At 49.2% G+C, this 141,567-nt stretch overlaps 1 protein-coding gene and 2 long non-coding RNA genes across 4 annotated transcripts; 2 read left to right on the top strand and 1 right to left on the bottom strand.

Moving 5' to 3' along the window:
* Window positions 1-21,548: 21,548 nt before the first annotated feature.
* LOC116472838 (uncharacterized) lies at window positions 21,549-33,768 on the top strand. Its single transcript, XR_004249182.2, has 4 exons — window positions 21,549-21,718; window positions 24,485-27,101; window positions 28,916-28,981; window positions 30,980-33,768. It is a non-coding gene; the product is annotated as an uncharacterized LOC116472838 (long non-coding RNA).
* Window positions 33,769-34,935: 1,167 nt separating this feature from the next.
* On the bottom strand, window positions 34,936-103,735 carry TSPAN11 (tetraspanin 11). Of its 2 annotated transcripts, XR_004249183.2 has the most exons (9): window positions 103,511-103,735; window positions 76,187-76,281; window positions 66,662-66,853; window positions 52,046-52,120; window positions 51,012-51,116; window positions 48,004-48,162; window positions 47,563-47,649; window positions 47,293-47,403; window positions 38,694-38,754 (listed from the first exon to the last, which is right to left on the bottom strand). XR_004249183.2 is itself a non-coding variant. In XM_032159999.2 (8 exons), exons 2-8 carry the CDS (start codon window positions 76,268-76,270, stop codon window positions 38,695-38,697), a joined length of 762 nt encoding a protein of 253 aa, XP_032015890.1. In that variant the 5' UTR covers window positions 76,271-76,281; window positions 103,511-103,735; the 3' UTR covers window positions 34,936-38,694. The 2 variants fall into 2 exon arrangements, 1 of the variants encoding a protein (XP_032015890.1); XM_032159999.2 differs by lacking the exon at window positions 47,293-47,403 and having other exon boundaries at window positions 34,936-38,754.
* LOC116472840 (uncharacterized) lies at window positions 38,670-56,049 on the top strand. Its single transcript, XR_009214525.1, has 6 exons — window positions 38,670-43,890; window positions 45,662-45,731; window positions 50,585-50,808; window positions 51,256-51,381; window positions 52,006-52,464; window positions 55,776-56,049. It is a non-coding gene; the product is annotated as an uncharacterized LOC116472840 (long non-coding RNA).
* Window positions 103,736-141,567: the final 37,832 nt, after the last annotated feature.

Raw genomic sequence — 141,567 nt, forward strand, 5'->3', positions numbered from 1 at the left:
TACTGGAGGATTTCCCTTACTTGTCTTTAAAAAATTTTTTTTTTGAGACAAGGTTTTCAGGCTGGAGTGCAGTGGCGTGAATATGGCTCAATGCAACTTCAACCTTCTGGGCTCAAGCAATCCTCCCACCTCAGCCTCCTGAGTATCTGGGACCACAGGCACGCAGCACCATGTGTAGCTAACTTTTAAATTTTTTATAGAGATGGGGTCCCGCCATGTTGCCTAGGCTGGTCTTGAACTCCTGAGCTCAAGCAATCCTACCAGCTTAGCTTCTCAAAGTGCTGGGATTATAGGCATGAACCACTGCGCCCAGCCCCTTACTTCCCTTTCGGCTTCATGCTTGTTTTCTTATAATCATTATTCCACACAGCAGCCAAAGGGTTTTGCTAGGACTAAGACTTGGACTAAAATGGTGAGACTATGTCATAACTCAGCTTAATAGCCTCTGCTCCTGCTGAACTCGGAATAAAAACCTAAGCTCTTCCTCACGGCCTTCTGTTATGGTGAACTGGGGTCTGCTTGCCTGGTGCAGTAAAACCAGACATCTACCCTGAGGTTTTGCAGTGACAGAAAACTGTTCATTTGCAGGGCACCAAGCAAAGAGGACCAAGCAGTTAAATGCTCAAATCCTGACATCCCATTGGCTTGCAGGCAAGGGTTTTTAAAGGCAGGAGTAAATTTCAGGAAAGCAGAAGCTACAGGCAAAATCGCAAGTCAATACATGGAGATTACACATTGGCTTAGGCCTAAAAGGGTAGGATATCTTGAGGGGGGCTTACAGGTCATAGGTAGATTCAAAGATTTTCTGATTTGCAACTGGTTAAAGAAGAGAAGCTTTGTTTAAAAATTTGGGGTCTGCAGAAAAATGTTAACTGGCTGGGATGGGGTGTGACTTTCTCTAAGCCCCGTCAGGAAGAATTTTAATCTTCAGTTTCCCCCTTATCTGAGGTCTAAATGCCAGTGGATCTGTTCAGTGTGGGTCCTCAGTGGGGGTTTCTGAAAGACAACTCAAGGACGTATGTTCAGATGTTGTCTTTAGTTCCTACGGGGAAAGCAAACATCTCTGGAACTCAAACGTCCTTGGCTCTTGTTTTAGGCTACTATTACCTTCTTATTTACTTCCGGGGCTAGTGAGGTGCCTGGAACTTCTCTTGAAGGAACTCAGGGTTTTTCTTTATTTTCATGCTTGGGGTCTTCAGGCTGCTAAGAAAGGGGCCCCTGTTGCAGCTCAATTCCATCCTTGTCACTCCACAGTCCTGAGGGGTGGAGGGGAACAGACCGCTCTGGCTACTTCCTGCTGAATCGGGGCAAAGATTGGGGATCAGGATATGAAGAGAGAAAGTTTCTATAAGAGGACGGAGTTCACCACATTCACGAGTCCCAGGCGTGGCACCGCGGTGCTGAACTATTATTGCCACAGCTTCACTACAACATTTTAATGCACATGTGGTCATAATAGAAAGCATAAGCACAATTAACAAGACTGACATGCCTAGTTTTAGCCACCCAGAAAACATAGACTGTTTTCCACGAGGAATCCAAGAAAACAAAAAAGAAAACCAGTCCTCAGAGACAGTCTGGGAGGCTATTGCACCCAAGTGGCTTGCTCTCTAACTTTTCCTAGATGAGTTTCTACCTCCACGGATTTGTTTATGTAAATATAGCACGTGGTATTTGCGACCATACATACCCCTCCCTGCTCCACTAAGATGTAATCTATTATCTAAGACAACATGACCCAATACATTAATTCCTCTCTGCTGGGCTGTGATTGCAATTTCCTTGACAAGAATTCATAAAGGGAGAGATTTCTAATTCTGCGCTCATGGGGCACCGTTCTCTGCCAAGGTAACAAAGTTTATCTGAAGAAATACCAAGCTCTGTCTTCTTGGTACCAGGCAAGTATGAATCTGTATATCTTGAAAGTGAGTTGTGGACCATTTAGTTTTACCAAATAATTTTAGGGAGTTTTCCAGTGCTTGGTTTCAGCAGTTTCGTGTGTAGAAAACTGGGATAAATGAATATCCTTACAGGTGCGTTCCTCCTATATGCTAGCTGTCAATACATTCGTATGTCCAGATTTCTTGTTATCCCCTAGAAACAAATAGATATTCTGAGGATGCACAGAGGAACCCAGAAAGATTGTGTAGATTAAGTTTAGAATCTGGTAGCAGGACTTCGTGGATTGGAATAAACCAAGGACCTGGTAGGTCTATTTCCGAGTGTCGCTTTGTAGTAAGGAGTTGCTGAATTTAACTCAATCCAGGATAAAGCTTGGAGGCATTCCTGAACAGGCTGTTAGGGAATGACAGTAATAAGAGTAAGGGCATCTAGAATGCCCATCAATCTGATAGTAAACTAAACAAAGGGGAGGCATATGATTCCTTCTTCGGCAAACTTGATCAAGGTAGCTCCTAGAAGCAAGGGAGATGTAATGGTATTTTTCTCTTATGCAGTATTTTGTAGTTGAGTCAGAAAATGAGAAATTAGACAGTGGGTTAATTGTGGTGAAATCGACAGGCTTGGGGTGGCTGAGGCTGGAGCATTGCTTGAGCCCAGGAGTTTGAGACCAGCCTAGGCAGCATAGTGAGACCTCATTTCTATTAAAAAAAAAAAAAAAAATTAGCCAGGCACGGTGTGTGCCTGTAGACCCAGCTACTTGGGAGGTTGAGGCAGGAGGATCCTGTGAGCCCAGAAGGTCGAGGCTGCTGTGAGCTGTGATTATACCACTGCACTCCAGCCTGGATAATAAAGTGGCAATAAAGTGGCAATAAAGGCACGCTCGTTATCACTGTGTATGGGGAATGGAACTTCAAATCTGAGGAAAATTTCTTTCAGTAAGGCTTTTATTACTTTTGAAATCCTCTCAGTGTGGCAGGGAAAGGCTTGCACCTGTCCAATAAATGTGTCCACCATGACTAACAACTAACTAAAATTTTCTTTAGCTCTTGGCTTTACATTAAAGATCCAAATCCTGGCCACCATTCCCCAGGTCCTAGGGAATATTATAGTCAGGAAGCATTGCAATAAAAAAACATCTTTTTCTTTTTCACAAGCTCAAAGCTAAAAGTAGCCCAATTCTGCAGAACACATCCTACTGGGCCACAAGGAGGAATAGAGCACACATTTCCCATTTTAGATGACAACCTCAGGTGACAAACCCTTAATGCCTCAGCTGGGCTTTAAACTGTGTTTAAACCAAGTCAAACAATTTTAAACAAGTCAAAAAATTTTAAATGTGATTTCCCAAGGTCCCAATCCCTTCAGCTGTCTGTGGGGTATCTCCCACCCAACACTCTGAAGAAGCAGAGAGTAATATCTTGCCCAAGCAAAGCCAAGATGCCTTGCGAAAGTGGGACCAAATGTCTGAAGGAAAAATACCTTGAGGCCATTGTCCATGAGCCTGCTACTTAACGGCAGATGTCTTCCCAGCCAAGTGCCTTGTTTTTAACGCTACAATAGTCCTAGCACCCCACGGGCCAGTGGTGCCTGGTTGGCAGCCAAACACACAGATCCCTGAATGAAATAATTCAGGCAGCTGCTAGATGGGGTCTGAGGGTGACTGTGACTAGAGGCTGATGTGCCACAGGCGAGATGCCCACTTCGGACTATTGTCCGTTCATGGTTGTCAATTGTTTTAGAACTGAACTAGGACCCTTACCGGGCACAATAAAACCAGATTTCTATACCGAGGCTTTGCAGAGATAGAAAGAAAGGCTAAGATCAGGGAAGGAGAGACCAACGCAGGCTTTTTCATTAGCAATGGTGTTGAGAAGGCAGTTTGGGTAATTTTCTTTTCTTTTTTTGAGATAGAGTTTCACTCTTGTTACCCAGGCTGGAGTGCAGTGGTGCATGCTTGGCTCACTGCAACCTCTGCCTCCTGGGTTCAAGCGATTCTCCTGCCTCAGCCTCCCGAGTAGTTGGGACTATAGGTGCGTGCCACCACACCTGGTTAATTTTTTGTATTTTTAGTAGAGACGGGGCTGGTCTTGAACTCCTGACCTCAGGTGAACCACCCACCTTGGCCTGCCAAAGTGCTGGGATTACAGGCATGAGCCACTGCGCCTGGCCTGGGTAATTTTCTTCTATACCATCCCAGGTTTAAATTCTGGCCATCCTTCCCTGTCTGGCTGAAATTCCATGGTCTGAATGAAATTTTTTTGTCCCCACTTGCAGTCACCTTCCATCCTCTGAATTTCTCAAGTACACTTTATATCTGTGTTGTCTAAGCAAATGGTTCCTGTCTTTTTCCCTCAACCAGACCATCAGCCCTTTGAGGGTAGGGCTTTGTTTCTACTCTTTTGTGACTCCCTTTGTGCCCTCCCCTATTCCCTGACCCACTCCATCCCGTACCAGGCACAGTGATAGATACTCAACAAATACGTTCATTAAATTCTCTAAACAATCCCCTGCAGCCACATGCACCTGCCTGTGAGCTGAGTGACAGGTTATTTTATTATCTTTCCCATTCTTTATCACATGCCCCCTCCAAAAACAACATTCTAAGTGCTGTATTCAGCTGAAGCAGCTGAAGCTCAGAGAGGTTAGGTAGCTTGCTCTGGGCTGCACAGCTTGTAGGTTGCAGAGCCCGTTAATACATACCAGCTGTCTTCCTCTTTGCTGCCCTCAGGTTGCTTCCTGCAGCAGATAAGACGAGATGTGAAGAGCACTTGGCCTGCAGTTGACTGGATCTGAATCTGACAGATCCTGTGGAATTTGCTGAGAGATTGGTTGGGACTTTCTGGGGACTGGAAAAAATGGGGATGGGGTAGAGAGGAGATTAGTAAGTCTGGGACTGTGCTCCCCAGCCTTTGTAGGTGAATCATCCAAGAGTCCGGGCTGTGGGGGATTTTTGGTAGCAGGCTGTTGACTCTTCTCCAGGTTCAGTCGGAGCGGGAGGGCAGGTAATGATGCTGAAGGACATAGCTTGTTCTGCAAATTTGTGAAAAGCTCTGCAGGCTCAGATGCCAACGTCATTGGACGTGCTCTGGGTTCCCTGTACTGTAGGGAACATTTGAGAAATGTCATATGGATGTGCTTCTGCCATTAGGGAGCGCCCAGTTGTCAGACAGACATGGGCACACATATGAGTGATTGGGAGCAGCAGCCAAGGCAGTGAGCAGTGCGGGGTGAGGATCTGCAGGACAGGTGGTTGCTGCAGGTGACTTATCAGGGAGGGCTTCCTGGAGTAGGTGGGGCTGCAGCTGAAGCATGGGTAGAAGTGACCAGGAGAGGGATGGCAGCTGAGGTAGTGAGATATATTGAAAGAGAGGGCCCTTCCCAAATTTGGGCCAAGGGCTTATTGTATTATCCTGATCGACGTCTCCTTCTTCACATTTTTAAGTATCCTGTGTTGGCCACTCTGACAGGAAGCCACTGACAGAAACCTGGGTCCTGCCTCCTGATGTTTTTCCATCAAAAACGGGCTGGTGCCCACTTATGTGAAATGTCACCTGCAAAGCATTCTGTGAAGCCATGAGCAGCAGAGAAGGTTCTGGTGCCTGTATTTTCCACCTTCTCCTTATACCAGGGCTACCCGTTGGCCTCAGAACAGAGGGGTCCTCTGGCCAAGAGACTTCAGATGTGGCTTTGCCTTCTTTCCTCCCTCACCAAGGACACTCCCAGTGGACAGCCAGAGCCGGTGCAGCCTGTCCCGCCCGAGGCAGGCTGCCGTGGAAGGGCTCGCGCTCTCAGTCCACTCTTCTTCCTCTGAGCTTGGCCCGCCCTCCTGGATGGGCTGGAATTGAAAAACTGGCTTTTCTCTCTGGAACAAATGGCTGTTTTATGGCTTAGGGTTTCAGCTCTCCGCAAGTCTCCCCTGTCCCCAGGCACAGAGAGGGCAGTCAGCTTGCCCCCACCTTCCAAAGCTGGGGGTGGGCATTAGCACAACTCCCTCCAGCTGTCCCTGAGTCCACACAGCCAGCTGCTGCCTGCTGCAAAAGGACATCGATGCTGCCGCCATCTGCAGCTCATTTCCCTGGAATCAACTTTGCAAACAACCTTTTTAATCACATTTATGACCTCAGCATACGTTTGCTGCAGGTTGAGTTTCCAGGGATGATGAAAAGCTTGGCTATAAAGCCAGCAGGTCGGGTTTCAAAGTCTCGGCCTCATTGTGGACCCTTCCCCACCTTCTTCTCTTCCTTCCCTCCTCTTCCCTCCCCATCTCATCCTCAAGAGGACTAGGATATTCCCTCATTTTCCAATGCTGTTTATGGTTTACAAAGCACTTATATCACTCCTGTAAAGAAGATGCTTTATCCCCACTCCACAGGTGGAAAAACTGAGGGTCAGAGAGGCCAAGTGATCTGTCCAAGGCTCCTGGTTGGAAGCAGCTGAGCTAAGCCTGTGACCCTGGTCCTGGGTCTGCATCCTTTGTTGCCCTCACTCTGCGGGGCAGCCTTGGTCTGGCTGGCATGACAAATGTCCTTTCTGGGCATCTCAGAGTCCTCTCCTGCGCCTCCCCTGGGACATATTGGGCTGATCAGTCTGCAGCTGCCAGGATCCAGCCTGCTTTGTGCTGAATTGTGGTTTGTGGCTTTTAATTGTTCCCATGACGCCCTTTGTGAATGTCATTGAGTTTGTCAGGGCCGGCGCCTTCTCTCTGGCTACCTAGGAAAACCGAACCCCAGATGGTGCTCTTCCCCGGAAAGCTTGGCCAACTCTCCCATGTCTCATGGGGAGGGCCCTGGCTGGGAGTCGGGACTCCTAGGTTGAGACCCCAAGGCCAACTAGTCTATATTCCCTATTTTAGGGTAAAATCCCTTGCCCTCATTTCCTCACTCAAGAATGGAGGTAAAGGTTACCTCTTCAAATCCCAGTCCCTAGTGGGGCAGCGTGAGGGTCCATTGGGAGAGTTAGCAGGGAGCAGCAGCGGATGCACTATTTAGTGCTTAGCTCTTAGGAGCAGGGGCCACCAAAGGTCTTTCACCCACGGCTGTGCTGGCTGTGCCGGCTGTGCATAGTAAACATGAGTGGCTGGAGGAACTGGCCCGGTGCCTGTACAGCACCTTCATCCCCAAGCTGTTTCCTCATTTCAGGTTCTCTCTGGTTTCCCCCAAAACATGACCGCCCCAAAGGAATGACCTCTCAAAGGAGGTCAGGTGGCCATCTTCTCAGCCTGGAGAGGGGTAGGTGGGTTCTGCAGGCACCCAGTATGGCAGGACATGGCTGGCATTAGACCTGAGGGCACTTTGATTTGTCCCTTGATCCTGCCTTCTGTTTTCCAGGCCTGACTCTGTCATCCTGGGAGAGAAGAGGGCGAGTACACTCTCCTCCCTCATGAAAAAGAGGGAGAAAGGCAAGGCATGGAGGGGTGTGGGTGGAAAGTGAGTGGCAGGGCTGTTTTCACATCCTTGCTGGGAACGCGGGGCAGGAGACTGTCTGGCTGGGACGTGGCCCCTGTCTGAGCCAGGCCTGCCTGTGCATGCTGCCTCCCTGACTTCAGCCTCTATTGTCTGTGAAAGGCACACACTTGTACACATGTGCAGAGGGGACATCCCCTGTTGGTCCTGATTTTTACCCTCATTCATATGATCATCATGGTATCCATATTCCCATTTCCCCAGCCCTCCATGGTGCCCTGCCAGGTAGCCACGATGTCCCCGCTCTGCTACCTGAGGTGGATCCCAGCAAACAGGTTCTGAGGGTTGAGGGCTCTCTTTTTTGCCTTGTAGAAGTAGCAGCAGCAGTGACTTCTGAACATCTCTTTGCTGGCTTTGCTGGGCTTTCACGTAATGTGAACTGGATAGGGGTTAGTTGCATAGGTGCAGACAGTGGCATCACTGGGGCTGAAACCCAGGAGTCCTGGTTCCTGGTCTGCTCTCCTGGACTTGGTCTTCTTGGAGGGTTATCAGAGCTTCTGGAGGGTCTTGACAGGGAGGGTGAGGAAGAAGGAGATAAGCAAGGAGCTGACTGGGAGTGAGGAAAACAGCCAAGGGTGTAGAAATTTTGAAATGGAATAAAGGCAAAAGAACGCTGGCTATAGGGCAGGAACAGGGAGGGCGTCGCCAAGATGAGAGGTACAGAGAAGTTTGACAAAGAGGGACAGGCATCATGACCTTACGTAGTTCCCCTGTTTCTATTACTCCCCTTTTTCCTCTTAGCTTTTATTTATTGTGGGAATTTTTAAACATGCACAAAAATATGGTGAATAATGTAGTGAACCCTTATGTCACCCTCACCTGATGCCACATTCTACTGTGACTTTATTCCATCTACTCTCACTCCTTTTTGTTTCCCTCCTGGAGCATTTTATTTATCTGAGCTGAGGTCTCATTTCTGTTTCCCAGTTTGGAGTGCAGTAGTGCAATCTCAGCTCACTGCAAGCTCCACCTCCTGGGTTCGAGTGATTCTTGTGTCTCAGCCTCCCAAGTAGCTGGGATTCCAGCGACACCGCACCTGACTTAAGTTTTGTATTTTTAGTAGAGATGGGTTTCACCATGTTAGCCGGACTGGCCTGGAACTCCTGAGCTCAATTGATCTGCCCGCCTCCTGGAACATTTTAAAGCAGATTTAAGGAGATACCCAGGTGGGGTGTCTCCCTGCATCTTTCCCCGCCTGCCCGGGTCTGGCTAGGTGGATTCACCTGTTCCTGGTTCTGAGGTGGTGGGGGCTGAGGAATGGTGCTTTCTTCTGGTGGGAGGTAAGTAGGTGCAGAGGCCCTGGGCTTCCTGGTATTAGCCAGCTCTCATTTTCAGAGGTATATACACTCCCCACTGCCAGCCCTCAGAGAAGGGAGGCAAGAGGGATCTAAGCCACGATGCTGTTCTCTGTGTCTTGGGATTTCTCGGAATGACTTTCTTCTCTCAGTCCCATATCTGCAGCCAGAGCCAGCCACCACTGAGAGCACCAGCCTTTTCCCTGGTGGGGCATGCTAGCCCCTCCCACCATCTCTCCTTTCCCCAGCTCTGCATTAGGACGGACCCTCTTACAAAGCAGGAGGGGCGTTAGACAGCCAGCCTCCTGCTGCCTTCAGCGTATGGGGATGCTGAACTTATCCCTGGTCTCCTGGGAAGGAAAAGCCAGGGTCTTTGTGTCCAGTTCCCTGCCTTCCCAGGGTCAGCCCTCAGAGGATGAGGCCCTCTGTGAAGTGTACTCGACAGGAAGACTCGGTCTGACAGGCGCACTTTTGGATGCCACACTGGACTTTAGTGACCTAACAATACAGCCCAGTATCACTGGCATCATCCTCTTCCCTCCTTCTCTCCAGGATGGGAGCTCTGCATACTCGGCCCTTCAGTAGTGTCCCCTGTGGCCATTGCTGCCCCCTGCTTAGTCCCCTCAGGTGTGTGGCTGTGTGTACCTGCCTCCCCTGTGTCATCCTCACCTGATTCTCATGGGGCCCTGGAAGGAAGTGATGACTGTTTCATTTTATAGCTCCACGGCAGATGACACCCAAGGTAAGAGCGGTTAAGTTACTTTGCCAAGGTCACATGGCTGGTCCATGAGGGAGGAGACATTTAAACCCAGGGCTGTCTGGCTTCCAATCTCTGCTCCTCACGCTATGCCAGCCTGTCTCTACTGCACTGTGGTATTAACCACGAGCACAATATTAACTGCTGTGATTTAATGTGTGTTTTATATATTACAGCAATGGTACTAAGATGGCAAGGATGTTTGAGAGTTGTGGCTTGCTGGTTTTTGCTGTAACTAGGTTTGTATAAGAAATATTAGCAATCAATAAACATGAGAAGGCATGCAGAACATCACTAGTAATCAAAGAAATCCAAATTATGTCAACAATAGTATGCTATTTTTTGCCTTTCTTTTTTCTTTATTATTATTCTTTTTTTTTTAAATAGAGACAGGATCTCACCTTGTTGCTCAGGCTGGAGTGCAGTGGTGCAATCATAGCTACTGCAGGCTCAAATTTCTGGCCTGAAGTGATTCTTCTGCCTCAGCCTCCCTAGTAGCTGGGACTACAGGTGCATGCCATCTTGCCTTCCAAATGTGCACAGATTTTTAAGCTGATAACTGCTAATATTATGCAGCCCTCTACTCCAGCACTGGTGGAGTATAGCGTGTCAAAACCTTTGAGGAAAACCTCTTTGCAAAGGGTACTAAAAGCCTTAAGAACTAAGGCTAAGGGTACTAAATGCATATCCTCGGACCAGTAACTGCACTTCTAAAACTCCATATTAAGAAAATAATAAGAAAAGCTATCAAATATCTTATGTGTTAGAGTGCTCATTAAGGAGCAATTTATAATAAAGGAAAACTAAAAACAATTTAAATATCTTACATTAGGGGAACATTTTATTTATTTACTTTTTATTTTTTAGGACAGAGTCTCGCTATGTGTGATCTCAGCTCACTGCAACCTTTGCCTCCCAGGTTCAAGCAGTTCTGCCTCAGCCTCTTGAGTAGCTAGGCTTACATGTGCATGCCAGCATGCCTAGATAATTTTTGTATTTTTAGTAGGGATGGGGTTTCACCATGGTGGCCAGGCTGGTCTTGAACTCCTGACCATGTGATCCATCCACCTTGGCCTCCCAAAGTGCTGGGATTACAGGCATGAGCCACTGCACTTGGCCCATTAGGGGAACATTTTAAATAAAGTGTGGTATGTGCATGGATGAGTGGGTTTGGGAAACTATTCAATGATACAGGGAAAATGTTCTCAATGCACTGTGAAGTTTACATATTATGTGTATATATATGTATAATTATGTATTGTATTACCAACATATATGCCTTAAAGTTTGCTCTTTTTATTTATTGATTTATTTTTTGAGACAGGGTCTGGCTCTGTTGCTCGGGCTGGAGTGCAGTGGCACCATCTCAGCTCACTGCAGCCTCAACCTCCTGGACTCAAGCCTCAGCCTCCCTAGTAGCTGGGATTACAGGTGCACACCGTCATGCCTAGCTAATTTTTGTGTTTTTTGTAGAGACAGGTTTCGCCATGTTGTCGAGACTTGTCTCAGACTCCTGGGCTTAAGCGACTCACCCACCTCAGCCTCCCGAAGTGCTTGGATTATAGGCATGAGCCACAGCTCCCAGCTTTAAGTTTGCTCTTTCTGGTGTGCAGTTCTTGGAGTTTTAAAAGACCACATGCAGTTGCAGGTGTGTCAATGTCATTTTAAGTGAGGAGGAATAGAATACAGTATTTTCCTAAGTTTTGAAAACATATATGTTTTCTTCATATGGCTGGAAGGAGAGCACTAAAGAGTGATCAAAGTAAGTGGACCTGGCTTAGTGGCCCTGGAGAAGTGGCGTGCAAAATTTTAAACAAACACTTTCCTTCTGGGCCTCAGTTTTTTTTCCATGAGACACCACGAGTGCCCTCAGTCCCGCTGTAGTCAGTGTGGTAGGTGTGGGCTCCAGGCCATGATAGGCCCTGACTGTGGGCAGAGGCCCCGGCCTTGCCAGTGTGCCCAGTGGGGCTGGAGAGGCGGTGGGGCACGGCCAGCCTGGGGCTCTGGTGTTTGTCCCTTGGCTCGGTATAGAATGAAAGGCTGCCAGCTGGGGCCCTGTCCTGGCTGGAGAGCAGTGGAGGGTGAAGTCCTCTCACTGCACCTTCCTCTCCGTCTCTGCCAGGAAGCTGCTTCCGAGTTGGGGCCCAGGAGGCAGGGGCTCCTAGAGAAGGGGAAGTCTGCCAGTTCCCCTAAAGACCTGGAATTCTCCGCCTTCTTCTGGGTGGGGTCAGTTAATCAGGGGAGCCCACGTTCTGCTGCCCAGCCCTCCTGCTGCCCCCCTGCCTCCTCTGGTTCCCGAGGCTGCCTTCATGGATCCCCTCTCAGAGCTTCCTTGGTCCCATGAGGGTGGCGTTATTCTTACTTTGCTCCCGGTAGGGAGAAGCCTTTGTGTGTAGTTGGCTGAGCATCTAGAAGCTGCTCTTTCAAAGTCACTGGCTGGGGTGGGATGAGGATGGGCTGCTCTAGGGCCAGGGGGCCGTTGCCAGCAGCCTGGGAGGGGCTCTGCCACTTGCCCTGCTCTAGGTTGTTGTGGGCATGACCCAGGCGCCGGACATGCCTTCTGTCCAATGCTTGGAGCCCTGGGATATCACCCAGCCTGTCCCCTGTCCCCTCCTCCATCCACCAGTGAGCACGGCTCCCATTCTGCAGATAAGGAGCAACAGCCTAGACAGCGACACAGCCTGCCCAAGCTCCCATGGCCAGTTCTGGAAAGAGCCCAGAGTAGAATTTGGGTGCCCCAATGGCTGGGAGTTTTCTTTCCCCTTTGCCCGCCAGCAGACGATGTAACAGACGAACAAGGGGCTCCAGTAGTTGCTGGGCTTGACCCAGGCCCGGGGCCTTTCCCTCTATGGCGGCTGCACCCGTACCTCACACACATTCCCAATTGCACAGAAGTGAAGCGTGGGCCTGTCCTAGAGGGACCCTGAGGCAGGGTATTCAGCCGGGAGTTCTGTGGAGAACTGGGTCCCCAGAGGCCTCCTAGCACAGCCTCTGAATCAGCCTGAGAAAGCTGGGGTGTGGGTGGTATATTTGGGGGAATGAAGGAGGCTATCATTGATGAGTCTTAAAAACCGAAGCAGAGGCCGGCGCGGTGGCTCACGCCTGTAATCCCAGCACTTTGGGAGGCCGAGGTGGGCGGATCACCTGAGGTCAGGAGTTTGAGACCAGCCTGACCAACATGGAGAAACCCCATATCTACTACAAACACAAAATTAGCCCGGCGTGGTGGTCCATGCCTGTAATCCCAGCTACTCGGGAGGCTGAGGCAGGAGAATCGCTTGAACCTGGGAGGCGGAGGTTGTGGTGAGCCGAGATTGCGCCACCGTATTCCAGCCTGGGCAACAAGAGCGAAACTCCAACTCAGAAAATCAAACAAACAAACAAACAAAAAAACCAAAGCAGAAAAAAATAACTGAATACAGAGGCGTCCCTGCCAGCCTGTCATAAGGATGCTTGTTTCTCATGAGCTTTTCCACCTTCTTCCTTGTTGCGAGTGACTGCACCGTGGTTGATTTCCACGTCTTGTTGTCTGCTGGGCTCGGCTATCATGTGGTGGTGGCCCCACTGCCATCACAGCTATCGTTTGTGGAGCATCTGTCATAGGCCAGGCGTGGAGCGGGGTGCTTTACCGCCTCACTGAATTTCCGATGCAACCCCAGGAGGTGCGGGCTCCTGTTTGTTGTTCCTATTTTGCACATAAGGGGCTCGGAGTAGTTAAGTTGCTCGCGTTCTACAGCAGTTTGCGGGGCACCAGCTCTGGCTGACTGGAGGTCCTCACTCTTCCCTCAGGGCTACGTTGATCCCTTCATCCTCACATGGCTAAGCCCTGAGCCCAGGAGATAGAGCTGTTGACTAAGCAGCTTAGTGTGCGCCCAGATCACAGCAGGAGAAGCAGCCAGGCCTCTGCCCCTCCACTGTCACCCTCCCTGGCTCCCTGTCCATGGGCTGGCCTTGCCTGGGTTTGGCTGAGGAGGGCAGTGAAGGCCCCGTTGGTTTCCTGTTTCCTCTGAAACGAGCTGTTGGGCAGACAGAGAGCCCGAGCTGGGTGCCAGTGATGGGCGGCAGAGGGGCGAGAGGTGACTGAGCTCAAGGGCACCGCCTTTGAGAAGCCAGCTGTGATCATGCAGTCCTGAGGCTCCACTGCGCTCACTGGCTCTCTCGCTGGGAACCAAGGGCTTACCAGCCAGCCTTGGCTGTCAGTCATAAGCTCTCTGGTGCCTGGCACCTGGGGCGAGGCTGTCCTTACAGCTTGTCCATTGGGACTGCTGGGTCTCAGTGTTAGCAACAGGGCCTGTCTGGGGGCACCTTGCCCCAAACAGTGCACTCCAAGGTGGTGGGTGCCTACACGATGCTGTTTTTGACCCCAACAGTCTGCGCAGAGGCAGGGAGATGACTCTGTCTGTGACTTAGCCTTCTTGACCCAGAGTCCTTTCCCTCCTCAAGAGACTATCAGCCACATGGACCCTGGTGCCCGTGGGTGAGCAAGTCCAGGCTGGCCTCATCCTCTTCCTGGGCCTCCTTTTCTTTCCCTGAACTTCCAAAGCTCCTCAACCATTTCCTCAAAGCCTGTGGACATCTCGGGAGGTGAGGAAGGTAGAATTCCCACCGCTACCTCTCTGTCCCAGTGGGCAGGAGGCCAGGTCCTTCTCTGCCAGCCGCAGCCCTGCAGCTGGGTCCCAGCCCTCCCTCGATGGCACAAGGTGCACAGATGGGAGGAGCGGAGGCAGCTGGTGGTGCAGGCTGGGACCTCTGAGGAGTGGCCTGGCGAGCTCTTCTTTGGGAAGACACGCCCTCCAGTCACCTCCTGCCCACCAGACCCTGTGCTCGCAGACAGCCAGCGCCAGTGGCAGCAGGTCCTGCCAGATGGCGAGGCCCCAGCCCCCCTGTAACCAGGACCGCGTGGTGGCTGGTCTCTTTAGTCACAGCCTGAGAGCCGGGTAATGTGGGAAGAGGGTTCACAGGGGCCAGTTCCTGCTGGAGTAGCAGAGAAAGGAGGGCGTGTGGTTCACTAGGCTCGCACCACCCCAGCCAGGCTCAGGAAATGATTCCTGTGGAGTCAGCAGCCTCGGGGGCTTCCTCGCCAGGGTTCTCCCCTCCCATTCCCCTCCTAGGGCAGTTGACCTGGCTCAGCTCTCAGCATCCAGCAGCCTGCCTTGGGAGCTTAGGGGTCTCTTCTGCCGAGCCTCTCTCTCTCTCTGTGCCTTCCTTCTTGACCCTAAGAAGAAGGGCACTGGGTCTTTCCAAGGACTCTGGTAGCTCAGCTCACCTAGGTGCTCAGTGATCCTGGGAAGAATAGCAAACACCACCCATGCCCCCTGGCCCTGCTCCCCTCCAGCCTGGGCAGGTGCATTCCCTCTGCTGCTCGCTGGCAGTGCCTGGTTCTGGAACTCAGCACATACGAGGGCAGGGCTGGCTTAAAGGTTTTCATTTTCAGTCTCTTAAAATTAAAGGATTTTATTTTAAAGAAATTAAAATTTCATGCATTTCTCTGAAGGAATGAGGCCTACCCATGCTAGGTAGGCAGCTCCATCAGGCCTGGTGGTAGGGGCCGTCTGTGGAGGTCAGGAGCGCCCCCACGTGCCTGCTCCCCTCCACAGCACACTATGGTTCTCCCATGAGCTTATCTGAGTTCTCCTGGTCTCAGCCACGTTTTATCCCGTGTCATCCCCACAGTAAGGAGCTCCTTGCCTTTGTCCACTGTGTAAAACTCAACTGCCCTTTATTTGTCCTCAGATCATTCTTTTGAGCTTCAAGGGATGCCTGCGGTCCTGTTTCAGGTCTGTGTCCGTGCTCTCTATTGTCCTTTGTGATTCTGCAGACTTGATCCAATGCCATCACTCCTGTTTTTCCAGAATGGAGTTTCTGTCTTTTTGTATTCACCCGTCATGTCTCACCGTTTCATGTGCCTCTTGGATGTCTGGTGTGTTTCATGTGTCAGAGCGAGTCTCCCCAGTAGAGTTGGGGTGCCCCGAAGGCAGGGCCATTATCCCCCCTTCCTAGGTCCACCCGCAGCCACACGCACAGGAAGACCGCACAGATAGACTCGAGAAGCCCCGTCTCTGCTCCCATTCTAGTCCCAGCCGGACCACGCTGAGATCAGCTTCTCAGTGGCCACAGACATTGCCCGTCCCAGGTTGGCTCAAGGCGCCAGGTCTATGACACCAGAACCCTTTCCTGCTGCTGTGACAGGAGTGCTGGAGGTGTGCAGAGCTGGGCTCTTGGACTTCTGTGTGATTGTTGGCTGCCAGGCTCAGGGAGCAGCCAGGTTAGTGGCCGTGATAGGCACAGCAGCCCTGAAGAAGGGCCTTGGATGCTGGGGGCACTGAGGTGATAGGGTGGCCTGTGGGGGTGGCACCAGTCTCTCTTCCATGCACCGCCTCTTCTCCTGTCTGCCTCCCCTCCCTTCTCAGCTCCCTTTCTTCCTCATTGTTCTCCTCTTCCTTCCCCGCTGTGCTTTGGGAGTTATCTCAGTGGCAGGCATGCCCTCCCGCCACCCCATCTCCAGGGGAGAGCTCAGAAGAAATTCCTCATTGTTGGCTTCATACTGCCATGGGTTACTTAGAGGCTGGGGCATTTTTGAGATCAAAGGCTGCCTTTAGAGATGGTCAGAGAGCATTGGTGGCATGCAGAGCCACAGCAGAGACCACCTCCAGGACTAAGGAAGGGAGATGACAGGCAGTGTGCGCCTGCTGTGTGACACATGCTGTCCACAGGGCCTGGAATCTGGCAGCACAGGGAGCTGGGTGCTGTGGCCTCCCCAGCAATGAGCTGCCCTGGAGATGAAACCCCTGCACTGTGACACCCTCCCTGGTGTGAGAGTACCACGGGGTCTGAAGGAGGAGGGGGCGAGGTTGAGGGCTCTGAGTGGCTGATCTTGACAGATGATGGATGTGTCTGAGAGGGGAGAAGGAAGTTGGTTCTTAAAAATAAAGTTTATTTGCACAGGGCACGGTGGCTCATGCCTATAACCCCAGCACTTTGGGAGGCCAAGGCAGGTGGATCATTTGAGGTCAGGAGTTCAAGAGCAGCCTGGCCAACATGGAGAAACCCCATCTCTACTAAAAATACAAAAATTAGCCTGGCATGGTGGTGAGCGCCTGTAATCCCAACTACTTGGGAGGCTGAGACAGGAGAATCACTTTAACCCAGGAGGTGGAGGTTGCAGTGAGCCGAGATCATGCCATTGCACTCCAGCCTGGGCAACAGGAGTGAAACTCCGTCTCAAAAAAAAAAAGTTTATTTGATTATAAAACTAGCATATAGTCAGCAGAGAGTACTGGAAAGAACAGAGAGGCATGAAAATCACATGAATTAAAACCACTCACAACGCCATCATCCAGGGGTAACCAGCATTCATCTTTTGTTGAATTTCCTAGGCGTGTGGGGGAGGAAGTTCTTTCATCGCACCTTTAGCTTAAAGGACACCTTTACTTTACAGAGAATGGTGGGTTCTAAGCCCTTCTCCCTCTGACTGTCAGTACCAACTCTCCACCCCTGGAGACTGGGCAGCCCATCAGCGCCATGCGTGAGCTCAGAGCTGGGAGGCGAGGCCAACCTGGAAAGGGGACCCTGCTCCCGGGAGCTCCTAGTGCAATGTGGGAGCAAGCAGTGAGACGAGGCTGGGACCAAAGCTCACAGGACAACCCTCCCCAGAGCAGAGGCCAGGCGGTTTCCACCCAGACTTCTCCTGGGGAGGACCTCACTGCTCTGCTGTCATGTTGGCCAGCTCTGAGTCCCTGGGTGAGTGAGGTTGAGGGATCGGTTTTTACCTTGTAGGTTCTAGCACTTGGTCCCTGTTCTGTCCCCCCAGAGCCTCGTGGAGTAAGCCCAGACACTGTAAACCTGGCCATCCCTCTCACACTGAAAACTCTGCATTCTTCTGTGTTCCTGGCCACATCCCTCAAGTCCTCTCAGGCCAGGCACCTCTGGTTCCCACCCAGTTCCTGTGGGGAGTATGATTTCTATATCCCCTGGTGCTGGTGCAGCCAGAGAGAGGTGGAGCCTGTAGCCAGGCTTTGTAGAGTAGGTGAGACTGGAATGGCGTTTGGAGGGCACGGTGAAGGCAGTGAGATAGGGAAGCGCATTCCAGGCCAGGGAATGGCGCAGGAATGGCCGTCCATCTGTGGCAGGTGTACGCACAGGCCTGTGTGAGCGGGGGCTTACCCTGGGGCCAGGGAGAAATCCCAGCCCCTGGGCTCCCCCAGCCCTATGCCCTTATCTAGCCATTCCTGCCCTCCCGGAGCTCCGGGGGTGGGGACAGAGCCCTCCCGCCGTGCACATATGGGGAGCCTGATACCAACTGGGTCCTGACCGACTTGTGCAGGATCCTCTTGTCACCATGGCCGGAGGCAGCTGCTGATTTGGGACGCGTCCCTCGTCCAGCATCTCATGGTGTGCAACCAGAAATAGAACTCTCCTGTTTGGCAAGAGCATGGGTCTTGGACAGCAGCGCCCACCTGCGTGAGCCACTGGTGTGAGGTTAAATGGAATAGAGCATTGGGAGCACCCAGTGCAGAGCCTAGAGCCCAGGCCTTGTTCTGGAAAGGGCAGTAGGGGGAGTCATGTCATTCCCTTTGAAGCTGAGGCTGGGCAGGGGCCTGCTTCTCTGCCAGGCCCAGCCTTGCATTCCTGGGAGCAGGTGCTGATTGCCTTCAGGCCTCCAGCCTCTTTCCTCGGCCTTTTCAATGCTCAGACACCCTCTTCCTTGCCCTCAACCCTGCTCTTCCCACATCCTCAAAGCTGAAGGAGTCTCTTTATTCTGGAGGTGAGGAGCAGTGAGGGAGAACTGCCTATAAGTCAGCAGAGAACTGGACAAGGGTGCCTAGCCTTGTCCCTGGGTCAGGTCTGCAGGTACCTTCTACACCAACCTTGTGCCTGAGTGCCAGGTTTCCAGCTAAATGCTGAATACATTTCTTCACCAAAAAGTGAGCTGAAAGGAATGACCGTGGGGTTCTGTCTTGTCCATTCTGATCATGATGACAATGATGACAACAGCATCCAACACCTGTAGAACCTTCACTAGCCACCAGGTACTGTTTCTTATGTTAACTGAGTTTTTCTTTGCAATGATCTTGAAGGGATACATTTAACATATATGAAAAATGAGTTGCAGATGAATTGAGTCGCCAAGGGCTCTGTTTATAAGCATGCCTTCCCGCCATCCTGTCCTTCAAATAGTGATTCCAGGTCAGTTTTCATTAATGGTCCATGAGTGATGGCCAGCATACAGCACATAGTGTCATGTGGACATTTCTGTCTCTGGTTTATGACCATTGCACGGGGTGGATGCATCATGCACCATGCGTGTTGACTGTTGAGTGAAATGTATTTGTTGGTTTCCAGGGGGCAGGGGAGGCCGGAGGGAGGGCAGCAGCTGTCCCGCCACCAGGAGAGCTGCTCTGGCGCCAGCCTCCCCTCCTGGGGGTTCCCTGCTACAAGTCTTCAGCTCCTCTTTGTCCCCCAGCGGCCAAAATAGCTGTACACAGTCAGGAGAGACAATGAGGAGCAAGGCACGTGGCTGGGCTGGAGGGCTGATGGTGCAGGGACAGTCAGCCTTGGGCCCTCTGTCTGTCCCGCCAGCTTCGGGCTTTTTATAAAGAGGCCGTGTTAGGTGAGCCCGGAGTGAGCTGTGCATGGACCTCATCTGACTGTGGCATGCCGACCCTTCGCAGAGGTGGTCTAAGGAGATGGGGATCCCGGACTGACCTGGGCTTGAATCTCCCCAGCAGCTGACTGGCCCTGCCCACGGCCCACATGACGTAGTGGGAGAAGCTGATCAGGGCAACTGAAAAAGGAGCCCAACCCAGCTCTGTTAAACTTTTCTCTAGCACTTGCTGCCTTCTCAAGCCTTTACCACCATATACCCGAGATTGTCCCTGTGCCACCCCAAAGGCTTGTGGCCTTTGTAAGCTGGTATAGGGAGGACAGCATGGGGGCCTGTGTTAGTTTCATGGAATCACCAATGGCGTTTCCTTTTTTTTTTGGTGGCACAGGGGTCCTGTGCAGGTGTGGGCAGCGTGACAGAGTCCCTGAGACCAAGGCCATAGGCCTGGTGCCTGGCATGGGCTGTGATGGGAGGTGTCTGGTTCCCCACAGGAGGTGAGTGGGTTGTAAGTAGCTGATGCTGGGCTGCAGTGGGAGTTGTCTCTAGTGCAATTGTTGATTTTGGGAGTGCCTTGGCTAGGGCTGGGAGGGATGGAAGCAGTTAAATGTGGCCTCATTGGCTGATTGGCATTTCTTGAGTTGGATACTAATTCCTTCAGGAGGTCAGAGAAGCTCCCCAGCGGCACCCTTGATCTTGACTTTGGAGGTCAGGTTAAGTCTTTCAGGGGGACTACAGAAAAACCCCTAAGTCATGACTATTCTGCATTGCCTAAAAGACAGCCTCCCGAGTAGCTGGGATGACAGGCATGCATCACCACACCTGGCTAATTTTTGTATTTTCAGTAGAGATGGGGTTTCACCATGTTGGCCAGGCTGGTCTCAAACTCCTGACCTCAAGTGATCTGCCCTCCTTGTCCTCCCAAAGTGCTGGCATTACAGGCGTGAGCCACACTGCACCTGGCCTAGTTGTTTCTGTTGAATAAGCAAGAGCAAGAACAAATGTATTCCTCAGATCTCATATGAAAATGCACAGTAAGTGTTTCTGTTTGCTGTTGTCAATCTGTTTCTGTTCTGTTCATTGAACTTTGTTCTTAGCTCCTCTTGCCTCCTCACAATTTAACATAGGTGCTCTCCTGACCCCTCTGTTCGATCTTTGTAACACAATATCATTTCCCACCTCCAGGTCTTGGCGGTGGGAGTGCTTATCTTTATCATGAAGGGTTGGAGGAGTGGAGGGAGGGCCTGTTGGGATCTACTTTGATTTTATTTATTTTTTTGAGACAGGGTCTCACTCTGCCACCCAGGCTGGAGTGCATTGGCATAATCATGGCTCATTGCAGCCTTGACCTCCCAGGCTTAAGGGATCCTTCCACCTCAGCCTCTCATGTAGCTGGGACTACAGGCAAGTGCCACCACACCCAGTAAATTAAAAATTTTTTTCTTTTTAGAGATGGTGTCTCACTATGTTGCCCAGCCTGGTTTCAAACACCTGAACTCAAGTGATCCTCCTGCCTCAGCCTCCCAAAGTGCCGAGATTACAGGTGTGAGCCACCATGCCCAGCCTGAGATGTGCTTTACAGAGAGCTGCCCACCCTGAGCCTACCCCAGCCTACACTTGAACAAAGGCCTCACATGACTCTGTTCACTCCACATATGAGAAGTACCTGAACTCAGAAGTAATTGATTCTGATTTATATCCAGGTTGGGGTATAATTAGCAGTTGTGATTTAATGTCATTGTGGCCTGAAACTTTGCCATCTTCTCCCTGTCTGTTTGTGTGTATTTAAACGGTCAGCTCCCAAGATAGCATGGTGACTTGGCATCAGACCTTGACCCCGGGGTCCCTGAGCAAGTCACATATCTAAGCCTTGGTTTCCTGCATCAGGGGATTTGGATCATGATGTCATCCCACAAGGAGGTGAGGGGCAGGTAACAGCACTTCTCAGGCCCAGCTCACATAGCCCTTGGTGGACACCATTTCTTTCCTGCACCCTTCCCTGAGAGAAGTGGGGCCACTCTTACGGAGGCAGAGGTGCCTGATTCCAGCTCCTGGCTCTGCGGGCAAGTCACTTAGCCTCAGAGGCCTCAGCCTGCTCATCTGTAAAATAAACTAATAGCGGTTGTCTTACCTATCTCATACAGCTAGAGGGAGGACTAAATAGAAGAGCAGTCATAGGCTCTTAGGGCTGGAAAGGGCTTTGGATATTATTAGTTTCAAATTTTTGTTTTATAGATGGAAAAACCGAGGCTCAGAGGAGTGAATGATGCCCAGGATGACGCGGCCCGTTAGCAGCACGTGGTCAGGGTGCCACGCTGTCTGGCCCCATGACACTGTCTAAAGGCCTACTTGTCTGCTAACTCATAAGCATATGCAGAGAGGCTCACCTCTCTGTGTGTGGCGGTGGACAGACAGATGGCCCCTCTCCTGCCATCTGCTCTGGCCTGTACAAGCCGGGCTGAAGGAGGTCATGTATCATTGCACCAATGTGGGGAGGCACTTCTGTTGCTGGGCTGAAAACGTATCTTGTTTGCTGCTTCCCTCCTTTATGGCTCACACAGCCCATATCTGGCTGTTTATGAACGAGATTCCCTCTGTGACCAGCGTCGTGCTTGATGACAGGACACTGCACAGAGAAGTCTGAACAGAGGCTCCTGCCCTCATGCATCCATTTGTAGCCAGAACAGGCACCTGGCAAAAGGTCAGTGCTCACAGGGCGGGAGAACGCTCTAAGGCTGATGAAAGGTACAGACAGTTGGAGCCACTGCAGACAATAGGGGGTCGGCAGGCCTGGGGCAGTGGCAGGACCTCCTCACCTCTCTCCACTACCAGCTCCTGACTCATGGCTGCCCTGCTTCAGCCTGGTCTCTTTAGCCTGGGGCATTTAGCCTGGGGCTGCAGGCACCACCCACAGCAGCACAGCACCAAGGAGGAAGGACAGGGAAGGGGGCTCTGGGTGCTGGGAGCAGGCATGGCTGTACCACGAGGAGCTCTGTGACTTTGGACATGTTTCTCTGGGGAACCTGTGGACAGGCAGCTTTCAGCAGAGGAGCCTGAATTGTTCCATGCATACCTTCAAATATTTAAAGGCCTGTTTTACTTGTTCTTGGTAGATTTCTTGGGCAAAACTAGGACTGATGTGTGTTAGCCCCAGGGAAGTAGATTCTTGAGTTAATAAGAAAGAATTCTTGACTAAAGTTATGCAAAAAAAAAAAAAAGAAATGGAATAAGTTGTTGGAGGGCGAACACTCAGATCCTGGGAGACCCTGCATGGCCGCCTGCCCCTCTGTGGTTCCAGGGAGCTGCGGCCCTTCTGCCTACTCGGTAACTTTGACCAAGATGTCTCTGCCCCTTCATGTCTCTCCATGCGGAAGTGGAAACACTGTCCAGTTCTCCCTCCTCCCTGGCCCTGCCTCTATGGCTGTGAGAATGAAGGAGCTGTGGGGTCCCTGGGGGCAAGGGGCACTGAAAGACAAAGCAGGGGCACTCCAGGAACTGACATGTTGTCCCTGCTCCCCGAGACGAAGTTCTTGGCAGGTTCATTACTAGCAGGCATGTCAGGCTGTGAAATTAAAGCCTTAAAAAAAAAAGTCTTCCCATTCACTGATTTATTAAATGTTATTAAATGTTATTAAATGTTGGGCCTGGCCCTGGCTCACAGAAAGCATCGGGGAGTGCTGAGGCCTAGCAATTGAAAATCTCCTGGAAGCAAAGAGGGGATGAGGGTGGCAGAGGGGCCCCAGGGTCGGGGTGGGGGCCACCAGTGATGCCCAACCCCAGGAGACTGGTTGTCTCCACAGAGAGGCATGAGGCAGTGGGGATTAAAATCGCCAGGGGATGTGACGGGCTGTGATGGGGGCTGGGGCAGGTAGGGCAGGCGACCTACCCCAGGTCAGTGAGGAGCCGAGGGTGGCTGAAAGGGGAGTAATTTGGGGGCCCTGGGGTTTCTGGGAGTGGGGAAATAGGGTGCACAGAGGGCTTTCTCTGTGGGTTTGTGGGCTGGGTGTGGCCCTGTTCCTGGGCTGTGGTCTGCTGAGGAACCTGTCCCCATCACTCATTTATTAATTCCTCAAGCAAATATTTATCTGGTATTCCAGGCACGTTCTAGACCTTACAGTGGGGAAAGAAATGGGTAAGATATGAACCCAGGTCTTGGAAATGCTTGTGCTTTTAGAGAAGGTGGACAGCGAGTCTACGCAGAAGCCTAGGAGGGTCCCTAATGTGCTGCTCCGGGCCCAGCCCCAGCACAATCGGTCACCCCTGGGGAGGGGCCACCCCTACACCGATGAGAGACTGGTGGCAGCTATGAACGGCTATGGGCAGTGGCTGTCCCTGGGTCCTAAGCAGTGTGCAAGTGCGGGTAGAAGCTCAGGAGGGAGGGTAGCTTGAAGGGGAAATCGTGGGCCCCACCCCCAGAGAAATGGGATGTCTGCATGAAATATACATATGGCAGAAACATATATTAAAACTACGAGTCAATATGGTTCAAACAAAACAAGAAAAAAATGCCATAGGGATACTGGGCTAATTACAAGAATTAATAAATGGGGAGTCTGAAGTGCGGGCTCACTATACAGCCATAGCCTGACTGCCCTCAGTTTACCTGCTGTGCATGTGTTGAATGGGCCCGTGGTGATGAGGGAGACCTGAGATGCCCATTGGCTCAGGGCTCCTCTCTATGCCAGGTGCCTGCCCCTTCTCCCTCCCGCAAAATCAGGGCAGGGCCCAGACAGGATCACCCTAGGAGGAGAACCCAAAGGAATTGCCAAGGGTGAGGCCCCAGTCTGGGGATTTAACCACACGTACGACAGACCCAAATCCTGGCCCTCGAGGAGGCCGTCAGCAAATGCAAGGATGGGAGTTCATCTTCTCAAATTTCGACGTGGGTTTATTTGGAGCCCTGAATTAAAGTTAGTTTGAAATGCCCTCAACTGGAGAAGCGGGCAGGGGAGGCTTGATGCTCAGGCTGGCCCCTAGGCCTGCCCCTGCTCGGAGAAGGGCACCGATCAGGCCTGGACTACACTGGGGTGTTTGGCGACTTCTGGCTGGTTGGTGCTGACACTGGCTGAGGCCTGATCCCCTGAGTCACCCTGCCTCGCCCTAGATTCTCCTGCCATGGACTAGATGATAGCTTGGCCATGTCCACTGAGACAACTCTGTGGTTTTGAAAGGCAATTTTCCCGAATGCCACCAGCTAAGCTCTCTGGCTCTGAGCTTTGGCTGCGCTACTACAGGCCTTGCCTCCTTCCTGTACTGGGCGTCCTCCTGCCCTGTTCCTCCCTCTCCCTTCCTGCCACACCCGGGGTGACCTCTGCTCACCGTTTTCTCCATTCCATGGACATTTTCCCACCACACCAGCGGCTACCCCCGCTTGCACTAGGAGCCCTGTGACACCCCAACTCGTGGGGCGGAGGTCAGACCCAGGGTGCTGAAGCTCCTGTCGAAGACCTTTCCGTGTGTCTTGCAGATCCTGGGAGTGGCTTTCTCCATAACCATCACCCAGTACATCCACCGGACTGGTGAGAAGTAGGACGCGTGTGTGGGCTGGCTGGAGTGTCCCCACAAGCCACTCTCCACTCCTCGCTCCTCTACTGGATGCTCTGTGGAGGCAGAGGATTTGGGCTTTGTGTTGCCAGCCTGCATTCTCCAGATATGACCCCTGCGCCCACCCACCCCTCCCTGAGCCACAGCCTTCTCAGTGGTGGAGGGGTGGGGAGGAGTTGTCGGCACACGGAAACCTGGGGCACGGGGCACCTGGATGCCTGCATCTGCGTCTGTGTATTTGCCAGAGATGATGGGGTGGGCTGGGGGTGTGCTCTGGAAGAACCCCCCGGCACTGATGGGTGTCTGTCCCCTGCCCTTCCTCACACTGACACTTTGTCCCCCCATGGGGTAGGGAGCACAGCGCTTCCACCTGTGGAGAGACTACCCTTGGGGCGGCTGCTGCCGTCCGTGGCCACCGTGGGGGAGTTGGCGGGGTGGGGTCTGCCTGCCACCGGGCACGATCCCTGGAGCACCTCACCAGGATTTTTATACCTTACAGTGTAACTTGTTAACTTTATTTTACTGTGATTAGTCCTTCAGGAATGCTACCTCTCAGGTAAGTTAAGAGTTAGTGCTCTGATTGATAACTTTTTACTGTGTTGATTTCTTTAATGGCTTAATTTCTTTTCTCCCTAAGTGTGGGGGATGGGTGGGAATACAGGACACCCATTCAGTCTCAGTCAGGACAAATCACTATGCAATCCCCACAAGGCTCTCAGATGAGACTCACCAGCCTTCGCTCAGAATGCGTGGAGAGGACACAGGGGTCCTGCCAGTCCTGGCATCTGTGGACAGGAGCCTGGGAAGGGCAGGTGGAGAGAGGAGTGGGAAGGAGGCTGGAGGCAACTCATCACAGGGTGATGGCGTTTGCTAACAGAGCTCAGATGCCAGAGCAGTGGGGGGTCCCCTGGGGGCTGGTGAAGCGCTTTGCCAGAAATGCAGCAGAGCTGGCAGGTCCCTGTGCTTTTCACTGAGGAGCAGTTGTTGGGTTTTTCCTTCTTCCTTCCTCCTGCCCTCCACTGCATGGGAGGCTGCCCCTTCCACCACATGTGGGCCTTCTCGAGACGGGCTCTGCACACCCCAGTTCCTTTCACAGACATTCCTGCTAGAAACTCTCAAATTTCTCTCTAGCGTGGATGCTACTCACTTTCTCCCCTTGCCTCTGGGTGGGGAAGCGGTCCTTAAGTTTTGTTACTCGGACAGTGACAGAGGACCCAAGAGGGCAAGTGGGAGTGGCACCCCTGATTGTTCCTGCCAGCTTCACCCAGCCACAGGTTGCCTTGCTGGGAGGGAGGGAAAGATGTCCAGTTTGGTCCTAGGATCTCTATCTCCTGCCCAGCGTTCATCAACATCAGCAGTGGGTGGGTGGCAATCACATCCTCTGTGATCTCAAAGAGAAGAAATACAGAAAGCCCAAGAGAGATCAGACTGGCCCTAGACTACCATAGGCCCAGGAAGAAAGAGCTGGAGTCATGGCATGCACACAACTGGACGTGTGAGATGAACAGGCAGGGTCGGGTATTCAATGGCAGGATGCACCCCTCAGAACTGAGGCTGGTCTAGTGTAATGTTTTGCAGTTGTGAAAAAGTCAAGAATCTATGGGACTCAGCACGCAAAGGTTATCCACTAGCCAGGATCCAGTGCACGTCACTGGCTGGGGCCTTGGTGGGTGGCAGCCCTTCTTCCTACAGTTTGGCTCCGTACCCTGGTTTCCCAGCCAGACGAGGTCTCTTCTCCAGCCTCCACCTGCCTGTCTGCTCCCAGGGCTGAGTCATGGCCACCCAGCTCCTAGTCACTCCTCTCTTCATCTTTAAGTAACATAAAAATTGGGACCAGGAGGTTATAACTTTTGATGTGTTCAGGATTCATACTTTTGGCAGGTGGGAGTGGAGAGTGGGCTGGTCTTGGGGTTCTGGATGGGGTAAAGACAGCTTCTCTGAGACAGGAGCCATGGTGCTGATGGAATATGAGAGAGGCGCACGTTTGAGCAAAACTGCCCTTCCCTAGTCCTCTGGCCGGTCTTCCTGGTAAGGAGTCCTCCCCGGGAACCCCAAAGTGCAGATTCCAGAGCAAACACGCTCCTGTAGACAGATGCTCACCAAACAAGTGCTCAAGTCACCCAGTGGGACCTGGAGTGTCACGTGTTTCTGATGTGGGTGGGGTGGGTACGTTTGTTTATGCAATTTTTAGTTTTTGTTAATATCAGCAGCAACAGTCCAGTGCTTTGGGAGACGTGTGGCCTCCCTGAAAGTCTTGTCTCTGGAGTGCTTCAGGGGCATCCTCTGGCTCTGGAGCCTTTGCTGCGGTGTCTGCTGCCCCGGCCACCCCCCACCTCATCTGTCTGTTTGCAGAGTCTTGTTCACAGGTCCTCAAACTGCCTTCTTGGCTCACTCGGTGCTTGGCAGTTTCATCATTTGGCCAAGTCTACACTGGGTGGAAGTCTCCGTGCATAGAGTAGATGTTCCTCCAGGCCCCTTGCCTGTGCTGCAGAACGGTCCCCACACCTCCCAGAGGGCCACATCCGGTGATGCCAGTGAAGGTGGCTAAGTATCTCTCCTCAGTGTCTCCTGACTATGATCTCATTGGGGCAGAATTCCCGAGTGAATTCCCTCACTCTCTGCTTCCCTTGCCAACATCAGAGTTAGTTCAATCAGGTCTGATGCAAGCAATTTACAAACTTGTCTCAGAAAGTCCCTTTGAGTTTGTAGATGATTACAGTGGGATGTCTGATGTGGACTCAGCCTTTCTTTGCAGCCATCTCACAGAAGGGGTGAGCAGGCAGGGGGTGAGAACTGCCTCCGGGCGGCTGGCAGTGGGCGTCAGGGTGCAAGTCTCCTCCCCGCAGCCCCCAGCTGGAGCGGTGTCACCCTCTCTCCTTCCAACATGGGCCTGCATCTTGGGCTCTCTGGGGAGGTTGCTGCCCTGCCCTAGAACCTCTTGTAGATGTTCTGGTTTGACTTGAAACTAGATGGCCATCCCTCCAGGTTTTGGTGGCCAAAGAGCAGTTCAGGTGGATGGAAGTGACTGTCCCTTCCTCTCTGGCCCCTATATAGGTGGAGGTGCTAACTAGCAGGGACATGGCACAGGATGGGAGCCGGGTGCCAGGTGTCTGGGGTCCATTCTTTGTCCCACAGACCCTCAGAGTCCGGCCTGGCCCTCTGCTGCAGTGAGGCAGTAGTCCAGGATGGGTCCCTGCTCCAAACGGGCACTCTGAGGAGGCGGGGCCTGAGAGGCATCCCACTGCCCTACTGCAGTAGAAGTGTGGCAGCAGCCTTGGTTGGGTCCTGGTGTATGGGGTTTCCTTGGCTGTCACAGTCACAGTGACACACGGTAGATGAGAGCAGCTGAGAATTCCCCTTGTCCTGGGTCATTGCTAAACCATATGTCCCCGGAGAGGAGGCAGGCATAAAGAACGAGTGTGCACGTGGGTCTGACAGCAGTTGGAGGTGGGCATCTAGAAACCCCTCTGCGTGTGGAGCTCTACCTCCTTTTGTCCTCAACGGGGTGGCCAGGTCCACATGGAATTGTCCCAATGCATCAGCCTCCAGGGCCCCATCCTGCAGCCGCCATGTCCCAAAGCCTGCAGAGACCACTCTGTGTCTGAAGGGACCCTGTGACACAGGTCCCGCTGGAGCAGGGTCCCTGAGAGCCTCCCCAGGAGATTTACCGAGAGAGACTCAGTGGCTGCAGGATGTGGACTGGTTAGAGGGGCAGGTGAGCCCCATCATCTGTGGAAGACCAACAAAGTCATGGGAATTTTGGTGGAAGCCACCCTGTCTCTGCTTGTTCTTGCTTTGGCTCCTGCCACCAGGTCTGCGGACCCACCTGTGTGCTTGTGGCTCACAGGGCAGTGGAAAACATCAGCCCCTCTCTTAGCACTGGGCCCCAGTCACACAAGCGGAGCCGTGGAAGGCAGGCTGCCCTGGCTGTATATGAGAGGGTCATCTTCCTTCCCTGGGGACGTCTGGTGACTGGGCTAGAGCCTTCTAGGATGGATCTGGCTCTTCAGTCCATGGGAGTGGCTGGGATGACTCTGGGAGCCCCCTCACTGTTGTGCGATGTGGTGGGGGAACGGCCTCCCCACTGGTGCTCAGCAAAGCACAATTGAGAAAGGGTGGCTTATGAGCTGTGGCAGAACCCTGCCAGCCCTTCAGGTGGCTAACACTGGTGCCGGCACACACAAATACCTATTGGCTCAGACTTACTGAACACTCAAGTAACTCATGCCAAGCACCTAGACAACAGTCAAGGAAGATGCAGACACAGTCCCTGTGCTTGCAGGGCCAACCGTCCAGTGGGGACCCCAGAAGAGTGAACATGATTGCAGGTCAGTGCTGATGATTATATTCACAGGATGCTGGCTGGCTGTGTGGGAGAGGCAGTGACCCAACCTGGGGAGAAGGAGGCCCTCCAGAGGAGGTATGTTAATGCTAAGAGGTGAAGACAGGATGTGTTAGTTAACCTGGCAAGGAGTGGAAGGAGATGTGTCCTGTGGATGGATGTGGCCCACAGAGGGTGAAGGGGGATTGTCTGGAGACACTGCCAGATCACAACCTTGAAAACCTGGTCAAGGAGCTTGAAGTTTAGGCTGAGAGCAATGGGAGCCATGGAAAGGCTTTCAGCCCAAACGTGATGGGCTCAGATCCGGCCTTTAGAAAGCTGGCCGCAGCTACAGTGTGAAGAGTGGTCAGAGGGACAGGGGAGGCTGCAGGGAGATCAGGCACAGGCACTGCAGTGATTTAGGTGAGAGATGATAGAGCCGCAGGGAAGGGCGGGGGGTGGAGACAAAGCCAGCAGATCTGAGAGATGCACAGCCTCTGTGGTTAACTAGATTTATTGGTGGGAGAGGGAGCATTTTTGCCATTCATCCAGCATAAACGGGAAGATGACTTATTGTTTGTACCAAATGGATGGATGAACGGATTTTCTGGGCTCAGGGCTCCTGTACAGGAGAGGACAGAGACCAGCATGGTGTAATTAAACCTCTTCTTTTGTGTGTATTGAGCTTCATAGCTTGCAAAACATTAATGAGTTTCCTCCAGACCAAAACTACCTTATCAGTCGTCACCACCCTTGAACTTTCACCGTTAGACATGTACTGTGGCGTGGATGGAAAGGGCACTGGTTTGGGAGTTGGAGAACCTGGGTTAAATTCCCACTCTGCCTTTGGTGTCCATGTGAACCTTGGGCAGTCATTGAACTTGTCTTGGTTTTGTCATCCGCAAAATGAGAATAATGCCTATTTTACAGAATTGCTGTGGGGATTAAATAAAAGCATGTGTATAGAGGCATCCAGCTTGTTCCTAGACCAGGATAGGAGCTTGGCAAGAAATCAGTCGAACATGAGTCCCTAAAAAATTAAAATCAGGTCCCCAAGGAAGAGCATCCTCCAGGCTGAAAGCCGGGGATACAGGAGAGTGGTGTGGGAAGGGGGTGGTCAGGGAAGGGGAGGTGGTGTATCGAGGTGGGTGAGCTGCTGCCTGCAGGAGCTGAGGGAACAAACTTCCCCATGCCTCAGTTTGCTCTAGGTTAGCTCAGCAGCAGCACTCAATATTCCACAGAAGCAAGGGGGAAGCCAGATTAAATAAATGTCATGTTGGACTCAAATATATTGGCATTGGGATGGTCCCTTCTTAAAGCATTCATCAATTGGGAGGCTACTGATTTAGCCATCTTGCTTTTGCTGAGTTTAATGGCAGCCATGAGACAGCCTATTGTCTCCTCAAGCTAACAGAAAGAGTGACAACACTCCACACTGCACACTTGAGCCAAGCTTTCCTGATTGATGCTACTGTTTGGGACTTCCCCTTTGTGGCTCCAGAGACTATCAGATAGCTGAGAGCCAGCAGGGACAGACCTGGACACTGCCTAGTTTCCCTTGGCCCAGGAGAGGAGAGAGGTGAACTGGTAGAGGAAGGCTGCACAGTGGCCTGTGGTTAGTACCTGTTGCTTAGAAATTTTTCTTCTGGTTACCGAGTTCTGGAATTTACCCATGTCCAAGATCCAGAGTAGGGGCAGTCCAACCAGTGGGCAAATTTCTGGAATCCCAAGACAGATGGTCCCCTATTTATGATGGTTCAAATTATGATTTTTCAACTTTATGATGGTGTGAAAACCATATACATTCAGTAGAAACCGTACTTTCAGTACCCATACAAAAACCATTTCTGTTTTTCACTTTCAAACTAGTATTTAATAAATTACATGAGACATTCAACACTTTGTTATAAAATAGGCTTTGTGTTAGATGACTTTGCTGAAACGTAGGCTAATGTTCTGAGCACGTTCAAGGTAGGCCAGGCTAAGCTATGATGTTTGGTAGGTTAGGTGTATTTAACATGCATTTTTGACTTTTCTTTCTTGATGCTTTCTTTTCTTTCCTTTCTTTCCTCTTTTTCTTTCTTTCTTTTCTTTCAGCTGACAGGGTCTTGCTCTGTCATCCAGACTGGAGTACAATGGTGCAACCACAGCTCACTGCAGCCTTGAACTCCTGGGCTCAAGCAATCCTCCTGCCTCAGCCTCCATAGCAGCTGGGACCACAGGTATGTGCCACCATGCCTGGTCAATTTTGTTTATTTTTTTGTACTGGCGGGTCTCCCTATGTTGCCCAGGCTAGAACTCCTGGACTCAAGCAATCCTCCCACCTCAGCTTCCCAAAGTGTTGGGATTACAGACGTGAGCCACCACGCCTAACTTAGTTACAATATTTTAAACTTACGATGTATTTATCAAGATGTAGCCCCATCATATGTTGAGGAGCATCTGTATATTCTCAATATATTTCTTTTCTCTGGCGAGACCCCAGTTCCTAAAATGACCCAACCTTCTTATTTACCAACGGGCAACTTGGGGAGAGGATGTTGAATTTGACCTCTGGCCCCTAACTCAGGGTTCTCTAAAGTAGAATTTTGGCTTCGTGAACTACAGTGTGTTTTAAAAGTCCAGTGGAAGTTGCTCCTCGTCCCCATCATGGGAACATTAATGTTCTTGCCTCTGGCTGGCTTTGTTATGTCCTTACTGCAGTGACATTGTTTGTACCTTGCTGATGGAAAGGGCTGGATTCCCGCTTCACTCTTTCCCTCTTGTCCTCTGGCCTGATGCAAAGGCTTCCACCAGGTGCCCGGCAGGATCCTCCCCTTTCTGCTCAAGTCACTGCCAGACAGGGTTTCAGCTAGAGACTGAAGCCAGAGGGAAAAGAAAATAGGGGCTTCTCATGCATTTGCTTTTAAGAAGAAAATGGCTCTTTGCCCCATGTCCTCTCCTTCCCATGGGCAGCCTCTCTCTTCAGCCGTGGAGAAGCAGTGGGAACCAGCGTCCTCACCCAGAAGCAGCAATGACAACTTGGTCTTTGGGGCTGACATGAGGCATCAGCACTTGCTGGGAAGTAGTGGCAGCGGGCAGGCCAGCCGGCAGCCACCGAAGGCACAGCTTCAGCAATGGCATCATGCTGCCTGCCTGGCTGACAAGGCTCTTGTTGGCTGTTGGGGCTGTGTAGGCAGCAGTTGTAAGCCAGTAACAGCACTGCCTATTTGCAGCAGGAAAGGGCCTGGAGGGCACCTGTCCCTTCTTGATACATTCGTGTTGGATGATTTGCACACACACATGCACACACTCATAGTGATGGTGGAGGGGAGCAGGCAACTCACTCCAGTGGGACAGATGACCGTAAGCATGCCCTAGGCTGGCTCCATTCCCCTGCCCAACATCTAAACAGTCAGAAGGCCGCTGCTATGACCTTTCAGTGAACGACTGGGCCTTGACCAAAGAGGCCCTGCAGACACCGGAGAGCGACTGGAGCTCCCCTGCGAAGTGGGTCCCTGCCTGGGGACCTCCCCGGGTGGATCAATGTGCTTACACCACAAGTGGCAGGGTCCTGTTGGGTTCACAGCAGCTGTGTGGGTCGGCTCTCAGCTGCCTCCCTGACCACCCCCATCCCTCTGTCTGGGGATCCCCCTGAGCCCAGACTACCTGGGTACTCTTCAGGCTCCTCACTGCCTGATATGGTTTGGCTCTGTGTCCCCCAAATCTCTTTTCAAATTGTAATTCTCAATGTTGGGGGAGGGGCCTGGTGGGAGGTGATTGGATCATGGGGGGCGGACTTCCCCCTTGTTGTTCTCATGATGGTGAGTTCTCACGAGATCTGGTTGTTTAAAAGTGCGTGGCACCTATCCCCTCACTCTCTCTCTCCTGCTGCCATGTGAAGAAGGTGCCTGCTTCCCCTTCGCCTTTGCCTTCTGCCATGATTATAAGTTTCCTGAGGCCTCCCAGCCATGCTTCCTGTTAAGCCTGTGAAACTGTGAGTCAATTAAACCTCTTCTCTTTATGAATTACCCACTCTCAGGTAGTTCTTTTTAGCAGTGTGAATAGATGAATACACCACCTCTCAAGCAAGTTTTCTAGACAGAATAGTGAATGAAATAATATGACCGTTTTATGTCATAGAAGACAAAAACGTACTTCCTTTTAGCTCTGGACTGGGCAACTACTGGTCCCCTCAGCAAAGATTCATCTTTCTGCATTTCCAATGAAAACGTGTCCAACTCCAGGTTTGGGGATGAGGACACATCAGCTGGTCCAAGGTGGAGAAACCCTGTCACAGTGGAGTGAGTTGGTCTGGGGGTGCGGCTTGCAGTAGGAGTGTGTGTCTCAACAGACAGAGCCCCCTTGCTCCTGACTTTTCGCCACACTCTGCATCTGCTGCAGCCAAGCAGAGGATGGTGCCTGCAGTGATAAGAGCTCACTGCAGGTTCATGAACAGATGCTGGTTGTGCGTCATGGTAAATGGTATGAAAACATGCACTGACCGAAGGGAGGAAGCCTGAAGAGGAATACAACGTAAGTACATGTGTTTGAGCCTGGCTCTCCACTGCAGCCAGGGGCTAATGACACTTGTGAGCAGGAGAAGTCAGTTCAAACACATCAGTGATGAGGCTGACAAACAAAGGGTCAGCAGGACCCTATCCAATGTGGCCAAAGGTTTACTCATAGGGGAGCCGTGGCTAACATAGCAGCTTCACGATGTAGCAGTGGGTCATGGTACATTTGATGAACTGATGGCCTGGGGGTTCCTTGCAGAGGAGAAAAAAAATCAACAGAAGGTAGTCCTAGATACAATTCCTTTATTATTATCATTATCATGCCCCCTAGCACATGAAGCTGGGCTTCCACCGAGATCAGCTAAGGACAGGGGTGTTTACAGTGAGAACAATTTCTCTATACGCATTAGGTTACGACATCTTCTCTGTTTCCAGAATAGTGTGATGACTCACATCCATGGGCCAGTTGCTTCCAGGAATCCATCTGGCCTCACCAACATTGGGCTGCCTGGAAGAACGGCTGGCACTTGCACAGGGCAGGGTATGGGGAGCAGGCCTCAGGTTTATAAGCAGGACTGGGCACTGCTGAAATAGGGGAAGGGAGCAACCAGAATGTAGCAGGTTCTCCCAAGGCACGTAGAAGTTGGTGGGAAAACGAGGCTGGGGTGTGTAACTTGTCCCCTTCCAGGAAGGGACCCAGGCACCTGGTCTCCTGGCCAAGATCACAGGCGATCCAAGAGTCCTCCAGGGAAGAGCAAGCACTGCACAGATGCACAGCAGAGAGGCTTTCCTGGCTGGCCATGAGCTGACCATGGTGACATGCTTCACTCCCAGTCCCCAGTGGTGGAGCGAGTCGGGAATCTCGACTGCTGCAGGTGGAGCTCAGCTGGACAGCCTGAGGTACTCGTGAACCCTGAGCGTTGTGACATATAAAGGAGGGTGGCTGCATCTTCCTTTGGGATTTGGTCTAAAGCAGTGGTTCTCAAAGTGTGGTTCCAGGGCCAGCAGCTGCAGCTCCCGGGAACTTGTTAGAAATGCAAATGATTGGTCTTGCCCACTCTTGATGAGAAATTCTGGGGGTGAGGCCAGCAATCTGTTTGGAAAAGCCCTTCCAGGTGATTCTGATACTCACCGAAGTTTGAGAACGACTGGCTTAGACGCTTGGTCACTATACCCTCAGTGGATGTGAGCCCGGCCCAGCAGCCATGCAAAAGACTGGCCTTCCCTCCTCAGCCCCAGAATGGCCAGTATATCAAGAATGTTTTCGGCCGGGCGTGGTGGCTCATGCTTGTAATCCCAGCACTTTGGGAGGCCGAGGCGGGAGGATCACAAGGTCAGGAGATCGAGACCACGGTGAAACCCTGTCTCTACTAAAAAATACAAAAAAAAAAAAAAATTAGCCGGGCGTGGTGGCGGGCGCCTGTAGTCCCAGCTACTCGGAGAGGCTGAGGCAGGAGAATGGCGTGAACCCGGGAGGCGGAGCTTGCAGTGAGCCGAGATTGCACCACTGCACTCCAGCCTGGGCGACAGAGTGAGACTCCGTCTCAAAAAAAAAAAAAAAAAAAAAAAAAAGAATGTTTTCCAGGTGGGTGACAGGGTGGGCGGTGATGACAGTCACTGTCCAACTCACTTCTCCAGCCTCAAAACCCTGAAGAGGGCCCAAGTAGCAGATTCTGAAACAAAGCTGGCTCCAGGGCAAGAGGGCCCCGAGGCACATCACAATGATCTACCATATTCACCCCACACCCCGCAGGGCCGTGCTGGGCCCTTCTGGATGTAAACACCTCTGGCCATGCACAGCACAAGCTCCCTGACAGAAATCACACCGGGTCCACCCCCAGAGCCCCAGCAACAGCAGGTGCCCCATGCAGGGGGCTAGAAAGAAGGCAGAAAAGGGCCTCACCTGAAGGGGAGGTGGTCAACACACCCTCAGGGTGCCCCTTCCTGCCCAGGGTTGCTCTGGGAGTGGGTGTGACCTGAGGGGTGACCTCCATGTGGACATGAGATTCCGCACCCTACATGAAGGCCCTGAGGGCTGAGGGACAGTCCCTGCTCTTGCTTTGGGGTTAGTGTTGGTACCTGGGGTGATGGGCTGGGTGGTTGTCATGGGCCTTGGCCCTTTAGGATCCTGGCTGCTGCCTGAGCCCCTGCACCCGGAGGGTCCAGCTGTCAGCCTGAAATGAGCCAGGCTTCTGCACCCCTGGCCCATGTGCCACGGGTGCTGCTTTGTGACAGTGCCCCCTGAGTGACACTCTGTTCCTTAATGACAGCCTGACGGCTCATTACGGAGATGGAGAACTGGGGGACACTGAGGAGAGGGGTAACCGGCCCAGCTTTCCTTCCTTCTCCCCGGCTGGGGTGGCAAGACAACAGCCGTGACCACTGACAAGCAAGTCTTAACTTTGCCCAGCCTTAATTTCCTCATTTATAAAATGGGGAAATGACGCCCTCTTGCCGGGGTAACTGCGAGGTTAAGTATTTACGGTGACAGATTCTAAGTGCGCAGCAGGACCTTGGTAAACACGAAAAAATCCCTGGACACGCTCCCCACTTACTCTGCCTGAGGGGCTCCTGGAGATGGGGCTAGGGTGCCGGGGAAGCAGGAGGGAGAAAGAGACGAACGGACACAAACATTCCACCCCCTCAGCCAAGGCCACGTTTCATTCTTGCCTGCTGTCCTGACACAGGTCACCCGGGGGACTCGGGGACGCGCCCTTCTCTCTTGGTTTCTGCCCTTGCGAGCTTAGGGAAGGGCAGCATGGTGTGTGCAGGGCAAGGACATGCCCGTGCCAGCTGGGTGGGATCCCTGCACCTGATGCTGCTTTCCTGGGGCCCTGGTGTGCAGGGGCCTTTTGCCCACACGGGACTGATGGTGACATTCCACAGGCGTGTCCTCTCTCTCCAAGGAACTCAAGGCTGTACCAGCCTCCAAGCAGGGGCCCGGGAGGAAGTGACCTGGGTACGGATCTGTACCCTCGTCAGCAGAAGGGGCACACCCCGCTGGGGACCACATCGTTGGCTCTGGACTCCAGCCATCGTACACTCCCAGGCAGAACCTGCCCTATCCTGGGTCTCTGTCTCCTCTAACCCTGTCTCATCTCCCAGGCTGTGGGCATGGACAAGGAGGTCAGATTTCCAAGCCCTGGATTGTTCTACCACTGCCTGCAGCTTGGACAAGCCATCTTTCAAGAGGCGGCCTGGCTGGACGACACACAGGGCAGGAATTGCAGCTAATCTTGCCCCAGTCAGGCTGGACCAACCATCCCATGCGGCTGGGGCAGATGGGGCAGGCTGTCCTGGGCCTGCCTTCAATGATAAGGCTGTGCACAGGGCACCTGCCTGCCACCTGTCTTTCATCCCCACCAGGGCAGACAGGTAAGGCCCGAGCACCCCCTGCCCACTGCCACCTCCCCCCGACACCTCGGCAGGAAGAACATGGCTCTAGCCCAGTACCCTCTTTCTCTCTGTCACCACTCTCCCTCTGGAGTAAGAGTTGTCAGTTGTGATCTCATCCTTCAGAGAGCCTGGGAGTCATAGTCAGTTTCTGATTATCTGCACAAATCCCAGGAGGTTGGAGGGCAGCAACGCTGATCACGCACTACACCATTTCTCTCGGCCTCCGTGCAGTCTGGGCTATCTGGTCTTCCTTTTAATGAATTTGCATTGGCAACTCCAGGGCCTTTTAGGCAGGGGAGATAAACCAGCCCAGGCTCCAAGAAGCCACTGGAGAACACCCAGAGGAGAGGAGGCAACCGGCCCCGAGGCTGGGCTTCCCTCTGTCCATGTGGGTACTTCCTGCACTGAGGATGCAGTTTCTGGACAGTTCACGGCTCTGTTGGGGTCAGCACTGGGTGGCCTTGAGGCCACTCCTATGTATGGGAGAGAGAGCACGCCTGCCCCAGGACTGGCCTAGGTCAGCAATGTGCTCATCACAGTGCAATCTGGATCAAGCGGGGAGGTGAGCTGGCAACTCGCTCAGCCTTGGCCTTAGCACAACAAGGTGCCCCCCTTCATAGGGGGGAAGTAAGAGGGTGCCACTCTGGGGAGAAGTGCAGGAGCTGGGGAGGGTGGAAGCCAGGTGTGGGGTTCTTGTGTAGTGAATGGGCTGCCCCCTTGTAATAGCCATTTGCGGGGGGGTCCCTATGGGTGTTGTACAAAAAGCTGCCAGCGTGGATACTCTGTATTTTCTAGGATTTTCTTTTTGTTCTCCCTGAAAATTGCGAAAATTCCCTGCTGAACTTAGTGATGCAAGAGAGAACCCGAGGAAAAAGCTCTGTCCACTCGAGGACGGATGGGAAGGGAAGCAGAGCGGGACCCCCTGGAAGCAGTGTGGTGGTGGCCACGGGGTCAAGGAGGGGGCCCCAGGAAAAGTGAGGTTCAGGCAGATGCCCCTCTATTCAGAGCTGCCCCTTCTCAGCGGCTCTGACTTCGCAGGGTTGCGAGTTGGTCCACTCCAGGAGATGTTTGACACCCACCAACATTAGGAGCTGAAGATGGTCTGAAAACCCGGTGTTCCTGAGAACCAGGCCCTGGAACAGGAGATCCCTGAGGGGCATATCACTAGAGGCCAGGGCTTGGGGCCATGGTATCCCAGGGAGGTTTCTCCCAGGAGGGCAGTTAGGCAGGAGCAGGGCTCTGCTTCTAGTGCAGCATGTGCTGGTGTGGCCACCTTACCCCCTGCTTCCTGCCAGGGCGGCTCTACCCAGCCTGTGGCTGCCCTACCCAGGCCTCCCCACTCCCAGGCCCTGCAGGAAGGAATGAGGCCAGCAGGACATGGCTTTCCAGGTGAGGCAGTGTGGAGAGTGGGCAGGTCAAAGGGCAAGGTCTTCTGGGGGAAATGCCAGCCCTCCCTGCCCCATCCTGTGCTTTTTCCAGAAACAACAAGGTCAGGGCTTCTGAGCATGGGTGGGGGAATCCCGTGCTGAAGGCAGGAGTGCTGGGGTTCCTGGGTTTTCTGCCCATTGTTCCAGGTTCAGCAGCTGGGAGGGAGCAGAGAATCCAACCGCCACCCGCCCGTAGTCCGCAGGTGCCCCCATGCCTGGTGAGGGGCTCTGGTTGTCTCCTGAAAGGATCATTTCCCTGCCCAGGATCTGGCCATGGGGGCTCAGAAATGGAGGAGAGGGGGCCGAGGGTCCCTGCCTGGGTGGGCACAGTAGAAGCTATGGCCTCAGGCACTTGGTGGATTTGCAGGAGCTGGGCACAAAGGAGGGGGCATCTACGGCCCTAGTGGAGCTGGTGCTAACTCTGCAGGCCTTGCAGATGGCATGTGGCCACCTGTCGTCCTGAGGGGCAGTTGGAAGAGGAGGTGGTTGGCCATTAGTAAAAATGCCGCTGGAGCTTCTGGTGCAAGCAGCAGGTGAGAACCATCCCGCAGATCTGCCAGGGGGAGAGAGCAGAGGAGCAAAGAGAAATCAGAACTCCTGGAAGCTGCCAGCCCCCAGGGCCCTGGAGCAGTGCTGCTCACTCCAATCCCCTGGGGCCTGGACAAAGGGCAGATTCCTGCTCAAAATGTCTGGGTAGGGCCTGAGGTTCTGCATTTCTGACAAGCTCCCAGGTGATGGCAGTGTGCATGGGGGAACCACATTCTGCCATCTACTATCCAAGAGCAGGGCTTTGCACACTTTAATGGGCATGAACCATCTGGGGACCTCATTATTACAATTCTGCAGGCCTGGTGGCAGCCTGAGAGTCTGCATTCCTAGCAAGCTCCCACTTGATGCTGCGGGTCTGTGGTCCTAGATCTTCTCCAGAGACGGCCTGATTCAATTAGGCCCTAAGAGTAATGTTTCCACTCCCTCAGCAGAGCTGTCTGAGGTGGACTGTCTCTCTAGGAAAGAGTCTGCCTGTGTTTTGCTGTCCTTGGACTCCAGAGCAAAACTCAGGTCCATCTTCGATGCTCTGGCTGGTGTACAGGAGCCATGGGGGAAACTGAGACTCTGGGAAGAGCCCCCTGAGCTGTCACCCTGTCAGTCAGCATAGAATAAGAGCTGGTGAGCTCAGCCTGTCAATCAGTGTAGAATGCAGCACCAAGCCCAGGCCCCGGGTGTCCTGTCTGCCAGCCCTTCTGTTGGTATCCACAGCTGAACAAGAAGGGGCTGGAGCATCTGGTCCAAAGCAGACACAGGCCTGGGAGGATCACCCTGCACACCCCCTTCTCACTTCTCCCACTTCCAGAATGCAGAGGGGCTTTATTCTCCCTCCTTGCTCTTCATGGGCCCTCCTCTGTCTTCTTCCTCCTCTTCTTCTCCTCCCTCCCACCCAAGGATGCATTGAGGGTAATGTGATTATGATCCTGATAATGACGATGACATGTTGTTGGGTCTCGGCTCTCTGCACACAGGAGGGGGGCACTGGGCTAGAGCAGCCCCATGACTGTCCCGTCATACCTGGGGGAAGGTGGCTCCCCTAAGTATTGAAACAGTGTCCTGACTTTCCTAGCAGTTGCTGCTGCCCTGACCTTGGCGGTGCAAACCTGGACGCAGGTGGAGCTCTATCCAGCGGGAGGAGAGCAGGCTGGTGGAGATGCGTGTGTCCCGTACTGTACCGTCTCTGACAGGCTAGCTGGGGGAGGCAGTGTGGAAGGGGCCCATCCTCTTCCCCTCCTTCCTCCTCTCCATCCCTCCCAACCTGGAGGACAGCGTGGAGCATGAACAATGCTTTCAGCCTGCAGACTTGGTGTTAATCCACCTGGGGCCTCAGGCTGAAAGGCGGCTTAGGAGGTTATCTCATCTCCCGCTAGCTTTACGCAGGCAGCTGTCACGCCTTTCCACCCATGCAGGTGTCCCTACCTCATGGTCTGATGATTTTCCTGTGGGATTTTCTGGATCTTATCTGTGCTAAGAGGGAGGCCAGAAGGGAGCTGTTTGACCGGCACAGGTTTGTGCTGGAAACCATGTCTGCATCGCCTGTAGTGTACGTCTCCTGCTGGGGGAGGACTGGAGGGGCCACGCTCCGCAGCAGACAGGCTCCTGCATGAGCTGGGCGTGCCCAGGGAGCCTCCCAGGACGGGCACAGTAAAGGGGCAGAGGTGTGTGGGTCAGACCCTCATAACTGCGTCCACATGCACACACACACTTGCACACGCACACACACACGTGAACACCACGCTGAAGCATGTGGAAGGGTACAGGATGCCACCCGGTCTGGTTCCTGGATAAGCATTGCCATCTCCCTTCTGACAGAGGACACTGAGAAACCAGCACGGATGGCTCCAGCAGCCAGCAGGGGGCACACAGAGACAACACAAGGCCAGCTAACCGCAGGTGCTGGAGGTGGCAGATGGGGTTGGGCCCGGCTTGGAGGCCCAGCCACACGGTGCCTGGTGCTATCTTCTGGCAGCTGCCTGTGTGTGACACTTGGCCACACAGGGAGGCCGTCCTGCCTTCAGCTTCCTCTGAGGCTTCTGAGTCAGCACCTGACTGTCAGCAGAGAGCATGAAGGAAGGGCCAGGGAGCTTCCAGGAAGTCATTCCAAAACAATTGTTTGTTTTCCCTTTTAATGACCTGCAGATTCCAGTCTTGACTGTCTTGTGTTTTCTATGCTCTGAGACATGTTTCCATCTTGCAAGGTGAGCACGTTGGAGGTGGGCTAGGTTCTACTTGAGGCTGCACCAATAGCCTGTGTGATCTTGGGTAAAGTTATCTCCCTCTCTGAGCCTCAAATCCCCCTCTGCCAATAGGAAAACATCCGGTCTGTACACGGGTCTAGGGTCTTCCTTGGCCAGACTCTTTAAAAACTAGAATAACAGGAACCAACAGCACAGCACCCAGTCCTTCCAACACCCCAGCACCCAGTCCTTCCAACACCCCAATCCTTTGAGAGGCCAGGCAGAATAAAGACCCCCGCACCCCGCCTGCAAGCCAGGGCTTTGCACGTGCTTCCCTCACCCTGGCTCTTTCCCCTCTGTCATTGCCTATCAGGCTTCTTCAGGACTTAATGGATATCACTTCCTCCAGGAAGCCTTCCCTGACCTCCCGTGACTGGTTAGGGCCACTGATGTTTGCTTCTTAAACCCAAGGACTCCTGCTAACACAGCACCTAGCACTGCACTGTGACTGCCATATACTTATCTGTCCCCTTCCTTCAAGTAAAATCTCCCTGGGAGAAGGGACAGCACCCTGCCTGCAATGGGGCCCTGGCACTGGGCATAGCACCTGGCACACAGCAGCTCTGTTCCAAAGTAAACACAGCCTCCTCTGCCGGCCCCCTGGGCGGAGGCTGCCAGGACGCTGATGTGAGGAGGGCTGCAGGAAAAGGGCTGGGCTACTGTGACATTTTAAGTGAAATGTTCCCCAGCCAGAATATTCTAGAAATTAGCTTCTAAAGTGACCTCAAAGTGGAGTGCCTCCAGAGTCCACCCACAAGAGGGGAAGCTGGTACAGAGGAAGCAGGCCTGTGAGCTGGAGGCCTGGCCAGCTCTGCCACAGCGGCTGCGTCACCTTCAGCAGGTGACTTTCTGGTGAGGCTTGATGTCTTCAGATGTGCATGAGTAAGATGAGCCCGGGGACTCTGAACCCCGAATGTATGTTTGACCCAGCTGGGAGGCTTAAAAACACCCGTGCACAGACCTCAGCCGAGCCCAGACAATCCGAGCCAGTCTGTGGAGGGGGCGCCAGAGCTATGGTTTTTTTTTTTTTTTTTTTTTTTTTTAAGATGGTGTCTTGCTCTGTCACCCGGGGTTGGAGTGCAGTGGCACAATCTTGGCTCACTGTAACCTCTGCCTCCTGGGTTCAAGTGATTCTCCTGCCTCAGCCTCCCGAGTAGCTGGGACTACAGGCGCCCTTCACCACGCCCAGCTAATTTTTTGTGTTTTTAGTACAGATGGGGTTTCACTGTGTTAGCCAGGCTGGACTCAATCTCCCGACCTTGTGATCCACCTGCCTCGGCCTCCCAAAGTGCTAGGATTACAGGCGTGAGCCACTGCGCCTGGCCACAATGGTATTTAAAAAACTCGATTCTAGCGTGCAGCCAGGGCCGGTGGCACTGGTCCAGGTAGTCTGTAAGGCCTTTCCAGGTGGAAGAGTCTGATCGGGGGGTACCTCAGCACTGTGATGATCCTGTCCAGGTCTGAAACTGCCTCTGGTGTGCTGTTCCATGACTGAGGTGGGTGAGAAGCCTGGGGGGTCCCTGCTGAGGGGATAGGTGCACTCACTCCCGGAATGCAGAACCTCAGCGTGGAGGGGCCTCTGCCGATCAAGTGCAGGGGATTCTCCCTTCAGCATCCCTGCCAGCCCCCAGCCTCTGCCCCAACCTGTGGCCACAGGGAGTTTAGTACTCTGCAAGGGCCACTGTTTAGCAATTCAAATTGTTAAAAAGTTCTTGAATGTGTCACCTTGAAAATAATTCCACCTACTCTTCCCCTTCTGTCCCCTGGAACCTCCCAGGAACAAGCCCCTCCTTTCCCCACATGACTGCCTTGGGCCTTTCAAGACCACGAGGGTGCTGCTTCTGCTCCCCATCTCCTGACCTCTCTCACATCTGACTTCCGGGCCCCACACTCCCCTCGCCCCTCCCTCTGCATCTGGCTGCACAGTGGCATCACTAGAGAGCTTCACAAATACACTGATGCCCAGGTGCCAGCCCCAGACCATTTTGTTTCATTTTGCTGTGGGGAGCCCAGGCCTGGGTCATTTTTTTTCTTTGAGACAGCGTCTCACTCTGTCGCCCTGGAATGCAGTGGAATGATCTAGGCTCACTGCAACCTCTACCCCCTGTGTTCAAGCGTTTCTCCTGCCTTAGCCTCCCGAGTAGCTGGGATTACAGGCGCGCGCCTCCACGCCCAGCTAATTTTTGTATTTTTGGTAGAGACGGGGTTTCACCATGTTGGCCCGGATGGTCTTGACCTCTTAAGTTCATGATCCACCTGCCTCGGCCTCCCAAAGTGCTGGGATTACAGGCCTGGGGGAAGTTTTAAAGCTTGTCAGGTGTTGCCAATGTGCAGCCAAGGTTGAGGACCACTGCCCCGGGGCTCTGCGGAGGTCTGGTCCCACCTGGAGGGTGGCCTGAGCTGGCACCTCCCACACCCTGTCGCTCTCCATGATTTCCACCAGTGCAGTTCCAGGCCACATCTTTGTGGGCAGCACCCTATCATGTAACTCAGGCAGATGGCCTCTCTCTGTTACAGGCTTAAATGCAAAACAAAACAAAGCTCAAGTGCAAGGACTTTAACTCTGTGAAATGTTTTACCCTTTGTTTCAGCACATCTTCACATCCAACAAGCTCTTTTTTCAATGCTGGCTTTATCAAACAACAGACCAGAAATGCTAAGTAAATAGTTCAGCATGCTTCCTGGGTCTTCGTTGAGATCACCAAGAAAAATGAAGAGACAGGTCTGAGGCTGAAGGCCACGGCCCGCTCCTGGAGACTTTTGGCCAAGCTGACATGAAGTCCCTCATCCTTCTCTCACAGCGTGGCCATCCAGCCTGTCTGATTTCTCCTGAGCATACAAGTGCCTGGTCCACACGTCCACAAGGCAACAAGGAATGCATTGCCAAATACCTGGCTGAAATCAAGGTGTGCTCCCTTCATTAAATATTCTGCTTCGTTTTCAGTATTCACAAACCATCTGCTTTAACACCCCAGGTGTTACAGGACATCAGTCTCAAGGTCACTGGTTCCTGCGATGGGAACCTTACTGAAAAATCATAGAACGCTAGATCCAGAAGTTTCCACAGAAATGGGCTAGACCCACAGCTTTCAAGCTGTGCTGGAAACCCTTAGTGTAGCTCAGGGCCACCGAGGGCAGTGAGGGGAGGCCGTCACGCTAGGCTTGTCCCTGCCTGGAACAGCTCCACCTCCTGTGGTTTATGTACTGGGCTCCCACATGGACCATTTTCCATTGAAAAGAGGATGCTGCTACTTAAAAAAGGCTCACAAATATCCAATCTGTCCATTTTACAGGTAAGGACACTAAGGGCTCAGAGAGGGAATGAGATTTCCCTGAGGTCACACAGCAAGAGGTGGGGCTATGTTTAGAAATCAGGCCCTGTAACTCCAAAGCAAGATTTCTTGCAGTAGCTGGGGGCTGGGGAACATTATGACACCACGTTGGACTGATATTTCCCGAACCTCGGGGGTCTTGGAAGTGCCAGGCTGGGTACGTAGGGGAGATAAATGCCCGGTGTCTGCTCGCTAGGAGGGAAACTATGACCCTGGGGAAGAGACTGGTATGAGCCCTTTCTCAAAGCTTAGGACCCACCTGGGACTTGAGCAGTGTAGTGCCCAGCGTCAGCTGGCAGAGGGAGCTCTAACCCGAGGCTTGGCCGCTGCAGGGCTGGCTCAGTGGGCCACAGCAGAAAAAACTGGGCAAGAGGTTGAGAGCCACCAAAAGCCATTCCACAGCGACGGTGAAGGAACAGACTGCGTGGTGGGGGTTGGGAGTGGCCAGGAGGCATGGCAGGCCTGTAGGTCCACTGCCCATCAACCTGACCTCTTCAGTATCAGACTTATGCAGCAGCGCGGTTTACCTTGACCGTCGGCTCTGGGCATCCACAGCCCCACTCCCTGCCCTCGGCCTCACTGCCCTCGTCTGCAGCTTCTACAGGCTCTCAAGGCCAGAGAGGTGAAGAAGAAATGGACAGAGTGGCCCAGGCCGGGTCAGTGTCCATACAGAGCAGGCCCCCTCAACACCTGGAGTAACAGGTTTCTGGAAAGTTCAGCTGCTCTGTGCTGCTGAGCATCCCTTCCCCTGTTCCCACTGACTACTCCCCTGGGGTTCAGCACACAGGACAGAAGTCCTGCCCTGGGGAAGTGCACTAGAGGGGCAACGCTCATGCCACCTGGGCTCCCTGGCCTTGCAGCTGAGTGAGGATGAGGGGGAGCAGGCTGGTCTGGCCAAGGAACAACTAGAGCTTTTTTTTTTTTTTTTTTTGAGAGACAACGTACTAATGCAGAAATCATAAAAATGATGCGTATCATTTATTGAACACCTGCTATCTGCTCAGCCATGAGCCAAGTGACTTACATGGATATCGCTAATTCCCACCACCAGGCAGCAGATAAGGTATAACTAGCCCCATTTTACAAATTAGTAACTGAGGCTCAGAGGTGAAAGAACTGGCCCTAGGTCACACAGCTGTAGGTGGCAGAACCAAGATGGGTGTCCCTCCAGAGGCGACGGACCCTTTTCCCAGTGTGTTAGGCTGCAGATAGACCCTCCAGGCCCACAGATGATGTGGGTAGGTACCACCATGGTCTCCAAGGACCCTGCACTGGAAGTCTCTCCAAGCCAGCCAAGGCCACTGTACCCTGCTTCTCTTTCCCACAGACCTCTGTGTCATTGTAGGGAGTTCGGGAAAGCAAAGAAAAAACCAAAGCCAGGAGACCTGGGTGCTGTTCAGGGTGTGAGGTCTTGGGTAAGTCACCTCTCTGGGTCTCAACTTTCTGATCTGTAAAATGTGGAGAACAGCTGGGTGCCATGGCTTATGCCTATAATTCCAGCACTTTGGGAGACTGGGGCGGGCAGATCACCTGAGGGTCAAGAGTTCGAGACCAGCCTGGCCAAAATGGTGAAACCTCAGCCTCTACTAAAAATACAAAACTAGGCGGCATGGTGGCAGGTGCCTGTAATCCCAGCTACTTGGGAGGTTGAGGCAGGAGAATTGCTTGAACCTGGGAGGCGGAGGTTGCAGTGAGCTGAGATTGCACCACTGCACTCCAGCCTGGGTGACAGAGTGAGACTCTGTCGCAAAAAAAAAAAAAAAAAAAAAGCGAAGAACACTACTCCTTGTCTGGCCTGGGTCTCAGGTTGTTGTGTGGACCCAATGAGAGGAAGTATCAGAAATCCTCTGAAGTCTACAGAAAACTGGAGAAAGACAGCTTCCACTTCCGGAGGCCTTCCTATGTGCCAGGTACTTCACAAGTGGGTCGCAGGCATCGCCTCATTCTTAGACCTTAAGAGCTGGGGAAACGGTCCACATTTTGCAGATGAGGAAGTCAATGCACAGGGAAGTTAGGTAGCTCAAGGTTACCTAGGAGCAAAGCCAGGACTGGACCCGGGCCTTCTGAGGCCGAAGCCTCCCTCTGCTCCTCCCCTTCTCTAGACGGTGCTTAGTCCTGGAGTGGGAAGGGCTGCGCAGGACAGCAAGACTCCTAGAAGGACAGCCCACACTCAGCTCCTGCTGAGCGGAAGCAGGCGTGTCCATGAGCTGGGGACTGCAGGGGCCCTTGCCGCTGAGGAGGCCTTCCTGGCTGCCCTCCTTCGGACCCTTGACTAGAGCAACCTGAGAGAGTCACCCTGACTTCCTGGGTGGCAGCTAGGGGAGAGGGTACAGGGAGAAATGGGAGCTAAGGGCATTGCTCCTCAGGGAGACAGCTGGATGAACCCCCACACACACACCCCCACCCCACACCACCCACCCACACACACCCACCACACCCCCACACACACCCCCACCCCACCAACACCCACACCCCACACAACAGTCACTGCCCTGGACACCAAAATCCATGGATGCTCAATTCCTGATGTAAAATGGTGCAATATTTGCATATAACCTATGCACATTCTTCCCTATATAATACCTTAACTAATCTCTAGACTACTTATACTACCTCATACAGTGTAAATGCTATGTAAACAGTCAGTATATCGCATTACTCAGGGAGTGATGACAAGGTTGTTCAGTACAGATGCAATCATCTATTTTTTGGAATATTTTTGATCGACAGTTGGTTGAATTCACAGATGCAGAACCCATGGACATGGAGGACTGACCATACACACAAACCCACATGCACACACAAAGGAATGAGTGCAGATACGTGCACACTCACACACACATGCACAAGCACCCCTAAACACATATACGTGCATACAACCCCAACCACATGGACCCAGAAGCATGCAGACACACGTACCACAGATGGCTTACACGCTCGCCCCCACGTGCACACACATGGGGTGCATGCACATACCTGAGCCCACACTCACACTCCGCCCAGGTCCCTGTTCCTGACAAGTTCATGTTGTCCCCCAGCTATTTTCCTTCATGTTCTCTGGGGGAGAGACTGACCGTGGGATTCAGCCTTGGTTGCAGAGGGAAGGGGAGAGAAGAAGAGAGCAGGGTAGGGCGCGGGTGTGCAAAGGGTCAGTTATTTCAGCCCAGGTGGTTACTGAAGACTTGTGTCAATGGGAGAGGGGTTCAGAGCTCTTCCACCCCCGCCAGTCCCTGCACTGCAACTTACCTGCAGGCAGGCCACCCCGATGCCCACCGCCCCCATGAGCAGCAGGTGGTCAGCCAGGAACTGCTCCAGCTTGGTGAGGCAGCCTCCCTGTAAGAGAAGGGCAGGTCATGCGGCCATGGCCCAGGAGCAGGCATGGGTGGGGACGGAGGGTGGGCTGTCACTGCAGCAGAGGCTGAGGACAGACCAGAGGACTCACAGGCTGGACCCAACCTTGAATTGCTCACAGGCAGTGGCCCCTGGGGCGTGCCATGGTGTCCTAGACTCTCCGGTATGAGCTGCTTGTAGAGACTCTGGAAAGCCCCAGGCACTGTGGGCTCGTGGCCAAGGAGCACATGTGTCCTGCTTTTCCCACACCCATCTGCCTGACCCAGCCTTTCTGGGGCTCCTGAACGGCCAGGCCAGGGCCCTCTCCTCACCCCCAGCTTGAGTTTGGGTGCTCACCTCCACCTTATAGATGTTGGAGGGGTGGGCCCGCTGGCCGCAGCGTGTCACCACCGTCTTGCAGCAGCTGTCGGGCACCTGGCGGCCCTCGGCCTCCCGCGACAGGATGTACGTGCTGTGCTGCCAGTCGGCTGAGCTGTTGCTTCCGCAGCACTTGAACTGGAGGCAGAGGCAGAGGCTGGAGCTGAGAGGCCTGCGTAGGGTCCAGGCTGCAGGACACATTATTCAAACACTAACCCAACCCCTATTTGTCTCTCCCAACCATGGTTAGTTAGTATTTGTATAATGTGTTTTCCCTTCCCATGCTTTGAGCAGAGAGCTGGTCACGCCAGGGCCCTTCTCAGACTCATTGCCGAACGGCCTGCAGGATACCTGCCTGCCAGCTTTTTAGCCACCCAAGTCCTTTAAGGAGATTATGCCGGGTGTCTTGGGGGCAGGCCGGGTCTGCGAGGTGGGTCCCCAGAGAGTGAGGCTGTGTACCACTGGGTGGCAGAGCCCAGGGTGGGCAAAACCACAAGGCAGGGGAGTTTCCTGGTCACCCAGGGGTCAGGACGTGGGGACAGAGACCTAGCCTGGCCAGCGGCTCCCAGGCCCCCGTTCAGGCTTTAAAGTCTCAGAGCCCCAGACCCGCCCATGGCACTGGGAGACCAGTGTCAACCAGAGGGGCTGTCATGAGTGCTAAGACCTGGGGTCATCTGCACCACCCCAGGGCAGGGAAGCGCCAGCCCAGATATAAAATGATTCCAAGACAGCGGACATGGGTTGCTTCTTGCCTTTCCCAGTTGCGGCACTGAGATTCAAAGTTCCTACACAGGACAGAGAACAGGGCTGCTGTGAGGCTGTCGCGGGTGTATGTCTGGAGGTGGGTGGGGTGCAGGTATGTTTAGTTCAGCTAACAAGAGTTTGCTAGACAGCTACTATGTGCCTGGAGCGAACAAACTTGAGTAAGGCATGGGGCCTACCCTTGGGTAGCTCAGCGTCCACTGTCGCGTAGTAGGAGATGACAGAAGCTTGTGTGTGGCACAGAGGAGGAAGGGGTTAATGCGCTGTCCGGGGCCGGGAACAATCCACAGGGATGAACAGGGGCCCCAGGAACTGAGGAGAGCATGACAGCACACAGAGCAGGGACTGGCACAGTGTGCAGAAGGGGTCAAGCGGGAACTGCACATTCCACGTGACCCTGCCGGTCTGTGCTGGTGCCACCTGATGGCTGTGTCATTTGTAAAATGCGGACAACAAAAGTACCTCCATGCCATGCTGTTGTGAGGACTGAAAGAGGTGATTCATATAAAGCACTTAGAAGGAGCCCGGCGCCGAGTCAGTGGTGAAGGAGAGACACCTGCTTCCACCATCACGCTTGTGTGAATACAGCTTTGTGTGTCTCTGTCATTTACATCCACGTGCTGCTGCTGGGGCCGGGTGCTGGCCCTGGCTCTGCAGCCACTGCTTTCTCGGGGCTCAGTCTCCTGCCTGAGACGTGGCCTGGGGTTCTAAGTGTTTCCGTCCTGTGTGAGGGCCGTGTCCGCATGCACAGACACCCTGCAGGTCTTCGTCAGCGACGCAGCCTTCGCTCTCAGTTGTGCCTTTCCTCATCTGCCCCTGGCCCTGACCTGCCGCTCCCACCCTCTTCCTTAAGCAAACTCCGCCTCTGCCCCATGGAACCCTCCCAACCTCCGCTGCTCTCTCTTCTGAGGGTGGCCCAGCCTTGCACTGCCTGCACATCGCCTGCTGTGTGTCCAGCTTCCCTGAGGGCAGGGATCCTGTCCTATTTCTCTTTGTCTAGCACAGCTCCTCACAGGTGAGGCCCAGTGAGTGGAGTGCACACTTGGTTTTGCACAGGGCTGGTCAGCAGTGTGTGCTGCCCCCTCCTCGTCCTAAGCCCATGGGGTGCGAGTGTGTCTGCGGGTGTGCACTTGTGTGTACATGCGTGTCCCGGGCCACTATTTCAGAGAAGAGACTCCTCCCTGAAGCGCCCACTGGGAGCTGGGCCTGAGTCTTGGAGAGATGGGGAGGGGCCTTCCAGTCGATCCATGATGCCCCTGGGGCTCAGAGCTCCCCACATCTACTTCCTCTACTTGCCTGACGTTCCGGAGCCAAGACCAAGCCAGGTCCAGGGGGTGGGCGTGGGGAGTGGGGTGGCAGAGAGAAGGGGGACCAGAGTGGGCAGGTGGCGCTGCCTTAAATTTTCTGACATCGACACATCAGGATCCTAGAGCAGTGCTGTCCAGGAGATCTTTCTGCCATGAAGGCAGCGTCCTACATCTGTGCTGTCTGATCGGAGCCCACTGGACACATGGGCTAATGAGCACTCGAAATGTGGTTGGTGTGACTGAGGAACTGAATGTTGTATTTAACTGAGCTGGAAATAGCCACATGTGGGTGGTGACTGCCGTATTGAACAGGACAGCTGTGAGGTCCATTTGCCCATCCCTTATGTCTGGTCAGGCCAGTGGTTGTCCCTGGAGGGATTTGCTGCGTCTCTTCTTAGGAGAAAACCTTTCTGTCCCCCAGCGTTCTGTCTGATGGCTCACACTGGGGGGTTCTTATGGCAGCTTAACTGAAATACCTCTGCTGGTTACAGCTCACTCTTACGGAGCCGCAGCAGCCAGCTCCCCGGGGAAGGAGGAAGGCAGCCCCACAGATACAAGCAGCTTGGAGAGGAGCTTCCTGGCCCAGATCCTGGCAGGAGATGGAGTTCTCCTGGCACAGCTGGCTTCCTGGCCACAGAGGCCCCAGAACGGGAAGGCAGCAGGGCTGGGGCCTGGAGGAGGTGGTCGGGGAAGGAGAGGAACCAGGCTTCAACAGGTACCTTTCATGGCAGTGGGGACATCTACAGATGTGACCATGTTTAATGCTCATATGCCCTAAAGAGGCTTCATTTTAAGGATGTGATATCTGAAGCTCAGAGATGGTAAGCAACTTGCCCAGGGTCACCCAGACAGGAAAGAACAGTCAGGGTTTGAACCCATGTGGGCTTGGCCTTCAAGGCCATATGGGGCATGGCTTACATCCTGCTGGAGCTGGTCTACTGAGGCGGTGATCTGCATGGCTCCGGGCTGCCCGTAGTTCTCAGCCAGAGTCCGGTTCAAGTGCTGCTTCAGTTCATCACTCAGCTGAGGAGGGTAGGAGCGAAGGCGCCATCAGTGGGACCAGCCTCACCCCTGCCCTGGCACCAGGCCCACTCCCAACCCCCCCAGCTAATTCTAGAACACTGTGGACTGTGGATGGTGTGATGCGGAGGTTTCTCAACAGTGTAAGGGACCATCAGCCAGAGACAGTGCAGAAGACGGCTATGGAGAGGAAGATACAAAAACTGAGCCGCAACTTAGGGCAGAGGTGTGATGGGCAGAGCTGAGAGAGGCTGGGGAGACGGCTCAGGTAAAGGGCCACATCCAGAAGCTGGTGGGAGGCGGTGGTGAGGCCAGACACGGGGTGCTTTGAAATGTCTGTTGATCTTAACTGTGATCATGAGGTGATATTGAAAATATTTATGATTGTTACCCTGTGGGCATGATATCAGCACTGGCTTGAAACAACCAGCAGGGTCGCACTGTCTCTACCAGCCAAACATCACCCTGGTCATGACCTCGAATCCCTGATTCAGAGGGCTCGAGGGTGGGAGTGGATAGGACTGACTCTGGGCCTCACTCCATCCTTTTTCAATCCAGGCAGGCAAGGCTCGATTCTGTTTCGGGGTCTGGCACGTGACCCTGGCCCAGGCCTTTCTTCTTGGATGTCTCTGACAGATGGATCCATCCTCTAGACCATCCTTGGAAGGGGAGAGGGATGACCCAGTGTCCCACAGGAAGCCCCTGTCCCCAGCCCCCACATGGAAGACAGCAGCATCCACAGATGCAGCACAGAACTGCTGGAGCCAGGACCAGCAGCTGGGATGCAGATGTGTAGGAGGATTGCCGGGGCCTGGGAAACAGGACCACCCCTGTGCCTGCCGCAGCCTCTCTCATCACAATGCAAACCTCCCTACCCACATTGCTTCTTCAGGGCACTGACAGAGGATGCAGGAGGAGGAAACGTCACTTACCCTCTGGTAATACACATGGGCCAGGACTCCTGCCACCAGCTCAACCAGGAAGATGACGAGCAACAGGCAGAAATACTAGGAGCAAAGAGAGAGGACGGTCACCACTGGGATCAGGATGCTGCCAAATGTTTCCCCACAGTGGTGGGGGTGGTAGAGATACCTGCTGGGACCCCTATCATCCATACCATCTTCCTCCTGGATGTACCAGCCTCACTGGCTGCCAGCACCAAGTTCCCCACTTACTCCTTCCCTCCTTGGTCTGCTGACAATTCAGTAATGCATCCACTCATCCAATATGTATTAAATACCTGCTACATGCCGGGTGCCAGGTAGCATAAGACAACCATTGCTCTCAAAGTTATTGATGGTGGGAAGACAGATGATGGACTGCAATGCTGTGTTACAAATGCAACTACAGGGTAAGCTCTAGAAATGGTGGGAGGCTTCTGGTAGGGTGGGCAGTCAAAGAAGACTTCCTGGAGGTGGTGACACCTAAGTAACATCTTTAAGGACTGAATAGGCATTTGCTAAGTGAAGGAGGGAAGCACATTCCAGGAAGAGGGGAGAACAAGTGAAAAGCCTGGAGCCTGCAGGAAGCATGGGGCATTTGTGTTCAGGGAGTGGAGAGTGCCCTTGTAGTTGGAGTGCAGGGACCAGGGTGGACTGTGACAACCAAGGCTCAGGAAAAAGCAAATCAGAGATCCAGGGGAAGGAGACTCCTGTGTTGTCTTTCAGCCCTGATGCCCATTTCCTGTTCTTCACGGCCCTGCAGCGGTTCTCATTCCCCTAACCACTGCTCCTCCCATCTCACAGCCCTGCTGCTGCTGCTGGCTTCCCAGCCCTGCACTCAGTGTGACCTGTAGAAGGGCATGGGCCCTGCTTCCTTCTCACTCCCACCTGGCTTGCACAGTCAGGAGGGCTCCTGAGACCCTGCTCGACCAACTCTGCTTGCAGGAGCCGACAGGCCTAGAAGGCATGTGGGGCCTCCCTCTCTCCCCACCCTGGAGGAGCAGGGAGAGGGGGATGAAGCTGACTACAGGCAGCCACGGAGCTCACAGGCAGGGACTAGGAGAGGGAAGAGAAGAGAGAGGGCGAGAGAGGGGGAGCACTACTGATGGAAATCGGCCCCACTGTGGGGAAGCTCAGCCAGACTCATGAGCACCTGCCACCCAGGCTTCCCCCAGGCACTGCCCACCCACCTGGCCACAGCAGAGCAGCTACCCATGGTCACTGGGATGGCTGGATTCTAGGGAAGGCCCAGCCTGTGGGTGAGACTGAGACTCTAGGGCTCACCCAGCAGGGAAAGGAGTGTGGGCAGGAGGGATACGGTGGCGGGTGGCGGTGGGGGGGGGCATTCGGAGGCAATGCTAATCCATGGGCCCATGGGCCTTGCCCAGCCATCTCCTGCACCACTCAGCAGGGAGCCTGGCATGGGCAGGGATTAAGGAATACAGGAGAGGGGCCATTTCTTTTCACAGGAAAAGAACTGTGGTCCAAGAGCAAGGTTTCCTTTCAAATGAAGTGCATTACCCACCTCCTCATTGCAATTTTACTGTGTCCTATAGGCTCCCGGCATCAGGGACACAGGGAGAGTTTCCAGTCTCAGAATAACAGTGTCAGGCCTAGCCCCATCATTTGTGGGGCCTGAGGCCAAGAGCACAATGCAAGGTCCCTGCCCCTTTCCTACCCTAGGCTCTTCGCTGTATCAGGAAAAACCTACAGCTCTGTCTGCCCCTCCTCCAGGGTCAGATGCCCCTTGTGGGATGGGGGGTGTGTGGAGAGGGCTGGGGGTGGTGCAGGCTAGGGGCACATATGCCAGGGGTCTAGTCAGCCTCAGGACATGCTTGCAGATGCTGCATGCAGGCACAGGTTGTCTGAACAGAGGATTCACGCTCTCGGGTCCCTGGGAGGTCAGGAAGTTGCGGAACCGAGTTGCAGATTCCACAAGGGCACATTCCCTCTGCCCTACGAACTTTCTACTCGCTGGGGAGGAGTGTGGATGCTGCATGTGGTACTGAGTGATATGCAGGGTAAGCTGAGGCAGGAGGCTGAAGAGAGAGTCTGTGGATGGTCCCCCTGCTTGAGGAGCCTCTGAGAAGCAGGGCCCAAACACCGAGGAAGGCTGGGGGAAACGTCAGTGGACTTGGGTTGGGTCCAGGCTCCACCACATGCTGGCTCTAGCTGGATGGCTGCTAGCGCTTAGGTGCAAATTAGAAAAACGCGGCTCAGCAAGAGTTGCATGGGCTGGATTTCAGCCTTCTTTGGTCCCCTCGTGTAGGACGCAAACTTTAGGGCTAACAAGGACCCAACAAGAGGGGAAATGTACTTTCCCGTGATCTGACCTGCCTCCTGCCCTCCCAGAGCTCCAGGTCCCACAGCATGAGGGGTGTGGTCCTCATCAGCCAGTGGCAGGCGCAGCTAGTCCATGCCAGAGTGTGATCCCCCTGGGAGCCACCTGGCCCATCAGTTACAGCATGGCTACACATTCACCCTCACCCCACCCAGGGTGAGGCATCCTTGTTTCTGAGCCTCCTTGACTCAGGGGCTCTCCCCTGCCATACACTGCTGGGCCCTGCGGCCCCTCTGACATGTGTGCCCTTCCTGCCTGCTCCAAACTTCCCTCCACCATCCCCAGCTACGGTACTGAGGCTGGCTCCCTCCCACTGCACAGGACCTGAAGGCATTGATGCCAGTGGCTGCCAGAGACCTCTGGGGCACGGGAGGAAGAGGTGATGGAGTGCCCCTGACAGGAGCACCCAGGCTGCTGGCAGCTAGGAGAGCCGCATCCTGGCATCTCTCTACCTTCCTTCTCTCCATCACCACTGTGAGCTGTGAGTCAGGCCCACAGGATACTCCTGGATAGCTGGCAGTGTCACACCGCTTCTCGGGGAAAGTCACTGCCCCACTTACTATTGAAGACAGGGTGGGGAACAGGCAGGATGGGGAGGTAGAGATACTGAGCCTCACCCCTTGGTTTAGTGGCTGGCTAAATTAGTACATGCTATCCCTGCGCAGGCTGGTTCCAAGGCATCAAACAGGCTATCTGACGTGCGGAGTGGTCAGGAGGAGGGGAGAGTGCTTGGCAGGGGCGGTGGTGTGTGGGGATAGCCTTTTTGAGCTCTAGTGTGTAACGATGCCTGGGAGGGGAGTGAGGGCCTGGCCTGGGGCTTCGAGGGGACTGAGGCTGGGTGCTGGTGGGCACAGGCGCTGGCTCCAGGCAGCAGCTTCCACAGCAGGGAGGCTGCAGGTATGTGACTCACCTGGACAGGTGTGTGACAGGCCCAGGAGGCAGGCGAAGGGTCCCTCATCAAGATGCTGGGGCTTCAGCCGGGTGAGATCATGGGCTCTGACAGACCCATCACCTCTGCCCCTCTACCCTGCACGTTACCCAGCCTTTCCTGACTCCCTGGGTCCGGCGGGATCATCTCGGGGCCCCTGCGGCACACTCGGGCTCTGTGTGCAAAGCTGAAAAGTGTTCCTGGTGTTGCTGCACACAGTTCTCTTCACACAGGCCAAGCGTCCAGCCTTCGGGCCTTTGCCCTGCCTGTCCCCCTGCCTGGAATGCTGGTGCCTACCTGTCCTTCCACACCCAGCTCGGCTCAGTCTTGGCTCCACCAGGCTATCCTCGGGCAGGAGCAACTGCCACTCCCCCCCGCCATCTGAATGCCTGCAGCGCATCATCCGCTGTCTCCTGACACCTGCGCTCTCTGCTTTGCCCTTCTCTCCTCAGGTGGACTGGGCTTCGCCTCTGTGTCCCTCCCCTGCCTGCCGTGCGGTTCCTCAGTGTAGGTCATCACCGGATGAGTGACACAGGTTTACCCATTGCTCTGTAGCACTGCTCTTGCTTCAGGTGTTACCACTCTGTCCCCTAGAATGACTGTGAGCTTCAGAGAAACAGGGACCAGTTGCTTCTGGCTCCTCCACAGTGCCCGGCATGGTGCTGGCTCTAGACATACGCTTAGCAGACCTCCTCTGATAAAGACGCAGGAGTGCACTTTCTAATAAAGTACACCTATGAGACAGCAGAAACTGGCTGGAGCATAACCAGCCCCATGCTGGGGGCAGTAGCTTAATCTTTTTCTGATCTGAGAGTAGCATAGCACAGTTCCCTTAGTTAAATTTACACCAGTGGTTCTCAATCTGGCTCAATTTTGTACCCAGTGGGTATTTGGCAAAAGGAGTATCTAGAGGGTGGAGGCCCGGGTGCTAAGCATCCCACTGGCTGCAGGGCAGCCTCCCGCAGTGAAGAATTATCTGGCACAAAATGCCAGCAGTGCCGAGGCTGCAAAACCCTGGGTCACACATTTACCTTCAGGTTCTCAGGCTGATGCTGGGACTTGATTTGTTTATGTGTCCCTATGCACTGTGGGAGCCACAAAAATAAGATCCAAGGAATGTTACCTAGCTCCCGAGGAGCTGGAAACAGAGCATGGACCGAACCCTGTGCAGCACTGCACCTGCCTGGGAGGGCACCTCTGCGGCAGAAGCCTGCTTGCCGTGACAAAAGGAAGGATCAGGGAAGCCTATATTGCTTCAGCTCACATCCCCCTGGGACCCCGGGGCTGGAATTCCACAAGGGAATTCCATGAGGCCAGGTACAACCCAAGAGCTCTCCATGTTTCCTTGGGGATCTGTTTTCTGAAGCAGCTGTGGATTCCTCCAGTTGCCTCGGTGAGCTGGGGAGGGGTGTGACGCCATAAGGTTTGTGTTAGGGGTTGACTCTAGGAAGCATCCAGAAGGTTCTGGAAACACCTTTTGCCTTCTTTAAGTTGGGTTTGGTATTGCTTTTTGAATTATTATACAAAAGACGGTAATAAGAAATTCTCAGCCCATATTTCCATGTAGTTAGAATTCACAGGACCTCATGGTGTCCTGCTTTTCCTAGCTCACTGTGCCAGAAAGTGCCCCCGCTCCACCAATAGGGCCCAGAATTCTCTGCAGGGAGCCTCCAGAATCACTGGCCCATGGCTTAGGAGGCAATACCCCAACTCAGGGCAGGCTGGCCTTGCTTCTCAAAACAGTAGAGGAGCAGAGGGCAGACAGGTTTTCTGTAGTGGGAGCAATAGACAGGCATCCCTTCCAGCAAAAGAAAAAAAATAACCCTTCCTTGGCAGAGGCAGTGCCTTACTCATCTGCACAGCCCTGGAGCACCAAGCCTAGCCTAGCACATGGTACCCACATGTAACAATAACAGCCCACATGTACAAGCTCTCCCAGCTGCCAGCCCCCCTTGCAAGCACATTGCATGGTCTCTCCTGTCCACCCTTGGAGGTGAGTACTAAGCATTGCTCATCACATTGCCACATGGGCACGAGCATCAGCCTCGCTTTAAAGATGAGGACAGGAGCTTGGAGATGCTAAGTAGCTTGCTGGAGGTCACACAGCAAGTACGTGGTGAGCGAGGAACAGAACCCAGGAGTTCCAGCTGCAGAACCTGTGCTCTGACCTGCTGCATGGTACTGTCCCCACTAAGTGGGGGAGGGATGGATGGATGAGCTCACTGGGCTCACTTAGGGTGGATTCAGCATTTTAGGGCAGGTATGATTCAGGTGAACACAGGGGCGTCAGTGCTCCTCCGCAAAGGACAGAGTGTCAGGAGAGGGGAGGAATGAGTAGGTGAAGATGGAGAGAATAGAGGGAAGCCCAGGGATGCCCTCCCTGGCCGCATAAGCATCCGTCACTGCCCTGTGCTCAGTCCCCTGCCAGCTGTCCTGGACACCAGTGGGGCAGGCAAGAGATAATCTAGGTGGCCCTCCTCCCACCTCCCCCCTGTGCAACCAGCCTTCCTCTTTGCCAAGAATGGCACAAGAGCAACTTTCACCTGCTCCTCCCTGCCACTCCACCCCTTGGCTCATCCTGGGTTCGTGGCCATGGATTCTAATGCCTGTCACTGCCCCCTCTACCCTTCACTTTATTCAATCCAGCCCACTCTTACCTCAGAAGCTAGGTAAGGCACTGTTGTACAAGCCTGAGAAACACTCCTGTGTGTGCACACAGAGCCACGCACAGTGAAGCCTCCAGCCGCTGTGCCTTTTGCTCTCGCTGTTCCTCCTGCCCGGAATTCCCTGCCCTGATCCCATTTGTGTTCTACAAATGGCTGCTCAACCACCAACACTCTCAGCTCAGGCACAGCCTCCATGAAGCCCTCCCTGAGCCGGAAGTTTCTGAGCTGTGGTCTCACTGTTAGTATCCTTGTTTCTGAGCCTCCCTGACTCTGGGACCGCCCTGCTAGTCTCATTCCCTGGGACTGTCTACACGCTGATCCCTGCTTGCCCTCCTGGCTCTGATCTTTACCTGGTTCTGCCTTCATGGTCCCTGTGCCCTTGGTGTGACCTGAACCTACCCCACTGACCTCCAGCTCCACTCTGGTTTCTGTGGCTGGTCTGCCCCTGCAGGTCCAGGGCTGCAGCTCCTTCCAAAATCGACCCCTATGGTCTGATGGAAACAGATAACGAGAATTCCAAAGAAAGCTCCTGTAGCATCTGCCCCAGAGCCCTCCATAAGAACCATCCCGTTTCAAAATATGCCAAGCTAGAGCAGTGTGTTAAACACAGAATGGGATCCAAATATTCATCTTTCCCCGTGTAGCAAAGTGATTTTATTTCCTATTAATTCTTTAATGGAACAGTTTAAACTAGGAGCAAAACTGGATATTTTCTAAAACTATAGATCCAAAGTGAAGCTAGTACAGCATAGCACTCTCTGAACCAAACTAATTTTTTTTTTTTTTTTTACACGAGGCCTTGCAGGAAATATGCAGAAATATTTCACTGTGACATTAAGGTGAGTAATTAGACATTGAGTCCTTTTAATTTTTTTGGAGATAGGGTCTTGCTTTGCCACCCTGGCTGGAGTACAGTGGTACAATCATGGCTCACTGCAGCCTCGAACTCCTGGGCTCAAGTGATCCTCCCACCTCAGCCTCCTAAGTAGCTGGGACTACAGGTACATACCACCATGCCTGGCTAATTAAATTTATTTATTTATTTATCTGTAGAGATGGGGTCTCACCATATTGCTCAGGCTGGTCACAAACTCCTGGCCTGAAGCAATCCTCCTAGCTTGGCCTCCCAAAGTGCTGGGATTATAGGCATGAGCCACCATGCCCTGCCAGAAATTGAGGGTTGGACTTCCATCGCCTGGGGGCAAGCTGAGCCCCTGATAGAGATTTTCGGGCAGATTCACTGGTGCATAAGAGACAGGGCAGCTCAGCATCAGCTGGTGCCATCTTTGAGGTAAGTTTAAAGAACTTTATAAAACTGGAATTTCAAAATTTCTCCACTGGATTGATTCTGCCACAAAGAAGGGAGCTTCACTGAAGCATTCCTCTTCTGTATCTCCAGCCATTCTGCATAATTAGAGATAGTCAGGGTTTGTGAGGCTTCCTGCCAAGCCATATCCAGTCAAGGCAGTCCAGGCAGGTTGGGATGAGAGGCAGGTACTAGCCTATTCTCAGAACAGGGCGGCAACAGCCAAAGAAAACCCAAGACCCTAGCAAGGTTAAGTTGCAGGGAGGAGAGCCCAGCCTGAGGCTCCCAGCTGGCTGTGTGTGTGAGAGGATTACAGAGGAAGGAGGAGGGAGGGTCAGGGAGCTCAGAACCACCCGCCAAACAGGAAAAGTGAAGCCAGCTGTTTCAGTGGCAACGGCCTCAGGGTGAATTATTTTCTGGCAATTAACCATTAACTGCAGCGGGCTCAGAGGTGCAGCTGCCCAGCCCATTTGTGCAGAAAAGAGAGGATGTGGATTTGGGAGCCTTCAGCCATTCCTGTAACAAGTGTCACTGTTAGAAGGACGGAGGTAACCTCTACCCTTCCTGGCCCCAGCCCAGGGCTCAACGCCTGGGTCGTCCAGCTGCAACCACGCCAAAGGTTGGGATTCAGCCATTCCACCTGGAAGCGGCTTTACAGTGAGGGCTCAAGAATGTGCTCTGGCCCATGTCTGATACTGACATGTGGTTCTGGGAGCAGAAAAGGGGGCCAGGACTAGGGTGCAGAGAGCCGGTGGACAGAGAGAGGGCATGCTGGAAGAGGCAGGGAGGGGAAAAGACTGGGTCTTGGGGAGGCAGCAACTCTTCTAGAGGCACATCAAGAAAATGTGGCTGAGGCCCTTCAATGTCCCAGCCCAAATGTTGGGGGTCTAAGGAGATCACAGTGTGTGTGTTCCAGTGGGCGGTGAGGGTCATGGAAGGAGAACAGAGTTTCAGAACTCCAAGCCAAAGACAGGCATTTACTAGGATTCAAGCTGGGACTACTGAGAGCCCAGTCTGAACAGGCTGAGTGAGAGCGGCCCCCAGATTGGGCATTAGGGCCTGGCCAGCTGGCTGGGGCGATGAGGGCCAGACCCCCCACAGGCAGACACGGCGCAGGGAACTCAGAGGATGCTGGTGTTCAGTGGATTCAGGCATGAGGAAAGTGACCAATTGCTACTTCCTCCCAGTGCCCTGGAATTACCCAGACTTTCCCGTTGGCTGTCTTCTTGCAGGCTGTGGGAGAGATAGTACAGCCTGAAGGCACCTGTGCAAGGGGCAAGGGTAGGACAAAGAGCAGAGGGTAGGACAAAGAACAAGAAGGAGACACCAGGCTCCAGGGAACAGGGCAGCCTGGAAGTTAGGGAAAGCCCAGAGAGGTCAGAGCCTCTGACCAAATTCAACACAAATTTAAACTGCCTGCATGGTCCTTTGCCTTTTAATACAGGCGCCTCATGTTCCTCACTAGACTCTAAGCCTAGAGCTGGGTCAGAGTCTCTTTTTCCCTCCTCCCCTTCTCACCCTGCCTTGTGCCCAGCAGAGCAGGACATGCCAGGAATGTGCTGGAAATGCTTGTTGATGTTGATGAATTAGGCAGTCCCATCAATGCAATATGGAGCATCCACTGCAGGAAATTGGAGGGAGGTGGTAGTGGAAGCTAATTGGCCATAGAACCACCCCATCAAGACGATGCTGCTGGCTTGTGGTAATCAGGTACACCCGCTGCACCCCGAGAAGGGTGGGTGTCAACACAGACCCTATGAGTCTCTTGAGTGGCCAGCTCTTGGGTATGTGTGCATCCTGCTTCCCAAGGAGCCTTCAGGGTTCTGAGGCCACCTGGTCCATTCCCCAGCCTGTACTGCATAAGCCACACTGCATGAGGAAAGGCTCATGCTGGAGAGGGGTTGGGGTTCCCCAAGCCCTGGCTATAGAATGCTCCCTTTGGAGCATGGTGGAGGCAGCTGACTCAAAGGTTAAAGAGCCACCAAACAGATGAGGCAAGGCCCACCCTGGAGCTGGGTGCCTGGTGGAGCAACACAGCAGAACACGTAGGTAAGAAATGAGCCAGGGAGGATGCAGTCCAGTTCCCAGGCATGGGGACCCAGGCTCTCCTCACCCTGAACTTCCCACCAGCACCAGCTACTTCAGAGGATGTGGCCCAGCTCAGGCTGCAGGGCCCTGGGAGCCATGGCCCTCAGAAAAACTCTTATTTATTTAGGTTCCTTCTTAAGGGAGCTTGGTCATGGTGATGGCAATAGTGATGTGAATGTTCATTAGAGCCACATTTTTACCGTCTTTGTATAATGTGATGACTTGCTTCCCAGGACCTGAAAATACTTCTTCGTTACCCTCAAACATCGTCCTGTATAAAACGGCAACACAAGGAGGCAGGCAGAAGCTGAATGATTGCCCGAGGTCCCAGAGCGAGCTACGCAAGGTACACGAAAACCAGCTTTTGAACCCGAGCCCATATGTTTTCACCTTTGATTGTGGACTTTAGTGCCCTGGTTGACCACGTCTTGGCCTACTGGATGGAGGTGTGGCAATTCTGGATCCCCTTATTTTCAGAAATTGGTTTTTAGAACTTCTTACTTTTTTATCCATTCCCTAAATAGAAAAGACCCAGTTTAGTCTGAATCATCCACCATGATCTTCATTTGGCTTAAAATATAGAAGTTTTCAGAGCCCCCATTCACAACTCTGAAAATATTCCTTTCTTTTGATCTAGGTGGCCTCTGTTCTGGTCATTGACCGTAGGCTCAGATGGCCTGAATTATCTCTCTCATGCAGTCTTTGCTAAAAAAGATCTGGTGTGAATAATTTAAACCCCATTCCTGTTCCTGCTCGGCAGATTTCCAATGCCAAGCTGATCATCATTTCAGCACCAGCAGAGATGTGCTATTTCTGTCCCCGATGGCCACGTCCTTCTTGGGAAAGTGACTTTGAGGGGCTGCAGATGAGCTAGGAGGAAGGGCTGTGCCAGGACAGACATCGTGCCTGTGTGGAAGCTGGATGGTCCCCCTCTGGGTCATTCTTTGGGAACTCCTGCCCCGCTCCTCCCGATCCAAGGTAGATGCACATCATTCAGATGCTTGGTCTTCCATATTTCCCTCTCCTCCTCAGGGACCACTTTGTCTAGTGACAGACTCACTGCCCTTCTCCTTTGGAGCTTCCCTCACCTGTCAGCTGATTCAAGATTTCAAATGGAAGTTAGACATGGAGGGGACAAAATGAAATGAAACCAAGAAGGAACTGCTAAGAGCTACAGAGAGCACTTTTACACTGCCTTAACCACACCACTTGACTCTAAAAGGGAGCCTGAATTTTAAAATTCCTATTTGTGTTAGCCCAAGAAAGGTTGTACAGGCACCTTCTTGGTTTAAACAATCAAGTGCTCGATGTTTCAGGGGCTGTTGGGCCAGGATGTGGATTACTCAGGATCCCCAGCTTTACCTCCTGCTCTGTCCTTGGGCCAGTTCTGTCATTGGTTCTTTCATAGAGGGGCAGATAAAGCAAACAAAGCAGATTCTAGGCCATGGAGTTTGCTGTTTGCTAGCGTCCTGGCAGAGATGCCTGTCTCCACAGTCCTGCGTTGGTGGCTGAGTGCATGTGTGCGTGCAAATGCATGTGTGTGCATGAATGTGTGTGCGTGCATATGCATGTGTGTGCATGAATGTGTGTGCGTGCATATGCATGTGTGTGCATGAATGTGTGTGCGTGCATGCATACTTTTTTCTGACCTCAGTTTCAAGCTGTTGCCTCCTTGATGTGTCTGTTTAGTGACTTGGACCAGAGAGATCGCCAGTTCTGTGTGGGATGGGAATGAACGCGGGCAAGTCTCTACAGAAGAGGGTAAAGTGGAGCTGAGAAGAAGCAGGGAATCTTGCACCAGCCTGTCCAACAGCTGCTGTGCCCCTCCCTGCCTCAAGCCCCAGAGGGATAAGGCTGTTTGTTGACTCCCGGAAGTGCAGAAGGGTAGGGCAAGAGGTGCCCAGCAAGCCTTTGGGCAAGCACAAGGCCCTGACCTTCACTGACTCTCCACATCTCTCCTGCATGCCCTGGGCACAGGGCTTGGCTCCCTCTGGGCAGGCCATCCAGACTAAGTGACAGCCAGGTTGAGACGCAGAGGCTGAAGACATTCATTCTTCATGGATCAGCCTGGATGTCTGGACAGATCTCATGAATAGATGGTGTAAGAGGAAGTATGGAATGGGAGGCTGTGATCAGTGGCTTGGAGAGCACAGCGTGGTCAGGTGCTAAAGCTTAGGCTTCCCTTCTGGTCTTCGACATGGCCAAGGGGAAGTGCTCCTATGATTACAATATTCTCCAAAAAATCCAATAATTCTGAGAGTGTCTCCCACTAATACCTGGGTGACCCACACACTCACCCACCCAGTGTCTTTCAGCCTGTAACCTTTGGATGGAGCACTGGACTCTGTGACCCTCAAGGTCCCTTCTAAACTGAATATGCTCTGACCCAGGTGTGCTGTTCTTTCCTTACAATAATGGGAGCAACGAGGCACTGAGATGCCTGAGGCTTCTAGGGTCCCCTCACCACACCCCTGTCTCCTGCCCTAGGGTTCTGGGCTAGGTGCTGGAGGGAGCCCTCCCTTATTACCAGCCAGATCTCCAAAAGCCACTGCTCCATGAAGACCTCTCCAGAGATGGAGGGCAGGGTGTGCCCTGCACACATCCTCCCCCTTGGCCTCTGGCCCCTCTGCCTCCCATCAGGCTTGTCCTCCCCAGGGAAGCAGACTCTTTGAGGTGATTCCAACAGACTGCAACGCACAGTCCAGCTCCAGCCATTACTTGCTCCACATCTCAGCCCAGTTTCTTCATCTGGAAAATGGGGGTGAATATGACTTCTTTGGTTGCAGAAGAGTGTGGTGGGTCGGAGCGTGGGCTTGGAGGCAGACTGCATGCCGCTCACCAGCAGTGTGTATCATGCATTTTAAAACTTCGCATTTTTCTTCTGCCTCCACATCCCTGCATGCGGTCTGTGCACCTGGCTTGACCAGGTGCACCGGTGTGATAGGGCTGGCTCTGCTACAAGTTCCCCTTGCTACCCTCCCCTGACTGTGACCTAGTGACATTCAAATGCACCAAAGGAATCCTCTCCTGCCTTTTCTTATGGCTCCACCCTGACCCCCAATGAAAGGGTGTCAGCCACTCTCTGCTCCCCGCCTGCTTGGGGGAGCCCTAGTCTTTGGCTCTCTGCCCGTGTGATTCCCCCTCCTGGTGAAGTGTGCAGTGAATCTGTCTAGGAGAGGGTGTCTGATCTTTTGGCTTCCCTGGGCCACACGTAAAACACAGTAACGACAGCTGATGAGCTTAAAAAAAAAAATCACACAAAAAAATCTCATAATGTTTTGAGAAAGTTTACGGATTTGTGTTGGGCCGCATTCAAAGCTGTCCTGGGCTGCACGCGGCCCGTGGGCTACGGGTTGGACAAGCTTGGTCTAGGACCTGTGAGTCTGGTAAACTCTGTTGTCCTGTGCCTCTCCTGTGACCCCTCTTGTGGCCATACCTGACTGACCATCACCTAAAAGAACACAACTGCCAGGTGACTCTGGGCAAATTGCTTCACCTGCCTCTGCTCTCAGTTTCTTTCTCTTCCATACACAGAGTAAGAGTTGCCGCTTTTGGGGCAGGGTGAGGACTGAGTGAGTTGATGCGCGTGAGTGTTGACCGCAGCGCTTGCTTGGCACAGAGTTCAGATTACCGGGACTTTGCAGGCTGCTGTAGTGAGGATGGAGGGAGGTGGCTCTAGTGAACAGTGGCCATTTGTGTTCTAATTGGGCTCTGGGAGGAATGCAGGGCCTGTTTCCCAGTGTTGCAGGGGACCACTGGCCTTTAGTGGCTCCACAGAAGCAGGACAGATGGCTCTGGGTCAGAGGAAGGCGCTCCACCGGTGGGGGCTTCTGCATTCCTTCTTAGGCTGTACAGAGGTGAGTCCTGTCCTCTCTAAACAAGATGACCTGACGGAAGGAAGGAGGCAGGTGAGAGCAAGTGGCTCGGCAGCCTGCTCACGGGCAGACCTCCAGGGGTGAGGGCCAGAGGCTTAGCCTGAAGCCTGAGGCTAGGCTGAAGGCCCTGCTTGCTAACGGGTGCAGAGCTGGACAGGACACAAACAGGCTTGCCGACACTGCAGAGGAGAGGGGCTCTCTCTCTGGGGCCAACTGCACTGATGCCCATAAGCCTCACGGTTGGTCAGTGCCACACAAAAGGAACATCCCCAGGCTGCGCTATTTTTATTGGTTTTATTGGTTTTATTCAGTCATGTCACGTGCCTTCATCCAGCTACGTTGGTCAGACCTGGGATGTGCTACGTGGCTCTCAAGGACCTCAGTTGACCGACCTGCATCGCCCTGCTGGAAATCCTCATGGTAGGCCCCATGTGGGGGTGGGTGGTGGCGTGGCTGGCTCTCAGCACACCTGTCCCACCTGCTGGAAAAGAGCTGAAAACGCAAACTCTGGGGGCCTTCACTTTAGGAGATGTAGGAGATAACCGGCCAATTTTAACACATGAGCCTAATTTAGATTCTAACTCAAACGTAAACACAACAACAACAGTTTATGGTTCAGCTGGGAAGATGTGAAACTGCCTGGTTATTTCATGATATTAAGGAATGACTGTTAATTGTTTTAAAGTGTGATAATGGTAATGTTATCATGTTTTCTAGAAGAGGGTCCTTAAGTTTTAGAGATACACACTGAAACACTAACAGATGACATGCTGTCTGGGACCGTTTCAGAATCACCCTGGGGTTAGGAAGTGGGCAGGATGCAGGTGAGAGAGTGGACGGAACCAAGATCGGCTATGAGATGGTAACTGTTGAACTCTGGGTGAAGGGAAGATGGAGCTTCATGAAAAACACTATTTTTGCATATCTTTGAAAATTGCCATAAAAAAACCTAGAAAGAGGAAGAGGAAGAGGAGGAGGAAGAGGAGGGAGGAGGGAGAGGGAGAGGGAGAGGAGAAGAGGAAGTAGGAGGAGAAAGAATAAGAAGGGAAAGGGATAATGAGGAGGGGAAGGGTAGAGAATAGGGGAAGGAGAAGGAGAGGAGCAGGAAGCATAGGAGAAGAAGAAATAGAGGGAGGAGGAGGCAGAAGGGGAGTGGGAGAAGGAGACAGAGGTGGAGATGCGGAGAAGGAGCTGCCACTGCAGCTACTGAGACGCCTACCTGCTTGGTCCTAAGAACCTGGAGACTGTGGCAAACACCAGACCCAGGAGCGGCCACCCCCTCTCTGGCTCTCCCACAGCCTCAGCCCCTCCCACTCCAGGGCTGGGGCCCCTCTCACTTGCTGGAAACCTGACTGGGTGGTGCAGGGCTCCCCCTCCCTGCAGAGCACAGGGCAGGCACTGACCGTGGAGAGGCAGCCCTTCTGCTCCCGGAGGATGGCACCGAAGCCCAGGAAGCCGGTCACCATGACAAGTACGCCCGCGAAGATGAGGATGTAGGCGGAGGCGGCAAAGGTGCTGGAGGCCAGGACGCCGAGGTAGCCACTCTTCTCCACCAGGGTCCAGATGCCCACAGCCAGGACGGCTGCTCCCCCGACCTGCAGGAGACCACCGGGTTAGAGCAGGGGGTGGCGGGGGCCTCGGCAGCTGCCATCCATTCAGTGCCCACAGGGTGCCAGGCACTTATCTTGCACTGGCTCATTCAGTCCTCCAAAGGAGGATGAGGAAATCAAGGCTGAGAGAGGTTAGACTTGTCCAAGGTAAGCAACCTGCAGAGCCAGGTTTTGAATCCAGGTCCGACTGTGAATTCGGTGCTTTTTACCATGGTGGCCTATTGCGTATGAGGCCGGGGGAGAGGACTGCAGTTTCAGGGATGACCAGTGTATCTGAGTCCCTTTGCTTCCCCAACTTTTCACCTCCCCAACTCCTGCCACCCCTGGCTCCTCTGCCTTCAGAGCACTTCTTCCCTCTGTCCACACTTCCCTCGTGGGGCTCGTTCGAGCACCGCCCCTTGTTTAATCCTTATGTTTGCCCATTGGGGAAGCACAGCTGGGCTTTTTATCCCTACTCAACGAGGAAGCAACTGAGACCCACAGAGGAAAGGGAAATTGCCCGAGGTCCTGCCTCTAGTTGGGGGCAGGGTTGGGGCAGAGACAGGAGGAGAACTCAGAGCCCAGGGCCTGCCCGCCCAGTCACGCTGCCTCCACGATTGAAGAGTCAGGGTGCTTGACAGGCTGGAGCCGCCTGGGACTGCAGGAGGAGAAACTTTTTTGCTAATTGTCGGATTCCCCTTTGGTCCTGAGAAGAGGGGAAGGATAGGACCCTCCTGATTTGCAGATGCCTCCTTAGAAACTGGAGTACTTGGGAAATATAGCAGGGATGGCTCGGCTTGGCTGGTTCTATTTGCAATGAAGCCAAGTAACTCTTTCTGTGACTGTTGGACCCAGAAGGGCATAATGTGTGTGTATGCACACACGCACAGCATTTTCAGGGTGCCAGATGGGGAGTATGAGGGTGTTTGCCCAGGATTTGGGGACAGGACTCCTGGGACCTCTGACCGTCTCTGCCATCTGCTCCTGGGAAGGTGGACTTCTGCCCACTAGTCTCCCTGCCCCCATTTAAGGATGGGTCTCTTTCCTCTAATGGGTATGAGACGCTTCCTCAAGGGGTCCTGGGCGTGGTCAAAGCTAGAGAAGTGCCCTGGGCTCTGTCCATGCCCCCTGAGCCTTGTCACTGAAAGAAGCTCCCCATCTGCCCCAGGAAGACTCCATATAACCTACCCTGTCATTTCCCAGTTCTCTGTTCTGGGCAGTCACAGACATCCGTTGAGCAAACGAACATGTATTTACCATTTTCCCTTCTGATCTTTGCAACAGCTCCGTGAGCATGGGGCAGGGTGGCAGGGCACATATTCTGCATTTTGCAGATGAGGGAATTGAGGCTTGAAGAGAATAAGAATGTGCCCAAGATGACACCATTGAGAGTTTTAGAACTGAGATTCAAACCCACATCTCCTGAGAGTAAGTCCAGGACTCTGTCCCCAGATCCCACAGACTGGGCTGGGCCTGCTCCTCTACTCTGCGTTTTTAATAGATGCTACTTCTTCAAAGTGTCATTTTATCTCCATTGGCACCTCCACCAGGTGGAAGAGCCAGGTGGAAGGATACCATCTGGGCTACAGCAAACAGAATGGGAGTGGCTATCATGCAGATTTCTTCAATTCCATGATGCACACATTTTTCTCTCAAATTTTAACATCTCTAAAATTGGGATGTATCTTATGACTGATGGTATTTTATAATTATACTTGGCAGTAGTTTTTCTTATATCTTAGATTCAATGAAATCCTAGAATAGGTTTTAAAATTATCTGTGGGTACAGGTTATCTGTGGCTCACACAACCTCCATGATCAGTGAGGGATTTCCTGAGTTTAGGTCAACAAAATTGGGTAAAGTGAGGGTTTGCAACAAATATTCTGCAAGGAATTCTTTTTGCCCCCTTCAGCATGCCTGGAAGCCTTGGGTGAGGGTCCCAACTTTGCAGAACTAGCGGTGTGACCTAAACATAGTCCCTTAACCTCTCTGGACCTCAGCTTCTTCATCTCTTAAATAAGGGAGTTGTATTAAGCCAGTGGTTCCCAACCTGTAACTACTGGGAACCCCTTTGATTACTTTTCCCCAGGAAAGTTTTGAGGGCCTCCACCCCCTCCCAGTCCTTGGGTTTCGCTGTAAGGAATGAGAGGGTTTCATTCCTTTGGAAGTCTGGACAGGAAAATTAACACTGCTCACTGTTGGATGGGTCACCAGAGGGGGTCACGGGAGGGCAGGAGGCAGCAGCCTGGGTTCTAGTTCTGACTGTACCCCTGACTAACCACATGATTGTGGGACAGACACGCAGCCCCTCTAAGCCTCAGTTTCTTCATCTGTAAACTGGGGGCACTGGATGGGAACATATCTGAGGTCCCTTCCATATGGTTAAACTGTCCCTGCTGGTAGCAGAGGTCAAGGTTCTGTCAAAGAACCTCTGGCAAGATGGTTCTGAATCAGTGGCTCATGGCTGTCACTCAAGCCGCCTGGAAACTGCCTAAGTCAGCAGAAAGCAGCAGAAGAGGCAGGAAGAAGGACTTGATGGGGTGGGGAGAGATCTGACCCCTGTGAACTATTCAACAACCATTGGCATACAGTTGATTCAACAGTATTTGGCTCTTTACAGAAACTGGCGTGGTTTTCCATGAGGGTAATAACTACATTTTTCTTTTTTCTTTTTCTCGCTCTGTCACCCAGTCTGGAGTACAGTGGTGCGATCTTGGCTCACTGCAACCTCCACCTCCCAGGTTCAAGCAATTCTCCCACCTCAGCCTTCTGAGTAGCTGGGATTACAGGCATGCACCACCATGCCTGGCTAATTTTTGTATCCTTAGTAGAAATGGGGTTTCACCAAGTTGGTCAGGCTGGTCTTGAACTCTTGATCTCAGGTGATCCACCTGCCTCGGCCTCCCAAAGTGCTGGGATTACAGGCGTGAGCCAGTGCACCTGGGCAATAACTACATTTTTCAAGGCCATAGCCTGTGGCCGACTAGCCAGCAAGCCCTGCAGAGGGCGAAGCCAGGCGACAAGGTGTAAGCCGGCCAGGAGGGGCGGAGCAGGTCACCCCTCCGGTGTAATTTTAGGAACTTTCTATTCATAGGAAAGAAACATGATGGGGTGAAGCATTAACCTGAGTGGCTGCACATGCCTGAGGGGCTGAGAGAAATAAGGCAGCAGACCTGGAGGAAAGCAGGCAGAGGGTATAAAAGTAATCGCAGGCGTTTTTCTTTGTCTCGCTACCGTAGGGCTTCTGCAATGAGGGAAGGAAAGGGATGGGGCAGGAGCCAGGACCACTTGAATCCTAATAAGGAAGGATCCTCTGCGGAGGGGAGTTCTCCACCCTCAGTGAGGAGGAGCCCATGGCTCAGGACGTGGGAAATGCACAGGGTGACAGGAAGTGTACAGGGTGATAGTAGATTTTGTGTTTACTGGCCACCTGCTACATGCCAAGCCCCACACTGGACTGAAAAGCCTCTGGGTTGGACAGGAGCTCACCCGTGGGAACCACACTCATCATCTGTGCTCCTCCTCCCTGCACAGTCTCATACATGGCGCCATCACCCACCCACCCACCCACCCACAGACACCGCAGGGTCACTATAGGCTCCTTCTTCTCTCAGCGACAACCATGTGCCAATTCCCCTCTGCCCTAAAACCTGTCTCCATCTCCCCACCACACTGCTCACCTGGGTTCCCCACCACAGTTGGCTCCTGTTCCGCCTACAGGCTGATCCCCCAAGGCACCCCCGGCTGAGAAGTCCCACCAGCTCCCACGCCCAGGGCACCAAGCCCAAAAACTCTTCCGCCACCACGCCCGGCTAATTTTTGCATTTTTTTCCTGGATTTTAATCACTTTGAACTAAGTAGTTGCTTTTTCTTGAAAACAGTGTGGTTACCTAGTAACTCAGGCACTATTAGCAGAGTGGTAAACAGGGTGAACTCCGGGGCGTGGTGCAGTGTCCAAGTCCAAGCCCCTCTGTTTACTGGCTGTGTGGATTTGGATAAGCAACGCAGCCTCTGTGGGCCTCGGGGAGGCTCTCTCTTTTTCCTGCCCACCTTTCACGCATTGTTCTGTCTGCCCTTTCTCTTCCGTTGAACTCCTACACACCCTCTAAGGCCCATTTTGAGATTTTGAGTGTGGCACCTGCTCTGACTGTCCTGGGCAGGTGAGTTCATCCCTCTCCTGCATGCCTGTGGTGCTGCTCACCTCACAGCAGCCCTCGGCACTTGGGGCAGAGGGAAGTCCCCTCAGGCCCCTCAGAACGTGGCCCAGCACATGGCCTGGCACCCGGGAGGGGCTCCAGTGAGTGTGGGACTCAGTGGATGAGGCTCTGTAGAGGGCTGTGGAAATGCCATCTGCTCCCCTACCTGCCTCTGTCTGCTGAGCTACTGGGGCAACAGCTAGTGTTTCTCTTTCCTGCTTTATGGCTGTTTTGATTTTTAAAGGGGCAGTCCACAAAGTCCCAGCAGTCCCAGAGAGGAATAGGCTTTTTCTCTGGGTCATTAAGAAGAGGCTCCTGGAAAGGCTGGGGTTGCACCCTAGGTATCTTAAGGTCAGACTGATGCTTGGTTACTCTCATTCTTTCTTTCAACCAGTACCCACTGTGCACCTGCTACAATGATGCCAGGCTCTTGGGCCATCATGGGGCCCATGCCTGACACTGCCACTGCCACTGCCCCTGCCCCAGGATCACTTCTAGGACACTGGGTTGAAAGACCTGACTTAGTAACCAGCAGGGTGACTTCTGCTATGAAGGAGAAGTGAATGGGTCTAATTTGGGGAGCAAACACAGCACGGGGGCTCAGGGAGAGGACTGGGAGACCAGGTCCGAACAAGACTCAGTTTCTTTTAAAGAATGGCTTCCCATTCCCACATCAGAAGAGTCAGCTGAACCTCAGGCTGCAGCCCCGATAGAGCACGGCTGAGCCCTATACCCACATGCAGGCAGGGTGGACGGCACCCCAGTCCCACGCCCGAAATGCCGAGCTCTCCAGGAGGGCACATGAAAGCGTGCATCAGGTGCTGCTGCTCACCCTCCTCATGAACGACCTTCTCTGAGTGCCAGGCATGCATTTCTCCCCGGCTCTGCCCGTGCTCCTGCTGCCTTGGTTTATGGAATCTTCAAGGATAGGCTTGTCATGCTAAGGACGATTTCCCACTTTGAGGCATCCTTGTTTTTGGCTCTCTGGCTTTAAAGAGCCCTTGATAGAATAAATCAGAACACTACCTCCTCTGCTGTCTTCCCCAATCCCATCTACCCCTATAACAAGAGCAAAACCTCATGAGTCTTACTAGGGGTGGAGCTGGGAGGGAACATGAGACCCCCTGTTCATCTTCCACACCCAGCTCAGAGCCCAGAGGAAACCCTTCTTGGAGCTGTCCCTGCCCCCTCTCCCAGCAAATCATTCTGTCCTCTGTACCAACTCCATGTCTTGCACATGTTTCCGTAATTACACTCATAGTCTATTTATTTTATTGGTTACCTTGTGTGCCTCCTCTTTTAGCCTCTTGATTAAACCTCATTCATCTTAATATCCCTAGCAGAGGGCTACACATGTAAGGAAGGAAGGAAGGAAGGAAGGAAGGAAGGAAGGAAGGAGGGAGGGAGGGAGGGAGGGAAGGAAGGAGGGAGGGAAGGAGGGAGGGAGGGAAGGAAGGAAGGAGGGAGGGAGGGAGGGAAGGAGGGAGGGAGGGAAGGAAGGAGGGAGGGAAAGAAGGAAGAAAAGGAGGAAGGAAGGAAGAAAAGAAGGGAGGGAAGGAAGGAAGGAAGGACAGAGGGAAGGAGGGAGGGAGGGATTGATTGATTTCAACCCCTTTTATATTCTGGATGGAGAAACCAAGGCCTAGAGAGAAGTGACTTTTCCATTGTCACACAAGAAAGCCAAAGGAAGCGTGGAGAGTGGAAATTAAAAATCCTAATGCTCAGTTTATTGCCCATTTAACCAATGGGGCTGCTGACCCGTAATGAAGCTGCTTGGCCCGGGAAGCAAGTCATTGGTGTCTGGGCTACAGCAGGCCTAGAGTCCTGAGCTACAGCAGAGCTGCTAGAAGGGGTTACCTCAGGCTTCATCCTGACTTGTCTCACCCGCCATGGCACTGTGCAGACCAAATGCACATCCCCCTCGACTGTGACCCTGTCTCCAGCAGATCCTGACAGCAGAGAGGGGCAGAAGACCATGGTTGGGGGCGGGGGGTCCCAGGCCATTCAGCATCTCAAGAAGGGGTGGAGCAGAAAAGCCATCACCTGTTCTTTCTTAGATGGCAAGGCTGGAAGGTGGGCAGCAGCCACATTCAGTGGGATGTCGATGTACGAAGAGAAGGACTTCGAGCCTTGGCAGAAGGTGCTTCCCTCCCACGGCATCCCTGACTCTTGAAGTGATGCTCTCAAGTCATCTCACTACCCTGCTGGGGCTCAAGTCCTCTGTCTTCTTTGCCACCTGTCTTAGCCCCATGTTATCCCTGGTCCCTGGGGAAATACCAAGACCTCGGCTAATGCTCAAGGGTGGGACACAGCTTCTGGAGCAGAGACAGCCTCTCCAGGCAAGGGAGCAGCTGCTTCATCAGTGCTCCCCATAGCTTGGCAGAGTGCCTAGGAGGCTAGAAAAGTTTTGATTATTAACACAGCCAAGCAGCTGAATAAAATAATAAGTTAGAGAACACCATTGCAGGGGCGATGGGAACCGTAGGGAGCCATGGAAGAAAAGGGAGGGGAAAGAAACACATCTCCTGGGTGGCCACAGAGGAAACCCTGGACCACATTTTCTTGTACGGTCCCAAAGGAGGCATGAAAGTGTTAGCGTTTTTGGTTCCTTCCCTGCTCTGCAGGATCATCCAATCAATGTCAGCTTAACTGAAATTCTAGGTGGCAGGGACCGGGGGGAGGTGGGAGTGAGGGACAGGGTGATGGGGAAGGATTGCCACCTGAAGTCTGCCCTTGTTCAGGTGGAGGTGAAGACGGCTCTGAATTTTTCAAACTTTGGAATGTGACCCATTAGGGTTGTGATATAAGTTTAGTGGGTTGTAAGCTGCACTAAAAACGAAAAGAAGGAAAGAATCAAAATAGAAAAAAATATCTAAGTGCATCACACACCATAAGGGTAAAGCTTACTTTGGTGAACAATGTTCCACGTAACTATTTCTTATGCTTCAGTGTGTATCTTACATGGGACATGATCCCAAAAGTCTTAAAGCCAGCGCTATTGGAGACTGAGGCTGAACCTTGGCCTCTTGTTTACAATGAAGAGCTCTACCATCCACATGTCCCAGATGCCTTTTTAGGTTAAGGACCCAATCTCGACAATTTCACCTTATAAATCCCTTCACTCTCTGCAAATATTTAGATCCCTATTGACACTCCCACAGTGCAAGTCACCACCATCTCCTGCCCTGATCAAAGCAAGGCCTAGAGGGAATGTCAACAGAGGCTGTTCCTGGGGTGGCCAGTGGTTTGGGTTCGACTGGGTCCCCCAAAAGATACGTCGAAATCCTTACCCTTGGTACCTGTGAATGTGGCCTTATTTGGAAATATGATATTCACAGATGTAATCAAGTTAAGATGAGGTCATTAGGGTGGGCCCTAATCCAAAATGACTGGTGTCCTTGTAAGAAGAAAATGTCATGTGAAGACAGAGACACACAAGGACAACAGTGTGTGATGACAGAGGCCTTGGAGACTGTAGTGATGCAGCCACAAGCCAAGGAGTGCCGAGAATCGCCAGCCACAACCAGAAGCTGGGACGAGGCAAGGAAAGATTCTACCCAAGTCTCACAGGGAGCTTGGCCCTGTGACACCTTGATCTTTGACTTTCAGCTTCCAGAACTGTGAGGGAATAAAATTTTGTTGTTTGAAGCCATCCAGTTTATGGCATTTTGAAATGAACATAGTGAGATAAGAACAATTTTCATTTTATGATACTTTTTAATATTTTAGAGGTTATCTGTAGTGGATACCTAAGACTTTTATAATCAGGAAATAAATAGTTATCCTTAAAAAGAAATGCTTACTTAGCAAGAATCCTAATCATCCTGTTGGATTTGGCTCTCAGAATGGAAACCATCTCTACCACACAGTTTACTATCCATATCAACACAGCTTTATTATTGCACCATCTTCATCATCACAACTTCACTATTGCAGGAAACTCTTGCCCAGGAAGATAAAAGTGACAAATTATTTTATTATTCCTTTCAGGAACTTTGCAAACAACATTTAAACAAATAGCAGATTGCACAACTTTTTAATAGATAGCATCTAATGACTGGTGTATTCTCCAAGACTCTTCAAAACTCTTGCCTTGCCATGTCTACCCATCCTCAACTCTCACGCCATGCTCTTTTCCAATCTTAAGCAAGCCCCTGCAAGAAAGACCCTGAAAACTCACACATGTCCCCCACTTTTGCATTTGCCTTTCTGAGATGCTTCTAAGACTCTGTCAAGTGTCTTCTCCCTTACCATGGTAGCAGGAAGCCCAGCTATGCCTTATCATGGGTTGATTTGGTGGTATTTTCAGGCATTTGACATCTAATATATTCAAAATACTGCATTTATTGAATGCAACCCCAACAGGCTAGAAATGATCAGTGAATTGTAGCTGGGGAAACAGATTGCTTGAAGTTAGGTAAGTTGCCCAAGGCTCCACCATTAGTATTCAGCAGAGCATGGGTCCAGCTGCCTGCAAAGCCTGCACTTTTGTCACCCTTCTACCTTCTCAAATTTAGTGAGACTGTAATAACAAATATATACATTCCAGTGTCTATTTTTGGGAACTGATAGTATTCTGCTCCCAGTTACCCAGATGATTGCTTCAAGTGGACAGACTACACTCCTCTGGAAGACCTCACCCAGGCAGCCTCCTGAGAAGAGTCGCCATAGAGATCATTTTCATCACAGGCAGCGGTATTCGGAGCCTCCAGGACTTCTGTGTCTCTGCCCTGGGCCTGCAGAATGTTAACTATGAAAGACGAATGGACTTCAGTGGAAAACAAGTTATTATTTCAGGCAGTCACATTTTCCAAGAGGCACTGGTGCAACAAGTTAGTGGGGAAGAAAGAACTGGACCCTTTGTACAGCAGGGCTAGAACACAAAGCCTATTGTTAATGTTTGTGCCTCTATTCAGATGCCATGTGGTACGAAATCCATGCCAACCTGCAGACCCAATTCTTTTCTTCCTTCTCAGTAGCAAATGTACATATTTGCTTTAAAGTGGGAAGAGTTCACCCGTGGTTGATCGTTGATCTTTGATTTGGAAGATATCAACCTCAAAGTGGTGACACAAAAAAACAAAAGGTGGCTTGACGCACTTAGTACTCGGGGAAGAGGATGTGTGTGCAGAATTCACTCACCCAGAAGAAGAAGTTGAAGACAAAGAGCAAATACTTCAAGTAGATGATCAGCCAGTCGTCCTGCTCAGTCTTATAGCGGGCCATGGCTGCTGGGCCTGCAGAGAAGACACATATGGTGGGCCGGGGAATCACCGAGAACCACCTTGTCCTTCCCAGAGCCAGAGCATCTTGGCAAGTTTCCCTTCAAAGGGCTCATTAACCTATCTGCCAGGGGCTTTGAGGCTCTGCATGTGCAGCATGGAGCAAAGATGTGGGAATTGCTAAGGACACCAAATAGAGGTGAATTGGGACAGAATCTTCCAGACCTTTAGATGTCAGTTCTGTCTTCTTGACAAAAGTCTAACCTACAAGTCTCCCATAGACTTTGCACTGGTCTTACTGTGTTCTTAATCTCTTTTCCTGTCTCATCAGGGTTGCAGGACACAAGTTTACCTGTCCTACACACACACACACACACACACACACACACATTCAGCATCACTACTTTGCATAGGAAACTTGCACTCTGCATCATTTGAATAGGACTCTGCATCCACGGGTGTGGCCTGAGCCCCAGAGCAGAGCCCCTGTGTTGGAAAGGGCCCCAGTGATCACCCAGTCCACCCCACCCGGCCGCTGCAGCTTGACTTTTCAGATGAGGAAGCAGGCCCAGACAGGCCTGGTGGTTTGGCAGGAAGAAGTACAAGAGCCTCTGGAGTCTGACTCCCTGGGTTCACCCCCTGATCTGTCACAAGATGTGCGATACTTTGGGCAAGTTACATGACCTCCCATCCCTCAGCATTCTCATCTGTAAATGGGGATGATAATGACACATATGTCATAGGGTTGTTTTGAAGATTAAATGAAATAATCGACGTGAAGTGTTTAACATAGTCCTTGGCATGTAGTAAGTGTTCAATGTTAGCTATTATTACATATCAAAGAACTGGGGCTACAGCCTAAGACTCCAGTCCTAAAACTCCCGTCTTTACCCCAGCACCATGCTGTCCCTTGCTCTGATGCCCACTGATGGACTCTCTGGGAAGTATGACATCAATGGTGGTGATAAAGGCAGAGAGGGCCTACTGTGCCTGCTAATCCTGTTTGCTTCTCAGTCTGAACCTCAGAAAGTCTGAAGCCTTTTAGTTTCCTCTTCTCCTCGAGCTACATGTGCCCCTGGGCACCTGCACACCCACACTCACAGAGTAGTTGCTCTTTAAGAAATTACCCCAATTTTGGGAACCTCTTTTTATTTCAGAACCATAAGCAATGAGGCATGGCTTATGCTTATTCAGGCAGACGATCAGCCAGTTGTCCTGTTCAGTCTTACAATGGACCATGGCTGCTGGGCCTGCGGAGAAGACACACATGCTGGGCCAGGGGAATTTAGCATTTCCATCTCCTCCTCCGTTATTTCCAACCCCCAACTGGACCATCCTTTCATCCTATTCTTGCCTCCTGGGCTGGTGCTTGACCACGCCCCAATTATTTCCTCTGAGCCACTGTTCTGCCTCTTATTTCAAGCTCATGGGCTCACTGAGACAGGAAGAAAGGAAGAGGGAAAAGACAATGTGGCTGACTTATTTGTGATTTCTATTTGCAGACGTTGAAGAAGGTAATTTAAGACTGCTGGTCTTCTCGTTAAGAAAAGACAAAACTCATTTTTCTCCAGTTTAGTTTTTGAGATAGGGTGGTGGAATAAATATAGAAGGAGAAAAAAAAGCAAGCCTGTAAGAAATGGCCACAGATGGGGTCGGCCAGGGGATCTAATGGGAGTGATTTCATGGTCATTATGCAGTCAGTCCTGGCAAGAGACCAGGTGCAGCATCTCCTGGGCCACCGCAGGCCCTCAGCGAGTGGCAGAGTTTGTGGGGCCTGGCCACTCCTGTCTGCAGTCTCTCTCCCCTCCCAGGCAGGGCCACTGGACTTCTGCCCCAGAACTTTCTGTCTCCTTGTGGCAAAGGGGCCTGATTCACTCACTCAAACCACAGAGTCAGGGCCCTGCCCTCTAAAGGAAAATTGTATTTTTTAAAAAGAACTTCAGGCAGAAGACAAGGCTTAAGGAAAAGAAACCATTCTAATGGTAAAATTGCAGTCATTAGTGGTAGGGAAGATAGAACCATAAAATGTCAGGGTCAGGGGAAACCTTTGGGCTCACTTAATTCAATCTTCTGCAGAAAGAATGAGGAATTTTACATATTTAACATGCATATTTAAAAATGACTTTTCTAAGGTCACATGGCTAATCTGTAGTTGAGTTTCCTATTCTCCACTGTTCAGTGCTCCTTTCCCCTAACACCACGTGTGGGGCCCTGTGCTGGGGGTGGCAGAGGCCCCAAAGAAGTGTCAGTACCAGCCTGCAGCCAGATGACTGGATCTGAAAGCTAGCTTTGCCATTGTACTGGCTGTGTGACCTTGGGCAAGTTATTTAACCTCCCTGTGTAGCTAATATTTATGGAACACTTACTATGCGCCAGGCACAGAACTAAGTGCTTTACACTCATTATTTGGGTCCATCTTCCCAATACCCCTATGAAATAGGGTTATTCCCATTTCATAATATAATCAAGGTTTAGACAGGTTAAATAATTCATCCAAAGTCACATAGCAAGTAAATGACAAAGCCAGAGCTGAATAAAGAATCTCTGCCTCTGGGCTCAAGCTTTTACCCACTGTGGAGTACTCACAGGACCAGACCTACCAGGGCAAAGGAGGAAGGGGAGGGACCAGAGACTGCTGGTTCCCCTAATATTTGTTAGAATATTTGTTAGAATAGAGCCTCTCAATTTTAGTTAGATACTTAGTCACCTGGAAAAGACAACATTTCCCAGCCTCCTGTCCTGCTAGGTATAGCCAGGATTCACTGCTGGCCCGTAAATGGTATATAAGAAGTGGTATAGGCAACTTCTTACAAGGATCATTTTTTGATATATGTTTCACATGCATTTGAAAATAATGAGAATCCTGTCATTCCTGTCATTATAGGGTACAAAATTCTGTATGTGTCAGTGAGATCAAATTTGTCAACTGTACTTGTCATGTCTTCTATATCCTTACTGATATGTTCTATTGGCTATTGAAAAAGGTATATTACAGACCCCACTATGATTGTGAATTTCTCTATCCCTCACTTAATACCGTTAATTTTTGCTTCATGTATTTTATAGATATTTTACAGGGTGCAAAGAAATTTGGAGCTGTGATACCATTCTGGTAGATCAAACTCTTAATCATTAATAAATGCCATTCTTTAATAATCAGAGGTATCCTTAATGGGTGTGTGTAGGCGATGTCTCTCTTCACCCTTTCTTTCTGTTGGTGGGAATGCTGATGTTATGGCTGGAGCTCAAGCAGCCATCCTGGGCCATGAGCTGGAAACCTTGGGTTGAAAAGGGCAGGTCAATAAGTTCAAGGAGTCTGGGTCTCAGATGATTTTAGAGTTGCCATACCATCTATGAGCTGCTTACCTCCAGACTGAGTTTACATGAGAGAAAGACAAACTTGTAGTTTCTTTCAGCTACATGTTTGAATATGCTATTGCTCACAGCTAACATCACCCAGATACAGCAGAGGAAGCAGTGGGTACTAAGGTGTGTGGGAGCATCCCATGCTGGGGCATGGCAGGTCTTACACAGCAAGACCAGAGACAATGCAATGCAGTGGTGGCCAAGCAATTCTGATTGTACAACTGCCCCCACTAATTTATTGATAAATATTATTAATGTACTATTGTCAATCTATATTGCAGATATTCAAAGTTTAATTCTGCATTGTTTAAAGGAAAAAATAATTAGGGATACAGATTCTAGTAAGTCCTCTCTGCACCCCAGTGTACCGTCTGTCTCCACTTTGGAGGCCACTGGTACAGAGTATGAGTGGAGGGAGTGAGAGCTGAAGGGTATGTAGAGGGTCAAGTCAAGAGCGACCTTACATGCCAAGCTCAGGGACTTGGATTCACATCCTGAAGGTGATGCTGACCCCAGGATGGTGGTGCTTAAGTCCAAGAAAGAGAAGGGGGCGGGGGGAATGAAGAGTAGGGGACAGATGCCTGAACAGCATAGACAGGAGGTCCCATCAGGCAGGCAGTGTGTGTAAGAGGCAGGGGAGGAAAGATTCTGAGGAGGAGCCCTGCTGTCTAAAAAGAGAGCCAGTGGAGGAAGAAGAAACCAGGCAGCAAAATGATGTGCGAGGGAGAGGGTAGAAGGAGAACCAGGGGAGTGCAGGGTCCTGGAAGCCAGGGAAGACAGGGTGGCCCACAGTGCCCCATGCTGTCAAGAGGTCTCAGTCAAATGAGGACTAGCAAGGGCTCACTTTCATCTGTGGAGGACAGGTGGAGGGTTGGGGTGCACCATGAGGTGGGAGGAAATGAGACCTGGAGGTGGATATTTTCAAATGACAAGGCCAGGAGGGAAGCAGCTAGGAAGCCTGGGAAAGGAAGCTGATATGGTTTGGCTGTGTCCCCACTCAAATCTCAACTTGAATTGTACCTCCCAGAATTCCCATGTGCTGTGGGAGGGACCCAGGGGGAGGTAATTGAATCATGGGGGCCAGTCTTTCACATACTATTCTCATGTACTATTCTCATGATAGTGAATAAGTCTCACGAGATCTGATGGGTTATCATGAGTTTCCGCTTTTGCATCTTTCTCATTTTCTCTTGCTGCCACCATGTAAGAAGTGCCTTTTGCCTCCCACCATGATTCTGAGGCCTCCCCAGCCATGTGGAACTGTAAGTCCAATTAAACCTCTTTTTCCTCCCAGTCTCGGGTACGTCTTTATCAGCAGTGTGAAAATGGACTAATATAGTAAACTAATACCAGTAGAGTGGGGTGTTGCTGAAAAGATACCAGAAAATATGAAAGCAACTTTGGAACTGGGAAACAGGCAGAGGTTGGAATAGTTTGGAGGGCTCAGAAGAAGACAGGAAAATGTGGGAAAGTTTGGAACTTCCTAGAGAATTGTTGAATGGCTTTGACAAAAATGCTGATGGTGATATGAACAATAAGGTCCAGGCTGAGGTGGTCTCAGATGGAAACGAGGAACTTGTTGGGAACTGGAGCAAAGGTGACTCTCGTATGTTTTACCAAAGAGACTGCTGGCATTTTGTCCCTGCCCTAGAGATTTGTGAAACTTTGAACTTGAGAGAGATGATTTAGGGTATCCAGTGGAAGAAATTTCTAAGCAGCAAAGCATTCAAGAGATAACTTGGGTGCTATTAAAGGCATTCAGTTTTATAAGGGAAGCAGAGCATAAGAGTTTGGAAAATTTGCAGCCTGACAATGCAGTAGAAAATTTCATTTTCTGAGGAGAAATCCAAGCCAGCTGCAGAAATTTGCATGAGTAAAGAGGAGCCAAATGTTAATCCCCAAGACAATGGGGAAAATATCTCCAGGGCATGTCAGAGGTCTTCATGGCAGCCCCTCCCATCACAGGCCCAGAAGTCTAGAAGGAAAAAGTGATTTTGTGGGATGAGTCCAGGGTCCCTCTGCTGTGTGCAGCCTAGGGACTTGGTGCCCTGTGTCCCAGCTGCTCCAGCTGTAACTAAAAGGGGCCAACATAAAGCTCGGGCTGTGGCTTCAGAGGGTGGAAGCCCCAAGCCTTGGCAGCTTCCACATGGTGTTGAGCCTGTGGGTGCATAGAAGTCAAGAATTGAGGTTTAGGAACCTCTGCCTAGATTTCAGAAGATACATGGAAACACCTGGATGCCCAGGCAGAAGTTTGCTGCGGGGGTGGGGCCCTCATGGAAAACCTCTGCTAGGGCAGTGTGGAAGGGAAATGCAGGGTTAGAGCCCCCACACAGAGTCCCAACTGGGGCACTGTCTAGTGGAGCTGTGAGAAGAGGGCCACTGTCCTCCAGACCCCAGAATGGTAGATCCATCCACCTTGCACCATGCACCTGGAAAAGCTGCAGACACTCAATGCCAGCCTGTGAAAGCAGCTGTACCCTGCAAAGCCATAGGAGTGGAGCTGCCTAAGACCATGGGAACCCACCTCTTACATCAACATGACCTGGATGTGACAGCTGGAGTCAAAGGAGATCATTTTGGAGCTTTAAAATTTGACTGCCCCACTGGATTTTGGACTTGCTTGGGCCCTATAACCTCTTTGTTTTGGCCAATTTCTCCCATTTGGAATGGCTGTATTTACCCAATACCTGTACCACCATTGTACCTAGGAAGTAACTAGCTCACTTTTGATTTTACAGGCTCATAGGCAGAAGGGACTTGCCTTGTCTCAGATGAGACTTTGGACTGTGGACCTTTGGGTTAATGCTGAAATAAGACTTTGGGGGATGGATGGGAAGGCATGATTGGTTTCAAAACATGAGGACATGAGACTTGGAGGGGCCAGGGGCAGAATGATAAGGTTTGGCTATGTCCCCACCAAAATCTCAACTTGAATTGTGTCTCCCAGAATTCCCATGTGTTGTGGGAGGGACCCAGGGGGAGGTAAGTGAATCATGGGGACCAGTCTTTCACGTACTATTCTCGTGACAGTGAATAAGTCTCATGAGATCTGATGGGTTTATCGGAGTTTCTGCTCTTGCTTCTCTCTCATTTTCTTTTGCCACCACCATGTAGGAAGTGCCTTTTGCCTCCTGCCATGATTCTGAGGCCTCCTCAGCCAAGTGGAACTGTAAGTCCAATTAAACCTCTTTTTCTTCGCAGTCTCAGGTATGTCATCATCAGCAGCATGAAAATGGACTAATATAGAAGCGCTTTTGTGTTGTAAGGATCGGAGGCTGGAGCATGCCTAGTGCACTGGGAAAGGCTCCAAAACCCACTTAGCTCTGCTGCCTCCAGGGAAAGGGGACAGGGCTGAAGGAGGAGCTACTATTTCTAGCAACCACTTCCAGCCCTCCTCCTGGCTGTCCTAATGAACTCCCCTGTCTAGGACCTTGTTGTACCCCACAATTTTTCTTTGCCTAGACAGTGACACATGAGATGGGCATGGGAATGGCTGCAGTAGCCCCTGGACAGAAGCAAACATATGCCACTTGTGCCCCCGCCAGTGAACGGAGGGACCTGGGCTTTGGAAAATCCCCTGAAATTGTTTTCACTGAGCTTTGGGGTGTGTCTTCTGATTTCTGGGAAGCAGACGGGCCTTCCTAAGTAGGTTATTTCTGTTCACTGAATTGGGCTTCTTGAACCAATGGGAGGAGGTGTCCCTAAGGGGCAAGAGTCAGACAGTAGGGGGCAGGCAAGGCAGAGACTCCCACCTGGGGGTGGTAATCAACACTGGACACAGAATCACGGACAGGCCCAGGAGGACAAAGCAGAGGGACCGTACCCCCAGACCCCCCACCTCCGTGAAGCTGGTCTTTTCTTTGGTCTCTGAAAGGCCCTGCTGCATCCTTGCTCCAGGCTTTCATTCACGCTGTGATCTGAATCAGAAACACCTGCTCCTCTCTGCCTGTCTGAATGCTCTAGGGCTCAGAGGAATCCCATCCTCTCTGAAGGTGGCTGTCCCCACCTTCCCAGATCCCCACAGCAGCACCCAGTGCCCAGGAACCACAGCAAGTGATCTGGGTCCTTTTCAGTACCATATTTACTTAGCAGGCTGATGGAGTTTGACTGGGTAACCCTCTGAGCCTGTTGGCTTGAGCTGGGGCAGCTGAACCACACGGTGCAGTCAGGACCCTTTCTCTGGGTCTGCCCTTCTTTGCTGCCTGTGCTTGGTAAGGCATATTACTGTCTTCTCGGGGTGTTTGTTTTCCCAGCTATCAGTAGAGTGGTTCTCCTGAGCAAGTCTCAGAATTATCTGGAGGGCTTGTTAAAACACAAATTGCTGGGTCTACCCCCAAAGTTTGTGATTCATTAGGTTTAGTGTGAGACACTGGAAAATTTGCTCTCAGAAGGGTGACTAATGATCCCCATTTGCCCAGGACAGAGGGATTTCTTGGAATATGGTAGTGCTGTTCAGTGTTAAACCAGGATGGGTGGCCACTGCTCCCAGATGCTGCTGGTCTTGGAACCACACTTTGAATCAATTTTCTTCAAGGCCCCTTCCAGTTCTGAAAGTTCAGGACCCTGCAGTGTAAGTATCCTTCACATCTGAAACAAACTAACTGAGTGGGGCGGAGCACAAGGGTGGCCCTGTCCTCTCATGCAAACTCACATTTAGGACACAGTTCCTGTTGAAATGTCAAGGGTTTCCCAGATATCCTGGTAATGGGCCTCAGTGGGCCTTCTTCCAGGCTGAGGTTCTGACTGCAGAACAAAGCTGGGATTCAGGGGGAGCCAGCAGGCCCTGGAGGCCGTTAATGTCATAGGCAGGACCCACACCATAGGACATCTCAGAAAAGCAACCGCAGATGCCTTGATGGTGAGGTGATGGATTCTGGTGACTTTCTTCAGGGCCGGATGTGTAATGTCATGGGCTGTGAGACTTGGGGATCATTGTGTCTTTGGCTGCATCCCCTCTTCCCTAAGTGAATGAGGCTCAAAGCACCGAGAAGACAAGGACATGTAGAAAGGGCCCGGCTGGCTGGCCAGATGTGCTGGGAGTCCCAATGAACAGGGCAAGGCTCCATCCAGGGCCAGCGGCCAGGAGCAGAGGGACCACAACTGTTGGCTGAGGGGCAGAGCTGAGTCCTTTAATGGTGATGGGTGGCAGAGAGTTGGGGAGTGCTTGGGAGCTGATTTTTATACATCAGACATAAATACAACGCATTTTCAGTGCGTCCTTTACACACTCAAACATGTATGGAGTCCCCAGCAGGTGCCAGGTCTGGTACTTAGAACCACTGGACTTAGTCCTTCAGGAGCTAACAGAAGCCATGGAGGGTGGGCCATAGGCATATAAACAACTTCCAGACACCAGGGAGTGCTTTCAAGATGCTGGCCTGTGTTGATAATGGGAACACAGAGGGAGGGGTGTTCATTCTGCCAGACAGGGGTGGTGGGGGCAGGGGGATGGCAAAAGGAAGGGGCATTTAATCTGGTCCTTGAGGACAGGCAGGGTTTCTGAGGGCAGGAAAGGAGGAGGGGCTGCCCAGTCAGAGGGGGCAGTGTGAGCAAAGACCTGGGGGAATGGCTGGGCGGCAGGGGCCAGTGCAACAGGAAGCACTGGGAAGTCAGGTTCGGGTTGGGGCCTGGAACAGTCTGCTTGGCCTCACTTAGTTGTGACTTTCCTCCCTTTCTCCACATCCTCTACTCTTGGGATCTCATCAGCTTTTTAGCAAAAGCTCCCATTAGCAAAAGCTCAGGTTGGGGGACTCTGACTCTCTATTCCCTAAGCGGGGGGCACCCCATACTCAGGGAGCACCCCATACTCAGGGGAGGGCTTCTGGGGAACTTGGCGCTTCTAAAATAAAAACAAAGCTGGCATATTTCACTTTAAATAGGTTCAACCATATTGTCACAAGCAACAGGATTTCCTTCTTTTAAAAGACCAAACAGTCTTCCATTGTGTATATACACATTCTCTTTATCCATTCATCTGTTGATGGACACTTAGGTTGATTCCATATCTTGGCTATTATGAACAGTGCTGGCATGGACATGGGAGTGCAGATATCTCTTTCACATACTGACTTCACTTCCTTTGGATATAGACACAGAAGTGGCTTATGTTAAACGAAATAAGCCAGGCACAGGAAGACAAATAACATACGATCTTACTCACATGTGAAATCTAAAATCGTTGATCCCATAGAAATAGAATGGTGGTTCCTAGGGGCTGGGGGATTGTGAGGGGGATCAGGGAGATGATGGTCAAAGGGTACAGAATTTTTAGACGAGAGGAGTAAGTTCAAGAGATCCATTGTACAACATGATAACTATAGTTAATAATATATTGTATTCCTGAAAAATACTAAGAGAGTGAATGTTACATGCTCTCACCACAAAATGATAATTATATGAAGTACTACCTTTGTTATTTAGACTTAGTCATTCCACAATGTATATATGCTCCAAAAATCATGTTGCACATGGTAAACACATCCAGTTTTATCTGTCACTTTAAAAAAAAAGAAAACCTCCCACAAAACTAGTGTGTTTGCTATGGGGGTAAGCCAGACCCCACTCCCCACCCCTTCAGTTAAATAAGTGCCAGTTTCTACCTCTGAGTTCTTGGTCAACAAGAGGTCATGCCTGCTCGATGGCCAAAGACAGCTGGAAAGGAAAAAACAGTCTAAATGGTTCAATTTATAACTTAATTTAGGCCTCTAATGAAACTTGGTTACAGCCCCTGCATGGTGGGTTTCCACACCCCATGCCAACAGCCTTGTCCTTCTGTGCCCGTTTCTCTCTTATTTTTCACTTTCCTGCTCCATTCCCGATGAGTGGACACTATGACTGTCCATCTTCCTGAAGCAGTCATAGAAGTGAGACTTCCTCAGACTCTTGGAATGGGGCAGCTGGAAGGAGCCAAAAAGATCCCGAGCTCAGCTCCTTTGTGTGAGAATCAAGCAAGCTTGGTGGAGCTTGGGGTGGGGGAACAGGAGGTCACACTGTGGCCAAAGTCACACTGCAGATTAGTGGCAGGGCAGGATCTGGTTTCCTGTCTCCCAGGCCAGTGTTCTTTCCACAGCTACCAACAAGATTTTGATTGGCGGATACAGTAATTATAAACATAAACATTTACTAAATGCTAACTACATGCTAGGCAGCAAACCAAGTGATGCATGTGCATTAATTAATTTAATTCTTAAAATAATCCCATGATGGAATTATCATCCCTTTTTAGAGGAGAAAATTGAGGCACAGAACAGTAAGTGGAGACCCAGACACATGAGAGCAGATGTTTGAGACCCAGTAAGTGAGACCCAGACACCCAGAGCAGATGTTTGACTTTTCCTTGTGCAGATCTAGTTTGGGTTTCTTGTAGTTTCTTTTAGCTTGGTGGTCTCTGGTGGAAGCTAAGAATGAGGGGATCTGTCCTGGGCAGAGACCCCAGTCGGGGTTGTGGGAGGCAGCAGGGCCAGTGTTCTCCGACCCTTAAGGGAACCTGAGTCAGCAGTGCCATGATGGCCGTCACTGCAAAGAAACCAACTGCTTGGAGAACCCTCTGGAGGGAATCACACCTTCTCCCTGGTCCTCTGTCTCCTTGACTGAGGCCAAGAGATCCAGTGGCTGCCAGTGCCACAGTGAGGCACAGGCTGGGCTGGGGTCTCTGAGCAACTGCTGGCCTTGTCTATCACCATGTTCATTGTGTGCAGGTAAATGAATTCAGGCAACTCTTTTGGACCAAACTTAGGGTCAGATTGCTAACTACAGAGTCACGTGGATGGTGCGGTAGAACTCGAATTAAAACCCTAGCACTAAGGTTTTGTCTCTATGCCCTGAGAGACATGTTTTCCTAGGTACATGACTTTTGTACATGACTTTTTTTTTTTTATTTCATTTACAAGTAACAAATTGCACTCCGTGTCTTAGTCAGGACTCTGCTATCATTAGGCAAGTGGTTTGGCTTGTCCTTATTCTCCAGATGCAGACATACACGCAGAGTCCCTGGATGGTTTGCTACGTGTGTTTCTTTTTCTTTTTTTTGTTATATTCCAATGCCACATGCATGCTATGTTTTTCCTAGATCCTTTTTTCTTTTTTTTTTTTTTAAAGCTGCAGTCTGATCTATGAAATGAGAACTTCTTCAGTGCTTGTGACAAAAATCAGTGACGAAGCAAACAGAAAATAGCCACTAGTTGGCAGGTTTGAAGATCTGGGTGTGAGTACCAGCTGCCACCTACAGCAGTTTGACCCTGGACAAATCCCGTGACCTCCGGAGACTCCCATCCTCCTCTGTAAGATGGAGATGATGCTGGGCCGGCTTTGTCTCCCTTGCATGGTGGCTGTGAGGACCAAATGGGATGGATGATTTGTAAGAACACTGTGCACTTCAATTTTACGGCGTCAGTGCCCGACAGGGGTAAAGGAATGATTAGACCCAACTCTCTAAGAGCTTCCCGATGAAGGACAATGGGAAAAGGTTGGGTAACCCTAAAAATACATCATCCAGAGCCTGAATCTGATGGCTGGGATGCAGTCTCAGCACCTCTGCCCCTCAGCCCACCGGCCTGCTAGCGCACTCTATTCCGATGGTTGTGAGGGAAGGCCCTGTCCCCAAGTGGCCATGAAAAATCTACTTGGAGAAAACCAAGACCTCAGTTTAACAAAGCAAATTGGTTCCAACAGGAAAGTCATTTAAAAGAAGTGGGAAGAAGGCAATGGCTACAGTGATAAGCGCTGCAGAGGGAGAGAAGCCCCTCATCTCTGTTTTCAACATAGCAGCAAGGCGCAGCAAAAGGAGAACCTTGGTGGGGTTGGAAGAGGTGCCCCCAGGTGGGACTGCAGCTGGGGTGCCCCGTGGGTGGGGTTCCAGGAGGCAGCACCAGCAGGGCCTCTGCCATCCCAGCAGGGCTAGTGAGGTCATCAAGTCCAGAAGGTGACAGCTGTCTTGGTGCTTGGGTCACCTCTACACATTCCTTCCCTTCTCAATAGGCCCCCAAACACTATTGCAACTTAAGGGGGGCTAGGCCTACACCCGGGGACCTGGGTTCTAGTCCCAGTTCTGTTTCTAACTTGCTCCTTGCCTTTGGGCCTCAGTTCTCACCTGTAAAACTGGAGTGACCACTTTCCTTACTGGGTTGGGTAAAAATGTGGCCTGATTCCAAGACTTAACTGCTGGCACAGTAGTTTTGGACTATTTCTGCATCGCCCAAGGCTCTGTGTATTTTGTGTGCCTAGGAATAACCGTGGCTAGTGTTTATCATGTACCATGCCTCAGGCATGGTACTAAGAGCAGTTGTCCCGCAGTATATGCGGGGGATTGGTTCCAAGATCCCCAAGTATAGCAAAATCCGTGCATACTCAAGGTTGGCAGTTGGTCCCGCAGAACCCTTGCATGTGAAAAGTCGGCCCTCTGTATATATGGGTTTTGCATCCTGCAAATACTGTATTTTTGATCTGTATTTGGTTGAAAAATATGCACATACAGGTGGACATACACAGTTTAAACACATGTTGTTCAAGGATCAGCATGTGCCTTGTAACAGCGGTCCCCAACCTTTTTGGCACCAGGGACTGGTTTCGTGGAAGACAATTTTTCCACGGATGGTGGAGGTACGGGGAGGATGGTTTTGGGATGAAACTGGTCCACCTCTGATCATCAGGCATTAAATTCTCACAAGGAGTGTGCAACTGAGATCTCTCACATGTGAATTCATAATAGGGTTTGCGCTCCTATGAGAATCTAATGCCACCACTTATCTGACAGGTGGCGGAGCTCAGGCGGTAATGCTCGTTCACCAGCCACTCACCTCTTGCTGTGAGGCTGGTTCCTACTGGGGCATGATCTGGGGGTCAGGGACCCCTGCCTTGTAAGCGTTATCTCTTTTAATCCTCACAACCCCACGAGGTAGGCATGCGCGCTGTCCGCATGTTACAGAAGAGGAAAGGGAGACAGAGGTTAACTCTGGTTTACACCTGTTGTGGACATAATTATGAGCAGTGCTTCTATTCACTTAAAAAGCATCCCGGGTTGGCTCTTTAGCACCATGTTATGCTGCTTGTCAACAATATTCAATACTCCTCAAGCCTCCAAATCTGTCGGATTCCCTCCACACTCTATGTATTTCTCCAACCCACTTCTTGCTCTTACATCCCAGGGTCAACAATCCCCATTAATGAAGCCTGAGGCAAGCCCCTTAGCTATATTATTTGATAAAATATGAGTTGAATTCCGGGCCCTGAACACCCAACAGAGTACCTGATGTATGGGTGTCGGATGCTGAATGAATGAATGAAGGAAGGAATGCACTAAGGAGCCATGTGAACGCTCATGAACTCTTTGAGAATCACATAAATATTTCTCATCCCACTCAGGCTCTCACCTGGTTCACCAAAGAACCTAAGTCAAAGGTATTAGAAAGGAGAGAAGTGAAACTCAGGCCATTGCTTCTATGGCGTGCGCCTGTGGGAATGTGCAGGATGCATTTCTGTGTAGATGGCTTTAGTGCAGGCACCAGCCAGTTCTCCCAACAGGGCCCTTTGGGAGTCTTTCATAAGCCAGCCCACGGATTTCCCCTGTCTTTTTCTCCCTGAGCTTTCTCTGCACTCTCCACAGTGTCTTCTCTTTTCTCTCATTTTCCAATTTCAGCCTCAGATGAGAGACACAGACCTATGTCCACTGTACATCAAAGTAAAAAATCCTTTTGAAAATAATCCAAACAAGGCACCAATGTGAACAGGACAGTTCCATTGATGGGAAACACCTGAGGGCACAATCAGGCCCTTCCTTAGAGGAGTGAGACCTCAGAAGAAACCAACAGCAGAAGGGGGCAGCTCTGACAGGGATTGAAAATGAATATGCAGTCTCCTCACTTCTCTTAACCCTTCGCCCTCTTTTTCTTGCCTTTGCTCCAGCCGTTAAAAATGGACCCACAGTAGAGGCCAGGGAAGCCCAGAGCCCCTAAGGCCCACCACTAGTGTGATCTCAGTGTCGACAAACACAAGTGGCTCCCTTCTCCTGCTGGAGAACTCAGCGTCACAAGTGGCAGAGCTGTTAGAGATGGAGCGCGTGCATGTGGTTGAATTTGAAGGTAGCTCATTACATAAACAAATACCAGATCTGAGGAAGGCGCGTCATCCTGCCTCTGTTTCAGAAACTATGATTTCCTAGTTATGAAGACAGGTGTTTTATGGCCTTGAGAAACCACCTCTGGCCACTGGCACCTCTCCCAGACTCTGGCCAGTAGTCAAAAACCCAGTCCCCTGCAGCTTCAGCATAGTGGTTGGGCCCTCATCAGGCCCAGGTTTCTTATTTGCCTCAATAACTCAGTGAGGCAGGTGCCATTCCTTCTGGATTTTTTTTTTTTTTTTTTGATGGAGTCTCGCTCTGTCGCCCAGGCTGGAGTGCAGTGATGTAATCTTGGCTCAATAGAACCTTCGCTTCCCAAGTTCAAGCAATTCTTCTGCCTCAGCCTCATGAGTAGCTGGGAGTACAGGCATGCACCACCATGCCCACTACACCTGGCTAATTTTTGTATTTTTAGTAGAGACAGCGTTCATCATGTTGGCCAGGCTGGTCTCGAACTCCTGGTGTCAAGTGATCCACCCGCCTTGGCCTCCCAAAGTGCTGGGATTACAGGCGTGAGCCGCCACACCCAGCCCGCTTCTGTTTTATAAACAAGGAGGCTGAGGCTCCTTTGGCAGATCTGGGAATCAAGCCCAGGTGTTGCTGACGCCAAAGTCAAGGTCTCTCAGGTTTGGGCTTTTAGTAGGCTTTGAGGAGGGAAGATAAGCTGTCCCCATCCAGAATTGATTGCTCTGTCCAGGCTTGGTCCTTGGAGCACTGAGATGCTTCCTGAGAAGCTGCTCAGAGCAAGGATGGAAGCTTCAGGGGTGACCCATTCAGGGTGAGCTCAGGATCTGTAAGGCAAAGAGCAGCAGCAGCAGAAGGCCCCAGACCCCAGGGTGCTGGGGTTCCCCTGAGGGTGGGACATGATTGACATGAGAATGGCTGCCCCTGGAATTGTGCAAGGCACAGTCTGTGCAGGTGTGCACAGCTGCCCTGCAAGTGCCCAGCTGCTCATTGGACAAGCTGCTTCTTTCTAGCTCTCATTTCTAGTAAACCAGCACCCTTTCTAACTACCCATCCTTCCCTGCCCAGCCTGGGTGCCTTCCTTCTGATGGGGTCAGCTGGGGAAATCCCGATGTTTATTGGAAGTTACAAACCAAGGACTGGGCAGCACAGTATATAGTGGGTGAGCAGTTGAGGCAGGTGTCTAAGGGCTGGGCTGCTCATGTCCAGTGAGGGTGGACAGACATTTGTGGGGGTGGTACATCTGATAAAAGACCCCCATGGATCTCTTTAAACAGATAAGCTGTAGTGATCTGTAGGTAGATATCTTTTCTTCCTTCTAGAGGATGGGATGTGGCATTAAACTTCCTTAAGTCTGATTCATAAGGGAGCCAAGACTACTAATGGTCTCCTGGAAGATTTTCTCCCCTTCTTCCATTAAAATGGAGTCATAGCTGGGTATGTGGCCACCTAACAAGTGACTGCATTCCCCAACCCTTCTAGTGGCTGGCTCTGGCCATATAGTATTCTTGACAATGGATGAGTGGAAGTAGTACTCCACCCCCGGACCTTAAAATACTGCCCATGCACATTGCCACAGTCTTTCCCTTTCCAGTCTTTCCCTTGCCACGGATGTGTCTGAAATCAGCTTCAACCATGCAGACAAGGACAGCACCTCAGAGTGGTGGTTCTCAAAATCAAGGGTACATTAGAATCACCTGGAGGGCTTTCAAAACTCCAGTGCTCCCCTATTAGAGATACTGAGTAAGTCTGGGGTGATGCCTGAGACTCTGCATTTCTAAAAAGTTTCCAGGTGAGGCTGATGCTGCTGGTCTGGGGACCACACTTTGAGACCATGCACTACCCTTGGGGATGGTAGAGAAAAAGGGCAGGAACCTGGCTCCCCGTATGACTGTGTGGAGCAGAACAGCTTGCCTAGCCTGAACTGTTACATGAGAGAAAAAGAAGCTTCTTTGTTCTTTAAGCCACAGTCCTGTTGGGTTTCTGACACGGCAGCTCAGCCTTTGTTTTAATTGACTCCTATCCCTGGGGGTCAGAGTCTTTGTACAAATGTCCCTGCCCCACTGCTCCCCGCCGCCTCCCCAAAAAATTACTGCTTTAGCTCCACTTCTAGAAGCAACAAATTAGTCCTGTATAAGACTAGTACAGTGAGCCAGGATACAATCTCAGCTGTTAGGATGCAACAGTTCAACCTAATGACCATGCATACTGTTACTCACGTCACATTTTCCTAGATCCTGTTTCCCTCTTAAGTTACTGCCAGATCTTTCTTCCTCTGAAGCTTCACTTCTTCATCCATTCATCCTGCACCCCACCACTGTCTGACCTCCTCCACTGCCCACTCATCCCAAAGTCACTTCCAATTGCCAGAGCCAAAGGCGGCTTTTCCTATCTCCTCCTGCTTCACCTCTGCTGAATTTGAAAAGTTGGTCACACCTTCTTTTGAAGCCTTCGCTCCCCACTGCTGGTTTCATGTTACCAATCTCATTGTATTCTCCAAGTTTCCAATTTGCCTTGATCTGAACATCATGACCAAATCTCCGAAACTGTCCTCTTTTCCTTGGCCTCATCGAGTGGTCCTCTTCCTGGTTTACACCTTTAAGGCTGGCATTCCTTCCAGGGTGAGGTGGGCAACATTCTGTGCTTTGCCTCGTCTCCTCTTTGCTATCCCCATTCATGCCCAACTCCATCCACCTCCAATAAGCTGATGACTCTCAAAGCCTGCTGGGCTCCAGGCTCATGCCCATGACCACAGGCTCCCTAACATCCAGGACGCCCAAAACTAAGTCAGTATCTTCCCACTGCAACCCATCCATCTTGTATTCCTAATCTCAGTAAGTGACACTCCATCCACCTATGCGGTGCTCACTCCTTTTTCTCAGCATTATCACTTTCCCACCCCAACACTAAGCCATCCCCTCCTGCTGCTCTCCTCAATGAACATCTTGCGAACCCACCATTCCACTCTTCTCCCTGCTGCTGCCCTGCCTGAGGCTGCCCTCCTCATTTGTCATTGTAGGGGTATGTTTGGTGGTTCATGTATCTGTTTTCTCCCTTGAAATTAACCAGTTAATTATTAATTCATTGAACATCTGAGGCCTCACTATGTGGCACACAATGTGTTAGGTGCTGGAGATTCCCAAAGAAAAACAATGAAGAAAAGAGAATGAATGAAGCTGTCCCTGACCTCAAAGAGCTCACAGCTGGGAAGATAGACACATTAATATCACTGTACCACAACGTATGCAGCTCAGGAAGAAAAATGTGTGCAGGAGTACTGAAGAGGGAGCTGTGGGCAAGGGTTTTGAAGGAAGAGCAGGAATTAAGCAAAGAAGGTGACAGAGAAGGTATGTGCCAGGCTCAAGATTTCAGGATTTTATTTTGTAAGCAGTAGGGAACCACTGGATTTTCTGATCCAGGGAATGAGACTTAGAGTCACCCACCACTTATGAGGTTAAATTAAAGAAACCCAAATGGTTCAGCAGGTTATAAACCAGAGCTGGCATTAGGGAATAAGCATCCATTTAGATGAGTTCTAAAAATACACTCAGGAGCCTGGTTCTCTGCAGGGATAATTGGGCATGTGTTAATCGATTTCCTGTGATTCTGCAAGACCATGGCAGAGGCCATGTCACCTAGGACAGTCAAGGGCCGTCCTGGCCTATGGTCAGTCCATGGCAGCTGACCCAGGCTGCCTAACTGCACCAATGGACCCAGCTAGGGGAGCGGAGGAGGCTGCCGGTGACCCTAAGCCCATGCAGGAAAATCACTGCCTCTTGGCACTAAGAGCACAGGGTTTTAATTTTCACACAATGGGTCGCAAAAATACTTTTCCAAAAGAACGCTATATAATAGCACTTGAGGAGGCCAAGGTGGGCAGATCACCTGAGGTCAGGACTTCAAGACCAGCCTGGCCAACATGGTGAAACCCCGCCTCTACTAAAAATACAAAAACTAGCTGGGCATGTTGGTGGGTGCCTGTAATCCTAGCTACTCAGGAGGCTGAGGCAGGAGAATTGCTTGAACCCAGTAGGTGGAGGTTACAGTAAGCTGAGGTCACGCCATTGCACTCCAGCCTGGGCGACAAGAGTGAAACTCCATCTCCAAAAAAAAAACCCAACAAAACAAAAACAAAACAACAACAACAACAACAACAACAAAGCATTGGCTAACAAACTTACTGCCCCTTGAAGCCCAGCTTAATTATAGTGAAGGATACAGTCTATACTTTTTCCCACACTCAGAGAATGATTTCTGTGATAATTTCCCCAGTCTTCTTGACTGAATGGATGTATGATTTCTGTGGAGAAGAGCCACTCTTGTCTTCACCCCGTGGAGACATGTTGCATGAGGCCCTGTCTGGGTGGGAGCTGCTTGCTCACCTCCCCACAGGGAAGACCAGTGCTTGCCACAAGGGGAATTTGGCTGGGGAGAGTGTGTGTTCTTGGATCACAGGAGAGGGGCAGGGGCTGAGGAAGTCCTTGCTTCCCATGATGACCAAAGAAAGGGGAATTGCCAAAGTGATGCAAGGGACATCTGCTGACAGCTGTGTTGTTTATAAAGGCAATGGCACACAGATGGGGGTGGGGACAGGCAGAGGCCTAAGTTTCAGGAGGCAGAGGTCTTAGATTCAGGAGGTCCCTCTCTACTTGCCAGCATCTCAGGTAAGTCACTGACCCTCTCTGTGACTCAGTTTCTTTACCTGTATACTGAGAAAGTTATTGTAGCAGTAGATTCTTTCAAATAAATTTTTATGTAGAGCAGGGGTGTCTAATGTTTTGGCTTCCCTGGGCCTCACTGGAAGAAGAATTGTCTTGGGCCACACATAAAATACCCTAACACTAATGACAGCTAATGAGCTAAAAGAAGAAAATTGCAAAAAAAAAAAAAAAAAATCTCATAATATTTTAAGTTTCCGGATTTGTGTTGGGCCGCATTCAAAGCTGTCCTGGGCCACATGCAGGCCGGAGGTTTGACAAGCTTGATGTAGAACCTCAGTATATAAGGCAGATAAAGCAGGACCTCTTTTGTTGAAGGGGTGTGTTAAGCATCCCCAGCTATGTGGAACTGTAAGTCCAATTAAACCTCTTTTCCTTCCCAGTTTCAGGTATGTCTTTATCAGCAGAGTGAAAATGGACTAGGACACCAGAGAAGCTGAGCCTGGATGGACTTTTTGGAGCCTGTATCCAGGCCTTGGGATCTGAGTCCATGTGACCACAACAAGGCAGACATGGCTGCCAATTCCAGCAGGTGCAGAGCAGGAGTCCTCTGTGGTTGGCTGTGCTCTGCCCCTCAGGCATGGAGCCAAGACAGAAACATCTGAAGTGGGTCTTCCCAGTCACCCCTGTCCACCTGGGCCTGGCCCACCCAACAGCTGGGGGCTAGTGCCTTGCAGAAATTTGAGAAGGCTAGAGAGTTGGGTAATCATGACTCTGAAAGCCAGCATCCACAGTCCCCCAGAGAGCTGGGCCAAAGTGGATGACATCTCCAGCTTCTGGGGACTCCCAGGTTTGGATTTAGGACTGAGACTGGAGCTAGAGGCCCATAGGCATCTCTATTCATGGGGGCCCTGGTGTGTGTTCACTGCTGTGTATAGGAGTGAAGGGAAGGGGTGTAGGACATGGCTCCTCATGGCTGTCTAGAGGACATGGGAAGCATTCCAGGCCCCAAATCAACAATGATCCCAACTCAATCTGAACCAAGAGCTCACCATCAGGCTTGACACAGGGGACCCAGAGTCTAAGACACAGGGGCCTCAACAACACTGCTGTCCCTTCCACTGGACAGGGTCCGCAGAGCAGCCCCTCCTAGGTCCACAGCTGCAGCCACTAGAGCTGCAGCCACTGTTTGCTTGACCTGACAATTTCTGAGAGCTGGATGGGCGATGACTCTGGTTGGATGCTGCAGAGGACACCCATGAGCTTCAGGGAGAGGTCTTCAGTGGAGAGGCTCCTGCACCATCCTGGGCAGAGGTAGGGGGCGGCTTTCCTCCCCTTCCCCATCCCCAGTGCTGAGAGGAGGGAGTTGGAAGGGGGAACATAAATGTGAGCCTGGTTCTCTGATGTTTGGTTTAGGGGTTGGGCTGTCACATAAAAGATTAATGTCTTACTGGCTGCAGAACCTTGGGCAGGTCACCTAACCTACCTGAGCCAGTGTCCTCCTGGTTTGGGGGTTGGGCTGTCACATACATGAAGGAAGATTAATGTCACTCTTACTGGCTGGGGGACCTTGTGCTGGTCACCTAACCTACCTGAGCCAGTGCCCTCCTCTGCCCAGTTAAATTAGAGGACAAGGGTCACCCAGAGAGTGACCGTGATGCCCCAGCCTGTGCCTGAATTCAGTCAGTGTTGGTTGGATGTGCAGCTGCCCCTCCCCACTAGAGCAGCAGCTGCAGCCCAGCAAGGGGATGGTGGCAGTTTGTCACCGTGCGGCTCTGGCAGGGGTCAGCCAGGCTGGAGGAGAGTCCAGCCTGTGGAGTGGAAAGAGGGGCTCTCCCACAAAAGCCTTCATTGTGGCCCACGTCATTTCATGCTTAAGGACATTTACAACCTGCCCACTGGGAATCAGAAAGGCAGTGTCATTCCCTTCCAGGCATCAGGAATTGAATTTAAAAAGCCAAATGACTTAAAATCTCATCTCCTTTCCCAAGTAGGAGGATTTGAACAATTTCTCATTTGCTTTCAAAATAGTCCCTATCTCGTCTCCGGAACAGGATACCATGGCGTAGCAGTAAGCCTAAAAGACAATTCCTTCCATGGAGTTATAACTTGGGGGCCCCTGAAATTGTATAAAACATTTTTACCATCTATGTGCTGTGGTTCCATAGGTTTTAGTAGATCTCCAAAGGAGTTTGTGACTCCCTCACACAAACAGGGTATGAATCACTGATGTCCAACCCTTCCTTCTTTTTTTGTGCAGGCACAGACAAGGCCTGAATTATCAACTCTCGAGAGAAGGACCATATGCCCGGCACAGTTGTAGAGACCTAGTGAGCCCCAGGGATGCTACTAGAGGAATAAAAACAGCTGAGTTAGCGATGTTGAGTGCATTGATGAGTAGCTGAGAGCAGCAATGACACTGCTCTAGTCAGAACAAAATACATGTGCACATATGCACTATGAAATCGGAACTGTGGAGTTTGGTGATTCTACACACGTTAAATGCTCATAGTCTTTTCAACTGGCATTGCACAATACAAGGATGAACAGTAAAATTCATACTAATAATTTAAAATTTTAATTTTTCTTTACTTAGAATATCATTAAATAGTAAATAAAAATACCACATGACAAGTTGAGAGAAAGACCATGGGAAAAAGGAAAAGGCTTATATTTATGAAGGTATAAAGACACCTTTAATGGTATCTTTTCCTGCATTTTGAGCTAGGGTTCCACGTTTTCATTTTGCACTGGGTCCCACAAACTACCTATCTGGCTCTGGTTGAGGATTTTCCCCTGAGACACAGTCTTGGTGATGACTCATGAGCTCCTTCCTGAAATGTCCGTTCAATGAACATTTATTGAATTCCTACTGTTTGTCAAGCTTTGCACTCGTTGCTAGGGATAAAAAGTCAATAAACAATTCTATTCTCAAGTAGGATAGGATGAGGACTCCAATTCTTTTTTTTTTTTTTTTTTTTTTTTGATACAGAGTCTCACTCTGTCGCCCAGGCTGGAGTGCAGTGGCACGATCTCGGCTCACTGCAACCTCCATCTCCCGGGTTCAAACGATTTTCCTGCCTCAGCTTCCCGAGTAGCTGGGATTACAGGCACCTACCACCACACACAGCTAATTTTGGTATTTTTAGTAGAGACAGGGTTTCACCATGTTGGCCAGGCTGGTCTTGAACTCCTGACCTCAGGTGATCTGCCTGCCTCGACCTCCCAAAGTGCTGGGATTACAGGCATGAGCCACTGCACCCAGCCTCGTACTCTAATTCTAAAAGCACAGTATAGGACTGTGGTTTCCAACTATCAAAACCCTAGTGCTTATCTATAAAAGGCAGCTCTGGGAGAGAAATCTCTTTACCGCATTTCAAGAACGCTCATAGAAACTTGAATTTCTACCTGACAAAAAGGCTTCAGTCAAGCTACCACACCAGCTATGTGATTAAATGTTTGCTAACTGTGGCAGACCTCAGACAAACCAGACAACATCAGTCTGCTTCTGTCCTTTGTCCTTTTTTCTTCTGAGCTTTTTAAACACACTAGAATCTGCTAGCAAATGACCTAAACTGATATGTATCACGCAGAAAGGAATCAAACTATCAGTTATAGGGTCTTTGATTATTAATCTTTTTAAGATAGAGAAACACATTCTCATTTATATTAAAGTTTGGCTGACAAAATCGTTTCAAAACATGAAGTACATATTAAAAAAAAAAAATGAATGCCTAAGCCAGGACAGGGCTGAGAACCGCTGGGGGGTTTATCCCACTCTACCATCAAGGAGGGTCCCCTACTCCCTTTCAAAACAGACCAGGGAACCATCAGAATAATTCTCATTTCCTGAACCTCTGGAATATCCTCAATTCTTGGTATTTTACAGCAAAAATCCTTAAGCCTCTAAGCAGGGCCATGTGCTTGTACGTGTGCTTGTACATTGTGCAGGGCAGTGAGAGAGGGAGGGTGAGGCTGCCAGGATGCAGCCACTTCCCTCTCCATAGTTGTGAGTGGAAGTCGCATGGCCAGTTGGAAAAGCATCCCAGGGAGAAAGGGAGTGCTTGACTGGCCTGGGGCCTACCCAGCACAACGCCACAGACCCCCTGACTACTACAGGGGAGACCAGTATTAGACAAGGTCCCACAGTCGTCGCCACCCTTCAAGCCCCCTCCTTGCCATGAGCCGCTTTTTCAAACTCCTTCACTGTAGTCGTCAGACACCTGGGCACTCTGTACCCCTCTTCTGAGTTCAGCTTAGGCAGGCATCCATGCACCCTGCTAGGAGTTGAGGTCATTTCCTCGATTTACAGATGAGGAAATTGAAGCTTAGCAAGGTCACATAACATACGGAAGGTCACACGCAGAGGAAGGGGCAGAGCCAGCATCTGCGCCTGAACCATCTGGCCCTAGAGCTGGGCCACCCTTGCTGCCGGCTGCCTCTGCCTGCCCTCTCTGCACACCTTTCCTTCTCAGAGCGCCAGCTGGGGCTTGGGTGAGTGCCACTTAGTCTGCACTCAGCTGTTTTCTCATCCCTTCCTAGGAATGAGTTTAATGTTGTCAACAACGAGTGCTCAGAGGTCAGGGGCTGGGTCCTTAATACATGTCTCATGGCCTGGAGGTTCAAAGCTCACAGCAGGCACTTGGAAAACATACATGTACAGTGTATATTTGCTGCCCCCTCCCCAACTCCCTCTACCCTGTGGAGTGCCATCTTGTGAGTATAAACCTATGAACCCAGAAACCCCCCAGAGTCAGCCAGAGCAGAGCATCTACACAAAGCAAGGGCAGTATCAAAGGAATGAACAGAGGGTCCAGTTCTCTACTCCCGACCCTTCTCTCCACTTCTCTCCACAGTCTCCATCCTCAACAACCCACCTAAACCAACCAAACAGAACACCACCACCTCCTCTATCATGGGCATGGTCATTAATGCTCCTCCCACGGGGCTTAGAAAAGGGTGGTAAATCTAGATTCTGTGCCCCAAACCCAGGCATGGTGTTGGACAGAGCAGCTGTGCTGCCACTTCTGAGTGTATTTCTAGGAAAAGGCAGCACAAGAGACTGTTTCACATGGAGGAGAGCTTGGAAACCCAGGAAGCATGGCTACTGTAAATGCAGGTCAGGGGCATCACACGTAAATATAGCCAGGTTTCGTCACGTGGCTGTCCTCTACCCTCAGTAATCGCTCAGAGACCAGAGTTCCTCAGCACTGCCAACTACTCAAGAAAAACAATGCTGAGTGGACATCTCCTGGGGGAGAGGCGCATCTGGGCAAGTATGCCTGGGAATGCCCCCAAGAGGACGATGACAGGCAGAGTCACCCTAGATAGGTAGCTCTCAAATATCTGTGCACAGCTTGTCCACCTTGCAGATGTTTCGTGTCCTCCGTCTAGTGCCTGTCTCAGATATAGATATAGATGGGTTAGAGTCCTCACATCCCTTGTTGCTGTGTTGTAAGTAAAATCATTTCCATATTAACTCTGACCAAAATTCAGGAAATTAAACCAGTAGCATAAAAATAGCCATAGGATGAATTCCATGGCCAAGCAGAAATGGTTTTGTGGAATAACCACTTTGTACGTCTGAATCCTGCCTATAATCCTCGTTGAGGGTCAAGTGCAGATTTCTTCCAGCTGCGGTACTATTATTTCTACTTGGAGTTGAAAAGACCCCTCTAAGTCTTCTGGTGCAATGGTTTTCTAGTTTTGTTTTAGTGAGAGAGGCTTTTCTTCAAAGGAGATCCTATCTGAAAGCTGACGTGTAACTTAGATTGACCCCGAGCTGCTGGTGTGAGGGACCTGGGGCCCTGCCAGTGGAGCCTGCTCTTCCCTTCCAGAGCTCCCGGGAGCACAATTTGAAAAACACACATGCACACCCCCTTACTAATTTATTCACTCACTTGTTCACAAACAGTAATATCTCTTGAGCACCTACTGTGTTGCAGGTGGAGCCAGCAGGTAATGGCACAAAGGCAGTCCCGCTTTTGGTGAGCTCACAACGTAGTAGAATATGGCAAAGCTAGGTTCAGACAGGTCGCAAGTGCTAGGAAGGAACAATGATGTGATCATGGCTGGGAGGTGGCTACTTTAGATGGGGGATCAGGAAAGGCCTCTCCGAGGAAGCAAAACACAGTTGAAAACAGAATGATAATCTGGAAAGATGCCCTGATTTGGACCAAAGAGGATGCAGACCCAGAGAGGTGATGTGACCTTCCCCAGGCAGGGAGCTAAGCCGGGACCTGACCTGGGTTGCTGGCATCTCCCACCCAAGGATCTTTCCTTTTACAAACACTACTAAACAGCTACCACATGCAAAGAAGCCTCAGTGACAGGTGACATCTGAGGGTGGACAAACCACCCAACTACATCCTGGAATTCGGTGCCGTCTGTGCATGACTTTTGATGCCTCCCTCCTTCTTCAGCCCAGTCCAGGGTTGGCCCTGGGTCTGAAGGCGCTGTAACCCAAGAGACAGAACTCAGCGGTGGACACCCCAGACCTGTGACCCTGGCTGGGAAAGCTTCTTCATCTCCTATCTCCCTGGCTGCAAACTGTGAAGGGTGCTCCTTACTGCTTCATTTGGCAGCATAAACAGAAAAGCAAGTTGGTGGTTATAAACGTCCTGGGCTCATCTGAAGGAAGGCTCTCTGGAAAGTCAAGGTGCTCTAGGGAGACTTAAAGACATCAAAGCCAGTTTTCCTCCTGTTCTGCAGCAGGTACTCACACAAGAACTACGGGGAATCACACAGGCCTGTACATATTTTACACACGAGTCCAAAGATGGGTGTAAAATTCCTACTATGCTGAATAGAGTGGGAAGCAGCACGCAAATGCCTTCCTCTGCTATCCACAAACCAAACAGCTCTGGGCCACCTAAGCCCTCGCCAGACCACCAACTTGGCCCCTGTAGGCCAGTAGTGCCCCTTACCCTAGGAGTCTTAACTACCATCAAAGCATTTCCAGGCATTAATTGGAGCCTCCAGTCCCTTGGTGGGGCCAGGGGTTATTAGTCCCATTTTGCACACAAAGCAACTGAGCCCCAGATGACCTATCTGTCCAGGGAACAATGCTACTGACACAGTGACAACCATTAAGTTCTGATTCAAACCTGTCTCCAGCCTCTAACTGCTGCTTTCCACTGCAATCCAGCTGCCCACAAATTGAACACAGACTATCCACTTTGGCCTAATACCACCCTCATTCTCTTCTTCACGCTCCCCCGCACACACCCTATGCCCCAGAGTGCACTTATGAGTTTTTCCAGAAGCTGCCTCTTCTCCTCACCCCCCACCCCGACCCTCACAATACTTGCCACAAACTGGAGACCTCTGGAACACTTATTCCTCCTGCACACAGCAGCTTAGACTCAAGTTAAGGTGCTGTCCCGCCAAGCCCAACTGGGCTGCCTCCCTTTCATACTTTCCACCAGTTCACACATGTGCACACTGCACATATCGCTGGTGAAAAGGATACACCCCAGAACCTTCCATGCCTTCTTTCCACATGGAGCCGGCCAACTGCACGTGCAGGGATGGGCATGAAAACACAGGTGACAGGGCCTACACAGCCATGTTGTCCAGACGTGCCCAGAACACGAGGACATCCCTGCACAGGCAGACAGGCCCCCTGAAAGCAATGTGCACCAGATACAGCACCTGCCAGCACTTAGCCACCCCTGCGTTGCATGGGGTATGCTGCCAAGGCCTGTCCGCGTCTTGCTAAGGCGACTCTGGCTCTGTCATTTTGGTGTAGGCATGAGAGGCAGCTACTGGAATTCAGGGTGGACAAAGAATGACATTTTCAAGAGGAACAGACATGCCCCGGGCACGCAGGACGGCACGAGGCCCTCAGAGGCCCAGAGCTCTCTCCCAAGGCACAAGTGCAGAAAGGCAGAGACTCATACGTGTAGTTATGGACGCCGTGCTGCGTGTCCTGTGCAGACACCAACACCTGCTCACATGCCCCGCGAGTGTCCCAGGCATTCCTGCCTCCTCCACTCCTCATCCCCAGCCGACTTCCCTCTGCCCGCCCGGGGGAAAGCTCGGGACTGCCGGCGGGGCGGGCAGCGGAGGTGGAGGCGCCTCTCCTGGACCCCCAGTCCCGTCCCGCGGCGCCCCCACTCCCCGGGCGCGCTTCTGCACTTACCCGGCCAGGGGCTCCGGCGCGGCGAATGGAGCTGCGCCTAGAGAGACGGAGACCTGCGGCCCCCGGGGCCGCCCACCGCCGGCAGCCAGCGCTTCCCTCCCAGCCCGGGAAGGTCAGCGTGCGGGCAGCCCGGCCCGCGCCCCCGCGCCCACGGAGGCTTCCTGCCGGCCCTCGCGTCCCCGCCCGCCCCGCACGCGAGCTGCCGGCTCTTTGTTCGGAGTTTGCCTCTCTGCGATTCGGAGCACGCGGAGGGAGTTAAGTCAGAGTCCGAGGCAGCCGTGCGGTTGCCGGGGGGATCCCTGCGGGGGGCGGGGCGAAAGGACGGGCTAGTGGGGGCGGCGGAGCGGCTTTCGGGCTTTCAAACTCCCCGTGCTCCGCGGCTCCCCGCTTAGGTCTCCCTGCCCTTTACGTTTGTGGGCCCCTGGGAGAGGTTGGGCTTTGGGGGTTTCCAGGGACCCTAGGGACAAGCCTGTCTGATAAGAGAGAGGCTCTCCATCCCCCTTCCTCACCAGCCCCCAGCACGGCCCTGTCCCTCTCTGAGTCCTGTGGAGCATCAGCTTTACATTTCCTGGGCCCCGGGGAGAATCAAGGTCTCTCTAATCTGAAGCAAAAAGAAGTAACAGAGAGTAGAGCCCATCTGTTCTCGCTGAGTCCCTGTGAAGGTGCAAAGCTGGGCCTAACGGGACTGGCCCTAACAGTGGGGCGTGGATTATGTATTTCCCAAAGTAACAAGGGCCTTGTGCTTATCCAGCCGTGTTCTTTTGAAACTTAGCTGCAGTGAGGAAGATTACCCATTTACCAGGTTGCTAGATCAGGGAAGCCACTGGAGGCAGGGGACGCTGACAAAGCCACTGTACCCGGAGCACCAGCCTTCTAAATACCCCAGCTGGCTGCTGAGAAGGGCTTCGCGGGGGGCCACGCGGGAAGGAGATGATTCCAATAGTCCCGTGAGATGAAGACCTTAACTGGGGGATGAATGCGGAAGCTGCAGCAAAGGAGAATCTACAGACTGTGTGGTGCAGGAGGAGCACACTGGGGCTGTAGCATTGTGGAAGTCTGGAGGAGAACCTGGAGTGATGTGACTGAGTTTAGTGTGGAGCGAGTTGGATTGGAGAAGCAGGCCACCTTCTTCCAGGGGCAGATATCCAGCAAATGCAATTGGGAGGGTGATTCTGGAGTTCATAAGAGAGGCTGAGGCAAGGGATGTGAATTTTGGAATCATCTGGAAAGAAGTTGGGCCGACACAAGAGGTGGAGGGAAAGGGTAGAAAAGGTACAGAGAACAGGGCTGAAGACAGAATCTAGGTCTACCGAGAAGAAGCCCATGAAAGGAACGGAAACCATCAGAAGAAACCATGAGGGAAGGTCAGGACTGTGCGGGGTGACAGGACTCAGGAGAAGAGGGAGGTTCAATGGGGGCCCGAGCCCGGGCTGCAGGGACACCAAGGAGGAGGGCGCCCAAGAAAGCAGGTTTAGATTTAGAAATTGGGAGATCTCTGGGCTAGTTCAAGATAACTATTTGAGTGGTGGGTTATATAAACCAGGTTGCCACTCCTTGGGGGGGTGGGCATCTGTATCTCGGATCCAATTGGTTGATGGGGAGATACAAAGGTTCACCTCTTTGCCTCCATTACGGAGGGCCCCGAAGGGCCACCCCAGCTCCATAGCTTCCCAAGGGATCCCCCGAGGCCTCTGTGGAAAGCAGCACAGTTCAAGTTCATTCTCTGCCGAATCCTGTTTCCCTCACTCTCTCAAGGTGTTGTTCCCAAGAGCACCTCCCAGGAGACCTCCCACATACCATCTCTATCTCTGTGCAGAGTCTGTGTTCTAGAAATCCAGCCGGGGGTACAGGGACCCTGAGAAAGGGCGCAGGAAACAAAACTTGGCCTCTAACGAAGCAGTTTAAACAGACAAGGATGGTTAGACTCAGAGAAGGTGGTGTGAAGGAAAGAGCCTGGGGAATGGGGAGCGAAGAGGAAGCTTATTCGTAGTAGAAGATGGATTTTCAAAAGCCGGATGGAAGAGAGAAGAGTGGAGTAGGCCCGAGGAGGGGAGGAATGCTGGAAGAGGGTAAGGGTTAGGGGAGGTCAGTATTCACCAAAGTTAATAACATTAAAACAGCAATGAGGAAAGAGAGGGTTGGAAAACGGCCTGGAGTGACTTTTTAGCAGTAGGAGAGGGTGAGCGATGAATGAAGCTCTGGGCTAGGGTATTCCGTGTCCAGCAGTATCCCCAGTAACATTAAACGTTTACAGTGGAGAACCAATGGAAATATAATATGTAATTAAAAATTTTCCGTGAGCCACGTTTAAAAAAATGAATATAAAGAAACAGGTGAAAGTAATTGTGATGATATATTTTATTTAACACAGTATATCTAAAATATCATTTCAATGTGTGTCAATAAGAAAAATCAACCATATTTTACATTTTTTCCTACTAAGTCTTCCAACTCTGGTTATATTTTACGTATATTGCACATCTACATGCAGACACTACGTTTTCACTGGAAATATTCAATGTGTATTTAGATTTCATAACATTTTGGTTGAGGAAATAGATTTACACACCTACGTTGCTACATACATACTTATGCTTTCCAACAATCAAATCAAATGATCAGTTTTTAAATTTGTTTATGTTAATTAAAATTAAATGAGATAAAGAATCCAGCCCTTCAGTTGCACGTGGCACATTTCAAGTGCTCAGTTTCCACATGTGGCTAGTGGCTACCATATCAGACCACACAGGCCTAGAATTCTAATTCCTAGACTTTTTGATTTTGGCTTTCTTTTGTCTTTACTTTTTATGAAGGAATTGGCCTCTTCTACCAGCACTGTACCACTAACAAGATCCTAACCTATTCCATCTTATTTCATAAAACATACTTGAAGAAGGTGAGGGGGAAGATTGAGAATCCACCATCTATGAAAATGGAGATGGGAATTCAGCTTGGACTAGAAAAGGTAGGAGGAGGATGAGATAGGAGGTGGAAATATTCCATTTTGATTCTTATTCTGTGGTTGTATGAGGAGGGAGGTTTCTCTGCTAGGTTGGGTACTCCAGAGATTGAATGGACGGTGCTGTGAGAATGAACAGGACAACTCCTGTTTGTACAGGCTCCCATTTTAGCAGCTTCCCATGAGCATGGAGCATGGGTTGAGTCACGAACACTAGGATGTGGCTAAGTATTTGGGAAAAAAATGGAAGGGGCTAAGTGAAATCCTCCAAAGGAGAGTTTTAATCCCAGATCTGGAGACCTGTGCCCCTGCTATGGTTTGGATATGGTTTGTTTGTCCCCTCCAAGTCTGATGTTGAAATTTACCACCCAGTGTTGGAGGTGGGGCCTGGTGGGAGGTGTTCAAGTCAGGGGGTGGATCCCTCCTGAATGGCTTGGTGCTATTCTTGCAAGAGTGAGTTCTTGCTGTTAGCTCCTGTGAGAACTGAAAAGAGCCTGGCACCTCCTCCACACTCTCTGCCACCTCTCCCAACTTGTGATCTGTATATGCGGCTCCCCTTCACCATCCCCCATGAGTAGAAGCTTCTTGAGGCCCTTGTCAGAGCAGATGTTATCACCATGCTTCCTATACAGCCTGTAGAACCATGAGCCAAATAAACTCCTTTTCTTTATAAACTACCCAGCCTCAGTTATTCCTTTATAGCAACACAAATTGACTAAGACAGCCCCATATTCAGGCCTGTAGCTCATCTTCTGTCCCCGGCGGGGTGCTGGCAGCTTCTGCTTTTAGGCCATGCTCTGGCACCATTACCCTGCCTTTATATCTGATAGGGAGATCTGTCAATGGATGCAGTAGTAATGGAGTTTGTAGAGACTCCTTTAGAAATTTAGGAAAAAAACCCCAAAAAACCCAGCTTAGATTTCCTTGTTTGTTATCTGAAATGACCTACACCTATTGCTACTTGGTGATATAGTGGAGCTCTTGTGAGACCCTGCTCCATGCCAGCACACGGCCTGACAGCCTCTCTACCCAACAACAGTGTCTATATCCATTCCTAGAAATGGAGTCACAGAAAATACCATTTTTTGTTTTGTGGATGGCTAAACACACACACACACACACACACACACGCACACACACACACACACACACACACGACAGTGAGGAGAATGTTCTGTTATTGTTGGCATCCCCAGGATATATGGCACATTAACTTGGCATTCAGGTTGTACAGTAAACCCTCATAGGTCAGGAACTGTAAAACTTGCTTTTCTCCATCCTTTGAGCCTAAGCTTGTCCTTCTTTTTCTTTTTCTTTCTTTTTTTGAGGTGGAGTCTCGCTCTGTCGCCCAGGCTGGAGTGCAGTGGCACGATCTCGGCTCACTGCAAGCTCCGCCTCCCGGGTTCACGCCATTCTCCTGCCTCAGCCTCCCGAGTAGCTGGGACTACAGGCACCTGCCACCATGCCTGGCTAATTCTTTGTATGTTTGGTAGAGACGGGGTTTCACCGTGTTAGCCAGCATGGTCTCGAACTCCTGACCTTGTGATCCGCCTGCCTCGGCCTCCCAAAGTGCTGAGATTACAGGCATGAGCCACCGCGCCGGGGCCAAGCTTGTCTTTCAAAACAATTTCTTGTCACTACCTAGGAGGATTGCAAGGAAATGAAGGTACTTCTGCCTCGCTGACATCCATGCTTGGTTAAGCTGCTGTCCTGATAAGACCCTAATGAGTACTCTTTGTATAAACTCCTGACTGAGCCATTCTGAGGAAGATCAGTTAGGTTCTTGGAGATATTAATAGAAAACATTCCCTTCAGGATACCCACCAGAGACAGCTAATCTGACTCAGCCTGCTTCTCCGTCTTTAAAATGGGGAGAAACGCCTCCTAAGATTCTTTCTACTCCTTTAGAAAGTGGAAACTAGCCTTGGTTTTTTAATCCATGTGAAAAATAGAGCTAAAAAGCCTTTTGTTAGCGTCTGTCTTTCTTCTAGAAGGAGTAGGGAATGAACAGATGTTAAATATTGATCAGTTAGGCTTAGCTTTAATTCAACCTGCATTTGGCTGTGAACTTGATGACTGACCCTTCTGATTTTTGCAATAGTATCTGCTGCTTAATAGGTAAAGAAATGACTGCAGAATTGAACCTCACAGTCTCAGGTATAATTCCACGAGAAAGATGTTACAAGCAGGAATTTTTCAACTGTTTTCAGGCGTACTTCCAATCACACCAAGAACATTAGTTGCACTAATCAGTGCTTGAAATATTGATCTTCATTAGCAGCGTCAAAAGCATTGCTCAAATGTCCGTGCTCTCTTGGCATTCTACATGAAGGAACTTACAGCTTGGTTCTTTCCCAGGAGAAAATTAGTGAGGGCAAAACAGAAAAACATGTCTAGCATACAGGAAACATAAGTAGAGACAGCTGAGCAAATATATAAATAACATACAAAATGATAATTATTTACAACCGGATTTTTTTCTTTTTTTTTTTTTTGCTACATGTAGCACACTGCTAATCCTCTCTCATCTTCTCCAGGAAGCTGTCTAAAGCCTGCTTCTGTAAGGACACAGGTTTTCTGGACCCAAAGTCACACACTGGGAAGGAAGAGAAGCCTTTGGATAAACATCATGAATTTTCCTGGAGCAACTGTTCTATTTAAGATTTTATATAAGATTTTTTGGAAAGAAGGGAATAGGTTTTAAAAAATATTTTCAAAAGTGTAACATCTATCTATGCTCATTTTAGACAATTTGATCAGTATAAAATATTAAATAAGAAAGTAAAAACCAGTTGGACTCTTACCTATCATAAATAACCACTGTATTACTGGATTTTGGTGAATATCTTTTAATCGTGTGTGTTTGTGAGTATGTGTTTGTCATCAGATTTTTTAAAATTTGAAGCTATATTCTAGTCAGCTTTTTATGTCAATGGATTTAAGAATATGTTACATCATTTTAAATGTAATATATGGATATACCACAATTTATTTAACTAATACCCTATTAATGAATATTTAAGATGTTTTCTTTTCTTTTTTTTTTGAGACAAAGTCTCACTCTGTTGCCCAGGCTGGAGTGCAGTGGCGTGATCTGGGCTCACTGCAATCTGCACCTGCTGAGTTCAAGTTGATTCTCCTGCTCAGCCTCCCGAGTAGCTGGGATTACAGACACATGCCACCATGCCCAGCTAATTTTCGTATTTTTAGTAGAGACGGGGTTTCACCATGTTGGCCAGGCTGAGCTTGAACTCTTGACCTGAGATGATCCACCCACCTAGGCCTCCCAAAGTGCTGGGATTACAGGCATGAGCCACGCTTCCAGCCAGAATGTTTTCAATTAAAAAAAATTTTAATGATGTTGTTATGAAACATTCTTTCATATATATACTTGCCTACTTATTCAATTATTTCTTTATGGCAAATTCCTACAAAATAAGTCACAGAAAGTATTTCTTTTGGTAGCTGAACCCACACACACGCTCGTATAGATATATTCACACATACACATACACACATGTATACATATGTATGTATGTGTATATATAGACATATTCACATGTACACACATGTATACATACATACGTATGTGTATATATATATACATAAAAAGTCAAAAGTGTTTTAAACTTAAACATAGTTGTTAATTCTTGAGAAGAGACTGGGATTGGGGATGCAGTCAGAGGAATTTGACCAAACCTATAATGTTTTAGTTTTTTTACAGGGAGAAAATATTTGTATAACTTAAAATTAGTTAAAATTAAGGGTAGCAATAACCAAAAATGGACAAGATAAAGTAGTCATCAAGTGGCAATCACACATCATTGCAACCAAAATGATCTGCTTCCTTTTGCTGAAAAAACTTAACAGTAACTACTGGAAGAATAGAAATAGGATGTGTAAATGTTAAACTGCTAAAAGAAAAAAAAAAGAACCAGGACACCTAAAACCTTGATTAATCCAACAAAAGTAAGAAATGAAAAAATTAAAAGAAACAAGAAAGCGCAGTAACTAAAAAGTACAAGCATATGGACAAATATGTCCAAATATGCCAATATTTAGAATTAATATGATTTGGTTAATGTGTCTATTAAAAGATGGCAACTCTCTGGATAACAAAACCAAATGCAGTTATATGTTGCTTAAAAGGGACACACATGAAAAAACAACACAGAAAGTTTCAAAATAAAGGAGTGGAAAAGATATATTAACTAAGGAAATGCTGGCACCAAGAAGTAGGTGTGCCAATCTTAATATAAGATAAAATGAATCCAAAACCCAAAGAATTAATGGACTATTTATTTATTTATTTAAAGATGGGGCCTTGCTCTGTCACCCAGGCTGGAGTGCAGTGGCATGATCTTGGCTCACTGCAACCTCCATCTCCCAGGTTCAAGCAATTCTCCTGCCTCAGCCTCCCAAGTAGCTGGGATTACAGGTGTATGCCACCATGCCCGGCTAATTTTGTGTTTTTAGTAGAGACGGGGTTTTGCCATGTTGGCCAGGCTGGCCTCGAACTCCTGACCTCAAGTGATCTGCCTGCCTTGGCCTCCCAAAGTGCTGGGACTACAGGTGTGAGCCACCGTGCCTGGCCAAAGAAGACTTTTTTGATTTTGTTCGTGTCCACCCATGAACCTTTGTGCGTAGCTCCAAAATGTATAAAGCAAAAATGATAGGACAAGTAGACAAAAAATAACCAAGGATTGAGAGGTGCACTTTCCAATATAGTAGCCACTAGCCACACAGTATAGCCAATAGTCACTAGGTTATTTAATACTTCAAATATGGCTAATCCACGTTGAAATGTGCTATAAAGTGTAAAACATACACTGGATTTCAAAGACTTGGTATGAAAAAATAAAGTAAAATAGCTCTAATGTTTTAAATATTGATTATATTTTGAAAAGATCATACTTTAGATATGAGTTAAATAAAATCTATTAAAATTATGAGAACTTATGAACACAAAGAAGGAAACAACAGATGCTGGGGTCTTCTTGAGGGTGGAGGTTGGGAGTAGGGAGAGGAGCAGAAAAGATAAATATTGGGTACTGAGCTTAATTCCTGGGTGATGAAATGATCTGTATGACAAACCTCTGTGACATGAGTTTATATATGTAACACACCTTCACGTGTACCCTCAAACCTACAATAAAAGTTAAAAAAGATTGCAACCTAAAATAAATGGGTAAATAAAATCTATTAAAATTAATCTCATCAGTTTATTTTTGCTTATTTTAAAGTAGTGACTAGAAAATTTAAAATAACATATGTGTTTCTCATTGTATTTTTATTGGACAGCACCGAAGAGGATTTAAATGGACACAAATAACAAATATGGTATAATAATTATAGAGAAGAAACGTTTTGATTTCTCAGATTTTATGTTCTTTTTGGTCATGCAGTATTTATAAATTGATCAATCACCTGATCATAGGAAGATCTCAAAAATATGTGAAAACTAGCTTTGGCAGAGGCTGTGATATCTAAACACAATGGTTTTCTCAACTCAAATGGAAACCACTATTGCCTATACCAATTTCTGTTGCCCTTCCCAGTGTTTATGTGGAGGTGTCTATGCAGGTGGGGTCTGCAGATAGCATGACCCGGATGGCAGGGATTCTCCATCCCTCTCAGGAGTCCATGGCACCAGAGGTCCTCTGCCTGTTGGCCCCAGCTCACAAGATTTATTGAGTCAGAACTCCCCTTTCAGAGCGCAGTGACAACAGCTTGAACCTAGGAGGAAATGCTTTATCTACAAATTGCTCCATGTGGAGGCCTGGAAGGGGATAGGCCTGACTGGCTGAGCTGTTCTGAAGTATTCAACTGATGACACTGAGATCCCAGGCTCTCTTCCCCACATGGATCTTATCGCTCTTAACTTGGGGTGCTCTGGAACTATTCTTGCCTTTTGTAGTCCCTCCTACTCATTTTGGCTTGGTGGTTTTTCTTTTTCTTTCCTTCTCTTTTTTTTAAATCAATTCAGTCTTATCTTTGTAAAAAAATCATAGTTCAATATTTCTAGTCTGCAGGTAGCATTCTTCCTTGATTTCCAACCACATTATAAATCTATTTTCTTCAAAATATAATTTCTGTTATTTCATGGTAGTTTGTGTAGGTGAAGATGTAGAAGCTGGTATGCACTCTGACCTCCTGATCCATCATGGTATAAGTTTTTGTCTATTTACCTCGTAACCAGTCACCTTATTAAGGACACTTTTCATATTAAAATAAACATTGTGTATTATTACAAAGAATTCATGCAAAATATTTTTCAGTGACATAAGAACTCAAATTATATGGTTGTGGAGGGTTGCTATACTGCAGATCCTTCTTGTTACTAGGGATACTTTGAGGACAAAATTTTGGAAGCTCAATTAAAAAAACGGATTTTGACTGCCTTGAATGAGCATCTCAATCTCTCTTTCTCTCTCCCTCTTCCTCTCTTTCTTTCTATCTCCTCACCACCCAACCCTTTCTTTCTTCCTTTTTCCTGGTTGCCCTCAACTACAGACAAAACCTACTTTATGGGTGTGCAATCTGTGCAGTTACACAAGGCCCCACACTTAGATGGGCCTAGCACTTCATTAAATGCTCTGCTGTTGCTATCTTGAAATTCTTAATAATTTTTGAAAAAGAGTCTCCCCTTTTTCATTTTGTACTAGTCCTTGGTATTTCTGCAAAACACCTAGCTAGTGTTACACGTTTTCTACCCAAGTTAAAAGATTATAGCTTGTGGCATTTTGCTGAGCCCAAAGCAAAAATACATCATGTGTATCTTGGGAAAATTCTTACCTTTACTTCAGGATTGGTGGCAGTGGTGGGAGGTTTGAATTCGGGGGAAGATTAGGACCAGAGCCACATCCATTAGGACTCTTTCGTGAGCTGGCTTCACCTTCACCTCTTGATGCTCTTCTTCCTGCTTTCCTCTCCAGTCCATATCACAGCTTGCAGTTCAGTACACACATTTTGTCCTTTTTCTTCCACACATTTGCCCAAGTGGTTTCCATTGCTCGCAGTGCCCTTTCCCACCCTATCTGCTGGGTGAATTCCTATTTAATCTTCAAATTTTGCTTTAGTTATCACTTCCTTTAGGAAGCCCTCCCTGGCCTCTCTAGGAAGAGTTAAGTGACTTGTTTTTATCTCAAATCTCTAAGAAGAACTTAATATGGAACAGAATTTTTTTATATACTTCTTTTCCACTAGAACCACTAGAGTGATGGTTCCCAACTTTTATTGTGTGTGTGTGCACACATCACAGCATTAAAATACTAAAACACACTAAACAAGTCAGGAATCATAACAACGCAATTACTACTGCAGTATAAATGATTTTCAAAGCAACTATAAAAGCATTCAACTATTGCCACACTATCATTTGGTCTCCCTTTAATATTGGTTTTCTGTTCTGTTACATTTTTTTATGTTCCAATAAACACCAAGTTGGCCAGATTTTACATTTCTCACCTCATATCATAGCCAGCTTACCTCGCGCTCTATTGTGATATGACTTTTTTGGGTCTGTGCTCCATCTGACAGGCATTGCTAGCATGTATATCCCTTTAGAATGAAAATATATGTTAGATGTTAATTAAAATTTGGCGGCTCACCATGACCACCAGGATCAGTTGCACAGATTGTTGACTGCACCAGGGTGCTCAGTGGAGGGGTAAAAGGGGACCAATGGTCAGTTTAATGTGCTCACCTGGCTGTGTGCACCCTGGACTGCATCTGTCCCAAAGGCAGGCCTTTTTAAAATTTGTACAAAAGGTATCATTGGGACTAATGGTGGGGGCTCTGGCTTGGGCAATCCTGGGTGCCACAGCAGGTTCTTTGGGAACTGCTAGAGAGCAAGGGCTGGATTCTATTCATATTTACTTCCCTAGCACTTAGCATAGTGCTGGACAATAACAGAACTGAATACATGTAGAATAAATTATAAAACCATCAAGACATTTTGCTAATGGTGTGCAACATGATTTTGGCCTAGCCTATAGCCTTGTTAACATAAATTTTCCAATCTGGTCTGCTGGTGCAGATTTAAGTGGCTCTTACATGTGGTGTCCAATACACTAGTGTGATATGGTAAAAATTATAGCTGTCACCCCAACCCCTAATCCCCAGCCTCCAAGAATCATGCATAGCCCTGGATCATTTGCATCTGTGCTGAAGTCCACAAAAATCCCTGGGGGCATGTTAAACTCTCAATTAGCCTTCCTCAAGTGTGCTGTCGTGGAAAGAAAGGCCAGAGTCTGCTGACCAATGCACTTCCTTCTTATCAGACAGGAATTCCTGCGATCTCTCTCCCTGCCCCATTTCCTACATAGCACATATGTGATGAGCGCAGTTTTAGAAATTGGCACTTAATGAGAACTTGAAAATTCTGGCACTGGGAGATGGCTTAGAGGTCACCTAGTCTGATCTCACAATCAGGAGACTGATCCCCAGAGAGGGAGGTGATGTCACATGGTCAGGTGTTGGCAGAATAGCCTTTGGAGCCTCCGCCTCCCTCCTGTGGTCCTGTGTGTGCCTTACTCCTTCTTTTCATTCAGGTCTGCAGCAGTTTCTCTTCCCACCTACCCTGAATTGCCCTCTGGCCATTCCCTAGTCCTACTCTAAGAGGTGGCAGAGCCGAACCCAGGAGGGTGGGGAGTGGAAATGGCAGCAAGGTCTATCTGCTCCCCAGTCGGCAGTGCCGAGGGCCAGCTTGGCCTCTGTCTGGAGATATCACATTGGCACTGCTGGATTTGTGCTAATGAAGAGTCAGAAAATCAGCCAGACTCTCATGGGGTACAGGCTGAGAGTGGAGGCCAGCAACTGAGGCAGTGGGAGACCCACTCATATCGGGCTGAGTGTTGAGTACAGTGCCCAGAAGTCAAACCCACACACTCTCTTCAATCACAGAGTTCCCATCACATTCCTCATTTTGTCTCAAGCACCTGTTTTTGAAGCCTTGGGGGAGGGACCAGCACACAGGCTTTGCAAATGTGTCTTCTTGGAAGCCTGTGTGTGGGGTCTGGCCCCACCCCAGGCTCAGGGCCTGCAGTGGCTCCGGAGAGTTAGGGACTTGGCTACCCCAATGACTCCCGCCCTCTGACCTCAGAGACCTCCCAATCCAATTGCCTCACAGATCGGATGAGGAAATGGAAGTCCTGAGAGAGAGCGAGAGCGAGAGAGAGAGAGAGAGAGGCTAATGGCTGCAACAAGAAAAGGCAGTAGACTCAGGCTTCTTGACTTCTTGACTTTCCAGCACAACAGGCTCCTGTTGGTTCTCGAGTCCTCAGATGGACTCCCCCAGTTGGTCAGCAAGCCAGGCTGGGGACCACCACCACCAAGTCTCCTTGTGGATTTTCATTCCTCCATTTAATAAATGTTTCAAGGGCACTTACCGTGGGCCTGGCACTGTTGTCAGCACTGGAAGTGCAGCAAAGAACAACATAGATAATGCCCCAGCTCTCACTGAGCTTAAAGTCTAGTGGAGCACACAGATAATGAGTGAATGAACATAGAGAAACAAGGACATATCAGATAGGGATGAGTTCTGTGGAGAGAAGAGACACAGAGATGTCATGGAGGGTGACGGAGGAGTGCAGAATCAGAGTCAGGGAAGAGCTCTCCTGGGGATGAGATCTGAGTGATGAGAAGAAAATAGCTAGTTGATATGGTTTGGCTTGGTGTCCCCACCCAAATCTCATCTCGAATTGTAATCCTCACATGTAAAGGAGGGACCTGATGGGAAGTGATTGGATCATGGGGGCGGTTTCCCCCATGATGTTCTTGTTCTAGTGAGTTCTCATGAGATCTGATGGTTTAAGTGTGTGATGGTTCACCTCCATCTCACTCTTTTTCTTCTGCTAGTATGTAAGATGTGCCTTGCTTCTTCTTTGCCTTCTATCATGACTGTAAGTTTCCTGAGGCCTCCCCAGGCATGTGGAACTGTGAATCAATTAAACCTTTTTTCTTGATAAATTACCCAGTCTCAGGTAGTTCTTTTATAGCAGTGTGAAAGCAGACTAATACACCAATGAAGATTGGTCAAAAGTAGGAAGCCAGGTAGGAGACCAGGTTCAGGCAGAAGGCACACATCCCCTGAGTCAGGTATGAATTTGGCTAACCGAGGACCGGAGTTCACTGAGCAAAGGAGATAGGAGAGGTAAGAAACATGCAGGAGATACAGGCGAAGGGCAGATCCTACGGGGCCTGAGGGCCAGGGAGAGGGGTTTTGTTTTTGTTCTCAATACAATGAGAGGTCACTGGAGGATTTTAAGGAGACAAATCCCATGCTCTCACTTTAAGTTTGAAAAGATCATTCTGGATGTCATGGGAAGAACAGAAAGGGGTAAGAGTAAAAACAGGGAGATGAGCTGTCAAGCCTGGAGTTTCACAAGGCTGCTCCTGCAAGGCTGTGCAGGCTGCACACTGCCCAACTCCAGGGGTGCCTTTCACCTGAACAGCAATAGGAACAGTACCCTCTGAGGCTGTGTGTAGTAGGCCCGGGGATTTTTGGTCCCTTATGAGGCTCAAAGATACCTTCTACCCTATGTTCTCATGTCAAAGTAGCAAAATAAAAATCCCTTTAATATCATTTTCTACACAAAAGTAAGACAGACTACAAACCATTATGTGTCAGACTTGATCATTATACCGTGAAGTAAATATGAGAAACAGTAAGATCCAAATAATCTTTTAATTAACTCAGGTCTATTGGAAAATATATTAATCTTAATTTATTTTGTAGAAACAGGGTCTTGTCATGTTGCCCAGGCTGGTCTCAAACTCCTGAGCTCAAGTGATCCTCCTGCCTTAGGCTCCTGAAGTGCTGAGACAGCAGGCATGAGCCACAATACCCAGCCTAATCTTTTATTATCTGCCTCAGCACTAAAAAAAAATCACAGATGATCAAAAAAGTATTTTTATAATAAATTACATTTGTTTTAAACTTGTACCTAATGGTGAGTACTCACAGACACAAGTTGCAGCTATTCAATGGTCATGTATTTTGGTTCATATCAATGTCCAAGCTGAATCAGGAATGTTAAAAAAAAACCACTTTCTCATTACATATTTGTTGAGCATTTACTATATGCCAGGCACTGCTGGATCCTGGGCAAATGGACAGCCAATGTCTTTCCTGCCTTTATGGACTCTAGAGTCTAGTGGCCTGGACAGACATAAACAAGAAAAGACATACGAAGAAATAGGCAGTCAAAAATCGTAATGAGTGCTATAATGGAAAAGAACAGAGGAAATAATGAAGTAGAAAGCTCATTTAGATCATGAGGGTCAGGGTAGGCCTCCCTGATGAAGTCTCAAAAATGGCCAAGGACCATGGCTATTTGCACACTTCCACTGCTTCCCCACTTCATTCCCTTCTCCTGTCGCTCTTCAAACAAATACTTGCCCAGGGACTCACTGTCTTACCTCAGCATCCCTCCCTCCCAACCCATCCCCTCCAAGCTCAGCCCTACTGTCTGTGACCCTGAGAAGCCTGAGAGCTGGTACCTCTAATCAAGGACAAAACAGGAGCCAGTACACCCTGGGCCCCAGAGAGAGGGCAGCATGAAGCCCTTGGTCTGGTCCTCACACAGGCTCTCACTCCTGTTATGACCTTGGGCATCGCCTCCTCTTTGCAGAAGTCTCAGTGTCTCCCATCTATTGAGTAGAAGGAAGCACACAGTCCCTGGAGTTCCTAGATGGGCCCCCAGGGATTGACTCTGCTGCCCAGATGTCTTTAGAGAGTCTCAAGGAGGCTGGCAGACCCCCAGGCTGCCTGGGAGCAGATGGACAGAGAAAGCCCTAGAGCGTCTCCACTTTCTATCATCACTATGACAACCCTTCCATGGGATCCTGATGTTGGGGTGATGCCTGACTTTTTTGGCCTAAAACTGAGAGTTAAACAGAAAGCAATCCTTCGGGGGGCAAGGAGATGTGCAAGGAAGGGTACTGGCACCAGAACGACCTCAGTTTGTCTTAGCTCCTCACTTACCAGTTGGATGACCTTGAACATGTCCCTGATTTCTCTGAGATGCAGTTTTGGCAAATAGAAATGCTTATCCCCTGCTCACAGATTTGAAGTGAGGATGGCTCATAGATGCCAGCTTGTAAATGCTTCCCGCTGAGACCAAGCAGGGGCTGCAGGGCTGTGGCTGCCGCAGAGCTGAAGTGAGAGATAGCCTCAGCTTGGTGGATGGAAACCAAAATACCCTCACGTGTGAGAAAAGCAAAACAGTTTGTTTATTTATTTTGTGCCAGAATCTTCTGGTGCATGAGCCTAAGGAAACGGCTCTGCAGAATTGGAAAGGATAGAAGTGTGTTTATCACTCTTTCTCTTGGGTAAACCTCATTTGCATTCCTACAGAGTGTTGATTGTATTGTTCCAAGAAATGAAGTTGTTTGGTGGGCTGGCTTCCCTCATCTCCAAAAGAAATCGTGTGTGTGTGCGTGTGTGTGTGTGTCTGTGTGTGTAGTAGGTACAGGATTTCTCTCTCTTGAGCATCTGCTACATGCCAGATACTTGTGCTAGGTACTTTAAATACTGTGGCAGACACAATAGGTGGGCTCGCTCAGTACCCAAGCAAGCACCTACTTCCTCCCTTGCCTTCCTCTTTTAGAGAGCCTGGAAATCTAAACACTCAACTTCCCAGAACTTTGTAGGTGGCCACGTGACATAGTTCTGCCCAATAATATGTAAGTGAAAGTTGGTAGAGAGGGCATCTCTTTCTAACTAAAAGAAAAAAAATGTCAAGAAAAGAAAACCCTTTGTCTTCTTCCCACTTCTCTCTCCCTCCTGCCTGTAATATGGATGTGATTCTTGGAGATGCAGCAGTTATGTTGCAACCATGAGGCAAGGCATGAGGTTTTGAGGATGCAGGAAGTCATCCACAGACTAAGGATGGAGGAAATAAATGCTAGAAAGAGTCTAGCCCCTGATATTGTCTTCATTGGATATGTAAGCAATATTATAAGACACAGCAGTATTTAAGTATCATTAAGAAAGATAAAATGCTGTTAAGTAAACGACAACTTGACATGTTTGTAAGACACAACCAGATTCCCAAGATGTTCAAATGTGAAAAAAATGTGGGTTTTAGAATCAATGAGAATTGCACAGGTATCTGAGCCCTGGAATATCTACCTTTGGACTTCTTATGTGAGAACAACAAACTCCTAATTTGTTTAGGTGTAGTCGTTGGGCTTTCTGTTACTTGCAGCAGAACACATTCCTAACACTGACTCCTCACAATCATTTCCTGAGGTGGGTATTAACATTTGAATCCTACCAACGAGGAAACTGAGGCACAGGACAATAGGCTTGCCCTAGTATATAATCACACAGCTGAGGCCACAGTGAGAACCTCCAACTTGAGTGTTCTTGGCCCCACACCTCATCTGCCCCATGGCTTTTCCTGTCTTGCATGTGACCTTCACAGTATGGCAATGAAGGGTGATGAGCAGCCACACCACTGCCCGATTCACCTGCTCAGGAAGACCTCCCCCCAACTCACTGGGACATGAGATTGGCTCCTGTGAGCCGGAAGCCAGGACTTCAGAATTCAGCAACCGTTCTGGTACGAGGTTTCTTAGTCATTTGGGCAGTTTGCTTTCTTGATCCTGTTTTGTGCTTTCCTTCTCTCTGTACCCTTCCCCATTCCCCGTTGAAGAAAAACATAGGAAATGAGAAAGATCAATTTACATGTGGAAGATGTGCATATTCATACTCTCCCTATAATCCTATAGACTTCCAGTTTGGGGGGCTGGAGAGGCCACAGATGAGTTAGGAATCCTTGGTCAAGAGCCTCTTGCCAAATTAGTCAGTCAATTTTCCTTTGCCCCTGGCCTTTGAGGACAGCCCTTTGGAGACCGAGGCATGAAGGCTTAGGACTCTTGATCAAAAGCCACAGAGAGAGGCAGTGTTTGTGTCTATAACTTAAGGAAATGTTCACTTCAAACTCAGTTTTATTTTCTGCAGCAGAAGGAGGAGATGAAATTGTTAAAAGGGTGTTAGTGTTCAGTAAGAAAGAATGAGCTTTTCCAGATCTCTGTGTTTGGTAGAATAAATTGAGAGCAGTAGGGGTGTATTCGATGGGATATTAGTCAAATTAATACATGAGAACATTACTTTTTTTAGTATGTGGTTTACAGAATCACTTGAAATGCCTAAGGAGAACACTGGGAAGAGAATTGTTCCTTTGGGAGTGACTCATGTAAAATGGGCCCTGTGCAAAAGCCAGAGTGAGCAGGGTGCAGCACAGCAGCTCTCCAAGGGGCTGGGAGTGTAGTGGGATTTTTTAAGGAATTAGAGAGACTGATGGGGTTGAGGAGGATATTTATTATTTAGGTGTACTGGTCCAGTCAGAGGAGAGGCTGTGGCTTTGCTTAACGTAGGACCCAGTGTGCTAGCATTTCTCTCAGGGCTGGACTGGGAGAATTGGGGTTGAAGGGGGGCGGTGCTGGCTTTGTGCCATTTCCTCTGCCTCCCATCAGATGCGGAAGCAAAGTGGAAAAGTCCTGTGGGTTTTTTTCTGCTCTGGTACGAGGAAACACATGCAAATGATCTTTTTATGAGAAAACCCATTGAGAACAGTTTCCCACCCACCGTCAAGGTCCACACAGTCCAGCCTGCTGGCTGGAGAACTGACCTTTAAAACTCTTGTTTACATCTAACCACATCTTCAACTCCAGTCCGGCCTGGCATCCAAAACCAGAAAGTTCCCGTAAAAAAATGTTATTATGGCTCTGTGTACCTCACAGGAAGCCCTCAGATTGCAAACATATGTCCAAACTGCTGACTTGGAGTAAATGGATCAAATTACTCAGTGTGGGTAGGCGAGTCTGATTTCTGTACCAGGCAGACTTGCAATCTGAATGTGTGCCAGGTTGAATGGAATCTCTGGCTTCAGATGGATTTGGGTTGAAAGAAGATTCTTTTGCAAATCAGCTTATATGGTGATTTCTTTCTTTTCTTCTTTCTGCAAATGTAATATCAATGAACATTTATCTTGACCCCATGTGGGGCTGTTGGCTTCTTCCCTCTTGTTCACCCTCAGGGCCTGTTTTTGTCTTTGTTTCTAAGTCCATGCCACACAGTTCTGGGCTTCATGGCTCCACAGACTTCTGGATTGTGGTGCGGACTTTTTTTCAATTAAACTTTTAATTTTGAAATAATTGTAGATTCACATGCAGTTGTAAGAAATAATACAGAGAGATTCCACATACCATTTACCCAATTTCCCTCAATGGTAATGTCTTATAAAACTATAGTACAGTACCACAACCAGTATACGGACACTGATGCATTCAAGATAGAGAACATTTCCGTCACTGTTGCCCTTTTATAGCCACACCCATTTCCCTTTTTCCTACAAGCCCCCTTCTTTACCCTTGGCAACCACGAATCTGTTTTCCATTTCTATGATTTTGTCATTTCGAGAAAGCTGTATAAATGGAATCATGCAGTATGTAACCTTTTGTGATTAACTTTATTTGTTTCACTCAGCATAATTCTCTGGAGATTCAAGAAGTTGTTGCATGTATCGACAGTATTTCAGTGTATGGCTGTACCCTAGATTGTTTAACCATTCACTCATTGAAGGACATCAGGTCTGTTTCTAGTTTTTGGCTTTTATGCATAAAGGTGCTATGAACAATTGTGTGCAGGGTTTTTAGTTTGTCTGTTTGCTTGAGACAAGGTTTTGCTCTGTCACCTAAGCTAAAGTGCATTGGCAAGATCATGGGTCACTGCAGCCTCGACCTCCTGGGCTCAAGTGATCCTCCCACCTCAGCCTCCTGAGTAGCTGGGACTACTGGCATGCACCACAACAGTTGGCTAATTAAAAAAAATTTTTTTTTGGTAGAGATGGGGATCTCACTATGTTGTCCAGGCTGGCCTTGAATCCTGGGCTCAAGCAATCCTCCCACCTCAGTCTCCCAAAGTGCTGGGATTACAGGTGTGAGCCACCATGCCTGGCCTGTGTACAGGTTTTTGTGTAAACCTAAGTTTTCATTTCTCTGGGATAAGTGCCCAGGAGTACAATTTCTGGGTCATATGATAGCTGCACTTTTAGTTTTTAGAGAGTGGCTATACCATTTTAATTTTCATTAGCAATGCATGAGAGATGCAGTTTCTCCATGTCCTCAGCTGCAATCATTGGCACTACCTTTCATTTTAGTCACTCTGATAAGTGTGTATGATATCTTAATGGTTTAAATTTACATTTCCTTAATTGCTAGTGATGTTGAATGTCTTTTCATGTTCTTACTTGTCACCTGTATAGCCTCTTTGGTGAAATATTTGTTCATATCTTTTGTTTATTTTCTATTTTTTTAACAGTTGAGTTTTAAGAATTCTTATATATTACAAATACTCATTCTTTGTCAGATATGTGGTTTACAAGTAACTTCTTTCTGTTTTTGGGTTGTTTTTCATCCTCTTGACAGGTTTTTCATGGAGCAAAAGTTCTAAATTTTGATGAAGTCCAATTTATCAAATTTTCCTTTTATGGATCATGCTTTTGACGTCAAGTCTAACAACTCTTTGCCTAACCCTATATGATGATTTTCTCCTGTGCTTTTTTCTAGAAGTTTTATAGTTGTACATAAGTCCATGATACATTTTGAGTTAATTTTTGTGTACCAAATAGTAGTTAGGGCAAGGTATTTTCTCCCCTGTAAATGTCCAATTCCTCTAGTACCATTTGTTGAAAAGGTTCTCTTTTCTCCATCAAATTACTTCTGTACCTTTTCTAAAAATCACTCATGCATATTTGCGCAAGTCTATTTCTGGTTCTTTATTCTGCTCCAGTGAGCTATGTGTCTATCCCTCCATCAATACCATCCGTTTGGTCACTGTAGCTATATATTTCAAAATAATAAGTCTTGAAATTGAGTAGACTAATTCCACTCACTTTATTCCTCTATTTCAAATTTGTTTTAGCTATTCTAGTTCCTTTGCCCTCCCATGTAAATTTAAAAATAGGCTATATTTATAAAAACCTTGCTCAGATTTTGATAGAGATTGTGTTAAACCTGCATATACATTTGAGGAACAATGAACATCTTTCCTCTGTTGAGTCTTTTAAACCACAAACACAGTGTATCTCTAAATTATTTAGATCTTTGATTCTTCCAACAGTGTTTTGTAGTTTTTAGCATGCAAGTCAGCTATGGGCTGAATGTTTGTGTCCCCTCAAAATTCGTATGTGTTGGTATCCCCAGTGTGGTGGCATTAAGAACTGATTAGGTGATGAGGGCAGCACCTTAATTAATGGGATTAGAGCTATCATCGTATGATTTTTTTCCCCTTTCATCTTCTTTAGGCCAAACAATATACTATTCAGAATGCATCAGGCTGCAAATAATAGATTAAATCAGATTAAAATTTGATCATATTAAAAGAAATGATTTTTTTTGCCCTGCAAGACACCTGGAGGTAGGTAGTTAAAGGTTGGCTAATTCAGCATCTCAGGAACGTCAGGGCTCTGGGTGTTCTCTGTGTCTCTGGGCTTTCCCCTCATGGTTGCAAGTCAGCCACGGAGGCCCCAAGTTCCCCTAGTGGGGGATGTGCTTTTATTTTAATCACAAGAAAAGGTTTTCTCAGAATCTCAACAGGCTTTTATGTCTTGTTGGCCAAAATAGGCCCATGTCCAAGCCTAAAGCAATCTGGCTAGGGGAATGGAAACGGGAATGGAATCCCATGGAGAGTTTAATCCAGGATTTCTCATTAGGAGTGCTTCTGGTGTTTTAGATGAGAATTTACTGTTGTGCAGGATTCTCCTGCTCACTGCAGGGCATTTATTATCTGTGGCCCTCACCTATTTGGCACCAGTGGAGTTTTTTAGTCACTCTGACAACTTCTTTCAAACTTCCCTTGGGGGCAATACCACTTCCCATTGACAGCCATTGGTTTAAACAAATTTTGATTCACTCCAATGTCAGCCAATGGAATGACCAAGCCATGACTGGTTCAGTTGAACACTATATATCAAATTCCCAATTATCTGCTTTTATTTTTCATCTCTCGGCAATAGCTAATATTTATTTTGTGTTTATTATGAGTTAACAGTGTGATAATGATTTGCATCCTCTATAATTTTAATCTTTATAACTTTATGAGATAGGTACTCTCATTGTCCCCATTTTACAGATTAGGAAATTGAGGCCTAGGAAGATTAAGGATGTTGCCCATACACTGATTCCAGAGTCAGCATGATTAGCTGCTACACCACACCATTTCCCCAGTAAAATAAGCCTTTGTTTTCATTATTATTATTATTATTATTATTATTATTATTATTATTATTGAGATGGAGTCTCACTCTGTCTCCAGGGCTGGAGTGCAGTGGTGCAATCTTGGCTCCCTGCAACCTCCGCCTTCTGGGTTCAAGAGATTCTCCTACCTCAGCCTCCCACGTAGCTGGGACTAGAGGTGCCCACAACCATGCCTGGCTAATTTTTATATTTTTTAGTAGAAACAGAGTTTCTCCATGTTGGCCAGGCTGGCCCTGAAATCCTAGGGCTCAAGCAATTTGCCTGCCTCAGCCTCCCAAAGTGCTGGAGACAACGCCCAGCCCGTTGTCTTTTACTGTCATTTATTCTGGATGGTAGTAAGACATTCTCCAAAAGCCAGGTAATTTCTCCTAGACTATACCCACAATTTCAGTTCCTCCCTACTAGCTGGAGGAATCAGAGAGAGAAGATGAATACATTTACCCCAGTTCTGTATGACAGATAAGGGGTAAGAGATGAAAAGCATGATTCAGCCATGTTATTTTGCTTTTTCTAAAAAGAAAACTTCTTATTAGATCAACAGTTAAACTATTAGGCTATTTCTTCCTTATAACCTAGGCTTTACAGTTCTTAAGAAAATACATAATTAGGGCAAAATCAAAATATGGCAATGGGTATAAATTTTCTCACTCAAGTACTGTTTTCAATTATCCTTTTCTGAGCTTTGGCTTTCTTTACTCTTTTGCATTTTCTAAGTGATTTCAGGAATTTTAAAACTCTTTTGCCTGTGTAAGGCTTCCAGGAACCCAAACCAGCCTCTGGCAGCTTAGGTATAGACATATTCTTCAGCAGGCAATTTTCTGGGCATTTCTATTTTGCCTGTATTTAGAGTTATTTGTGATCAACTTTTCCATTCTTTTGTCTGCTTGTCTATCTATCTATCTATCATCTATCTATCTATCTATCTATCTATCTATCTATCATCTATCTATCATCTATCTATCTATCATCTATCTATCTATCATCTATCTATCATCTATCTATATCATCTATCATCTATCATTTATCTATCTATCCATCCATCCATGCATTCACTCAGCCATTCTTTCATTCTTTCATTCAGCAGTGATTTGCTGAATTCCTACTTACTCTGACCCAACTATGTTTTATGCCACCCAATGTTCAGCAAAGACTTTTACTTAAGAGCTAGTTTTAAGTTTGACTGCTTGTCTCTTGTCCTTTAACTTTTACTTTTGTGGACCAGTACAGAAAGATCTATAGAAAAAAAAGTCTTGCTACCAAATCATGGGACTCTCTGGCCTATGGCAATGTCTAACTGTCTTTGTATCATCAGACTGAGAAATGGTTTCAACATGGTGCATGTTCAATAATGCTCACGGAACAAAACTGTGTTGTTCCTCTTCCAGAAAGTGCTATCATCCTCTCTTTTTATTCAGAATAGGTTTACCTAGGTGACTACATCGCTAACATTGCATTCCTCTGATTTCTTTCTCCCAATAGGACAGATTTGATTGAAAAGTAAAAAATTATTTCTTACATTATGCTGTTCCCCTAAGACGGTTTTCATTCCAAATGAAATTATCCTGGTCCTTCAACATCCACTTCAAATATCAATAAACTAGTGTCCTTTCCCCAGCCTCCTAAAGTCTTCATATGGAATTAGTTATTCTTTCTGGTAGTTCTCATATCATTCTTTCCATTCTGTTGTCCACCTGTTTGTCCATGAATCCATCCATCCATCCATCCATCCATCCATCCATCCATCCATCCATCCACCCATCCACCCATCCATCCACCCACCCATCCATCCATTCAGTCTTCTTTCATTTAACAGTGATTTAGTGAATACCTACTTACTATGAACCTACTATGTTTTACATGACACAATGTTTGGCAAAGAGTTCATATATGGCTTATCTAATTTCTTGATTATGTGTTTTTTTTCTCCAATAGGTCATGAGGCCTTCAAGCAAAAGCAGAAAATCATCTTACTGCTCTTTTTGCATCCCAAGTGGCTGACACAGAGGAAGGTATTCAATCAATGTTCATGGAATTGTGTTACTCATGCAGTAGGGCCTGCCTTCTCTTTGAGCTTTCTTAAACAGGCATTTGTTTTCCCCTTTTAAGCTTCATAGCACATTTTAAAAGCACAGAGTGACAGTAACTTTATCATAGTATGAAAGAAAATGCAAAAAGAAAAAAAAAACCAGAGTAGAGTTCATTTGAATAATCAGGGGGTATTCCCATCATAATGACAGTAACTTGGATTAATGTACCACAACCCTAGAGAGGAATTTGATTTCCTCATTGTGTGTATAATCTTTATCATCCTCTCAGTATTTGTTTCTTTTTGGTATTCCACATGTGGCTCTGATGTCTTCCTGCTTTCTGGATGGGAAAACTGAACTTCAGAACGGGTCACTGGCTTGAGCCATCTCACATAGCAAGTCAGAAACAGATGTGGAGATAAAATAAGTATTTTAAAATTTTAATAGTTTCAATCAAGTCGAGGTATCATCACCAGCATATCATATTTGCTACGCCTTGAGCCATTATTATGTACCATGAACTTTACGTGCATTATTTTTTCTGCGTAATCCTTATTTTGAAAACGTTTAAAACCTGCAAAACTTTGGAATGATATGCAATGAAACATCTAGCTTTATTAATTGCTTCCTCTCTGTACTCAGGATAGTTAACATTGAAACAATTTCATTATCTATTATATAATCTTTGTTCAAATTTCCCCTATTTCTCAATAATTCCTGCCTGCTTGCTTTCCTCCCTCCCTTCCTTCCTTCCTCTCTTCTTTTTCTCAATTTAGGATCTAATCAAGGATCACACATTGCATTTACTTTTCCTATTTCTTGAGTCTCCTTTAATTAGAGTATTTTCTCAGCCTCCCCCTTGTGCATCCCGCTTTCATGACATTGACAGTTTTGAAGAGTCTGAATAGCAGTCTGGAGTGATATTTTGAGGTCCTGTGACTAACCCCTGTAAGTCTTTTGTCTAGTGGTTTTAGCTTCCACTGATGATAATTGTGCATTATTGTTTAAGCTCTCACAATAACCCTGAGAGGCAAACATTATTTTTATCCATATATTTACACGAGAAGACCGAGTCTTAGAGAGATGAAGAGACCTGCTCAAAGTCCCACAGCTAGTAAGGGGCAGAGCTGAGATTTCAACTCACATCTGGCTGTCTCTAAACCCGGCACTCTTACAGCTTACTACCCTATACTAGCTGGGGGTAGCATTTCTCATCTGTTTTAATCCAGGCAAGACAAGAAAAAAGTGATATTTAAGATCATATGAGACAATTTATCTCCCCTCTCAGGTCTCTTCCTTCTTATTCCCTAAGCACTTTGTGTGTGTGTGTGCTGATGCCTGATGCCTCTCAATTCACCCTTCTCTGACTATATTACCTGAAATGTGGTGAAGAAATTATGCTTTTGTACAATGGACCCTAGATTATGGAACTCGTGGCTATATGTCATTCTATATGACACAGGTGGCACTCATCAGTGGAGAAAGGATGGCTTATATAGCTGATATTTGGAGAACTGGTTTACTATTGGAGAAAAATTATTCAGATCTCTATCTTCTACCACATACAAACATAATCTCCAAATATAGACCTAAATGTGAAAGGCAAATTTATGATATTGAAAAAATGAAGGAGCTTGTGTATGCACATGTGTGATTTGGGGGTATAAAAGATTTTTTACACATTATTCAAATAGCATGAATCATAAGGGACAAAATGGTTGCGTGTGACCACACTAAAAATTTCTGTTTAATAAAAGACACCATACACCAAGATGACAGATTGATTGTAGGTTTGAAGATACATGCAACTTTTAAAACTAACAAGGATATTTCTAGAATATACCAGGGACTACCACAAATCAAGAAGGAAAAGACATGAAACAGTTAGACAAGATATTAATTCACAAGAGACTAACTAATGTACAAAGAGATGCTTAACCTCACTAGTGATCAAAGACACACAAAACAAAAGAAGATGCCACTTTCCACCCATCAGATTAGCAGCCAGTGGGAGGTAAGATATCACCAAACATTGATAAGGCTGTGGGGAGTGAGAGCTTTCAAGACTGCTAGTGGTGATAGCAACAGGAGACAGACAAATTGCTGGGCAGATAGAGACAGGTCCCTGGTGAAACTCCACCTTCAAGCCAAGAACACTGTAAACCCTGAAAACTGAGCTACAGTTCTGGATAGAATCCATGAACCTGAATGAGAACTTCCATCCCCATTTTACCTACTCTTTCTCAATTGGTTCTTTCTAAATGATGCCTCTTAACCAATTGAATGGTGCCTTTTCCAAGACTATTTTGCATATGCCCACTTTCTCCTGATTGGTTCTTTTCACAAACCAATTGAAGGGTGCCTTTTCCAGTCCTACCCATAAACCAATCAGCATGCACTTCCCCATTCTAAGCCCATATAAACCCTGGACTCAGCCTGTCAGCCAGCTACCCACTTTTGGGTCCCTTTTTGCTGTCAAGAGCTTTTCTTTTGCTCAATAAATTCTACCCTGCCTTACCCCATGATATGGTTTGGCTGTGTCCCTGCCAAATCTCATCTTGAATTGTAGTTCCCACAGTTCCCACATGTCATGGGAGGGACCTGATGAAAGGTAAGGGGATCATGGTGGTGGGTCTTTCCTGTGCTGTTCTCATGATAGTGAGTAAGTCTCATGAGATCTGATGGATTTATAGAGTAGTTCCTTTGCACAAGTTCTCTCTCTTACCCACCACCATTTAAGAAGTCCCTTTGCTTTTCCTTTGTCTTTCATCATGATTGTGAGGCCTCCCCAGCCATGTGGAACTGTGAGTCCACTGACCGTCTTTTTCTTTATAAATTACCCAGTCTTGGATATGTCTTTATTAGCAGTGTGAGAATGGACTAACACACCCCCTCTCCAGTACCTTATTCCTCTTGGTCATGAGACAAGGACCCAGAACTCACTGAACTGTGATAATAAAAGGCTGTGACACTCCTGTCAGCTGAACTACCAGAATGAAAAAAACTGCAACAGGGGGACTGTTGTAAATTGTACATCCTGGAGTGCAGTCTGGCATTTTCTATAAAGTAATTTACATGCTCTGTAATTCAGCAGTTCCACTGCTTGGTGTATGTCCCAGATAAATTCACAAACAATTATAAGAAGAAACATGAGCAAGGATGCCCATTTCAACATTGTTTGTTGTAACAGAGAGCTGTCTAACCAACAGGTCTTTCATCAGGGGAATAGAGAAGTAACAATAATGTTAACTAAGGTGTTTTTTCCTCTGCACTTACTATGTGCCAAGTGATTCTCAAAGCTCTTCAGATACATCCAGTCCAAAACTCATTTAATTGTCATAATCACCCTGTGATGTAGGCACTAGTACCATCCCATTTTATATATTAGGAACCTGAGTTACAGAGCACTTAAGTAATTTGCCAAAGACAACACAGCTAGTAAGAGACAGAGCGGGATACGATGGGGTGCATACAGTGAAATATTCTGCAGTAGTCAGAAACCATGAATCAGATTTAGTGACAAGATCTTCAAAAAGGTAGTGTTGAATGAAAAAGTGAGATACATAACCCAATATCACTCTTATTAAATAAAAGCACATACATTGTCAAAAATGTTAGGTATTCTTCAGTGAAAGGACATTTGAGTGGGTCCCTGTGGGTAGGAGTGGGAAGGGGAGATGAAGGGAAAAATGATGGGGCTTGCACACAACTGTGAGATCATCTGCCATGACCTGGAGAGGAGAAAGCTGAGCTTTCTGAATTGGAGGTTCAGTTGTTAAGAAGGAAACCACCATCATTAAAATCTTTTGGGACTGTTGACGAACCCAGGGTAAGGTTGCTCAGAAAAGTGAGAAGGCTAACACTGAGGTGCCCCTGAGAGGCCCCTACATTGACCCCATTCTCTGAGGGTTACTAGGCACAAGCAAGAAAAGATAGTAAGGAAATGCAGATTTTATCAATTCTCATTCACTGTTATATATCCACATGCACAGAATTAAAAGCAGGCCAACATTCTTCGTGCTATCTAAAAAAGGTTCCTGGGCCACCCTTCCTCACTGCTATTTCCTAGACATGCTAATTTTAACATAACCTTAAGCAACATAAATTCAGGGAGCAAAAGCTATTTAAACACACATACCATAAAACGGCAGTCTGTCCAGATACCCTACAGATTCTTCAGTCTTTTCCCTCTCATAATGGGAGATGGTTGATACAGCAAGTTACAGAAGGAGGCTCCCAGAAAATGAAGCTGAGGGCAGGGGTTGTTTCCAGACACTCGTGCCCAGAAGCCACTGTTCAGGATGTGTGTTCAGGGGATGTGTGCGTCGTGGGGGATGGTGAACATGGATGAAGCCCCATTTTTAAAAAAACTCAGATCCCAGCTGAGACTCCCACAGGGTGCAAGGGTTTACATGAGGCCATGATTAAAAGGCAGGACTGATTGGGGGCGCTCAGGAGGAAATGTTCCCAATAGGGTGCTTGGCTGCTGTGGCTCAGTGGAATTCTTCACTCTCAGGCCAGGCAAAAGTCATGAGGTGGAGGCATCTCTGGAGAAGTTTGCTTTGCTTTGCTCTTTAAGCACTGCAGAAAGAGCATTGGACTGGGGAATAGAAGACTTTCTTGTCTTTACTCTGCCTGTTCCCAGCTGTTTGAGTCTCTTTGCTATTAAACAGGAAAAATTAGGCCAGCCCTGCCTACTCAAGGGAAGGGGGGATAGGTTGTGAGGTTCGTGAAGTTAAACCTGCATAAATGCTTTTAAATCTGCCAAGTGCCATATGGCTGTAGAAATAACAAAGTCATGTGCTTTGATCTGCGCCTTCTCTGAACCACACAGGCTTGTGAGTCCATTCCTAGTCCTAGGATGGGAGTTAAGCTTGATATATTTCATCTGCAGGAAAACGAAGGATTGGTCCTGGATGACTCCCTGAATCCGCAAAGAAACTGAGGCCTGATATCCAATTGATTTCTCCTTAGGATGAATGATTTTGGGGGTTAGGGGAGGATGGTGTGGGTTCAGAGTGGAGAGTTCACACCTGTGATGAGGTTGGGTGAAGGCTTGGCTTCAGTTGCCCTGTGACTTTGAGTGAAGGTTACTGGGTGCCTCAGGCTCTGCTTACCTACTTATAAAATAAATAAAAATGTCCCCCTCCCCATCCTGACCGTGTGAAGATGGTTAGGGTCCGGTTACACACTGAGTTCATCTAAGTCCTGGAGAAAGATTCAGCTTTTCTTGTTGTGCATCTCCATCACCTTCATCTTTGGCACTCACTTGCTTTTAAAACACCTTAATAAAGTAACCACAGAAACAGTGGGTGACTTTCAAGTCCATGCCTTGGAAAGTCAAAAGTTCTCCATCTTTTCACTGCCCAGCAGCCCCAAGTGAGCCAGGCGCTGAGCTACTGTGATAAAATTCTGGTTTCATCCCTCAGAACCTGGGTCACCATTTTCTTTCTTCTTCTTTTTAAATGAGCTACTATTGTCAGAATGCAGGAGATCTCTGTTAATAAACTAAAGATTTCATGCCACCAGTGATTTTTCTAAGAGAAGGCCAGAATGCAGCTGACCAGGCTTGCTTGTCTCCTTTTGTGTTGAGAAGTTTTGACTGGGTTCATGGTCCTAATTGGGTTATGGGGCTGCTAATATGATTTTGCTGCCTGGAAATGCAAAAACCATGAGTCAGTTAAGAAGCAAGGTGAAGCTATTTCCAGCATCTCCCAGACAGGATGGAGGCCTGGGTGATGGTAGAAATGGATCTAGCAGGCAAGGCTGTTCTTTCTCTCCAGGGATGTCCCAGCCTCTGTGGCAGAGCGATACTTTATCTTCGGAAGCACAGGCTTTGCATTCCTGCTTCTGGGCAGGCTGCCCAGCTAGTGTCCCAGCGGGTGGGGAGATTCGGTAAGTTCAATTTGATTCAATTCAGCAAACATTTGCTCACCTCCTATTGTGTCCAAAGTAGACAAAAATAACGGTCTTCTTTTTTCTTTTAAATTGTGAAAATGAAATATTCTTGTTCTAACATTTTAAGTGTTAAGCTGGAAGGCCACTCCCTTACCCCTTCAACCACACCTCCCTGAGGTACTCAATGTTGAGGTTGCATTATTATTATTATTATTATTTTTGTTATTTAGTTTTTATTTCATAATTATAAACTTAACTTTGCAATCCAGTTAGGCATGGACGGAAACAAAACATGGAACCCAAAGGAAACTGCAGTGAGAGCACAAAGATTATAGGATACTGCGATCAAATGGGGTGGAGGGGTGGTCTACCGAGCTACAGATGGAATGGTCTGGTGGTTAAGATAAAACACAAGTCAAACTTTAATGAGTGGACCATAGCCAGCAGTGGTGATCTTGCTGGTCTTGCCACTGGACCCAGAGCGCTCCATGGCCTCCACAATATTCATGCCTTTTTTCACCTTGCCAAAGACCACATGCCTGCCATCCAACCACTCAGTCTTGGCGGTGCAGATGAAAAACTGGGAACTGTTTGTGATGGGTCCAGCATTTGCCATGGACAAGATGTCAGGACCTGTATGCTTTAGGATGAAGTTATCGTTATTAAATTTCTCCACATAGATGGAAACTACCAAAGCTACTATACTTTGACTTATTCCTCACTGAATTCCAGGATTTCTGTGGATCTTCTCATCAATGTTGCTATGGTCTGAATATTTGTGTCCCCCCAAACCCATACGTTGAAATCCTAACTGCTAAGGTGATGGTATAAGGAGGTAGGGCCTTTGGGAGGTGAATAGGTCATGAGGGCTGGCCTCTCATGAATGTGATAAGTACCCTTGTAAAAGAGACCCCAGAGAGCTAGCCAGCCCCTTCTGCTATGTGAGAATACAGTTAGAAGGCACCATCTGTGAATCAGAAAGCAGGTCCTCACCGGACACTAAATCAGCTGGCATCTTGATCCTGGACTTCTCAGCCTCCAGAACAGTGAGACATAAATTTCTGTTGTTTATGAGCTACCCAGTTTTAGCAGCCTAAATGGACTAAGATCTGTGTCTTTTTACCCTACTCATTCTTAGATCTTGTCGCTTTTTGTGGGTGTACTTATTCCACCTTCATTACACTACCCCTGCTGTTTACACGGTGTGCTGTCAAGAATCCTCATTAAGGTAGCATGCCGAACCTACTTTATTTGGAGGCCTACACTAATTTTTGGCTTTCGATTCCCATTGCCCTCTTCGGGAATGTATTATAATTTGACAAGCAAACTCATCCTCTTCCACTTTCCAAAACAACTTTAGTATACACAATATAGAAAAGGAAATATATGTTTGGTGCTGCTATCTCTTTTTTTTTTTTTTTTTTGAGACAGAGTCTCATTCTGTCACCCAGGCTGGAGTGCAATGGTGAATGGTGTGGTCTTGGCTCACTGCAACCTCTGCCTCCCGGGCTCAAGTGATTCTCCTGCCTCAGCCTCCCAAGTAGCTGGGACTACAGGAGCCCGCCACCATGCCCCGCTAATTTTTGTATTTTTAGTAGAGACAGGCTTTCACTATGTTGGCCAGGCTGGTCTCGAACTCCTGACCTCATGATCTGCCCGCCTTGGCCTCCCAAAGTGCTGGGATTACAGGCGTGAGCCACTGCACCTGGCTTGGTGCTGCTATCTTATTTTTCATGAGTACAAGCTTTGAAGGACAGGGACTTGATCTTTTTTTCTATTCCATAAAATGCTGATATGGCTAAGCTTTGCAGGATTTTAGGTGTTGTCATATATGTAATTAATTCCACGGGCAGCCCCTCACTGAAGGATGGGGTTATCTGAGACCACCAAGCTCTAATGCCTTACCAATCTGTTGCTTTCTCATTTTGTTCAACGTTTTTCTTGGAAAGAAAAACGTTGAACATATCAAGATGAATCAGCCAAATATTGTACTGTGTGTGCGTGTGTTGGGGGTGGGGGCAGACAGAGTTGAGGTGGCAGAGGCAATGTAGGAGGAGCAGATGGACTGACCAGAATGCATAAATAGTACGTGAATTCTTCCCGGCCAAGGATCTGAGCCTACTTTGTCTGCATCATATCATCAGCATTTCAGTTGTGTCTGGCACATAGGTGTTCAATAAACATTTTTTGCACTGAATGAAAGAATGAACTTCTCACTTTTTTCAGAGATGTGATTTGTGATTCTCGGAATCAGCCAGGGTCCTAAGATGTCCTGGAGGCCGTCTCCATTTCTCTCAGCGAGCTAAGGTGTCCGAGTGGCACCAGTTCTCCACTCTTTCTGCGATCTTTGCCTGCCGCATGCCTTTCTCAAATCTTCCGGTTATTAAGCTCAGAGGTCCGGTGGCCCACCCCGGTAACTCCAGAGGTTGCATTATTGGCTTGCATTAGTTTTCCATGCTTCTAGAAACATATCCACACACGTAAAACTTTTATCAAAAAAAAAAATGAAATAGTATGATGTATCTTTTCGCAACTTTGTTCTTTTCCCTCCTGAACCATACAACATAGAAAGTTTCCAAGTTAATGTATATAAAACTAGCTCACTTATTTATAATAGCTGCATGCAATTACGTAGGACAGGTATTGTGAAGTTTAATCATTTCCCTTCTGATGTTAATTCAGGCTGTTTCTAAGTGTTTTTTTTTTTCCCCCTTAGCTCCTCTTGCTGGGAGCATAGTGTGCTTAAAACAGGGGCCTTGCGAGTGGATAGACCTCGGTCTGAATCTCAACTTAGCCACTTACTGTATGACCTTAGGGACGTTCTCTGAGGTCCCCCAGCCTCACTGCCTTCAGCTGCAAAGTGAAGGCAGCAAGCAGCTCACAGTGACACATGCAGTAAGGATGGAATGATGGACACCGAGTGTTTCTAAGACAGGGTGTGACACACAGTGACGGTCCAATTAGTTCTAGCAGTAACTTGGGGTTTGGAAATCTTCATCTTGTCAGAATTCCCACTGCTGTAATTGAAGAATAGGACTCTCACAGGACCTGGGGCTCCCAGGAGGAAGTCATTGGCAAAATACAGATCCAGCTGCTCCAAAGTCTACAATACCTGCAGACAAAGGCACAGCCTCCTCTGAGGGTAGAGCCTGGGGAAGTCCTTGGGCAGCCCTAGGAAGGAGGTGGACCTCCTGCCTCTGCTCTGCCAGCGACACACCTTGAGGGGTCCTGCTTATCCTAGGTGGGGGTTGTGTTCAGAGAAGTAGAGGGAGGCTGCTTTGGTGAAGCGGTCTTATGTGAGGTCCTCATGCAAGGAGGACCTCCTATTCGTAGAGACAACCTTTTTGTTTTCCAGATGCAGAAACCTCTCTGGTTTAGTCAGGCGCCCTACACTCTGACATGTGGCTGGCGGGCTGCGGCCACTGCCACCCCCTGTGTGAAGTGACCAGAACCACTGGCAGTCCTTAAGGGCTATGTGGTCATTTTCCTAGATGGCCTTGAGGCTCAGTGATTGTAACTCTCAAGTGCCTTGGCCTGTTAGCCTCCTCTGTTGAAGAACTTAGAGCATGTGGGGTCTGGCTGTCAGCCCCCTGACAGTTTGCTGCCCTCCAAGGCACAGCGTTCTTCATGACACACCAGCTTTCACAGGCTGGTTCCCCATCCGCCAGGATATTCACATGGTCTCTTGGTAGAGTCCTTTCATTCTAGGGTCCAGGGGTAAGGCGGGTAGTCCCAAAGTCCTCTTGCTGATTCTCTTTCTCCCAGGAGGCTCTAAGGCCATCAGACAAATGCACCCTCGGTGACCTCCTTTGATATCCCAGCAATCCTGGGTGTTTGCACAGATTGGGTCTCCACCATCTGTTGGCACAGGCTTACCTATCCACTCAGAACTTTCTAGGTCAGTGCTTCAAATAGTGACCCACAGACCGGTTTCAGTCACTGGCTAACAGTGAAACAAGGACTACGAGAACAGAGTGGTGAGTTTGCATAAAGCCAAGCATACTCTATTTGTGGGGAGGTTCTTTACCTTTGGGATTCAGAGATTACTTTTTTTGGCATTAAAATATCTTTTTAAAAATGATGAGCATTTATTTATTATATATTTAATTTCCTTTCTTTTTACAAATGGGATATTAATTTTAAACAATATTTTAAATTAATTTCTGTGATTTTTCTGTTCAGGAACTTCGCCCATATTTCCACTGGATGTTAATGTTTTTCACGTTGATTTGCAAGATATATTTTTAAAACATTAACTCTTCAATAGACACATGGGCCTACTTGAGGGTGAAGGGTGGAAAGAGGGTGAGGAATGAAAAAATGCCTATTGGATGTTATGTTGATTACCTGGGTGACAAAATTATCTGTACAACAAACCCCAATGACACACAATTTACCCATGTAACAAACCTGCATGTGCACCCCTTGAACCTAAAATAAAAGTTGGAAAGCAGAAAAATAAATAAAAAAAATGAAAATAAAAACATTAATTTATACGGAAAATATTTGCAAAAATATCAGTTTGTCACATGCCTCTTAATTTTATGTACCCTGCATGCTTTTTCATGTGCATTTAAATTTCATGCATTCATATTCAATTCTTTTTGCAATCTAGATAATAAAAGCAGTGAAAATAAATCTAACTCTATTCTACATTTTATCTCAACTTTGTATGACTTGTTTTTACTTAAAATGTAATGTTTTAAATTTACCGGCTCCCTCCATCCAGTTGACTTGATGTCCTTATTTGGAAGGATTACACTGTCGTAGGTGGTCTCTTTACCTTCCTGCCTCTCCTGGGTACTGCTAGTCTCAGTGGAATGGGCTCATCAGTTCTATTACATCTTGTGAAAGCTTGAGAGCTGTCATCAACACACTTGGCTGCTCTGTTGATTGTTCTGTAATCCATTTAAAACAAAGAAACAAAAGTAATGTATTTTAAAATAACTTCCTTATTTTTGTAAAACCTTAGATTCTCCCTTTCTCAGCTTACATCCCAATGTCTTTTTCTTTTCTTTTCTTTTTTTTTTTTTGAGATGGAGTTTTGTTCTATCATCCAGGCTGGAGTGCAGCGGCATGATGATCTCGGCTTGCTGCAACCTCTGCCTCCTGGGTTCAAGCCATTCACCCACCTCAGCCTCCAGAGTAGCTAAGACTACAGGGGCATGCCACAACACCCTGCTAATTTTTGTAAAGATGGGGTTTCATCAGGTTGGCCAGGCTGGTCTTGAACTCCTGAGCTCAAGTGATCTGCCTGCCTGGGCCTCCCAAATTGTTGGGATTACAGGCACAAACCACTGCCTCCGGCCCCACTGTCTTTCTTGATGGACTCATTAGCATAAAACTCCTTTGTTAGTTCACCGTTACAAGGTTCATTCTCAACAATTGCTATTATAATTTACACTTTTCAATAGTCGCTAATTCAATGTTATCACTTACAATTACAACAACTATTGTTACCATTTGACTCAGAGGGGTTCACAACAGAAACAAAGATGGGGGTGACGCTCTGGGGCCCAACCTTAATCTGATGGTAACCAAAAAATGGCGCCTTCTACACTGGCTTTGCTGCTGGGTAAATTCACTCTCAGCCACCCATTTGCTCTACTGTGTGAAATTGTTGCCTTAATTTTAGAGCATTTATTGTTTTCAGTGGGAATGAGGGGCTTCAGACAGGGCCAGAAATGGAAAGGGTAGTCGTGGCAGGAGTATGAATTGGGCACCATGATAGTGTGGAGAGAGCACTGGGTGTTTGGACCCCAGGACTCTAATCCTGACAGTAATGTTTAATTATGGGACCTGGAGCAGGTGGCCACTCCTCTGTGCCTCATCTTTCTGCATCTGGAAAACAAATACATTGGTCTTTATATGGGGGTGCCCACACAGACCACCGAGGTGCAAAATGAAGATATTAGACTTTATATGGATAATTATGCTATCTTTAAAAAAATCTATCTGGATAGTGACTGGTGCCCTACATCAGGCAGTCATGGCACATAGATGTTACTGAGGGAAGGAGGGGGTTCATTATGCAAAAGTGTGGACAGTGGCCTCCTGACTACTTTGTTAGCTTTCCTATTGCAATGTTTTGCAGTTTGCTCATGCTCCATTAAAATGTATTACCTGGTTTGAACTAAACTAACCCTCATGAAATGGATGAGTGACTTAAAGATTCCTGCAAAGAACCACCATGGCACACGTTTACCTATGTAACAAACCTGCACATCCTGCACATGTATCCCAGAAATTAAAATAAAGATTTCTGCAAAGAAATAGGTGGGTTGAAGAGAACAGTAATTATACAAAGACAAGAAAACAGCAAGAGACCGTCAGAATCAACCCTCCTGTGCCTGGAATAATCTCTGAGTCCATGTCACTATTAGCGAAAAACAATGAAGACCTAATTGGATCCAACAAGAAGTTGTCTTAAAACCCCCAAATTCTCTTTTTAATTTTTTAATTAAAATTTTTTTTTTTTTTTGAGACTGAGTCTCACTCTGTAGTCCAGGCTGGAGTGCAGTGGTGTGATCTCAGCTCACTGCTACCTCTGCCTCCCAGTTTCAAGAGATTCCCCTGCCTCAGCCTACTGAGTAGCTGGGATTACAGTCACCTTCCACCATGCCTGGCTAATTTTTCTTTTTTCTTTTTTTTTTCGTATTTTTACGGAAGCATTCTGTGAAACTTCTTTCTGATCTGTGCATTCAACTAACAGAATTTAACCTTAGTTTTGATTGAGCAGTTTTGAGACACTCTATTTGTAGAATCTGCAAGTGGACATTTGGAGAACACTGGGGCCAACGGTGAAAAATGAAATACCTTCCCCTAAAAACTACACGGAAGCATTCTGTGAAACTTCTTTCTGATCTGTGCATTCAACTAACAGAGTTGAACCTTACTTTTGATTGAGCAGTTTTGAAACACTCTTTTTGTAGAATCTGCAAGTGGACATTTAGAGATCTTTGAGGCATATGGTGAAAAACGAAATATCTTCAAGTAAAAACTACACAGAATACTTCCGTGAAATTTCTTTCTATTCTCTGCATTCATCTCACAGTGTTGAAACTTTCTTTTGATTGGGTAGTTTTGAAACACTCTTTCTGTATAAACTGCAAGTGGACATTTGGAGCGCTTTCAGGCCTATCGTGGAAAAAGGAATATCTTCAAATAAAAACTACACAGAAGCATTCTGTGAAACTTCTTTCTGATCTGTGCATTCAACTAACAGAGTTGAACCTTAGTTTTGATTGAGCAGTTTTGAAACACTCTTTTTGTAGAATCTGCAAGTGGACATTTGGAGAACATTCAGGCCTATGGTGAAAAAAGAAATATCTTCCCATAGAAACTACACGGAAGCATTCTGTGAAACTTCTTTCTGATCTGTGCCTTCAACTAACAGAGTTGAACCTTAGTTTTGATTGAGCAGTTTTGAAACACTCTATTTGTAGAATCTGCAAGTGGACATTTGGAGAACTTTGAGTCCTATCGTGAAAAATGAAATATCTTCCCATAAAAACTACACGGAAGCATTCTGTAAAACTACTTTCTGAACTGTGCCTTCATCTAACAGAGTAGAACCTTTCTTTTGATTGAGCAGTTTTGAAACACTCTATTTGTAGAATCTGCAAGTGGACATTTTGAGAACATTGAGGCCTACGGTGAAAAACGAAATATCTTCCCATAAAAACTACACAGAATCATTGTGTGAAACTTCTTTCCATTCTGTTCATTCATCTCACAAAGTAGAAATTTCTTTTGACTGAGCAGTTTTGAAACACTCTTTTTGTAGAATCTGCAAGTGGACATTTGGAGCGCTTTGAGGCCTAACGTGGAAAAAGGTATATCTTCAAATAAAAACTACACAGAAGCATTCTGTGAAACTACTTTCTGATCTATGCATTCATCTCACTGAGTTGAACCTTTCTTTGGATTGAGCAGTTTTGAAACACTCTTTTTGTAGAATCTGCAAGGGGATATTTGGAGAATATTGAGGCATACGGTGTTAAACGAAATATCTTCCCCTTAAAACTACACAGAAGCATTCTGTGAAATTCCTTTCTGACCTGTGCATTCATCTGACAGCGTAGAACCTTTCTTTAATTGAGCAGTTTTGAAACACCTTTTTTGTAGAATCTGCAAATGGACATTTGGAGATCTTTGAGGCCTATGGTGAAAAACGAAATATCTTCAAGTGAAATCTACACAGAATACTTCTGTCAAATTCCTTTCTATTCTCTGCATTAATCTCACAGTGTTGAACCTTTCTTTTGATTGGGTAGTTTTGAAACACTCTTTCTGTATAAACTGCAAGTGGACATTTGGAGCGCTTTGAGGCCTATCGTGGAAAAAGGTATATCTTCAAATGTAAACCACATAGAAGCATTCTGTGAAACTTCTTTCTGATCTGTGCATTCAACTAACAGGTTAGGGTTAGGGTTAGGGTTAGGGTCAGGGTCAGGGTCCGGGTCGGGGTCGGGGTCGGGGTCGGGGTCAGGGTTAGGGTCGGGGTCGGGTTAGGGGTCAGGGTCAGGGTCGGGGTCGGGTTAGGGGTCAGGGTCGGGTTAGGGGTCGGGGTCGGGGTGGGGGTTGGGGTCGGGGTGGGGATTGGGGTCGGGGTGGGGGTTGGGGTCGGGGTGGGGGTCTGGGTCGGGGTGGGGGTCGGGGTCGGGGTGGGGGTCGGGGTGGGGGTGGGGGTCGGGGTCGGGGTTAGGGGTCGGGGTTGGGGTCGGGGTCAGGGTCAGGGTCAGGGGTAGGGTCAGGGTCGGGGTAGGGGTAGGGTCAGGGTCAGGGTCAGGGTTAGGGTTACTTTTCCTAAAATATGATATTTGCAGTAACTAATAATGCCTTATTGGTGTTATTTTTAAGCATTAGTACATAAGCATTTAATTTTTTAAGATTTCTAAACTGAT

Source organism: Hylobates moloch, unplaced genomic scaffold, assembly GCF_009828535.3.
Source record: "Hylobates moloch isolate HMO894 unplaced genomic scaffold, HMol_V3 SCAFFOLD_8, whole genome shotgun sequence".
NCBI classification, from domain to species: domain Eukaryota; kingdom Metazoa; phylum Chordata; class Mammalia; order Primates; family Hylobatidae; genus Hylobates; species Hylobates moloch.

Excerpts from the sequence above, each read along its gene's own strand:
- TSPAN11 (XM_032159999.2), bottom strand. The coding sequence starts at position 76,270 with ATGGCCCGCTATAAGACTGAGCAGGACGACTGGCTGATCATCTACTTG. Across the intron at positions 52,121-66,661 it reads AGAAGGGCTGCCTCTCCACG|TATTTCTGCCTGTTGCTCGT; the intron begins GTCAGTGCCTGC and ends CTTTGCTCCTAG. Across the intron at positions 38,755-47,562 it reads TCGGGGTGGCCTGCCTGCAG|ATCTGCGGGATGGTTCTCAC; the intron begins GTAAGTTGCAGT and ends TCCCCCTGGCAG.